This window comes from Pseudopipra pipra, chromosome 3, assembly GCF_036250125.1.
Source record: "Pseudopipra pipra isolate bDixPip1 chromosome 3, bDixPip1.hap1, whole genome shotgun sequence".
NCBI classification, from domain to species: Eukaryota; Metazoa; Chordata; class Aves; order Passeriformes; family Pipridae; genus Pseudopipra; species Pseudopipra pipra.
In genome coordinates this window covers 100368417-100512595 of record NC_087551.1, presented here as the reverse complement: position 1 = coordinate 100512595, position 144179 = coordinate 100368417, and the positions used below count along the sequence as shown (strand labels likewise).

The 144179-nt window shown below is 39.3% G+C and overlaps 1 long non-coding RNA gene across 2 annotated transcripts; it reads left to right on the top strand.

Moving 5' to 3' along the window:
• Positions 1 to 53944: 53944 nt before the first annotated feature.
• LOC135412083 (uncharacterized) lies at positions 53945 to 122366 on the top strand. 2 transcript variants are annotated; one of them, XR_010429495.1, is made up of 4 exons: positions 53945 to 54716; positions 76176 to 76278; positions 122068 to 122154; positions 122301 to 122366. It is a non-coding gene; the product is annotated as an uncharacterized LOC135412083 (long non-coding RNA). The 2 variants fall into 2 exon arrangements; XR_010429494.1 differs by lacking the exon at positions 53945 to 54716 and adding an exon at positions 55103 to 55301.
• Positions 122367 to 144179: the final 21813 nt, after the last annotated feature.

Here is a 144179-nt window from a genome sequence, read left to right as displayed (position 1 = left end):
TAATTGATTTTCTGCTCACATGTAGCTTGGACTCATCTGCACCAATGTCAGCAGTAAGCACTTAGAGCAGCATGGCTGCAGTTCCACTGAAAGCCTTCCTGGGGCTCTTTTCTGACATTGCTACAATGCAATGCACTGAGTCGGGAGCTGCTGGCATTTCAAAGGTGCTCAATTGCCTTAATTTTCATTGCCTGTGATCATTTGCTAAAAAAAAAAAAAGGAAAGAAAGAAAAAGATCCAAACCATTCTATTTTGCGGTAGGAAAATCTTGTCCAAGTCAAGTCATATGTTCCTCGGGTACTTGAATTAGTAGTTCTCCCTATCTTTGTTTATAGGCACATATACCGTTGGTATGAATCTCTTTCTATGTTTAACACTTTTGCTGCTTAAGTAGTGTTCCAAAGGGAGGCTTTGTAATCAGGCATCACAGTTTGCTTTGTGTTTAAGAATGGGCATGAGTACCTGCGCTCGACTGGAATATCTCCTAAATATTGTCAAAGGTAGTCTCTTTAGACATATCCTTATTGGATGAGGCAAAAATCAATCATCCAATTTTATAGTTAAAGACTTTTGAATTAGACTAGCATTAGTAGAATTATTATTATAATTAAAGAGAATCATTAAATATTAAATAGAATGATTCTTCTGTACACAACAGGCAGGTAGGGTGTGGAATGATTTGCTACAACATATTTTTCAGGTTGAGTTTGGTATGATTCAAAACTATAGTAGACCCACATTCTGAGAAATGCAAACTTTATATTTCTCATTTAGGAAGCTGTAGCTAGCTGATATGTTGTAAAATGGTACATTCTTTTTTCTGTCTTTAATACAACCACTGCATGACAAATGCTTGCACATCGCAGAAATGAGGACCATTTAAATATTTAGCTACCTTATATTTTCTTTGGTGTTTCTCTGCATGGGACTCCTATACCTGGAGGCATATGCTTCTAGAGACAGGTCTTTTTCACCACACAGTTTGTACTTTCCTGTGCACATAGTTACTGAGCTGGAGAAAAAACTAGTGGTACAGCTGCTTGACTTTAAGCTTTTGATACCTTCAACAGAAACTACAGGCACAGTGAAATCAAATGTGGGTCTTAGGGTCACTGAATGTTTGTTTATTTTCAGGTTTGTTTGGGCCAGATATGCACTGGAGAGCATAACCACAGGTGTAAAAGTCGGAAGAAGGTAAAGTTACCTTGCTCTCAGGCCATTCAGTTGTTTTGTGCAACTACTTCATTTGCGAACACATTGAGGCAAATGGTTTGTTATCTCTGGAGACCACTTGGATTATGTGCTTCCCACAGGGATCAGGAAGCAAAGGAGTACCTCTAGCATTCATGATGCTTAGAGATGGCCCAGGATCCCGGCCACATGGTGTGGCATAACAGGTATGTGTAGGACTTGTGAACCGACACATTCTCTGCCGTATCACCCCAAAGCTGTGGTTCTCTGCACTGGAAGCAGCCTTTTTAAAGCCTAGGACTTTTCATAGTTGTTTGGAAGGGATAAGGGAGAACTAATGATATGTGTTTAAAAAACAGTAAGATGTGCTGTGCAGCTATGCAAAAGTTTTAACCTGACATGCTTATTTCATGTAGAGGCACCATAGACTGAGCAAGAGGGTTAAAACATCAAAAACTGTAATTTCCCACTGGAAAAGAAAAAAATCAGTGAGTGAAACGTGAAACATACTTCTCAGTGTGAAGCTTTTCATTAAGAGATTGGTGTGGTGTGATATGAAAGAAGAAATCAAGGGTTACACTTTTCCTAACAAATGGGAAGATTTTTTAATGCTAAGGCACTTGCAACTCGATTTTCCACTGTAAAAGTCAAGGTTTGATTATAGCTCCTGAATTATTATTTATAGTTTAACAGTTATACATGCCACGTCCTTGGCTGTGGCATTGCAGTTTGCACCATCTATGTCTGCTTCCTAAATTTATTGATCTCATTAGAAGATAAAAATGACAAAGATAGCTCATAATACTTCTGAGAAATGTAAAACCATTAGCAGGTCATTGTCAAAGTTATAACATGTCCTTTTAAGCTGCTTAGCAAACTGGTGGCAGCCTATGATACAGGGATTAACCTGTGCCAGGAGTGACTGAGTGGATCGCAGTGGATGGTTAATATTCAGCCTGCCTGCAAAGCTTTGAAGCTGCCTCACAATATGATACAACAAAGCGATAAACAGAAATACATTAAAAACAAAGGGAACAGAAATTTTCTTTTCCTGTCCTTTATCTTTGTCTCTGACACATAAGAAGCAGAATGGGTGTTACAGCTTCAGTCTGAAATTAGAGTTCCTTTTTTTTAAAGTTGATTTGTGCTCCCCCAGCAAAAGGAGCCTCTTAGGCTTTGCTCTCTGAGTGCAGGCTGACCTTGTCCAAGACCCTAAGCCAGCTTTTCCTGAAGTGGGACCTTGAAGGTTCTTTCTGTCCTAGAGCCATGTGTAGGTGTGCAGTTTTAATAATGAGTATTTCAGACACACAGTGCACAGCTGTATTTTGAAATTAGCATTTGTTGCCCCAGGCAGAGCCCATTCCATACTGCCCAGTATGCCCACCAGTGCAATGGTCATAACAAGATTTGCAAATTTTTTTGCAGGAGACCTATATGCCTGCATTATTCTTATTGTTGTTTACATTTCTTCCCTTAGAGAAATGGCTGCAAGTACTGGCTGATTGCTCTATTGCTTACAGAACTGTTTGGATTTACAGAAAACTTTGTTAAATTGGCAGACCACATACTGCTGTGTAAGATTTGGGCTGGAGGGCCAGGTTTTCTGCATTGGTTCTCAGGGATGGGAGCAGGATAGGTTGTTAAGCCCAGGAAAATACAGAAAGACTGGTACCTAATGGCTCTTTTCAGCATCTCACCTGTCTCTTCACTCACTGTCTCTTCTTTCACCTGACTCTTCACTCAGAGCAGGGGGCATAGCATTAGTGTGATTCAGACACAATTACTACCAAATCTTTTTGAGGGTGGATTGGACATACACAGGTGAGCTCTGAAAAGAGGAATAGGAAGGAGAAGAGAGAAAGAATAGAAACCTAAGCCCCAGTTTGCTGTTGTTGAGCATCATGTGACCTGATTTATACCAATGCATTATTCTCTTCTAGGAGCAATTTATATGCATATTCCAGTAACAAGTAAACATGCATTAGGGAAATGATAAATTAGCCTAGACAACAGTTTACAGATTACACATGAGAGAATGAGGATAATAACATTATTAATAATGTCATTTATTCATTCCATTTTTAACCTATTAATGACTATTTGTGTATTTTATCTATCACGAAGGCAGAACTACCAGGAAGGGGGCCCTTGATCACTAGTACAAGGACTAGTACTGTCCCAACAAAACTTGCTTCTCTTTTTTTATGTCCATAGTAGTAATTTTAATTCAGTGCAACTGTACAATTTTGGCTAGGCCACACAACTATAAATCAGGTGTGATACCATTCTATTGTCAACATCACCAAAGTGTTTTTCCATTAACTGGTGTTTGATTCTAATTCAGATTGGAAAAAAACCCAAAAGTGCAAAAATATAAATTCTCCTGTTGATGGCTAAGTTCTGGTGGTGAAGGTCTTTGGTTTGTTCTCAGCCCCAGCCATTGGACAGAGAGAATTAATTCTAAGAGCATTCATTCCAAGAGCAGCCTCTGAGCTTGACTTAGCTGGGGTCATGTAAAAAACTGTTGGCCACTGATTTTAATACTATTCCCATTATTGGTGCTCCAGAGCTATGGGTGTTTCCCATGATTTTCTATCCCAGAATCCTGGAATCCTTTTACTGAATATCCTTACTTCTGAAGGATTAAGGCAAAGTCAAAAGGTTGCAGAAAAGAAGAGCTAGAACAATTGAAAGCCTGAAAATCCTGCCTGACATTGAGAGATTAAAGAAGATCAGTGTACTTAGATTATCTGAGAGATGTTTAAGAGGTGGCTTGATCATGGTCTCAAACTCCCAAGTTGAGAAAGAGTTTTCCAATGCATGGGGAATCTCTAATTTAGCAGACAAAAGCCATAGCAAGATCCTGTGATTGAATACTTAATCTGAACAAGTTCACACAAGGTGTAGCACATATAAGACTGTAGCAGCTAAGACTTTTTTTTTAAAGATACTACTGGAGTCTTAGTAATTTCAAGATTTTAAAACATATCTTTGCTAAAAGCTCTCCTACTTTGACTAGAATTATAGGGTTTATGCAGAAGTCATATATACTATGGGTAGATGTTGTGCCCAAGGGCAATCTACACAATTATAATTTCAGAGTTTATTAATTCTTTGGTAATGACTGTTCCCTTCTACTGCATAAAATAGACCCATATAACATACTATCATTTGCAGTTTTCTAGCCTTAATGTCATTATTCAGAAGCTCTCAAAACTGTTTTTGTGCCTCTATGTACTTAGCCCAAAGAAAGGGAAAGCTAGTAAATATAAAAAGGTATTTTTAGCCTTTTTGAAAGCTTCTTATGCCGATCCCTAAAAAGAAACAAGAATTTTCTCCAAAAATGCAAATGCTCTGTCTAGAAGAAAGAGTATCATTTTAACTGCTTCATCATTATGTGCCACTCTCTGTGTATAGTAAGTGCAGTGTGACAGTTTCTAAGAGACAATCGGGGACTTTTCCAATAACTACATAATTATATTTCATAATCTTATATTTGTGAGGTATAAGACTTCATGTGTTCAAAGCACTTAACACTCATTAACTAATGCTCACAGCACCTCTATGGAATAGGTAAGATAGTATTATAAAGGTAGAGGGTCCTCAAGACCACATAAAACATTGCTAACAGAGAAAGGAAGAGAGGTTGGTACCTTCCAATCTCCAAATCGTACATTCAAGTCTCCGTATCAAAACATTGTATTAGCCATATAAATATAGTAACACTGTTATTAGTATTATGTCCTAAAAGTCCATCTATTGCAGTAGTTTTATTTGCCTTCTAAACTAATACAAGGAGTAATGCTGTGACACTCTACCTAGTTTGTCAAGATCAGCAGTGTTATCCTCCATAGTTATTACAAGGGCTTGACCTTATGAGCTAGTCCTACTGAAATTAAACTGCTGTATGAAAAGTATGTTTCATTAAAAATAACTGTGAAGGGCAAGTGGTACTACTTATTTTCAAAGTTTGCCTTTATTTTACAGATCAATAGCATTATGATATGGCAGTAAAGTCCATAGAGCAGCAGGGGCTAAGTGCTTGTTCTGCTGACTACTGTCCTTGCTGTTAAAAGAATGTTTTATAAAAGGGACCACTTAAGAAACCAATAACAGGACAGCATAAATAAAATTTATGAAAGGCCCTCCAGACTATTTACAGTCCATTCTGTCCATTTTATGTGCAGAAGGAAGGAATATGTGTCTGCCACAGAGGAATAGCCTTTCACAAGGGATTCCTTTTGCTATGGGGCCCAACACCAACCCTTTTCTCCCCTCTCCTTGACTACACGTATGGCAAAAGCATCTTGAAGGCACATGTAGCTGCTGTGATAGCAATGCAAAGTCCAACCAATTAAACCTTATTCATGAATAAATCTCATGCATGACACACTTGAAGGATGAACTGATAGTCACCTATCTAATCCAGAAGCTTTCCAGTGATGTTATGCTTTTTTAATATGTTTTCCATTAATTTGTGAAAATGATTGGCAAGGAAAATATAAAAAAGATAGTTAAGATAGAAATGTGGTGGAAGGAAACCATATGTTCAAAACTTGACCTCCTGTCTGGATTAATTTTGCCCTGAGTTTTGGGCACCATCAGGCATAGCTTCTGGACCTCCTTGCTCCTAGGGATTGTCACTGTACCTTGATGATTAGTTGAAAACTGCTGAGCAATGGACATAGGGGGAAATGGGAGGATTGCTGGATTGTCACTTCACAGCCTATCACAAATATATACTAGTATATTTAAGAGATGGATGACGAGATGCATAACCTCATACCAGACCTTCTGAATTTTCATTTTGACAACTTCTGCTGGAGACTAATCAAAAAACCTAAGAAAATATAAATTCTACTGGGCTGCCAATATGTGTTTTGAGTTACAAAAGGAAAAACCTTACCCCCAAAAAGACCAAGTTTCCTTTCCTCTTTTGTTTTTTGTTTCTGGCACAAGACATGCAAATGTGGGAGGGAGAAAATATCCCGTTTAAAAGAAGAGAGTCTTGGGAAGTTAGCAATATGAGAAAGGAAAGTCTCTTGAAAAAAACCACCAACCCACCAACACAAACTCAGTGTTTCACTACAAAATTAAAAGAAAGGTACAGAGAAGGTAGCAATCACAGATCTGTTTCTTTCATGTTTTTAACTTTCAAAAGTTATTCCAGATAACTGTTGAACAGCTATTGCCGCCTAGGCTCATCTCAGAGACTTAAGACATGAGGAGAAGCACCACTAGCTCCGCAGAATATGATCCTGAACTTCTGGTTCTCTACTTCTCTGTAAGGACTAGTTAAATGCATAAGAATAAACAGTCAGCTTTTCCAGTAGAAATTAATCAGTGAAGTCCCTCTAAGATATAAGCAAGGGCTAGTTAACAGAAGTTCTGGCAAAAGAAATATTAAAATAACATAGTTTTCAAATAAAACAAAGCTATCACAAAAAAATATAGGCTGGGAAGAATTGAATAGGAATATGAGGATACTGACTGACTGTGTGACAAAATGCCAGATACAATTCAGTGATTAGAAGTGTAAAGTGGTGTTAACCTTAGATATACAGTAATGGCTTTTGGACTGGCTCTTAGCACTCAGAAGAAATATTTGAGTTCTCTGAAAACATCGATCAGAACTCAATAGAGATGAAGTAAGAAAGGTGGTCAAGTGTGTGGAACAGCTTCTGCAGACGGAGTGATAAAATAGGCTGTGGGTATTTGGTGTGAAAGGAGGAAGTGATGGGAATGACTGAGATCATGAGAGATGGGGAGGAGGCGAATACGGAATGATTGTTTAACACTTCTCATAACACTGGACTTAGTAAGCATCAAATATAAACAACTGGATGGCAGGTTTGAAACAAATACCAGGTGTGTAGTTGAACTGTGCAACTCATTTCTTCATGAGTGCAAAAAAAGTTTAGACATGCATAGAAAGCTATTAGACATATCTATGGAATAAAAGGCATTGAGAACTACTAAAATATCTTCTTATCAGGAAGTCCTTCACAACACATCATGAAGAGATGAGTGAGCCAACCAAGAAACTATGAGTATATATTTGTCCTGTTCTTTTGCTCTTCCTTGACTCCATTGCTGGAAATGAGACAAAAAGCTGTAAGGGCTCTTGGTCTCACACAGCAAAACTGTTCTCATGTTGAAGAGTACTTTCTGATATTCTGTTTTGTAATCTCTGTGATATGCAAAGCCCACATGTGAATGTGTGTGATAGCTGATGGCAGTTGCTCTGACCACAGTGGGGAGATACTCAGAGCAGGGCCCTGCGTCCCAGTCACAGCTTCCTCATTGTGCCTTTTGGTGCTATGAACCTGAGAAGAGAGAGGGGAATTCAGACTGTCTGTGTTTCTTACTCAATTCCAGTAAATTTGCACCAAGAAACGCTAAAACTTATTTCTATGAAATGATGAGGCCAAGATTTTGTGGTTCGGCTACAATTTTTTTTTCCCTGTCCTGATTTAATTTAACCAGGCGGTCAAATTTCAATAATCTACATCACTTCTTAGCACACTGTTTTATGTTGATGTTTATTCATGTTCTCCTGCTTGTGCAGTTCACCACTTCCCTCTCCTTCATGTGCTGATACCAGCATTTCAGGGATGATAAAAAAACTAGAGGGAAACACGGTCATTTACTCCTTCTTGTCTTGTTTGTTTGCTTCAGAAGTACTAGCACTGACACAAATAGACTTGCCTTGTGCATGGCAAGAGATAAGGTTGGGGTTTTCTGCTTTATTTGTTCTGTACCACACATATTTTCCCCACCCACTCCCTCACTTGCTTTTATACAAGCTCACACACAGATGTACTTGTATACTATCAGGTTTCAGAGAATTTCACTCAGCTTAGGAGAATGTGACCAATATATGGGATAAAATGTTTATATTTTCAGCAAGTAATTTCTACCAATCTTACCATCACAGGTGGGTGTTTCTGGGAAGGCTGCTAAAGCACCTATCACTCAGCATTTAGGACACTGAAATAGCGTTAGTGAAAGTAGTGCTGTGAAGAGTTGGGGTGTGCCATGTTGTCACAAACTATTTGCTGCCTGCTCAGTTTAGCTCCATTTTCAGGAGTGGAGAAGTGATTTAGCTAATAGGTGATGCAGTTGTCTGCATTTTTCTGCCTATTCCTTTCTTGAAAATGTCAGCATGGCTCATAGCTCTGCCTCATTGCTGTATCTTTGACTACTATTTCTCGTATGGGATGCTGCACACAGATAATTCAAGTGATTTTATGAATAGAGGGATTTTTCTGAACCTGCTGCATTTTGCTCAAGTGTTCTCCCAAAGCTATATGTCTCTGAAGATAGATGAGTGCATCTGCAAGTTTCAAGATGTGCGGTTTCTGTGGGTGGAGTGGGATGAGTGTGATGGGGTGAAAGAAGAGAAGAAGAAACGGTCTCTAGCATCACTAAAGTTTCTAGTGCTGCATCAATATCTGTTCTCTTACAGGTTCTGCTTTTTAAACACTCACCTCAGAAGAAGCTCTGCAGGATGAAAGGGTTGTTGTGCAACTGGACACCTTGAGCCACTTGGGGTAAATTACTACAGTCTCTTAGTTATCAGTTAAGTCCTTGTGTTCTGGTGAAATCAGTGGAGCTTTTTTTCACTGAGGTAGTATCAGAGCTATTAAGTTTAATGAATCATTGCAAATAGTTTAATCTGCACTTGCAGGTGCTATTAAAACTTTTTTTTTTAACCAGGAGAAATTTTTTACCTATGAAGAGAAATCTTTCTCAATCACAATGGTTTAAATATGGAGTAGCGGGATAGGCTTTGCTCAATAGAAAGCCTGATCCTGAATTCAATATTCCTTTCTGCTAAATTTACCTCCTCCAGGATTTAAGACTAAGTTGCAGGGGATAAAACATAAGGCCCTGGTTAATTGCAAACAAATAGTGCCAGAAATACATACAGATGGTACCTGAAGTTCACTTCTGAAGACTATCCAGTAAACTATACATAATTTACACAAGTATGTAGAGTAAGCAGAAGAACTTTTTTTTTGTGGTTTCTCACATTTGTAAAACAACAAACCAGCAAAAAAAGAAATAATAAATAAACACTCTCAGTCTGTGAAACTTCTTGTTTGGGAAAATAGCAACCTGTATTTCTATTTGTTTACCTTAATTAAATTAATTAATTTAACAAGTCTGAGGATTTCAGCATTTTACAGGATACAGGTATAAAATCTGGCAAGTAGAATGTGTATATTAAACTACATCTACTTAGCTAGTAAATATTTTGCTGCATTACTTTGCTCATTCCCAAGCAATCAGTTGTGAACTCCAGTGTTGTAATGGGTCCGCAGGGAACATTTGTGCTTTGGTTGGCACTTGGATTAAATTCGTCAAATTATTTTCTCCCCCTTCAAGGCTGACATTTCAGAATGTTTTTTTAAAAGGTTGTGTGCCAACTGCCAAAGTCAATTAATTAAATGGTAAATCTGAAATTTGTAGGAGAGGACTATCATTCCCTTTTGCTGTGTGACTTTGGAAATGTGAACATTTATTCCACAAAACACATGACTTACGAGAGGGTCCTGATCTACTTGCACTGAAAGTAAAAGCAAAACTCCCTGAGATATTCTGTGAGATTAGGGATTACCTCAAGGATAGATTTTTACCCTGCATTTTCCTTCTGCTTTTGATACTTGGTAGAAGTGAGAATATCCTTTGAAGTTCTGTTATGCCTGAGAAGTTAAAGGATTCAGCACTTATTAGGAGAAAGTAGGGCGAATTTGTGGCCTCGTTTTCCATATACTTGAGATACCCCAGATGAAGGCATTATGTGCAGTTCCAGAATTTCCTGGCCAAAGAACTACAACTCAGATCTGTAAAGGAAGTCATAGAGGCAAAATTCAATAGATATGAGCAGATGGTAATCACATTCCTACACAGCATAAGTAATACAAATCTGTCCCCAAAACACACACCTCCAAAGAAGTGTATATGCCCTCAATGGTAGCAAAGGCAGCCTGGTTTCAAAGATTAGACTGGCCCTTGCTCTTCTGCCTACTACTCCATATGTCTCTTTTTGTACATCTTAGTGAACTCTTGGTACTGTATTTGAAGCTTTATCATCATAAGGTGCTTGAAAATGAGTGCAGTGCACTGACTGTTCTTCAGCTGTGAGTTTTCTGTCATCATTTTTATATTTGTTTCATATTTATTTATGTTTTCCCTGCCTGGAAACTGTGGTGCAGATCAGATGCCTGTATTTTGGGCCCTATGACCATGGAATAGAAACACAGTCCAAGGACAGTGTAAAAGACAGTAGAAACAGTGAATAGGACAGATGGATTAAGGCAGACAAGACACATGACCTAGTACTCTTCTCCCTTTGCCATTTGAAAGTCTTTCATTCTGTATTTTGCTATAATTTGAAGTTCAGAACTTGTACTTAGTTTTTGGCCTTCCTGTTTCCTGTTTGTTTCATGAAAGTAGGGGCTTTTTCTTTAGGAAGATAAAAGCTGCCTAAAAGCTTCCTGCATATCCAGAAATTCATTACGACTTGGTCCCTAGTTTGACAACTCCATGTGAGGGGGGCTACAGTTCAAGAAGAGGCATTGATTAGCCCTCTGTAGTAGGAGAAATGGTGAAAACTTCTAGTGCCAAAGGTGTTCCTTAAATACCAGCCTTGTAGGAATGTGGATGCTATATATATTAAGATATATATGTATATATAGTGTATATATATATATATAAGCTAATACATATATCTCTCTTAATAAGTTAATTCTTCTCAGGATTCGTAGTTTTGTGCCTTCTCCTACGCCTTGGTAGTGAATATATATAGTGAATATATATATAGTGAATAGAGCACCAGTTCTTTCTTTCAGAGCCCTATAGTACATTTCTTGGAATTGTCCTGTCTGTTCAGATATAGGATATTTTGCAGTAAGGACATCTGATATTTTTCTGTTGAAATCATTCCTCCTTGTGAAAGAGACTTACAGATGTGATGGGCCAGATAGACCAAGTCACCTAGGTATGAATAGAAGTGAGAGATCTTCAGCTCTGCTTTTCTGAGATACTATATTAAATATTGGGGATATTTGATGTAAAACATTAGCAAGAATGCCTTCAGGAAGAAGATAAATTAAGGATGCCAAGCTGTTGATGATGCTTGGAGTCAAAGCTACTTTGGACCTCCAGGTTCTTCATACTGTAAAATTGAAATGGTTCTGTGTCTAGAAGGAGAAGCACTGAGGGGACTTGGGAAACTTTAGTCTAAACACTTAAAGGACATCAGATGGGGCAAAGGTTAAGCAATAGATGTGTGGAAGTTTAGAATATTGAATTAAATACTATCTGAAGCATCTAAAGTGTTGGGTGGGTCTAAAACTCAGCTGATATGTGTTTAAACTTCCTTCCTGTAGGATGAGTTTGTTGATATTTATTTGTCTCAGGGCAACATTGGGCAGTAAAATGTGTCAAGCGCTCACTTATTACAATAATAACTGTACTATATATGGACTTAAATGGATAGAAAAGGTGTTTTAGATGCCTTTTAAAATTTGGCAGGGAACAAATCTCATGAGTATTTCTAGGTGATCACTAGATTACCAGGTTACCCTTAACCAATATTGGGTAATTATTTATATTGTATCTGTGCAAAATGCCTGTATCTCCCTGTGATATGTGAATCCAGTTTTCCAAGAGGTAATTAAACATGAAAGAACTAAACATCCTATTTTTTTCCCCTAAAATTGTATCTCAGCATTGTCTCCATCAGTAGCCTTGTCCGCAGGAAGTGTAAAGTTTCCTGCTATGATCGTTTGACTGCTGCCAATTATCAGATCTGCTTTTGGCAGCTTTCCCCCCAACCTGCTGATTAGCTAATGTGTGGTTACTAATACAATATGGGAAACTGGTGTAAATGAGGAAGCGAAAGATTTATTAATTTCATGTGGTAATTGCTGTTCAAAATATAATTATCAATACTGCAAAAAGAAATCTTGGATTAAGAAATAGCCAGGTTTCTATGTCTTGTGAAATCAGGCACAAGAATTTTTTGCAGTAAACAGATATTGTTTCCCCTTGATACACACACTAAATTTTCATTATATTCATTAATTTCAAAGGCAGAAGAGAGATTATTAGCACATGTAGTCTAACTACCTGTAAAACACAGGTTACAGAATTTTATCCAGTTACCCTGTATCAGAGTTAACAGAAAACAGGAGCCAGATCCTGAGCTGAATGTACAGCAGTTTTAGTCCGCCTAGCTGGAATAATGGTGATTTATACCAGCTGAGAAATTGGCAGTAGACTTAAATGACAATGGATTCTTTTTGCATAAACCTAAATGAAAATGGTCACTTATATTTTAATAGCCATGTTGAAAGAGCCTTGCTGAGAGTGAGTTTTTGAAAAGTATTTTAAGCTTTAGAAGAAAATTAGTTTTTTTTCCAAACATTTATGCGATGATTATGTTCCCAGTTGTGATTTAAACTTGTCCTTTCACTGAAGAAAAGGCACAAATTTAGCAGAAAAAAATTTTTCTCTTTAAATTGAAACATGCCAAGATTCTTATTTGTAATTAATTCATGCCATAGGATTTTAGTGGGAGAAGGAAGAACAAAATAATATAATAAAAACCTGAAATAAAAACCTGAATATTCACAGAGCCAAGAGGAATTTGAACTCAAAGGTTCAAAGATATAAAAGTCTCAAGAGCTAAAAAGTAGAGTGAGTGATTTCTTTCATTAGGTTCTATATTTGGCAAAACAAAATGTCTCAACACTCTTTTGTAGCCATCTGTATGTGTGTGTGGATGATGTTATTATATTTATAGCAGATACAGTCTTATCATTTAGCTACAGACAGAATTCTACCTGCTCAGAGCTACAGGGTTTAAGAATGCACTCTGACAATATTGACGTAGCCAATGCCATAACATCCTGCAATCTACACAGAAACTGAGACTTTGTGCACACCAAAGCTGAACAAAAAAACTTCCTTCATGCTCCCCTAAACCAGGAGAGAGTGTTTAAAGAAAAATACTGGTATGGGAGAATATCCTTTAGATTCCAAATACATATCCGTCACTTCTATCTCAGGAGAAGATGGTGAATGCTTTTGTGTCTCGTGATACAGAAATCTGTGACTATCACATCAGCATGTAGAATATACAGAAAGGAAGACAACTTCTTATTAGAACAACTGCTTATGTAGGTAGTAAGCAGAGAGAATCTTGTCTCATATTATTCCCATTCTCAGTGATAATAAACTAACTGCTGGTTTGGCTGATGAACAGTTTAAGGTACTTCATATTTGCTGAAGAAAACCTAAACAGAATACACATTCTATTACGTTTCCTATCCTTTTTACCTTCGTGCTTTTCTCCTTCACAAATGGAAGTCTGTTTCCACATATCACAGCACATTTGATGGCACATGGAGAAAATAAAAAGACAATTTACTGCACAGGTAAACATCAGAATACATGGTCTGAAGCTCACAAACCAATTTCATCTCTCTCTCTTTACTTTAAGCAGGACTAGAAGAGCCAAGCCCTTCTTGAAAAGCAAGGCTTGTTTTTGTCCCTTATCCAGAAGGATTTAAGTGTTCCCCATCCTCATTTGATTCCATCATACCACCAAATATTCGATAACATCACACTTGCCTACATCACATGCTTCAACCTGTTGCAAACATCTGTCTCATGAGAAACATCCAGCTGCTGAACTGGTTCCCACAATGTCTAAAGCTAAAGTTCAGCACTCTGTAAGAAAATTGAGAAAAAAAATAACATCTGTTTTATGCAACCAGGCAAGACCAAACACCTATCAATGGTATCTTAAATACTCTCCCTTTATAAACTTCAGATTGTTAGGTTATGTTAGATACTACTGTATAATGGATCCTCAGATGATCCTAAGTGCAATCACACAACACCTACAGGATGGACAAGGGATCAAACCCAGCCAGCACAGGTTTAGGAAGGGCAGGTCCTGTCTGACCAACCTGATCTCCTTTTATGATCGGGTGACCTGCCTGATGGATGAGGGGACAGCTCTGCATGTGATCTATCCGGACTTCAGCAAAGCCTTTGACACCATGTCCCACAGCACACTCCTGAAAAAGCTGGCAGCCCATGGCTTGGACAGGGGCACTCTCTGCAGGGTTAGGAACTGGCTGGAGGGCCAAGCCCAGAGAGTGGTGGTGAACAGTGCTGCATCCAGTTGGGATCCGGTCACTAGTGGTGTCCCCCAGGGATCAGTGTTGGGCCCAGTTCTGTTGGTTGAGTGTACCATCAGTAAATTTGCAGATGACACTAAGATGAGGGGGAGTGTTGATCTAAGGCAGAAGGGCTCTGCAGAAGGACCTGGACAGACTGGAGAGTTGGGCTGATTCCAATGGGATGAGGTTCAACAAGGCCAAGTGCTGGGTCCTCTGCTTTGGCCACAACAACCCCCTGCAGCGCTACAGGCTGGGAACAAAGTGGTTGGAGAGCAGCCAGGCAGAAAGGGACCTGGGAGTTTGGATTGACAGGAAGCTGAACATGAGCCAGCAGTGTGCCCAGGTGGCCAAGAGGGCCAATGGCATCCTGGCCTGGATCAGGAACAGTGTGGCCAACAGGACCAGGGAAGTGTTTCTTCCCTTGTACTCAGCACTGGTGAGGCCACACCTGGAGTGCTGTGTCCAGTTCTGGGCCCCTCAGTTCAGGAAGGATATTGAGGTGCTGGAGCAGGTCCAGAGGAGGGCAACAAGGCTGGTGAAGGGACTGGAGCACAAGTCCTGTGAGGACAGGCTGAGGGAGCTGGGGTTGTTCAGCCTGGAGAAGAGTAGGCTCAGGGGAAACCTCATCACTCTCTACAACTCCCTGAAAGGAGGTTGTAGCCAGGTGGGGGTTGGTCTCTTCTTCCAGGCAACTATCAGTAAGACAAGAGGGTATGGTCTTAAGCTCTGCCAGGGGAGGTTTAGGTTGGATATTAGGAAGAAATTCTTTACAGAGAGGGTAATCAGGCATTGGAATGGGCTGCCCAGGGAGGTGGTGGATTCTCCGTCCCTGGTGGTTTTTAAGGTGAGGCTGGATGTGGCACTCAGTGCCATGGTCTAGTAACCACGGCGGTAGTGGATCAAGGGTTGGACTTGACGATCTCAGAGGTCCCTTCCAACCTAGTTGATTTTATGATTCTATGAAACACTGGGAACAGTGGCCTGTGAAGGAGAACAGCCCTTTACAGCACTGTACCAAGTTTGGTGATGTATTGCAGCATGTAGAGGCCACTGCTCCTTCTCACCCTGCCTCATTATGGCATCTTCTGCCCAAAGATGTGTGTGGTGTGTGCCAGCATATTTGCACTATGATAAAAGGAAAGTCAGGACAAAAAAATGAGTGCCCTGGAGAAGACAGATGAGAAGCTCTGACCGAGGTCTGAACTGTATATTGTCGGTAACTTGTTATGATCCTGTGTTTATTGCTTGCTTCAGCCCTACAGCTCTCAGGCCACTAGGCTGACCTCCATAACACTTTAAAAATACTGTTTTCCAAAGGCTGAATTTAGGTTATTGTCATAGAAAAAATGGCTGTGGTTTATGGTCTTGTCAAATTAATTTCAGGTTCACTAAACATGACATGAAATCTGTATAGTACAGCCTCAGCAGTGAATAAAAACGCTCATTCAGGCCAGTCATATATAAATATTGGTAATATAAAATTCTGGCAATCGTAAGAATATTGCATTCACAGAAGCTTTGCACTTTCTGTCTAGTGATAAAACATCAGTCTGTATATAGTTCCATTTTGTCATTTGCTTGTGGAGTACTTTCTTCCCACAATAAAATTAAAATTTAAAAGACTTTCACTTTTGGGGAAAAGAGCATCATTGAAGAGAAATTCTCCCTGGCAAATTAACAGATAAGGTCTGCCATGCTAACTCAAAAGCAAGCAAAAGGTAAAAATTGAATCTCTTTATCACAGTTGAGTCATTTTTCTAAACTGAGGAAGTAATATAGGATGGAATATATAGGACAGATTCTCTTACAGAAAGTGATTTTAAACTTTAAAAGATCCATAGCTAATATTGGGAATGGTTATAAATGACAGTCTTCTCTTTTAGATTATGTTGCATTTATTACATTCTACTGGGACTTTATGGAGACTCTCAAGGAATTAAAGTTATATTTATGATAAAAACATGGAGCTGCTTCTAAATAGCATTTTCATCATATTAACTGTTGCCTAGATAACAGGCGTATCTCCTCGAGCACCTCTATTCTGGTTTAGTACTACAGCTTGCAAATTAATACAGTCATTATAAGATGGCAAAGCTATATCACTTACCATTTCATTATTGTTCAAGTCAAAATCCATATTTTTTCAGTTTTCCCTAGGGTTAAAAACTGGATAGGGAAATGTTATCATCTTGCAGAATAATCTCTCAAGACTCACTCTCTCTGGTGTTAAGAGGAGCTGTTAATCATATTACAATAATTTTCATATTAATAGGTCCTGTGTAAAGACAGAGTTAATGCACTCCTTCTACATTCAATCCTCCAACAGTTTTTTATATATACATGTGTTTATATATATATATATGTATATATATATATTTAAATCTGCTCAGAACTAGATTAGCACAAAAGATATCACGTCCTACTCAGTATATGAATCAGGGTCAAATCAACAGCAAAGCCTTAAATTTTTAATCAAAATGGCAATCTGTCATCCCTAAGAGAGTTAGGTAATGTTTAAGTGAATAACATGAATACATACCATTTTTTAATGGAAAATAGATGGGAAAACTTACTGCAGCAGAGGAAAACACTCCATAGAATATCTAGCAGATACTTTAGTCCTTACATGAGAAGCTGTGATACTATAGCATGCGTATCACTCTAAACCAAAAATCATCTTTAGGCCTGAATTTTATTTTCTGAGGGATTAATACACCCTTTTTTTTTTTTTGTGATCTTCTCACATACTGTAATTTTCTGAAAGCTTCTCATATAACATTGTCCATTTAATAATGTAATGTTATTTAAACTCAGAACATTTTCTGATATTTTTCCTTTTTTTCCAATTTGCTCACCTGAGTAATGTGGTCTGTTCAGAAGAATTTGAACGTGAGTTTAAGGAGCTGGCCAAGGGGTGAGATGTTTGCCTAATTTTCAGCAGCCTGAATGTGAGAGAAAGGTGGATCAGGTCTGCAGAGACATGTAGGAGACCCGGCTCTGCTCTGCCCCTGGTCTGCCCCTGCCCTGCCGTGGCTCGGTGGGAAGCCGCTCCGCGTGGGAGCTCGAGCGCTGTGCTGGTGTCGCGGTTAATAAGCCCCATGGAGAACAGACTTGAGACCTGGAGCGCAATGCTGACTTAATGTGGCAGTTTGTCTCCTGGAGCTGGTCGGCTTAGCCTATGGAGGAGCCCCCTGCCACTTCTTCAGCAGTGTGGGAAGATGCTCCCTTGGTAAACCTTCACTTTCTGTCAGCATCCGCTCTCCTTTTGCTAAGCCCTGTTACCTTAATGATGCCATCTCTCTCAACATCCTTCATTATTCTCCCCTCTGTCATTCCCAGGGGGTCTGATTAAAATCAGTGGAAAGCTGTCTTGGATTTTACTGGCTTTAGTAGTCTGGCTCTGCTCCTTAATTTGCCTTTCTCGTCTGTTTTTAACTGCTTTCTGTTTAGACTCACTTCTGCTGTGTTCTAAACATCACTCCTCTTCTCCCACTTTTGTGTACTTTTATTCCTATTCCTGACCTGCTCGACAACTGTTAAATGACTTATGCAGTGAGTAAAATGCAGATTAAAGAAATACTTTCAGCTTTGAGCTAAAATGTGTTGACAGGACTCACAAGAGGCCTAGAGGAGACATGGGAGAGTGGCATCATTTTGGGAGAAGAAAGGCTGAAAAAAATGATTCTCATCAGATCTGAGGTCTCACTATGATTTTTTGGCAGTACTCCTGGCTGCCTTAATGAGGTCGTGAGTCCACTAGCAGTGTGTAGAAACAGTTTTAATTGGTGATAATTTTAACACTTGTTTAACAAAATGTAAGGCAGCTGGAATTGGGTTCCATCCGCACTATACTGGTGTAAATCAAAAGTAATGTTATTCAAACTTATGTTCTTGAATAGCAGCACTTTAACAGAAATCAGATAATAACATGCTCCTGAATTTCAGATGTTATACTGTATTTCCATTTATAACCTGACATAATTCCCACACAGCATATGGTATTAATCTGGTGTAAACACCATGTTATGATGATACTCAAACACATACAGCTGACATTAAAATGTCTTCAAGTACAATATTTCCAAAAGCAATTATGTCTATATGATTGGTAGTTAGCTTGTTGTGTGAATTTTTATTTCTTATTCATATGTACATGAAGGTACACAGGATGAAACTTTATGTATAAAAAAGGAGGTATTTTCACTGTTTGCAAAAAAGTAAGAAAAAAATCAAGATGTTCTACTTATTTTGGCCTGTCAGGCTTTCATAAGGAAGTCTCATCTTCATGTGAACACAGTATTTTTACAGTGTTGGAATTTCCTTTTTTTGCATTAGAGGGTGGATGTGTAGATTAATGCAAGGAATATAGTGACACAAATGTAACACTGATGACATTTTTGAAAGAGAAAATTAGCTCCAAAGTAAGTATTTAGGGAAATTTTGCAATTCTCAGTGAAGGTAATACCCTCTTGATGTGTGTATGCCCCAGACATCAATCTCTGCTGATAACCAAACATTTTTCAATGTTCTCTGATGAGAGGGGTGAGACACCAGCACCCCTTGTCCAGGTAGATGAATGTGTGAAATCCTTAAAAGAAATGCCTAACATTGGAGTTGAGCCAATCATTTTGTTAAAAGGAGATAAATAAAAGAATGTCTTTTGGAAAGTAAATGCTTATGGATAGTAATATTTTTGCTTGAACACTTGCCAGTAGGACCAGATTCACCACTAGCATCTTTTCTAGTACCATTGGGTTAACACCAGTTTGAGATAAATTCATTTATTAGGATGAAGTGTAGCTTTTTCACAGATTGCTTCTAGGTTCACCTGCTACCCACACTTTCAAAATTTTTAGCCTTTCCTAACCCCTTTTTTTCTTCCTGAGGATCCTTTCTTTAGACAAACAAAATAAGGCAAGCTCAGTATCACATTCTCATAACAGAAAGGAACTGCTTAACAACCAACTCTGCATTTGTTAGCTTCAGTATAAATGACTTTATTTTTATTACTTTATATTTGCACTACAGTGAATAACAGTAGGTTAGGCTTTTGATGGCATTGTAAAGTGAGCATTTGCAGCTCGTCCCTGTTATCTAATACAATATCTTAGTTTTAAAAAAAGAGACAAATAAAAACAATGCAATGGGGCAAGTGTAAATTCAGAATAACTCAGCTGAAAATTTACACCAATGTGACTAAGAATTGAATTTAGCCCAGTTGGTTGAATTCCTTTTAATGGTTTGCGCACGTTCAAGCATCCACCAGAGATTAGATGGAAACCAGCAGACTTGCCGTTATCTGCGATCCAAGCAGGATGCAAGGGGTGAAAGGGTAACGCATTATCACACTGTGCCACCTGGCCCATCCAACACAATTTGAGCAACCATAATTGTATTGATTACTTCTTGTGCTCATGACTAATGACCTCTAGCTGCAACCTTGCATTTTCTAAATCTTTTATAGTCTGATTTAATAATAAGATTTGATTAAAAATTGCCATTAGCCAATGCCAATGATTAGTCAGCAAGACTCAGTGCCGCCAAGTTTCCAATGAGTTTCATTATTCTGGAATTAAAAAGCACAGAGAACTTCTCTGGGTTAATAATACAATGATTCTGTCTCAATCAGGAATGAAAGAAAACAACTCTAATATACAAATGCAGCAAAATGTATGGCTATTACTAGTAGCCATATTTTACAGAGACGTGTTTGAAGAATTAAAGGGACTTTGTCACAGATGGTGGGGACAGTTTGCTTTTACTTTTTATATTTGATTGGGAAGCCAGTGTCAGATGGTGTGTGAGGGGGCATTTTCCTAAAGACAGCCATTTCCCTTCGTGCAACAAGAACATGGGGTTTATTCAGATTCTTCATGAGCATCCCTGCCACAACAAAACAATGCAAAGTGTATGTCAGCAAAAATAAATTGTGATGGCTTTAGGAAATGACAAGGATTTTGTCCAGGTTATTTACCTGCTGAAAATATATTAACCTATAGTTGTCGGTTTTTTTAATTAGGACTTAATATTTAAACAGAAGGACATATTGTCACATCTTCCAGAAAACAAAAAGGTATGCCAGCTTCTTTTAAGAAGGTAAAATATTTAAACATACTAATTTTTAGACATGTAGCTAAAGCCTGCTGAAAAGTGTTTGGCTAAGGATAGACTTAAGCACATATCTAAGAGTTCTGCTGAATCCGAATGGAGGGCTTGGTGTTTCTGAACTTGGGGTGCACTAGAGGAGATACTTTATGGGGTAAACATCTGCTGCAGGATGTGATGTTCCCTCAGATCCCATTGAAGCTGACTGAAGGACTGGGTGATATTGAAGTCAATGAGAGCTAAAAGCACTCAGCACCTTTCAGGTTCTGATCTCTAAATAATAAAAGACCCTTGAGACACAGTAAAAGCATTTCCTCCATGTCACGCAGAAGCAGGAAAGCTGTCCTGTCTCACTCCAGAAAACAAACTATGTCCCAAATGTGAGTCCTGTAAGATTTTTAGGGTATTTGAAGAAATGCCTCTTTTAAATACTGCGTACATAAAATCTTGTATTGGGTTTGCATGGCAAGGTTTTGGTAGTGTGGGATACTACTGGGGTGGCTTCTGTGAGAAGCTGCCGGAAGCTTCCCTCCTGTCGGACAGAGCCAGTGCCAGAGGGCTTCAAGACTGACCCACTGCTGGCCAAGTCTGAGCCCTTTCATGACAGTGGTGGAGCCTCAGGGATGACATAGTGAAGAAGTGGGAAAAAATCTCACCAAACTGGGATGCAGCAGCTGCTGGAGAGAGGAGTGAGAATCTGTGAGAGAAACAACCTAGCATATGCCAAGGTCAGTGCACAAGGAGGGGAAGGACGTGCTTCAGGTGCCAGAGCTGAGTGAGGCAGGCTGTGCCCCCGGAGCCTATGGAGGATTCATGGTGGAGTGGAGATCCATCTGCAGCCCAGAGAACAAAGGGGGTGTCCAAAGAAGGGTGTGACCCCATGGGAAGTCTGCGCTGGAGCAGACTCCTCTCAGGACCTGTGTCCCTATAAAGAGAGCAGCCCACACTGAAGCAGGTTTGTTGGCAACGCTTGTGACCCTGAGGGGGACCTACACTGGAGCAGCCTGTTCCTGAAGGACTGCACCCCATGGTAGGCACCCACACTAGAGCAATTCATAAAGAACTGTACCCCATGGGAAGGACTCATGTTGGAGGAGTTTGTGGGGGCTGACTCCTGTGGGAGCAGACCACATGCTGGAGCAGGTGAAGAGTATGAGGAGTCCTGACCCTGAGGAAGAAGGAGCGGCAGAGACAGCGTGTGATGAACTGACTGTAGCCCCCATTCCCTGTCCCCTTACACTGCTGGGACAGAGCAGGGAAAGAAATCAGGAGAGAAGCTGATCCTGGGAATGAGAGATGGTTGGGGGGAGGGGTTTTAAGATATGGCTTTATTTGTCCCTGGTTTGATTTGTAATAAATTAAATTAATTTCCCCAAGTGGAGTCTGTTTTGCCCATGATGGTAACTGGTGAGTGATCTTGCCATGCACTTATCTTGACCCATGAGCCATTCATATTCATTATACTTTCTCTCCCCTGCCCAGCTGAGGAGGGCAGTGATAAAGCATTTTTGGTGGGCACCTGGCATCAAGCCAGGGTCAACCCACCACAAATCCTTTGTCACCTTCAGGAATATAATTTTTAAATCTTCTTTGTTAATAAAGTTTGCTTTTGGCAAGTGTTGTTTTCCCGGCTTATTATAAGTGTCTTTAAAATGTTTCCATTAATTAAGGCTGCTTTTATGGGCTACATCCATTTAGTAAAATTACAGAAAGAAGTGCTGCCGACACATCTGCCATTGACTTCTGTTTGCCTGAACATTTTATATGCCTGAACATTTTATACCCCTGTGAATAGCACAGTGGGGAGAGAAAGCCTGCAAAAGAGAATGATAGAAAATAGTGAATTCTGTCCAGCAAAATATGGAGGTTAGGAGAGACTCAGGTGATTACGTACTCACGTTTTCCAGGATTTCACGAGGAGAGTGGAAAGTTGGTTAAACTCCAGTTACAATAGAATAGCTCTCTTAAAACATACTAATTGAAATACTCAGAAAATAAGAATGAATAAAATGTGAGTTTGAAGATACGAGGTTGTGTTTTGTTGGAGTCGGCACGGAGGTTGATCTGATCATCTCAGTATTAACTTACGGAGGTTTTTATACACCCTCAGCTGAAAGCATTACTAGCCAGATTATAATTATAATTACCTTGGCTTCATCTCAGTGTTTATCTGCCATGACACCCACCCAGCCACCTGCCTGCTATTAATTCATTCAACACTAACTTCATCTTTTTTCCTTTTATCTTGTTTTTTTCCTGTTATCCTTACTTTAAAAAATGTGTCTGTTATTAGAAACAAACTAACACAATATTTGTTTGCCCATGACATCATGTGTTCCTTTGTTTAAAAAAAAGAGAAAGGAATCAACCCAGAATTCTTCAGATTATAAAAATAACCTGTTTGTATTTTATAGTGAAAACTGGAAAGATCTGGCATTTGACTCAAAAACTCAGAACAGCTGATAATCTTCTTTAAATTCAATCTTTTTTATTTTTCATCCTTAATACTGCCAGATATTCAAATAAGAGGAAATTCATGACATGGGGCAATAAGCACGATACACAGCTGGCTTGGGGGATTCCACTGTGGGTGCAATTCTGTACAAGTCCTGGATATTTGTGCTGAAGTTTTTTATTTGCTCCGACAGAACATTGAACATTAAACTCTCCTGTAAAATGATGCTTTAAAAAATGGCAAAACAGGAAAAACTTGAAAGAACAGCCATTTCCAGAGGGCTTAAAGCCTTGGAAAGGCTCAACACTGCATTCTGATATGCTGTTTATGGGACAGAAAGCACTTCTTCCCAGTATGCCAGAGACTGTGAACTGGTGCTGTTAAGTGGATGTCCTTTTAGATGTCTAGCGCGTGGTAGATTGAAGAGCACACTGTAATGTGTCAGAGGAAGCTAATTATAATAATGGCTTGGGGTCAGGTAAATGCTTCACTATTTATCTGACCCAACCACTCTTATTATACTCCTTATGTCAACACATTTTTACAGAGTGAAAATTAGCAACTAATTAATTTAATTTCAGGAGTTAATGCCGTCATAAAGGAAAAAAAGCAAGGTTTATATTGAATAGTGATGTTTCTAGAAGAAAGCATTATAAACATGGAAGTGGAGAGTCTTTAAAAGCAGCTTTGAACTGAATGATGTAAAGGTCTGATTCTGCAATCATTCATCAAGCCTCGGTTTATCAAACTGTATTTAATTATCTGGTCAAGTCTTGTTCAAATTGAAAGCATGTGTTTAAATGCTTTCTGCACTGGGGTCTTAAACCCTTCTCAAGCAACATTTCTGACTTTGCTGAGCCTGCTTCCCTGGGGAAATGTGTCAGGGTGAAGGCCTAATTGCCTGTATTCGCCTCTCTTCTTATGATGTTGATGCTCCTTTTTCCAGTGGCTCTCTGTCAGTTAAAAGTTTGGAAATGTAAGAATGTAAGACATGTTACCCAGACCTCTGCAGAGGTTTTGGGTGCACAGTTCAAGCAAGCAAATGAATAAAGGGGAATTTCTGAGGTGTATGGTTGCTTGTTATATTTTTCAGCTCCCCAAAGTATGCAAGCTGCTGTGTAGCATTGGTTCTTGACCTGTTTCAGCCAATGGATTCGTCCTTTAGCATAATTCACAGATACAATAGCACCTTCTGTATACAGAGATGATAATTCTTTGCATTTGTACAGTCGTTTTAATGTGAACAGTTTAAGTACTTTAGGACTTACTGGGGCTGGAGAATTTCCCATCTTTTCTACGTTCTATCTTTTCTTTTTTTCTGCTATTGCCTTTCCCATCTTTCCTCCCCTCTGTCCTTTTATTCTTAAGGGAGGTCAGTACTGGAGAAGCTAAGGCAACTTTGCCCATGTTCTGGATGATTTCTTTGCATTCACGCCAAGCTCTGTGAGTGGATGAAACCTTCTCTTCCCCCGAAGGCCAGACGAGAGCCCCAGTGTGTCCCAGCTGGATCCCCAATCTGAGTGACTGAAGGTCCAGGGCTCCAAAGCATGCTGTAGGCTGCAGCTGCTGAACAGTTTTATACAGTTTAAGTAGCTAGCCCCAGGAGATGCAAAAAATCTGTGGCAGAGCTTAGAAAACAACCCAGATGTCTTAGCTGTTCTTCCTCAGAGTTAGACATTAAACAGCTTTCACTGTCAATGTACAATCAATGATTGCTGGGATTTTTATGTCACCTTTTAAAATTATGGACCACTGCATGCAGGAATCCTTATTTTTAGACTTATTTTTTCCAATGATAAATTCAGGAAATATTTTAATAGTGTGTAATTATCAGAACACAGCTATCAGTCTAAAACTTTTATCCAGCCCTGTACTGATTTGGCACCGTGTGGCTAGCCTGGCTCTGTCTTCAAAGTCATCTTTTGTGTCAGATAGATAACAACTGCTGCAAGGGAAGTGTGTACAGCTACAGCTTTCACCAAGACTTCGACAGCTCTGAGGCTGGGGACTGAGGGGGAAGCGCATAGGTCTTATGATCTTCCTCATCTTGTTGAAAAAGGTCAGAGAAGTCATCAAATTGACTGCAGAACATTCCCTAAGAGCAATGCACCTTTTGTACTGCGGAGCTGCTACTATTTTTGAAGTTCTGGTCCACGTGGAAGACAAATCTTTCTTTAGCATCAGAAATCAATGCATCAGAAATGCCCTCAGGGGACAGGAAGAGGCTTCCTCTTCAGTGCAGTATTTCAACAAAATATTCTAAATTAGAGTAATGTAAAACAGGCAAGAAAATCCATTGCTTGATTTTGTTTCTTCTTTCCAAAAGCAAGTCAAGGACAAACTAAGGCATGGAGATCCTTGATTGTAGTCAACAAATTTATTTTTTCTTATGAAGAGGTAATCATAAGAAAAAGATTGTTGTACTGGGTGCCTGTGGGTTCTTTCTACATTACAAAACTCATTAGGTTATAATGGGCTGGGAAAGATGGTGGTGTAGGGACAGGACAGAATACCATGGACCATGTGTTTTAGCAGAGAGTTTTGAATGTGCCCCATGTCCTCTGCTCCTACCCCATGAGCCTTGCACAAAATCTGTGCCTGTAAAATGATCAGCCTGTGCAAAGTATAAAGGATTTTATAGAGTATAAAATACCCTTGTTCAAGTAGTTAGTATCTGCAAAACAGTCACCTGCCTAACAGACAAATATCCCATTATGCACTTGATAGGGATAGAAAATGGCCCTTCATTTCACATACGGGAGTTACAAATGGAAAAGCTTCTAAAAAATGTACAGTCACATGTGTCCGCAGAGTATTTCTTCTGCACTCTCAGAAAATGTTTTTGAGTCACAAACATTTTCCTGTTCACTTGTGCCCTATCGAAACATCGGCCCTCATCTGCTATGGCTCCAAATGTTATTATGGGTAGGTCACCTTATCAGTCAACTGTTTTGTTAATAAAATAACTTTTATTTACCCTTTTTTTTGGTTTCTCATATTGTGAGCTTCTGGGAAGCATGGACTTTTTCTTGTCATGGTATTGGAAGACGTACCAGATGCACAGTCTAGTATGAACTTTCAGGCATGACTGGAATAGAAACAAATAATGGCGCATAATTGTTAGCCATTGTTTTAGCTGTGGGAAAATGTACAGGAAAAAATCATGCTAAACTGACATGTTAAAGCACTGGAAATTGACCCAGACTAAGTTCTCAAAATCAAGATAAGCCAAGGCTGTTGCTGGTTACTTCTTAATTAACTAAATGAAGCATATACAGCTGATAAAATCTAACTTTTTGCAAGGTAAATAAGCCCAGACTTTTATGGATGACATAAAGTGAATGTTGTCTGGAAGATATTAATTAACCAAGGGAAGCTGACTGTAGAGGCTATGGTCCAGAAAGTTGGTGGATTTAATGGCACAGGCACAGAGGATTGTGTAATAAAGTGAGTGGAGCTGGTAAAAGAAAAGTAACATTTCTTCAATGTTAATATGTTTTATCAAACCAGCAGCAAATTGTATGGACTTTTATTGTTTCTGGTCTACATTTGCCAAGGTCTGTCTAATGCTAGTAGGTTTACTGATTCATTTTCAGAACAGTAGGACTGGTTTACTGTTCCTCACAAGCTGAAGGATAGATAAGTAAAATGTAGTTGGATGCCTACTGTGCATGTGGGAAGGTGAAAAAAAGCATTTGTGGAACAGCAAAATCCCTGGCATGTCTAATACTCTTTTCTCCTATTTGTGATTAAATAGTTAAACAAGAAAAATGGAAACCCTTACCTTTGCAGCCGTGGTTCTTTCCCACCGACAGTTCTCCTTGCAGTTTTGAAACATCTTCCTACTGGGGCAGGTTGAGGAGAAGGGAGGGAGGAAGGGTGGAAGGAGGGAAGGAGGGATGGAGGGAAGGAAGGAAGGAAGGAGGGAAGGAAGGAGTTTTTGGAGATTGAAAAGGAGAAAACTGGTAATGTAGTCAAGAGCAAAGTTACATGCATACGCTCTGTTGTCACTTCAGAGCCATGTGTGCTCTATGGTCAGACTGTGAGGGGGTTGGTGGCTTCCCCTGTACTGGCTGTCTTTTAGAAACCCCCATGGTATCCAGGAGCAATGTCAGACTAAAGCTGTTTCTCCAGGGTATAGATGCTATAGTGATTATTTCTAGTTCTTTTTGCTTCCTTCATGGTCACAGAACTCCTGGTTCTGTGCAGAGGGTGCAACGTTTTAACTTCCTTTCTGGTTTTGTTGACTGTAAGGTAAGCCAGTAGGAGAGCCAGGACCAGAAACAATATCCCATGAATTTCATCACCACGACCTTCAGTGTCTCTAGTTCTTCCCAGGCTGAGGTGCTGGTCCATGCTTCCTCATATGGACCAGGTCATGTTTTAGATCAAGAAGGGTCTGGACCCTGGAGTCTTCAGTACTTCCAGTTATCTAGTGCCTCATGTCTCATGGAAAAAAAGATAGTTTGGCATATCGTCATGTAACAACCCATTTTGTCTCCAAATACAATGGAAAAGGACTGGAAAAAGCTCAAGAAGATCAAGCAAACTCAGAATATGGGCTAATGATCACCAATAGATGTGGTGTGCTTAGTGTTTGGGATACATCTTTGTATCTTTAGATACAAAGATTCCACAATAAATATGCCCTTAAACAGGCATATAGGTACTGAGATAGTAGAGAAATCAATGAAAATTAATTAATTAATTTTCTAATCAACTAATTTAATTAAAATTATCTTTTTTAAATCTCCCTCCCCTATTATACCTTCCCCTGTAAATGGACAGTACCTGACTGAATTTGAGGATTATGAAGAAGCTTAAAGCTACATTCTGCATTGAATGACAAAAGGTTTGTATGATTTTCTAGCTGAAATATGCAGAGCTGTGGAATGGTTAAGTGAATGTTAAAATATTTCCCCAGTTCTTACCTGGGAAGTTTTGTACCTAGGCTATCAAACAATCATTTAAAATCATATGTTATCCTTTTGGTGGCAAAGTGGGAGCTAATTCAGCTTAAGTTTTGCATCACACAAATAGGAGTGTTATGTGTTCAGAAAAATAAAAGGAGAAAATGGTAACACTTCAGTATTTGAAAACTGTGTATGGCTGTTTGTCTTTTGCAACTCCATAGCTGTTCTACTACCTGTAATTGGGGTGCTAAGATGAATACTTGTTTTAAACGGGGTGGATAAACATTGATGACAATTTTATAATATTTTGAAAAAGTAGAGAGAATGTTTTAGTCGCTATAGCAGGGCAGATTTAGGATTTGCTACTGAAGTTGTACCATGCACATGAATAACTGCTCTTTTGGTGTGATTTTGTAAGTGTTTGGTCTGATAACCCTAATATTTACAGTTTCAGAGCCTTTCTGGGATCCATTATTTTTATACTGGAACATACACAACTTCTTGAATAAATCTTGACCACAGGCATAAGAGGTGCTCTTCAGACTGTCAACAGCTAGTGTCCAGTTTAGCAGCTGTGGTTCCTGTTTCCCACTGAGTGAACATCCCAGGATGCCACAGCAGTAAGTAATGACGCCTCACCAAATCCTTTAAAGCTAGATGTTCTAGATACTGTGACATCTGAAGTTCTGCTACAGGCTACCTGAATATGGTCATATTTCCCTCCTCAATACAAATGGAAGTGAGCCTACATCAGAACTGTGGTATTGGAACTGTCATATTTAAAAGAATTTTTTGAAAAGACTCTACAAATATGACTAACTATATTTTGACATGAAGAACTAAAATTTCTCCAAACTACTGATTTAAGAAGAAAATGTTATCCTTCTTTGCTCTCCTTAGCCTCTGAGGAATTCATATTAAATTTTACTTAATAGCTGAAGCACCAGTGCAAATGTGAATTTTGTCCCTGCATCTATTAGGATATAAATACCTGTCCTTTCTTCCTCCTAGAGGTCACTCTATTTTAAAAGAGGCAATGGTAAATTTGACATCCAAGGTACCATGAGTGGAAGACTCAACATAAGTGTAGAAAAGTCTTATAGTCCTGCTTTCAATAAAGGATAATTAATTTTCTGATATTTTTGTAATGGAGCTGAAAATGAAAGAATTGTGCCTCTGCTGTTGGAACAGAAGCCACGCTCAGAGCAGAATACAGCTCACAGACAGGTACTGACTACACAAACAAGTCTATTTCTTCTTGCCTCAGCCTCTTCTTATTGTCTTAGCTGGAGGTAAAAAAGCAATGGTAAAATACTTGCAGAAAATTAGAAGAGCTTCCAAATTCATGTATCCCAAGGTATCTTGACCAGATAAATGGACTATCACTGTAGCCCAAATTTTGTTTGGGTGAAAGATCCCATTACAGGTCATAGGTGAGTTTTCCAGTGGGATTTCTTCGTGAGCCCACTTTACCTTCTTTGAAAGGTGAGATGTTTTGGGTGACGATGTTATTTCTCCTTTAAGCAAAATAATCCTATTCTGTACTTTTAAATCTTTGTTTCTTAGTGAAATTCTTGAATGCGTATTAATTCTCTTGCTTCTCTCAGAGATGAAGGTGATCTTGTTCCTTGAACCTGAAACAATACTTCTAGTAACTGTGATGGTCTGAGGAATATCAACTGAGATAGGTATATAAGGACAGGTATATATCTCTTATTAGGACAGCTGACTTAGCAAAAGATGGTTGGGCTTTTAGCAACAAATCAGATCATGGTGTCTTAGGCCATGACTGGGACTTCTGGCTGTAGTAACTCTGCATCCCAGTTCAGGATGCAATTGGATTATTTGGGTACTGCCGTGATTTCGTTGTGGTACAGAGAGGGCCTCCCCTTCAGAGATTGAAGAACTCTTGACATTAACCACTTTATTCTAAGGCCAAGGGCTCTGTAAGCTCCGTGGGGCTGAACTGGCTTTGCCTTTTTTTTCCCCCTAAGCACTTCTATAAAGCACAGATCATCTCCTCAGACTCCGGTGATGACACCGTTGACTTCTTGGTGGTGTTTGTAGACACTTTCTTATTCTTTATTACAAAGCACGTAACCATTATCTCTATTGTTTTCCAAACTGCTTTAAGAGTTATTATAAGCATTGTGTGAATTCAGCATTATTTTTTGATCCAGGACTGACTACATTTATGTCTACAATTTTATACAAGAAACTTAGGTCACTATTACATTTCACATTGACCTCCATGTTGCTTTCTGATGATCCACAATTAGTTTGACTAAGATACCTGCCCATAACTAATAAATATCATTAATCTGTCAGCCCTTAGGAGTTTTGTCTCCTTAACCGATCAATTATTTCCTTGTTAAGAAAATCTAAATGCTTTAAAGTTTTTTAAAAATGTAAATAAAATAAAAACTTTTTGTCTTTTCAGATGGTGTAGCCATCAACTATTAGCAAACACATTATCCCTCAAAACCACAAGAATTATGCTTTAATTATCAACACACATTTAAAAATAATTGGGACTGAAATGTCCTCCTTGGTTCATACCTTTAGGGATACAACTGCAGCTTGACCTCACCACGTCTTTTTCTATATTGAGATAGTTTTGATGTTTTAATAGGCACAATATTACAACTTCACACTGTGGCATAATATTTTGCCTTCAAACTCATACACATAGGCAACACAAGGTACTGTTTGTTATCTTCCACATGTAAGAACAAGTGCAATGTAAGATAAAACTGGAAGCAAAAGGCTTAGGTAGTAAAACATGTTTTCTTCCTTCTGTTTTTTTCTTGATGAAGTTACAGAAAAAATATACAAGTTGTTTGTTAGTTAGGTTTCCAAGCTTCCAATATGTACAGTAGAGAAAAAATAAATAAATCAAATTTCTGACAGGTGCAGAAAGAGAGAGCTCTGAGGCAAACTCTGGCTCCCCAGGGTATTTCAAGAATTTTCCTCTTTCCAGACCCAAAAGAAAGTTCAGTCTCTATGTCCAAGAAAATAAACAGTTCTGTTGACTTGCCAGATATCAGGGCTTATCTTAGAGATTTTATGTGATTCATGTAGCTGAAATTCTGATTTTTTTTTACCATAGATAATGGATTGAAAATAAGTGCCTGAAAAAATTCCAGTTCAGCCAAGCTGCTTAAATATGTGTGAGTCGTGTGAATGTATGTAGGATGTGATGCAGTAATGGAGACGAGGTGAATCTGATATTCACCTGCATGGGAAATAGTCACAGCAGTTCCATAATGTGTGGCTTGGCCATCTCTTACCCACCTGTACCCATACAAGAAATGCTAGGTTTGGTGATGGCAAGTTGTGTTAACATGTCCCTTGTTGGTAGTTTGTGCTGGGAAGGGCTGTGCTGTTGACTTGGAGTGGTAGTAGGATCTTCACTACAGTTTGATGGAGCCCACTCAACTCCAGTTGTCTGCCCCTGTACGTGCAGCATGATTCACGGACCTTCCAGGTGCCCATCCTAATCCCATTTGCCTCAACTAATATCCTAGTAAGGCCATAATTGTACTCACTGTGTTTTAAAACTCAGTTTTTAGGAGGCATTCCTGGTTCTATCACAAAGTCTTATAAATTAAATTGAAATCAGTCACATTTATGACTGGTTGTTAAAAAGCTGTAAGTGTTATGAATTTATGACACTGTGCTCATGTTCAGCTGTTCACTGCTTCTGCTTCTAGGTCTTTTTGTCCTATGTGGGATAAAATTTATATTTTTGGTGAGATCATTATAAATCTTTTATGTACCACAAGTGCAATTTTAAATGTTTGCGGGCATGGAGAAATGTGCCTGTGAGATATCAACTATATTTCATGGGTTATTGCTTCATAGAGTTGAAAAAAAAAGTGCTTTGCAACTAGTATACACTCACACACCTTCTTAAGTTTACATGTTTGACCTTTAAAAGCTGGTAGGCAGCATGAAATGTGCAACTTAGGAAATAAAATGCTACAATGCTACATATTGTACTTGGATGTCAGTTTGCCATGTTAATTTTCTTTCTTTAGCAAAAACCACATTCTCAGACTTGCCCTTGCCTAGTCCTTCAAGGCTTCTTTCTGATTCCAATGACAATTGGACAAGTTCCTCAGGAGTGGGTGTAGCTTATGTACACCTCTGCATAAATCAGTGATGAAACAGGGGCCAGCAACGATGAATGCGTGGCTCATGACTGATGCAAGTCTATTGCTGAGTTCTGTAGCCTTTCAACTGGGCTTCCCTATCAGAGTTGTTAGAGATTATGTATTCAAAGGCACAGAGGAATATAGTTTTTAAAAAAAGATTTTATTTTCCTGATGGAAAGGTGGATAGGATGGAAAGATACTACTATAACTGTGTGACCCTTTAATAGATGACAATAAGTTTTTGGTGTGGCATTAGCTTAAGAGAGCACTTGGAAAAAATATACTCTAATGGAAAGCACAGTAATTTGAGAGCTGTGAAGCCTGGAGTTTCCTGGCTTTGTAGTGGGACTACCAGGACAAAGAGCTTAGTTTCTCTGTGGCTTACCTAGGCATTGATTTACCATGGGAAGAGAGGCTGGAGAAGCTTTCTATCCCAGCTCTGTTTGCCCCTAATTGTCAATTACCCATGGCATACTATGCCAGGTGTGAGCGCTTTCCACTTCCTGGCCTGTGACCATTTACAACATCAAACAGAGCTGGGAAGAGTCATCCTCTAGAATACATCTCCACAGTCTTGGGGACATGCCTCTGAGACATGATTGATTGTGAGCATCTACTGAATGCATCTACATTGGCTCCATCCTGTTATTCACCTCACTTGCCCATTTTGGACCAAAAAATCTGCTTAAGACTGAGACTGACCCTCACTATATGTTACTGCTTTTGGTATCCATTGCAAACAGAAAGAGTGAAGATATATTTCCAAGGTCTTATGACCATGATGAACTGGGAATGCTAAAGTATCAACTAGCTCCAGGGAATATTTTTTCATATTTGACCAATGAATATTTGGTAATTCTCTTATTGCTTTCCTTTGTTTAACAATCTATGTAATATCTTTAGCTTTTGTGATCTTTTTACCTCAGGTTTTATGTTCTGTATTTGAGTGATTAAGAAGCACATATACCATTGTCTCTGTCCCCCGATTTGGGTAAATGAAATTTTGATGAAGAGATGTCAAGATGGCAGTGAGAATGTTACCTCCATCAACATTAGCACAAATGTGCTTCTAAATGTTTTAATGCACGTGTGTCCTTTGAACATTTTAACAAGCACAACATAACTACTGAATATTCACAAAGCACAAAGTAAATGCATTCATGATTTCTATTTTAACAAATAGGCACAACGTTTTTAGTGGAACATTCATCCAACTTCGAAGTATGCATCAAAACACATTTGGATTGTTTATGATTGATGTGGTCATCCTCTTATGGTTCCCGTGGGCTAGATAGAAATAGAAATGTAGGGCAGGAGTCTCCATTATTGTGCAGCTGCTTTTCTCTGCACTGTCAGCACAAACTCACATGAAAGCTGGAGGATCTGGCTCAGCATAAATGTAATTCTAAAATGATGAGCTGCTGTGAGGCACCTACATTCTTCTTCCTTGGTGTTGTTGAGATAACATCAAAGGGGTGCTTGTCCAAAGGGAGAAGGCAATAGGCAAGGCAATGTAGTGTCTCAGTCACTCATTCATGTTGACTGCTGGTTGTGATTTTGGTTCACAGTGTCTTACGGCCAAGCAGTAACTGGAGCAGCTTTTGAGCATTTCTGATAGAATGGAAAGCAAGTGGCTCTCTCACAAAGCAGCTCCAACTTAACTCAGATATAGCCTTCCAGTAGGTGAGATTTAAATACTTTGAGGCCATAGGTCTCTATTCTAAAAAGCATGAAGGTGTCTGAAGGCTCATAATAAGCACCCAGTATTACTTTCCAATAGGGTTTGTGACTGCAGGCACACATTTCTGAAAAATGACAAAGTTTAAGCAATTTCTGGAAGTGACATAGGAGCCTAATTCTCCCTTTTTGGTGAAGCTCAGATTCTTATTTGCTTGCTTTTCAAAGTGGAGCTTTTCTATAGGACTTAGACTGCTAATGAGCTTAGAAGGGTCTGAAACTGTTGACCTCTAGACTGAAGGCTGTTTATGTCTTTCTGTAGCTGTGATAGGTGCTGTCTGCAAATGTCTAGATCCCAGGATCTGTTCACTTTCTATTTTGTGAATAGTTATATGCAGATCAAAATTAAAAACTGGATCTATTTTTGAAGTTAAGGAAGAATGGAAGAAAGAAGCAGTTGCAATACTTGAGCAGAAGACATCTGTCTGATATTACTGGATGTACGTTTCACTAACTTAAATGTGTCTAAGGGAAATGGATATTGAAGAGGTTTTTGTGCTCCAGGACTCTGAATATCTTGCATTAATTAATTTTGTCTTTTCATAGTTCTCATTCTCAGTAGAATCTGAGTCCTTAACTAAAAAGTAATTAGGCTTTTAATGTGCCTCTGAAAATTTAAACAAACACACAGGCAACTGCTGCTTTCCTTAATCAGAGGAACTCCATTTATTTATTCTTTTTTTTTTGTTTTGTTTTTGATATAGTCTTTTAATCCTTCTGGCATTCTCCAAGACAAGCTAGCTACTGTCTGTGTACCTGAGGGATTGTGCAATGCAGACAGAGTTTGCTTCAGCTTTCTTTCACTTCTGAAAAAAATCACCATACACTTAATCTGACAAGTGAAACGTTTGATTACATGTTACCTACACAGTACTGTTTTTTTTCTTATTAAGGCTGAGAAGGAAATAAATGCAGAAATGTGTCTGCTAAATTTCCAAGTTAGCAATCTGTTGAAGGAAACTCTGATCCTGAGAGGTGCAAGTGCTGGACTCTTGGGCTTAGGGTCTCATGTGCCTTTCAAAGGTTTCTCAGCCTCACCTCACTGATCCAAAATATATTTCAGTACTTAGGAAAAATCAAAACAAGCAAAATGTTTTATGTTGCACAGTGTGATACAGAGCAAAGAGAAGAAAGAGAGAAAGAGAGAAAAACCCATGTTATTTTTGTACTTTGGTCGTTAATTGCAATTCTTCTGTGACTTGCCTTTTAGAGTTAACCTTTCCCTGGGTGTCTCCAGCACTTAATGTAGCAATAGAAATGTTACTGTTTAAATAATAGCCATGTAACTAGTAGTTAACACAGCAATTACCTCTCTAGACCATCGTTTAACAATCTGCACATTGATCTTCATGGACACTAAGTCCCTCACTGTTGTCTTACTTTACTTGAAGGACAATTGCAGGTTTTGTTTCTCAACTAGCTTGTGAGGATTGTGCCACTATACATCTCATATAGTTAAAAAAATGTTAGGAAAAAATATACTGCAAAATGGAGAGATTTATCGTGCATGCAGTTATATCAGCTGAGGTGCAGCCTCTTTACCTGGAAGACAAATCACTCTGTGCACTTCTCTTGTCTTCAGGCACTGCTGGAGAGCTTTTAGCTAACTGGACTAAAAAGGAAAGAAAAAGCCCAACTCAACCCTGTTTTGCTGTTTACCTTTAAACTACAAATCAGCATCTTTTGCCTAAAAAACAGTGCCAAAGTGCCTTCAGCACAATCCTCAGCCTAAACCATCAGGTTAAAGCCACAGTACCACAGAGTAGAAATAGACTGCTCCTCTGAAAGGGCTTCTGAGACATTAGTTCAGCCCTGAGCATATCTACAATTAATTGCGAGAGAGATATATAATTGTCTGTGCCACATGTATTTGTGTATACACATATACATGTAAAAATTGCTGTAGTTTATCTCATACACACACACACACAAATATATATATATATGTATGTATGTGACTTCATTTCAGGAATGAAAAGAACCAATGGTGCCAACATGCAAGACAGAAATAGACCATCTTCCTGTCTCAAGTAGAATAAATTAGTGCTGAATGCTGAGGTTAATGTTCACTCTGAATTGGGGCCTGCACAGCTGGGATTCTCAGTGCTGTTTGATCTGCCCTTTCAAGCTCTGATGATCCCACTAAATTGCATTTAATGGACACAGGGCTAAAGTACAAAAAAATGAGAGGGCTTGTTATAAAACAATAGAGACAACTTAGCTCACATGCACACCTGTTCTTTGTACTTCATGAAAGACTTTGTCCTGATGTGGAGGGAAAGATTTCATGAAGCACTCCTCTGGCATTGTTTGCTTGAATTTCAGAAGTGCAACTGCCATTTTTCTGTAATCAGATTTACAGTCACTACAGCCATGGATGAATTTCATGGCAAGTGTTTTACTCGGCTAGTCACATCAGAACAGGATGTGACACATCTGCACACTCCATTGGTAGAAAGAAAACTACTCTGAACAATTATTAGCAAGACATATTTGAGTTAAGGGAGCCAGCTTAGAAAGATGCCCTCCTTGATCTGCCGCTTGTCAACAGAGTGGATTTCACGAGTGAAGTGGAGATTGGTGCCTGTCTTGGCCACAGCAATCACGAAGTTTAAAATCTCTGTTGACAGGAGAAAAAGTGCCAGCAAAACCTCAGCTCTGGACATGAGGAAAGCAGACTTCAGGCTGCTCAGGGAGTTAATAAGTAAGGTCCCCTAGAAAAATGTTTTTGCAGGTGTTGAGGTCCATCAGTGCTGGTCACTTGTCAAATATCGCCTCCTAAGGGCACAGGAGCAGGCAATTCCCAAGTAATGGAAGTCAAGAAGGGGAGACAGAAGGCCAGTTTGGCTGAGCAGGGATCTTCTCCTGGATATAAGGAGAAAAAGGAAGGTGTATGCCCAGTGGAAGCAAGGTCAAGTGACGTGGGAAGAATACAGAGATTCTGCTTGCTGCTGGAGGAAGAAAATTCATGTGGCCAAAGCTCATTTGGAGTTGAAGATGGCCAGAGATGTGGGGGATAACAAAAAGAATTTCTTCAAATATATTAATGGCAATAGGTGGTATAGAAATACTATTGGCCTGTTACAGGATGAGATGGTCACTTCACAAACAGGGACAGAGACAAGGCAGAGGTGTTTAATGCTTTCTTTGCTTCTGTCTTCAACACACATGATGGACCAAGGAGATCTCAGTGCCCTGAGTTGGAGGACCATGACTGCAAGAATGATCAGCTCCCAGTCAACCCTGAAATCCAGCTCCAGCTGGATCCCTACAAATCTATTGAGTCTGATAGGATTCATCCCAGAATCTTCAAAGAGCTAACTGATGCCATCACACAACCCCTCGTGATGATTTTTGAGCGGTTCTTGGGAATCCAGAGAGGTCCCTGCTGACTGGAAGCTAGAGAATGTTGTCCCAATTTTCAAGAAGGGCAAGAAGAAGGACCCCAGAAACCGTAGACCTGCAAGTCTCACTTCAATGCCCGGTAAAGTTACGGAGATTATTCTGGGAGGTACTGGAAAACATCTGAACAACAACACAGTCATTGGTCACAGCCAAGGCGGCTTCATGAGAGGAAAGTTCTACTTTTCAAACCTGATTTTCTTTTATGACAAGGTAACCCACCTAGCTCATCAAGGGAAGCCAGTTGATGTCATCTTTTTTGATTTCAGTAAAGCTTTTGATACTGTCTCTCACAGGATCCTTCTGGACACATGAGGTGTGTGAACAACTGAGGGTAACAGTGAAGGGGGTGACATCAGACCGGAGACCTGTCACTAGTGGGGTTCCACAGGGCTCCATCTTAGGCCCTGTGCTCTTCAGCATCTCAATAAGTGAATGCAGGACTGGAAGGGATACTAAGCAAGTTTGCAGATGACCCAAAACTGGGAGGAGCTGTTGACTCCTTTGAAGGCAGGGAGGCCCTGCAGAGAGACCTCGACAAATTAGAGGACTGGACAATCACCAACCATAGGACATTCAACAAGAGAAAGTGCCAGATTCTGCACCTGGGATGGGGCAACTCTGGATGTATGTACAGACTAGGGAATGAGATGCTGGAAAGCAGTGCTGGGAAAAGGGACCTTGGGGTCCTGATCAATGACATGTTAAATATGAGTCAGCAGTGCCCCGGCAGCCAGGAGGGCCAACCATGTCCTGGGGGGCATCAGGTAAAGCATCACCAGCTGGTCGAGGGAGGGAGTTATCCCTCCCTGCTCTGCACTGGGGCAGCCTCACCTTGAATATTGTGTGCAGTTTTGGGCACTGCAATGTAAGAAAGATATCGAGCTATTAGAGAGCATTCTGTGGCAGTTTGAACCACATTAGAAATCTAAAATCCAATTTCCAGGCTTCCCCCACCCATTTCCACAATTTATCTCAACCCCGAAGAGAAAACTTTCAGGCCAGAGGCTTCTATAGGGGAAGGGGGAAGTATTTACATTTATTTACACAAATAAATATACTGTACAAACTAAAAGCAACTATATATATATATTACACTTCTATCAGTCCCTTCAAAGCTTCTCCTTTTAACTTTAGTCCAGGAAAAGCCTTTCAAGGCTGATAGGTAACCAGTCTCTCATGGGAGTGTTTGGGGACCCGAACGCTCCCCCCTCACCAAGCTCCAGCTGTTTGTGGAAGTCCTTCCTTCCTCACAAAGTCCAAGAAAGTAGCTCTGAGTCCTCTCTCCTTGGTCCTGTGTCATTTCTGCTTTGTGATCTCTCCCTCTTGGTCTCATACCTCGGTTCTGTAGGCTGCTGTAGTGTAGCTTATCAACGTATGTGTCCTCCAAGTCAGTTTTCGGCTGCCCCTGGTCAAACTTCAGCAGGGCAACTCCCGAGCCTCTCTCTCTCTGGCTCGTCTCCAATTTCACCTGGGATTCTTTTCCCTAGCACCGAGCTGCTTTGTTATCAGCCCGTCCACTTGGCTCTGCTTCAATGCTGAGCCTTGCACCACTCCCACTAAACAGTGAGAGGGAAAAACAGCCCCCTTCTGCAGCCTGGCTGCAAAGGATGGGGGAGAAGAAGAGGGCCTGGCCACAAGGCCTGCCTCTCTCTCTCTTTCCTGCTTACCAGTTGTTTGTGAGGCGCGTCCCTCACAAATACTCACTCCAATGCTGTCTCTAACTCTGGCCTAGGCAGAGTTGGGGGCCACAGGACTCCCCTCTCCCCCCGGAGGGAGGGGAAAGAAGGAGCCCAGCCACCCCCTGGCCTTCTACACCCACACGCAGCAGACACCAACAGAAACTGCCAACAGCTTCTGGTGGCTGTGTATATGTGATTTTTAGCATAAGTGAACAAGACGAGTGGTGATTGGCTCTCCAGGGAACACTGCCCTGGCACCAAATCACCTCTGAGCCCCCGACTTTCAGGGGAGGCCAGTCTTAACCCATGACACATCCAAAGGAGGGCAACAAAGATGGTGAAGAGCCTTGAGGGGAAGCTGTATGAGGAGCAGCTGAGGTCACTTGATCTGTTCAGCCTGGAAAAGAGGAGACCGAAGGGAAGCCTCATTACAGTCTACAGCTCCCTTGTGAGGGGAAGAGAAGAGACAGACACTGATCTCTTCTCTGTGGTGACCAGTGACAGGACCCGAGAGAATGGCCTGAAGTTGTGTCAAGGGAGGTTTCGGTTGGATATTATAGAGAGTGTTTGGGTTCTGGAAGAGGCTCCCCAGGGAAGAGGTCACAGCATCAAGCCTGGCAGAGTTCAAGAAGCATCTGAATGATACTCCTGGGCACATAGTGCAGCTCTTGGAGTTGGTCCTGTGCAGGGCCAGCAGTTAGACTTGACGATCCTTGTGAGTCCCTTTCAAGTTGGCATATTCTGTGATTATGTGATTCTGTGAATTAGATTGACCGATTTCACCCATGCAGGCTACTGAAGGCTTACACAACTGCTGTAACTCTGTGGAAACACTCTCCAAACATTTCTTGTCCTGCAGGATAGCACTCAAAATTTATCCCAGCTGAAAACCAGCAGTTTTTTATCGGTGCTCTTTTTGATGGGGATATTCATGATAGGGGGAGGTGCAAACTGAAAAATATATCCTTTAATTTCTTTGAAGAATCTAGTAGATTTTACCAGACGTTTGTTTCCAAATAAGCATGACAAATTTTTATTTTTTTTTTCTGAAATGATTGGATGAAATTTCCATCTTCTAAATCTTAGATTTATTATATGTATTAATCTATTCTTTGCTAAATTTTTCTGTGTGCCCAAGATTGCTCTTGAGAACCAGTTGCTGGGCCTGGTCTCTAAATTCTGATAACAGAAGTGGTCCTTGACAAATCACTATGATCCTAAAGTCAGTATGGTGCTATATAAATCTGGAAAGACAAAAGGAATTTAGTTACTAGAAAACAGTCATCATCTGACTCATCTATATTGAGTTAGAATATAGAAACAAAATGGATTGTCTCTTCCTTTTTGAACATAATCCAAACAACAACATTTAGTCAGAAAATAATAATCTGAAAACTTTAGACATAAACTAGATGTGTATTCTCTGTATATAAAAAGCCAGGAAAATGTGTGGTGGAAGTATAGATTAATTCATACTGATGTACTGATTGCTTTCAATCCTAGCCTCTAATGTGTACCTGAAAGGGGAATAGTAATGCTGGTTCTCTGTGAGGTCCACGTATATCCCTATGTCACATGTATTGAGTTCACTATAACTGTGTGTGGAATTGTAGAAAAAACTGATGAAGAATGTTTCCCATCCTTGTGTGCTTGATATTACAGGTAGAATCGTAGAATCATAGAATGGTTTGGGTTGGAAGGGACCTTAAAGATCATCTAGTCCAACCCCTCTGCCACAGGCAGGGAACCTTTCACTAGATTGGGTTAGTCAGAACCCCAGTCAGCCTGGTCCTGAACACTTCTGAGGATGGAGACTCCACAACCTCTCTGGGCAACCTGTTCCAGTGTCTCACCACCTTCACAGTAAATAATTTCTTCATAAAATCTAGTCTGAAACTACCCTCCTTCAGTTTAAGGGAATTCCCACTTAAGTTAGTGGAGGAAAATTTTGCAGATTGGTTAATAAAGAGGGCATTTTTTTTCCCTTCTCTGTATTATTTTCCATGTGGTAATAATAATTTTGGGGTACTTGAAAAATACTGATGGTCTCTGCGGCTAGATAGCGTGTGGCACTGTATAAAGACTACTGCAGGACACAGTCTACATTTACATATTTGAAGCCTACAATGGGCCATCATGATAATCCAATTTGACCTTTGGTATATTTCCCCTCTTTTCCTGACCTTGGTCCTGAATTTACCTGAATTAGTTCCTGCTTCAAATCTGTGACTTACCTGAGTTGGGATATTAGATAAATGCCTGTGTCCAAAAAAGCCCGAGAGGTGGCTGTAATGAGACGTCTCCCAGAGAGTCTGGAAGTGGAGTTTTCTAGCTATTTGTCATAATTATTCACCTGACTCCTGGAGGGGACAAGAATAGGATAGTTTCCTTTGAGAATAAGGAATAGTGCTATTGAATTTTGCATTTCTGATCCTTAAAACTCACTCTGGAGAAGTTCCAAGGTACTTTGCCTCTCCTTCAAGGAAAGAGTACATTACTCTAAGTGGCGGAGTGTTTCTTCAGGGAAACTGATAGGAAACGTGCTTAGAAGATAGTCTGCAAAAGTGAAATGACAATATGGAATTGTAGGGTAAGAGCAATTAGCTCAGCTACTGTAAGGAGGCAATTTAATTAGATGATTCAGGGAAAAGCAATTTAGCTTCCCCTTCCCCTTCCCCTTCCCCTTCTCCTTCTCTTTTTCCTTTCCATTTCCCTTCCCCTTCCTCTTCTCCTTTCACTTCCCCTTTCTGTGCTTCATAGCTGGCCTCAGGCCACTGCAAGCAATAGCATGTTTTCTATAGAAAATTTTCTCATGTGCAGAATGATGTGAGAGAAATGTTGCATTTTGTTAATGGGCCACTGAGCCAAAATCTTTGCAAAACATTGAAACTGATGGATTCTTTTTCCCTAGGAAATTTCTTTGATTCCACCTGCCATTTCTGTTTTGTTGGTCATGTTTAGTGGCATAATATGAAAACGGCTTTTGATGCTAAGAATGGTAAATGACTTAATGGAGCTCTATTTTTTGCCTTAAGTATCTTGTCTCCCTATTTACTATAATGAACACTCTGGGATGGAGTTTCCTCTAAATTAGAACAGCAAGTGTGTGTAGCGGCTGTTGTAGGGCTGGCTTGAGAACTTGCTTGGAGTGCCAATCAACAGGGCTTTGGGAGGGTGCCTTCATAGAAAACACTGGACATTACAGAGGGCTGGAAGTTGGAAATGAAGTGGTGCAGCTGCAGAGACGTGGGTCTTCTTTTGTGCTTGCAGAGGTTCCCTGAGAGCTACAGGTGGTGGTAGATTCCTGGTCTACTCTGCTCTTACACTGTAAATAACCACTTAATAATACAATAGTTTATCAGATACATATAAAAGAATAGCAACTGGATAACTTAATAAAGAACAGTGGTATAATAGTGTAATAATTGTATCATAACAGTACTTTTGCTATGAATACATATAACTCTATGTAAAAAAATCATGGTATTTATAGGAAGTTAATTTTTAGCATTATCTAATTATAAGAGATGTACAAGTACTAATCTGGGTAGGGACCAAAGTACTTTATGTTATTTTTAATAAAAGGGGAGGCATAGTCTCCTCATGGGGCATCATGATGATCTTGGTGTCATTCAGATCCCTGGACAGATTTATTTTTTGACCTTCCCTAGTCATTGAGGTGAAGGTTTTCAAATACAGATGAAGTGCTTGTGTCCATGTTTTACCATTTAATAAAAGTGGCTTGATTTTCAGAGTGTTTGCATCTCCCCATCTCCTAATTCCAGTGCAAATCATGATTACTTGCAACAGAGGTGAATTTGGCAGCTGGGACTGTAATTACCCTTCATCCTTCCCACTCAACTATGTTCAACTGATGTTAGCGGTGTTCTCTGGATTTACTGAGCAAAATTTTGCTCTTGGCTGAGCTCTTCAGGATAATATTTTCAAAGACATCTATAGGGAGTTAATGTCCAGAGCCTACTGAAAATCAGTAGGATATTGGTGGTTTATTCACATAGATTCCTTTGGAAAAGGAAGTCTTCATTTGCTGACTTTGGTCATTAAAATAGACAGTGAAATTTGTTTTCACCCTGCAAGAAATCTTTATCAGGTCTTACTCAGAACCCAGAGCTGAAATATTGAGAGAGTGATGCTGTATTAATGATGATACTATAACTATCATAGATTCATAGAATGGTTTGGGTTGGAAGATCATCTAGTTCCAACCTCCCTGCCTTAGTGGCCTGATGTGATTTACTTCTAATCAAGAAAAGAAACATAGTTTTTTAGCCTAACTACAGAATCCTGTATTATGCATCCATCGGTGGGAGAATATTTTTTCCATTGCTTCTTACATTTCTGTTCCAAAGGAATAAAATTTCATATTTCTCCAGTGCTGAATGAACCTCTATTTTCCAAAGTGCTCATTCGTATTTAGGACTGATTTAGGAAAAAAGGATTGGCAGGGGAAGAACTGCAAGCCCCATCTCTGTTTTCATTTGCACAGGACTAGTGTGGTGCATAATATGAGACATCTGATGATGACTCCAGTAAAGGTTGCTGCTGCTCAGTCAACTTCATGAGGAAGGATAACAACTCCTTGCTGTCTATGCGTAGTTTCCTTCTCAATCTTCACCTGAATAGAAGACAACTGTTTCCCCATCCCAGAGGGATCTCTAACTTGAGGGTTGAATTTGATGGCCAATAGGGATCAGCTAAATGAGACTGTCATGCATTTACAGCATGTGGAAGTGTACATTCAAGCTGTTATCACAGAGCAGTTCATGCTGGATATACCTTGCCACCCAACTCCCTGTTTGTGTGCTCGTGCACCATGGTAATGTGAGGTGATTCAAGTTAGCTGACTTTCAAGGAGACAAGACAATCCTTGTAAAAGATCTAAAAAGGAGAAAATATTTTTTTTGCATCGCTTCAAATATGACGTGGCTTTTACACTGTGAATAACATTGTTTAATATCTATAAATCTGGAACATAAGCCTAGAGAGGGTCTGTTTCTTTTTATTGGAAGCACTAACCATGATAGTTCTGTTTCTTTCATAGGATGTTTCTCAACTTTCTTTGCAAAACTTTTCATTGCCTATGAAGGGTTTTGTCTGTGTTTGCATCTATCACTGAAGCTTGTACAAACTTGGAAGTGCTTTCACAATATGCCAGCAGTCATTTTCCTTTCAGTCCTGTCCATTTCTAGAAGAAAGAAAGAAAGTTGGCATGCTGTGGAGCTTGAATACAGTGTGTTTCCTCTGTCATACTGTTCCAGCAGTCAGGCAAAGATGAGAGATTTTTTTTTCCCCTCAGATGGCCATAAACCATTTTACATTAAAAGTTTTCAGGTAACTATCTGTCACTAAAGCAACACACAAGCAGTATGATTTATCATAGTGAACAGAGCTGGCTCAAAAATATTCATGAGTCGGTGAACATTTAGAGCTTGATCTAAAAATGTTGAATGCAAGAAAAAAAGGAGAGCATTTAATAGAAGCTTCAGGCTTTAATCTCTCTCAGCTTTACAGACATGCTAGCATATGGATTCACATGTGTCTGCCATGTGGTAGAGTTTGTACTTCTCAGAATCCAAAGCAAATAACATTTTAAGCTTTCTTTCTTAGGGGAAGAAAGGAACAAAACATTCACATACTAATAGCTCGTATAGCTGAAGAGGAAAAAGCTCAGACTACTTAATCCATGTATATGGAGAGTAATATCAAAAGCTCCGACTGAGGGTGTTTAGATGGATTCCAATGTACCAATACTGAAGAAAGAGAGGTGAGACTAGCTAATAATGCTTGCCTGTGAAACCTCCGGAGCAGGAGATCCGTAAAGGGAAGGTGAGAGCTGAAAGTCAGAGGGCTGTTCCACCAAGGAGAAGACAAGTGCCTGAAAGGGCCCATTGTTCTGAAGGGGAGCTGGGCAAGGGAAGGCATGCTGCCTCAGCTGGAGAGGATGGCCACAGCTCCATGCGGAGTTATCCTAAGCATCCTCTCTGAGACCGTGCATGGCTGAGCTCTGTTCACTGGCAGAGAGTAACTGGCAAATCCCGGTCTGATGCATATATAAATATAGCAGGCAGCTCAGAGCAGGTGGACTCTTTGGCTTTCAGGCAGAATGGACCTGGTGGGTCTGATTGCGGGACTGGTTGTCCTTTATTAAGAATTTATTTAGATCTGTTTTTTGTAATGCTTTATTATTTAAGTGTTGCTTGTGTATATCTGAAGAAGAAAACAACCCCCGCCACATACTTTAGTAGGGTCTTACAAGACATCAGATAAACAAAATGCACCTCATTTGATTGCTGTTCACTATTCAAAAAATCCCAGACAGTATATTTGTTCTAAAACAAATTACCCTTAGGGTTTTTTTTAGATTATAATGTCCAGGGTGTTCCTATATATACAGCAGAAGTGTTATTAAAAATAAATCAAATTCTTAATAACAGAATCATTCCCTTGAGTACAAGAGCCAAATGGCATTTGCCAGTTGAAGGACAAAACTTTCTGTCAAAGTGGAGATTCATAAACTTCTAAACAAACCCAGTGAGACTCCTTCCTCCTCCTCTCTTGCTGCAGAGAAACGCCAGTTAGCTGCCAACAGGAGGCAGCTATTTAAACCCACAATAACAACATCGAGTGCAATGGTTTGATAGGTGGCAACCCCAGCAGACCACTCCGATTGCATGACAGCTGCCTGGGGTCAGCCCCATGCTCGTAGGTATAGATAGATGCATTCTCCCGGCGGGACCCTGCAGACAGCCACATTCTTCCAGTCTTGTGCTATAGTCAGCTCACTTTCAGTGGCTTATATTGTAATCAACTACATTCTTATTTTAATATGTTATAGCCCTTCCTCCTCAGGCCTGTATGCTGCCCTGCCAAAGTCACTTGCTGTAGTCAATCAGACAGGCACAGCCTGATAGGTGTGTGAAGGAGACAGAAGTTTTACTGGGAGAGAAGCTGTGGGCTGCTGTAGCATTATAACCTCATGCTGTTACCAGACCTCTGTCCTTTAAAATATAATAAGGAGTCAGATGGCATAACCATATGCTGGCATCCATACGTTTGCACTGAAATCACTTTACTATCAAGGACTATGCTGCCAGTTCCCAGGGGCCTCTTCTCCATCTGAGAGCTGGAGATTGTCACACTTTATTTGTTGTTTGTCCCTAAGATATAACTCCCTTATTCACCTGCATACTGGTGACTGTGTAGATGTTGCCTAATGAGCAGCTGAGGCATCTTAAAGTTTCTCAGGAGTTTTATATTAACATTCTTCCCCTCTATCCAGCACCGTGTTCCCCAGGTCTTATTTTAATTACAGCAACTGTCAATGAAAGAAAGAAGAAAATGGACAATTGCATTTTCTAGGTAAAACCAAGTGAAAGGCTGGAATGGAGAAGAGCTACAAACTTTTCTGGCCTCCAGATTTTAATGAGGCTATTAGTGTGAGGAAATGCATACCTCAGAGTGCAGAGTGCTGACAAGCAGGTATCTTTCATTAGGTTATCTTGCTTTATATAGCAAGACAGTGCCTACCAAAAGCTGAATTTTGGAATAAAGCAGTTTCTTTTTTTCCATTATGGGTTTATAAATTAGCTTTGCACAGACTCATGTCTTCCTGAATGATACTTCACACACTCTAGAAGAACCCCAAAAAGCCAATTAGGGGACAGCAATTGTAATCTCGAGAAACATCAGGTATTGCCAGCCCTTACAGTGGTCTAATATAGAGGCTGTAGGAATATGAGAGATTTTCTGAAAGTAATAGTTTCATTTGTCTGTTCCTAATTGACTGCCCAAAATACAGTCTTCTATTTTGTCCACTATCATTATTTTCATGTGTGTGTTGCATCACTTGCATCCTTTGAGATGTTGGTAGCAGTAAATTGTGTGACCTCGGCCATTCCCTTCAGTAGGCAGTGCTGTGTACCCCAATGAACTAATTGTATTTACCCTTTTTTTAAAGACAGGAACCTAGTCTATATTTTGTTATTGTTTTAGCAGCAGGTATATTTTTTATACCATAGAAATTCTAATATCTTGAAATTGCTATATGTAACATAATTCCCATACATAAGAATTACTGCAGCTAATGATAATTCTTTGAATCAGTAGTACACCTTTAGGACCATCATTTGGTCTTCTGAGTGACTGTCATTTTTGGGACATTATGCCAGAGAAGCTGTCTTGCCTATATGGTAACATAACAAGACCATTATTATCTATGATCACTAAGGGCTCCAAAGGCATTTCTTACAGTAGAGATGAAGTTTTTGCATACTGTCCAAATTCCTGATCTGCTTCCCCAAAATTTCTGTAGATTTAATAGCAAGTTTTATTGTTGTATGAGCTTTGTGGTTAAGAAATGTTAAACAGTAGATTTGTGTATATAAAGCAGAACTTTAGCACATCACTTTTAAGATAACCTAGAGATTCCATAGAGGTGTTATCTAATTGTAAGCTCACTGTCTATTGCACACCAAGACTCCCCTTATTTACACACACTGTAGCTTCCTTTTTTAAAACGTAGATGCAGGTTGTGCAAATCAGAGTAGAATCTGGTTCATTACTAATTCTGTTCTGGCTGGACAAACAGACAATGCACCCAGACAGAATTGTCATCGCATATAAAAGAAGTGCTTTACATATTTTCAAAGTATCATTAAGATGCTTATTTGGGCTGCAGTCTAGGAGCATCTCAGAACACAACCCCAATGACATTGCAGCTGTTGTGCTTGGGCATTAAAAAGGCAGTCTTTCCTTTCATTGTAATAATTTAAAAATTACCAGTCATGTGCAGACTCTTAGAGCCTGACCCTCAGCCCACGTGAGCCAAGATGGAAGTCAGGGCATGTCTTTCCATTTAAGTGTGAATGCTTTGAACCGTTCTGTGGATTTTGAGTCCCCGGCCATGCACACCAGGTAGTGGACTGCTAATTGAAATAATCCAAAATGGTTAATATCTGAGGGCTGTGTTCATGATAGCAAGAACAGCATGCATGGGAAAAGAGGTTTTTCAATTAATTCTGTTAGTGTAATGTTGGAATGCCTTCTCTCAAGTGAAATAAGGCAACTCTTTGGCACTGTTAGCAGTAGGACAACTACTCCCACAGCCTTCTACTCTACAACAGCCCTTTGAATCTGCTAGAATAAGGTAGCAGTTAATCTGTGATTCATTACAATGTGTGAGTGTGTCTGTGTTGGGGGGGAGGCAGGAATAACATCTTTCTTCCTGCAAACAGCAATGCTGTATGAGTGTTATGTTATGCTGCAAGCAGTATTCTCTTTTGCCATGTGCTGTTAAGTGTTGTCTCTTTCCACGACTTTATCAGCCCTATTTTTGTCATAAAGGGGGGTCCCATTCTGATATTGCTGCAAATCAGTGTTGCACTACTGTTGAACACAGCTGAGAACTGTGCTGTTTCTGGCAGTAAAATTTTTAGGTTGTCATATATATAAGGCTTATTTAGCATCAAAGAACAATGCTTTAAATCCACAGATATTTCATAAGTCACTATGAACACACTGCTGTGCTAACTGATTCCAAGAATTTCCATTCTTACCCATTACATGCACAGAATTTTTTTTTGTTTCTTCTTTTTCATCAGTTTTCAATTGAGGCATCCCCCTGTAGTATCTCTCTCAGATCACTCAAGAGCACTGGAAAATAGGTCAGTCATGGGTACAGAGGTCTACAACCAGACTGGTTGCTTTAATTTCCTGACAGCTGGTGAGCGAGACAGCTGGGGAAGGCACCTTGCTGGACCTGTTTTTTTGTGAACAGAGAAGGACTAAAAGGTGATATGATGGTTGGAGGCCATCTTGGGTACAGCGATCACAAAATGATAGGATTGTTAAAAAAGTAAGGAGAGTGGTTAGCAGAACTGCCACCTTGGACTTCTGTAGGGCAGACTCTGACCTGTTTAGGAGCCTGGTTGACAGAGTCAATTCAAAGGCAATCCTGAAGGGCAAAGGAGTCCGGGAAGGCTGGACATTCTTCAAGAAGAAAATCCTGCGGGTATAGGAGCAGGCCATCCCCATGTGCCAAAAGATAAGTCAGTGGAAGGAAGACTGACCTGACTGAACAGAGAGCTTTTACTGAAACTCAGGTAAAAGAGAGTTTATGACCATTGGAAGTAGGGGCATGCAACTCAGGATGACTACAAGGATGTAATGGGGTTATGCAGGGAGAAAATTAGAAGGGCCAAAGCCCAACCAGAACTTAATCTGGTTACTGACATAAAATATAATAAAAAATGTTTCTAGAAATACATGCAACAAACGTATGGCAAAGAACAATCTCCATCCTTTATTGGATGTAGGGGAAAACACAGTAACAAAGAATAAGGAAAAGGCTGAAGTAATAATGTCTTCTTTGCCTCAGTTTTTAACATAAAACCAATTGTTCTCAGGGTTACGCAGCCCTCTGAGCTGGAAAATAGGGGGACCAGAGTAAAGCCCCATAATCCAAGTGGAAATGGTCAGTGACCTGCTATATCACTTAGACACACATAAGTTTGGGGGGTCCTGTCACATGAAAATGGGAAGATTTCCTCGACCATAATGATTTATTTGTCTGTCAGTGCTACAGGAAAGCTGAAACCCTTGTGCCCAACAGTCTGTGAGTGTTTCCATTGTGGGGACCCTTCACTGAACAGTCCCACTGGATCGGAGGGAGATTTGACTGCCCTTTTCAGGAGGGCTAAGCCAACAATGTAAGGGAGACCTCCTCACTGGGTCTTCCTACTGTATTTGAATGTGTTATCCACTGCCAACAGCTGCTAACACCTGAAAAGGACTCACTGTAAGAGTTTACGGAATGATACTCCTTGTTGATACAAAATTGTGATAGGTTAGTAAGGTTCAAAGATTGCTGGTGATAGAATCTGACTGCAAAAATGTATTTAGAGCAATATACTATACCATAAAGCAAGCTAGAATCCTAATAGCAAAATTCAGCGCACATAGATGCGTCCCTATAGAGGGAGAAGACAGGTTCAACCTGTCAACTGATCCCAGCAGTTTTGATGGAGTCTTCCCTCATTTACTCCCCTTTCTCAACTTACTCTTAAACTATTTCTTTATGTTTAGGTGGAGCTTGAGTGACTTTACTCATAAATACCCTTGTTTCTGAGTGGTGTAAAATTCTCTCACTTCACTTTTAAAGATACAATCAAAAGAAATATAGAGCACATAACCAGTGGGGGGTGGTCACACTTTGGAGGCAGGAAACTTTGGGATGGAGGTGTGTGTTAATATTACTATTAGGCTTTAATGAACGAAGTTCATCCGAGGAGAGAGGTTTTGACATAGTTGTTGGCTCGGCAGCAGGACATCTTCACCTATCTCCCTTGGTTGACAGGTGCTATGTGGTTTTATGAATGACGAAGTATCTATAAAGAACAAAGTATCCCCTCCTTGCAAGGATTTCTATGAAGGGAGGCTGCAGTGTCTCCACTCTGCTCCACCCTCTGTTCCATCCCCCCTAACAAGTACTAATTGTTGTAAGGAGAGTCCTCATGGAACATGTCAACTGTGTTCCATCCAGGGAGTATCAGCTGCATTTTACCCTATAATTCTTAGTCTCCTCTAATTTTTACCCCCAGCCATCTTGCCACAGGCCCAATGGGATCTGCCCATGGGTACAATGGGAGCTGGTGGAAGTGGTCTCTGAGCCGCCTTCAATCATTTACCAGCAGTCCTGGTCAAACTGGGAGGTTAGCAAATGTGATGCCTATCTACAAGAAGTGACAGAAGGAGGATATGGAAAACTACAGACCTCTCAGCCTGACCTTGGAACTGAAGAATGTCTTGGAGCAGATCATCCTGGGTGCCATCATGTGACATGTGCAGGACAACCAGGGTATCAGGCCCAGCCAGCACTGGTTTAGGAAAGGCAGCTCCTGCTTGACTAACCTGATCTCTTTCTATGACAAAGTGACCAGCTTAGTCATGAGCTTAGGATGAGGAAGAGGCTGTGGATGTTGTTTACCTGGACTTTAGTCAAACCTTTGACACTGTTTCCCATAGCATTCTCCTGGAGAAATGGGCTGCTCAAGGCTCGGATGAGTGCACTGTTCACTGGGTAAAAAACTGGCTGGACAGCTGGATCTGGTGAGTGGTGGTGAATGGAATCAAACCCAGCTGGTGACCAGGCACAAGTGGTGATCCCCATGGCTCAGTATTGGGGCCAGCCCTGTTTAATATCTTCACTGATGACCTGAACAAGGTGATTGGGTGCACCCTCAGTCAGTTCGCAGACAACACCAAGTTGGGTGCATGTGTGGGTCTGCTGGAGGGTAGGAAGGCTCTGCAGAGGGATCTGGACAGGTTGGATTGATAGCCCAAGGCCAATTGTATGAGGTTCAACAAGGAGAAGTGCTGGGTCACAGCATTTCCTTTGGGTCACAACAACCCCATGTAGCACCACAGGCTGCAGGAAGAGTGGGTGGAAAGCTGCCTGGGGGAAAATGACCTGGCAATTCTGGTTGACAGCCAGCTGAGCATGAACCAGCGGTGTGCCCAGGTGGCCAAGAAGGCCATTGGCATCTTGGCTTGTATCAGCAATAGGCTTGTATCAGCAGGACCAGGGCAGTGATCATACCCCTGTAGTCAGCACTGCTGAGGCTGCACCTGTAATTCTGTTTTCAGTTTTGGGCCCCTCACCACAAGAAAGACACTGAGGTGCTGGAGCATGTCCATAGAAGGGCAATGGAGCTGGTGAAGGGTCTGGAGCACAAATCTGATGAGGAGTAGCTGAGATTGTTTAGGCTGGAGAAAAAGAGGCTCAGACGGGACCTTACTGTTCTCTAAAACTACCTGAGGGGAGGTTGTAGCCACATGGGGGGGGTGATCTATCTCTTCTCCCAAATAACAAGGAATAGGACAAAAGGAAATGGCCTGAAGTTCTGTCTTGTCCTATCATTGCATGCCCTTGTAAAATGCCTCTCTCCATCTTTCTTGTAGGTTCCCTTCAGATACTGGAAGGCCACTTATTATTAAATAGTAAGAAATACAAGTTTTTAATTATGATTCAAAGCACTTACAATTTAGTACGTTGGAATCTGGTAGTGTTCAGCTTCAATCAGTTCTTCGGTATTGAGGGCACATCACATAAGATTAAAAAAACTGCGAAAGAAGAATATCAGTTTCCCAGAGAATTACCGGCATGGGCAAACACAATGTATCTAGTGCTAACAGTTTCTCAGCTCTCTTATGCCTCACCTGTAATAGTAGTAATTTGTTCCAGACAGCCAACCACTTTTTCTCTTTTTGTTTTTCTTCCTACAGATAATAGTATCATGTTCTGCACACAGTTGGAATCTGAAGCATACTGAAAAGAGGAGAGTCATTATATTATAGCCACACTGTACTTGAAGGAATTGCCCTTTTTTCACTTTCAAGGATCCTACTGCTTTGTACAAATTTGATCTTCTCTTACCATATCATTGAAAGTGATCTTCATTACAGAAATATGAGCTTGAGGCAATAGTGTTTTATATCAAAGAAAAAATCCTGTAGCGGCCTGTTTATTAAATGAATAAGACTTTGGTGGTTTGTCCTTTTGGACTTTCATAATTGGAAAATGTTATCTGAAGCAAGCTGAAATGTACAGAATCATAGAAGCATAGAATATTTCAAATTGGAAGGGAGCCATAAGGATCATCGAGTCTAATCCCTGAAGCAGAGATCTGTATAATTAGTTACTGTGGCTGCATGCAGGTATGACGGTGTTGGTGCCACATGTCTATTGCTTCTTCCAGGGAGCAGTTTAGTGTTTGGCCACCTAGACATAGTATTGGTCTTTCTGGAGACAACCAAAGGTTTTCTTCTGTAACTAAAAATGATTTCCATGTGCAAGTAATATCTGATCAAGGACATGTGTCTGCAGAGGCCTGTTGTTTTTTGTCTGGTGTGCCTGCTTACTGATTTAAAGTCAAATTCTGCAACTTTATATCAACACAAGCCCATTGTCTCCGGAGATTGAGAACAGAGTTTGGCTCTGGCACCAGAGAGGTCTACCACAAACCATGTTATTCCAGTGTATGTATGATGTGTGACTTGTAACCTTGTTCTCTGCAGAGTAAGTGGTTTGTACATTTCTTATGGAGACACGGTAAAGAATTCCAACACTGCATCTGAAATTCATTCTGTTTTAACTTGCCCTCCTGCATTTGCAAACATCTGAGTTTCACTTGTCCGCTTCCGTATAAATAATGTTTGTGGTACAAATAACCTTGAATGCTTTGTAGACTGAATGTGGTGGTACAAGTGAAAGGTCAGAATGAGTCTGAGAGAAAACAGTAGCCAAATAGGATAAAGGTAAAATCCCATTCTGCATTGGAGTCAACTACTCTTCCTTAAAGAAGGGAATGACATGTGAATTCCAAACTTGGGCTGCAGATTTAGAGGCTTTCCAGTTAGGAACTATTTTTTGAAATGTCAGTCCATTATGCTTTTTTCAATCAAATTGGTTTCAAAGAGTGAAACTCCTAAATTCTAAGTAGTGTTTTCTCTGTATTTTAAACATCTGTGACGTTTATTAGAAATGGCATCAGATTTTGGCAATCCAATTTTTTTTGTGTGTGTGTAGAGCTTGAAAGTGTAGCACCACTTTTCCTTCAGTGCAGTTTTTGTGGTCTAGGGATTTCCTAAAATTGCTAGTAGAATATAATCCTAGAAGTAATTTATCTTTTTTTTTTTTTTTTAAAGAGGCAAGGGCACAAAAGAGAGGAAGAAGGCATAAGATATGTTCCTGACTTGTGCAACATCCACACACAGTGTTGAAATTGTTTGCCACTGCTTGTTCGACTGCCAATTTCCTATTTTCTTAGGGCAAAATTTTAATTATATTTGAAAAAATAGCTGATTTGTAATAACAATTACTGTAATACTACCAACTGTGCTTTTGAGTAGATTTTTTAGTTCTCTCTTAAGTCTTTTTTCTTCAGTTGAGGTAACAGTTAAGAGAGAGGGAGGATATTGTTTTTACATTACCGTTAATTTAAAGCTGGGAAGCCTCATTAGAAGTTTAGTTTAGTTCTGTCTGCAGTAGAAAGTGCTATACATGCTGTTCATGAAAGTGTGAGACATACAGCTTGTTATACAAAGGCAAGACTTAGAAGCAAATCAAAAATGGATATGAAAACTGGCTTTACTGTGTCCTTTGTAGTGCCTGCAGTTTAAGTACAGTCCTTTTCCTGAAAAATAGGACACAAACCAAATAGTATCTGTGGGACATGTCAACACTTCAGTGCAGTTTTTTTTGTTTTATGCATGCATTTTGCAGAAGCTAGAAGAATCCTGTACAGGATATTGAATCCCAGTATTTCCAGCTAATCAGACTAATACTTCCTCTGCTTAAAGTCTGGCTTATTGTACACTTTGAAACAGTTTTTATTTCTCCATGTAACTTTCCCATTCCTTACCCCCTTGCACTGTTAGGGTGCATTGTAGACTTGCCTTCATTTGAAAAAAAAGGAAGGTCTTTCGAGCTGAAGAAACATCAGCACTTCTCAGGTGCTGAGCTTCTCACATAATGAGCCTAGGGAAGCCTCCTGTGGTATGAGCAGCTCAGGAGTCAGGCCCTGGGAACAGCTGTCCCCTCATGCATCATTCATGGGGGAGCTGTGATGATGAATGATCAGCTGCAAACAATGCATAACATTTAGAGAAAATAAACGCATTTCACTCTAATTTCATTTTTCCCAGAGGTGGGGCAGAGCCCCAGGTGTTTCCATGGCAAGATAACTTCAGTGGTGGAGGAACCTTTAAGTCCTGGCAACTGTTTTCCAATGACCCCACAGATCTTCTCAAGACCCTTTCCTTACAGGAGGTGGAAAAACAGCAGTGATGATAAGGTAAGACATTGGGTGCAGATTATGAAACAGAAACATTTTTTTCCTGCTTTCAACTTTTGATGTGTTCCCAGATTTTGGAAAAATTCATGAAAAATTAAATGGGTGACTATTTTCTGGCTGACTGGGGAATGCCAAATCACATGTTGTTGCTCCTGCTCTTTGACTGGCTGCCTTCTATAGCTAATCAACACAGTGTCATTTTGAAATTCACATCTGGGAACTCTTTGAGCTAAATATGCACTCTTCATAAGCTCTGGCAACTGTAAAGCACCAAATGCTTGAATATTCAAGGAAAATAAACACACATGCTAAGAACGTGACAAAATGGAAATCTGTGTCAAGTTTGAAAGAACAATCTAGGATATCCTCTGCCCTCTGCTCCCTCCTCTCTGCTCAGCTGTGCTCAGTACCAGGAGTAGATGGCAGAAACATGTGTCCCTTATGTAAGATGTGCTCACAATGCCCCTGAACTTTTGGCATCAATTCAGAATATAGTTAACTGGTGCGTGCCAGTTTAAATATATCTGGTCATTTTCCAGTACACTGCTCAGCTGTCTACCTTTCAGAGCCCTTGCTGGCATCTCAGTAAGCTCAATCTGCATTTCTGTGTTTGTTAATGCTACTGGGTTCTCTAGTGGGAAATAGAATATTATTATGTTGAGAGCACGGGACTGGGAACTGCAAGATCTGGAGTAATTTTTGGTGGCTACTATGATTTCCTGCAAACTTCTGGAGACATTCTTCTGACTTTTAGTATTTAAAGAAGATACACAGACTGCAGTTTAACAAAACACACTTCTAGTTTTGAATATGCGAGTGGTCACATAGCAGTTAGAGGAATGAGACTTCGCCTCTTTAGAGTTCGGTTTACTGCATGTATTTTGCACTGTCTTAGGATACTGAAGCACAACAGTTTGGAGACTATTAGGACTTTGATATTGTTTGTTATTACTTGCACCAGAGACAAGAAGGTCCTTCTGAGTGAAAGAAATGTTCTCAGGACCTGTTGCTGACTACATCAGACTAATCCTTGTTCTGCCCAATGGACTCCATGAAAGACATGGCTCTTTCCTTATATCCATTTTTCCCCTTTTTAGTATATTCAAGTGTGATTATATGGAGATGTGCACAAAGAATGTGACAAGGATGGTCTTCAGTGATGCAATTGAGATGTAAAGGTCATTGCACTGTCCTGTGGAGAATAATTCAAATTCCAGCCTGCTTCGAGTATCTCCAGTCCAGCTCTTCTACTGTTCTTGAAAGGGTAATAAATAAGGTTCATTAATAATAATAATAATAATAATAATCATAAAGTACAAGACAAACATGGCACTGATAGAAATGGTTAAACCTGAATTCCTTGCTATGTCTGAATCAAAGTGCCTGTCATGCCTTGAATCTGTGGGCAGAACATATTCTGAAATTAAACTGAGTAACTTAATTTCTAGTTGTGGATTCTATGGATCCTCCTCGTATACTGAAAAATGCTAAATCAGAAGGAAGAGGGGAAAGATTACAAAAAGCAGTGCCAATTATTTGGGGAAGTCGTTGTTTGTTGGTATTTAGGAAGAAAGGGACACCATTTGGCAGCATGGGATACCACCACCTTGGTTCTAGCTAAGGATCACTATGTGAATTGAGCTGTAAGGAGAGCTGCCCACTGACCAGCATTGATTGCTGTTGTTGACAGGTGCTGATGTTCAGAGGGCAGATTACAGCTGCTTGCACAGGGTTCCCATTATCCTTTGCTGGGTATTGATTCTCCCCGTGGGAGTTTCCTTCCTAACTGTGTTAATTTTTCAGACCACATATTTGCATTGGTCCGTGCTGAGAGGGGCAGGCAGAGGTGCCTTGCCTTAATGACCTTTCCTGTCCCCCTGCAGCCCCTTCTCCCCTGAGTCTCTCAAGTCTTTAGAGATCATGTGTGTTGGGATCCAAGTTTCCTCTAATTATGGTGCACATTAAGGGACAGGCTCTATGAAGAATGTCATTACTACCTTGTAATTACTTCAGGTGCACTCAAAAATTAATCAGAAAGTACACAATGGGGTTTTTGTTTTGGTGTGTTTTATTTTGAATCCTTTCTAAGTCTGAAAACTTGTTGTCTATGTGTAGAGCTCACACAAGTGTAACAAGAAAAGGATGGGAAAGTAGTTCATGAGGCTGCCAGGGCAGGGACTGTTGTGTCACTTCAGCATTGTTTTGGTGCTGTACACAAATGATCAACTGATGGGCCTTGGGTACCATCAAGCCAGAGTGGTAGTATAATACATTAGTTTTGCATTGGTATAAATATCTTTCAGGGTTAAGTGGATACATGGATTTGTCTTTCCATAGGTGTCTGCATAGCACTTAGAGCTGTGTTGGGATCTTGCAGAATCTTGGTACTACATAAAGTTGCTTATAAGAATGGTGTCTTGGCTCTCTACTTCAATAAGTCAAAGAAGTCTAATCCAGAATTTTTGCAGAGAAGGGAGTAATAGCGTATGACAGAAAAAATATTCAGCAACTGAAGATTTTGCTAGTTTTGGCAAGTATAACCATATTAGTGCAAATGTTGCCTTCAGATATGAAGAATTGTTATTAATTCTGTCTCTGCAACATGCAAATGGATCAACTAATTTATGTTCTCTGAACAAAGGATATTTTTGCATTGATAAATGGACACCAGTTTCCAAGTCTTCCTGTCATTATTTGAAATTGCCCCCCCTTGAGAGTTTGAGGGGCTCAGAGGTGATTGGGTGCCAGGGCAGTGTTCCCTGGAGAGCCAATCACCACTCATGTTGTTCGCTTCTGCTCAAAATCATATATCACAGCACCGTAAGCTGTTGGCAGTGCAGTCTTGGTTGTTTTGCTGTTGGTGTCTGCTGCGTGTAGATGGACAAGGCCAGGGGGTGGCTGGGCTCCCTCTCTTCCCCTCCGGGGGGGAGAGGGAAGCCCTGAGACCCCCCAACTCAGCCTTTGGCTAGAATTAGAGTCAGCATTTGGAGTGTGTGCTGTGAAGGAAGAGATTCACAGCACCTGAGGTAAGAGGGAGGAGGCCAGGCCTTCTTTCCCCCACCCCGCAGCTGTGGGACGCTTGGGACAGTGCATAACTGAACCGAGCTGCCTGTGGCCAAGGCTAGGGGGCTTTTTCCCCCCACTGCATTTAGGCTGGTGGGGGGTGGATTTTGAGGCTCAGCACTTGAGCAGAGCCAAGTGGACGGGCTGATAAAATCAGCTCGGTGCTTGGGAGAAGAATCCCAGGCGAAATTGGAGACGGGCCAAGAGAGGCTCGGGAGTTGCCTGTCAAAGCTGACTGGAGGCAGCCAAAAACTGACTTAGAGGAATGAAGATTCCAGGATGTGTACGCTTGATAAGCTACACTGCAGCAGCCTACGAACCGAGGTGGGACACCAAGAGGGAGAGATCACCAGCAGCAGGAGAGCAAGGACTCAAAGCTATCTTCTCGGACTTCATGAGGAGGAGAGACTGCAACAAACAACTGCTGGACTTGGTGAGGAGGGAGTGTTCAGGAGCCCAGAACACTCCCACGGCAGACTGTGTTACATATCAGCCTTAAAGGCTGTTCCTGGACTAAAGTTAAAGGAGGGGCTTGAAAGGACTGACTGATAGTAATGTGTCAGAAGCCTCTACAGAAGCCTCGGGCCTGAAAGTTTCTCTCTGGTGTTAGGATAAATTGTAGAGAAGGGGTGGGGGAAGGCTGGAAATTGGATTTTAGATTTTTAATGTGGCTCAAACAGCCACACTTCCTTAAAGCATCGTTGTGAGGTCTGTGTAGAAAGGAGAGGGTACATCTGAACCTAGTTAGCCCTGAGGGTGAAATAGTTAGGCTGTGGTGTTTCTGTAATCAATAACAACCAAAAGATGTATGTAACTATCTTCAGCTCCCCAGTTTAAATGACCAGGCAGTCATTTATAGCTGAATATCCTTCAGTGTGGGACCAACACTTGAATTAAAATCTCTGGAACCATATCCCAGCACTTGTGATTTCCTTGTGTTGTCAGCATATGTAATATTACCGTAAAATGTAACATTACTATAAAAGTAACTCTTCTTCAAGCTTCGGGGTACCAGAGTTGCTTCCTCACCGTGGAAGTATGGAGTCCCAAAGATTGTATTCTAACATGAGGAATTTTTCTTTTTTCTAGAACATGTTTTCTCTATTTATGTACATGGCTTTGGAATGTGAAGTCTACTGACATGAATGCTGGAGTATCCTTTTTAACTCTGGCAGGTTTACAGTCTACCTTTCAAAAGTGAAGCATGGGTGTGTGGATTAAAAAGGATGTGAAAATACACAAAACAATGTACAATTGGAAAAAAAAAAACAGGTAGGGGATTTCAGCAGCATCTGAACAGCAGGGAGAGGATGTGCAGCTCTTTTCATTTTTTCTATTACGGAAGTTGCTTTACTTTTAATGCACAAGGATTTCTGCTCATCTTGGTTTCCCAGGACTGCAATCGTTTCTGTGGTTGGTGGAGTGAGTAGCTTGTGCTGCAGCAAATGCAGGATTGAAAGAGATGGTTTAATCCTCAGTTGCAGCACAACAGCTTGTTTAAGCAGCCGTAGTGATGCAAGTGTGGACAAGGGTACAAGTCATCTCATTAACTGATAACTGCTGTATGTTGGAGAGTGCAGACTTAAGCTACTCCTGAAATGAAAATAGCCAGCTGTTTAAGATCAACTGTAACATCAAATTTAAAAAGTAAAAATAAAAAAAGAAAGAGAAAATCCCAGGCCAATAGAGAGCCTGAGTCTGCTCTTGCTAAATCTTGCATAACTCAAGAGAAATGAACAAAAATTAACACAGCATAGCCAGTGTAAAAGCAGTAAAACCAAAATCAGAATCTCTGCCCATAAGAGACAGCATATGTGAACTTTGGAGGAAGAAGGTGAGTGGGAAGACAAATGTTAGTAGGGAATGGGTGAAGACCAGGAATATTTATTAACTGCTTATTGCAATGTTCTTCCCCCTTCCTGGGATCAGAAATATGAAAAATTTTCCTATTATTTGTCATACTTTGAACAGTTGTTTCCCAGCCTGTTCAAAAGGAAACATTTCAGTTTTCTTAACTGGATTTGCTTTGTGGGTCTGATTCTTCTCTGCACCAGAAGGATACAGGTTTGGTGCTGCTAATTTGGGACCTAAAACATTGCATTATTGTAAAGGAAGAAAAAGGGGAGAAACCTACACCCTGTGGCTGGAATGGAAATTCATGAGTTAAGAAAGAATTATTGGGGGGAGGGGGATTAGAAAAGCCAAAAAAGAAAAAATAAATTAGAGATTTGAGAATTCAAAGAGGCAGGTGAAGCTGAGAGACAGAACTTTATTGAAGGGGGTGGTGAGATAGTGTGCTGTGTAAGACAGGAGTTAGCTGAAAGAGAAGAAAATAATTAAATTCAAATAGAAAGCTAATTAAAAAATAAGAGGGAGAAAAGAATACATTAAAAATTGGAAAAAGGAAATAGAAGAAAGTATGAAATAAGAAAATGCAAGTACTGAGAGGTAAGAGATGAAGAAAAATATCTTTATCTAAAGCAATTGTACAAAATAAAAGCAGCAGCAATTTTATGTGAGTCTTTACCTTTGGATTGACAGCCACCCTAAAAGATCTCCAAGAAAAGCAATTCAATTCAAATTTGACTCTAGTTAATTAAGACACCAAAGTAGATTACTGAGTTGGGCAGCAATTCAATGCAGTTGTAGTAGAGTTGTCAATCAGTACAACTGCACTCCAAATTAGATACCAAAGAAAAAAAAAGAAAGAAAAAGAAAAATATAGAGCTTGATCTTATTTCTCATTGACTTCAATGGGACAGGAAGAAGCCATTCTAAAGAAAAGGCCCATTATCAGGAAAGAGAGCAAATGAGAGAGGTTAAATTCAAAGAGATGATTTGGGCTGCAAGCCATAATGTGAAGATGGAAAGTAAGAGCTTCCTTTTATACTAGGCCCTTTTGGTTCTTGGTCCATTCTGGAATGCTGCCTCTAGATCAAGTGGAAAGCTGAGGATGGGGCTGTATTTTCATGCATTTATAAAATATCCTGAGTTGGAAGGGACTCACAAGGATCATTGAGTCCAACTCATGATTCTATACAGGGAAACCTAAAAGTTGAATGGAGTATCCAAGCGCATTGTTCAAATGCTTCTTGAATATCTAATAGGCCTGGGGCCATGACCACTTCCCTGGGGAGTTTGTTCCAGTGCTTGATCACTCTCTCAGGGAAGAACTCTTTTCCTAATATCCAGTCTGAGCTTCCCCTACTGCAACTTCAAGCAGTTCCCTTGAGTCCTGTCACCAGACACCAGGCAAAAGAGATCATCATCTCCCCCTCTGCTTCGCTTCTGGAGAGGATTACAGATAGCAATGAGGCCACTGCTCAGTCTCCTCTTTTCTAAGCTGAACAAACATAGTATCCTCAGCCATTCCTAGTAAGTCATGCTCAACTGTCCTTTTTCCACCTTTGTTGTCCTCCTTTGGGCACTTTCTAAAATTTTTATATCCATCTGGTATTGTGAAGTGCAAAACCACACAGAGTACTCGAGGTGAAGACTCACCAATGTCGAGTATAGTGGGACAATCACTTTAGACTGGTTAGCTACACTGTGCTTAATGCACCACAGGAATATGGTTGGTCCTTTTGACTGCACATTGTTGACTCAGATCGAGTTTATCATCAGCCAAAAGCTCCAGATCCCCTCCTGCATGGCTGCAGACTCCAGCCTCTCCTTCTCCAATCTATCAGTATATCAATTTCTCTCTTTTCAAGGCAACCAGTATGGATAACGTAGTAAGGAAAACACGCCTTCTTCTCTCAGCTTGGCACACACAGGAAGGAGGCTTGACAATACTTCAGAGGAGCGATGCTGAGCACAATACTTCCTGGAGCTACTTCAAAGATGGTGCAACTTATTCACCTCCCTTTATTTCAAGCTTTTCCTGAAGATGCAATGTAATCCCTCAACAGTAAAGGGGCGAAGTCTTGCAAATTCTTGAGCATGCAAGTTATTATCCACCGACTAAAGTGGAAATAATCACGTCTAAAACATGTCACATACTGATGACATACTGCTACTGGTTGTAGCAGTAATGGGTCTGTAAAGCAGCCTCTAGACAAGATGCTGCTCAGAGCTCAGACTGCTGGAGGAATTTGCTGTGTGCAGATCATGTCTTCTGTGTGTGCATTAAATTGCTCTTTTTCTTCTTCACAAAGGTGTTGTGAGAATAAACCTGGGACATTTTAGGATAAAGAGATAAATGAAGCCATTCCAACTCATGGTACAGCCACACAGTAAAGGTCTATGTCTTTTGGACTAATCTTGCTCTTGTGCAGATGGATATAACATGGGCCATGTCTCAAAACTGCCTGTTAGTCATTAGCTGCAGCTGCAGAGATTTGGTCCTTGGCCCCTGCTAGCCAGGGGAAACAGGGGCATGCTGTATGGTACAGAGGTGTGGGAGAGGGCATGCTGATCAGGGGGAGCGGGGTGTCCAGGTGTAATTCAGGATGGTATATAGCCCAATGAGTTTAACAGCCCTGTTTAATGACATCGTTACCATACTACACAAACTCCCATTGAAATTAATGGTATTTCACATAATAAAGTACTGTGCAAATACTCAGTTATGTAGAACATTAATGTGCCTTTAAAAAGGTCATAAAACCAGAAAATCAATTTCGTCTCTGTAGTTATATTTGAAGTGGGGGCTCATAATAGAAACACCAGCACACCTAAGGATGGAAGTCCTCGGCTTCTGAGGTTTGTAGCAATTTGTTCCCTGTCACTTTAATCCTGTTAGAGATTTTGAAATAAGAATTCTTTCCTCTCTGTTTTTTTTGCCTGTCAAACAGAGTTTCCCCTTGGGTTTCTCCAGTGCAACAGACAACATAAATCTATGTTTTCTGTTTTCCTGTGTATATGCCTGACTCACAAGTGATGCTAGCAATGAAGTATATTTTGTTGTTGACTGAATTGGAAAACACAAAATGAAACATTTGTTTTCATCCAAAACAACATTTTTTTTTTCTCTCCACTAAATAAACCACCATTTCTTTAGACTTTCCAAATTTAGACATGTTTTCTTAGAAATCGCTATTGGCAAGTATGTGAGCACACTGTTTTACATTTTAAATATTCAGAAGGGCATGCATATGTTTACTGATACCATCTCAGAGGTCTCTCTTCAGGTTTTCTGAAGTCTTTTGCTCCTTACTTACTTGTACAAGATAAATGTGATAAATCCTATGTACATTTCTTTGCCTTTTCCTTATTCCCCTGGTACCTTATTTGCATTTGTTGAGGTATTTCTCTTACTGCTTCTTGAAAGAGGCAGAGTTTCCGCATCTTGAGCTGATCCATTAGCTAAGTCAGATCCTCCACATACCATGAATGTACATGTTTCTTTGTCCTATGAGTTTTTTGATCTTTCTCTGCTTACACTGCTTTTGTGTAACTGTAAAATTCTTCTGGGATTTTTTTTTATTCTTAATTCCTTTGGACAGTCAGTTAAAGCTGATTCATCAGTCAATCTCTTAAGCCAAAGCTGGTAAAATCATAATTGTTAATATTAGCAGTTCCTCAGAGTTCCTTGTCTTGTGAGAACTGAAGAGGTGAATTCATAGAAACGCTTCACAGCCCAACAATTTACCTTGTAACTTCATCAGTGAACAGAATTTGTCAGTTGTACTGGGGCAGATTCACCAACTCTTTGCAGGAGGCACAACCACAGCATCTTTAATCACCTCTCTATGGACTTTTTTTTTACAGAAAACTGAGAACTATAGTCTCTATAATGAGAGAAGCTAATGTCAAAAGAAGTGGGGACCTGCAGAAGTATCAAATGACATATACCACTAACTATATGCAGATACAACTATATGCAGATACAACAGATACAACTGTTGCATGAATCTGCCCTGTGGCCCTATGAGGCAATTCATTCCTGACACATGTATATGGAAGAGAAATAGTAAGATCTGAAGAATTGCATAAGGTGCAGCTAAGTGCCCAGAAATTCTCCTGTCAGAACAGGTAGTGATCCTCTGTGCTTTGAGTCTCAAGCTCTAGCACAGGACTAATATATTACTCTATTTTCAGTTCTAAAAGTATCACCCCAGATAACCCACATTTGCATAAAATAAGAGGCAGAGACAGAAAGGGTATTACAACAGAGAGAGAAAACAGACTGTGAGGAATTGAGGGGAAGGGGGTTAATGCAGGAATTGAAACCGTCAGTGGAACCTGAGAAACTGCTGAGGGAAGATGCATCTAGGTTAAACTTTCCCTCGCATTACTTACAAATATAGGTACATAATCTGCACTGGTCTTATGGCACAGGTTTGGGGCTTGTTTTTTGTTTATTTTATTTTTATTTTCTGAATAGTCTGAAGCATATATTTATGAAGATATATTTATTTTTTTCCCTGAGCACTGCTCAGGAAGTCACTACTCTGCAGCTGCTCCCCAAGTGAGCAGGCGACTGGTAAGGATTATTGGATATCCCCAAGGAATTTGGGAAATGCCATGCATCTAGGACCTCACTAATGGTTTGGGGAAACCTGCTTACATTCCAGTTGTGATAACAAGATTTTGTAGTCTCCTTCAAAGTATGTGCAGCAGTGTCTCCCAGGCCTGTGCCCAGAACTCCAGTCATAATTGTGCAACTAAAGAAACAAAATCTTATTTTCCAGGGAAAATGTTCTCTGGTAGGGGTGAGAACTGGACTATGGTTGGTTTTAAATGAAACTGAGTTCTGTCAAATAGGGACACTAAACCTCCCGTGTCTTCCATGAAGAACAAACTCTTTTGTTCTGCTGGAATATTTTGACCTTCATTTTTTTAGCATCTAGACATTAGAATCATAGAATCATAGAATCATAGAATCGATTGGGTTGGAAAAGACCTCTGAGATCATCGAGTCCAACCCTTGGTCCAAATCCAGTCCATTTACTAGATCATAGCACTCAGTGCCACGTCCAATCTGCGTTTAAAAATCTCCAGGGATGGTGAATCCACCACCTCTCTGGGCAGCCCATTCCAATGCCTGATCACTCTCTCTGTAAAGAATTTTCTCCTGATATCCAACTTAAATTTCCCCTGGCGGAGCTTAAGCCCGTGTCCCCTTGTCCTATTGCTGAGTGCCTGAGAGAAGAGACCAACCCCCACCTGGCTAGAACTTCCCTTCAGGTAGTTATAGACGGTGATGAGGTCACCTCTGAGCCTCCTCTTCTCCAGGCTAAACAACCCCAGCTCCCTCAGCCTCTCCCCATAGGACTTGTGCTCCAGTCCCTTCACCAGCCTTGTTGCTCTTCTCTGGACCCGCTCCAGCACCTCAATATCCTTCCTGAACTGAGGGGCCCAGAACTGAACACAATACTCAAGGTGTGGCCTCACCAACGCAGAGTACAGGGGAAGGATCACTTCCCTGCTCCTGCTGGCCACACTATTTTTGATACAGGACAAGATCCCATTGGCCTTCTTGGCCACCTGGGCACACTGTTGGCTCATGTTGAGCTTCCTGTCAATTAGTACCCCCAGGTCCCTTTCTGCCTGGCTGCTCTTCAGCCACTCTGTGCCCAGCCTGTAGTGCTGCATGGGGTTGTTGTGGCATTAGACATCAGAATCTGAGTTGAACCATGTAGTTCAATGGAATTTTTCACTTTTCCACGTTTTATTACTGAACTTCAAGACAAAGACCACTTTGATCAAGACTTTTGATTTTTTGATATTTTAATATTTTAATTATATTTTGCATTCTTCATTCATTTAATCTTTTCACATATACAGCTCACCATAGGTTAATTTTGGGGGTTTCAGTTTTGATTCTGTGTTTTTCTTCTGAGATTCCATCACAACCGCTGTTGGTAAGGTGCTGCTAATTCAGATACTCAGGCTTAGATCAATCACAAGATCTCCCACCGTTTTGCTTCTTTTTTTTTCCCCACTGTAGATCCCAAACAAGTTTTACATATTTTCTTCCACTGAGCATGCTACTTATCCTTCAGTAGGTTTCATTGTCTGTGCTTCTTGAATTCACTGAAAACTTTAAAAATTGTCAAGTTCTTCAGGGCTTGGACTTGATCAAGGTAGATAACCTCACTGGTTTTCTTCTCAATGGCCCCTGGTGCTTCCCGAAACCAAAAGAACTATTGTATAAAAGCCACTTGTTTTACTGTTTCTGAGTAAGTTTCAGCTCCATGGAAACTCTTAGCTTTGCTGTTCTTTCAGATTATTTTGATTCCTTATTACCCCTATTGCCTTGAAGTAGTCAATAAGAGCTTTGGACCTGCAGTGATTTAAACAACTCTTGTTCGGGCATGACAATAAGTCCTTCTGGTCAACAGAGGACAAACCCTAAAGATATCCTTTTGCCTGGGTTTTCCGGTGTCTGGAGTAAAAATACAAAGTTCCCAGCACATTTGATCTTGTAGGAATGAGAAAACTTTCCTGCCCATAAGGCTGGTAAAGGTTGGGAAGTCAAGCAAACTCTGCACTTAGTGAAGTAAAGGAAATTACAGTACTCTGCCTGAACTGTAGCCCTGTAGAGTTAGCTGGGAGTTCACGATCAGCATGCTCCCAGCTTCCAGCTAGCCCATGTATTTCATCTAGAACTATGAGGAATGGCAGCAGTACTGGCTTTTAATAGGAAAAAAGTGCTGGAAGAACTTACTCTCAAGGCTAAAAATGTTAAAGAAATTCTTAGAATCCTTTAAACCAAGTCATAATCATGATAACACCATTCATCATAGCAATTTCCCTCCCCTGTTTCCCCTCCCCCCCATCAAGCCAGCCTCTTTAAACACAACTCTTCCTGCTGTATAAAGTCATTCAATGAAAGATTTGATTACTGCTGTCTGTATTATTTTTTCAGGGTGCTACCATAATAGAAATCAACACAGAGAAATCGGTAATAATCACACATGTTTCATATTGGTTCCCATGTGGAAAACATTTCAAAGGTGTCAGTGCCTGGAAAAGCTGATGGTTTCATTGAATATCAGAATGAAACTCCAAGGCAAACCCTGAGGAGAGATTAACACTTGGAAGTATAAAATTCAGGTAGTAATGAGAAGCCAGGTGTTCACTGTCAAGGATTCCAAGTTTCCCTAATTATGGGCAAGTATCTAACTTTAACTGCTTTTCTCAGGTGAGCTAGTAATCCTTTGTTGACAAAGATTTATAAAGAGAAAAAAATAACAATAGGAAAAGAAAAAGAAATATGCCTCTGTTTGGTGCTATGGAGAAAATATTACACAAGCAGCCCTATTTCTAACTAAATTAAGATGAGAGAGGGAGTTGGAAGTCATGTTGCACCCACAGTGATCATTCTGCAAATTGCAATATGGATCTAGAATTTCATGTTAATTACATTTTATTTGAAAAGTGCTGCACTACACAGTATTTTCCACAGCAGTGGAGGCTTGATTCTGCTCTCAATTATGTAGGTGTAAAGTGAAGTATCTCCAGTGAAGCTAATGAAGTTAGAGCAGTTTAACACTGAAATGAGGAAGATTACAATAAGGCCCTAGAGCCTGCAATATAGCTACTGCAGTTAATGATCATTACTGCAGAATGCTGTAGTCTGGTAATTATTTCGTTCATGCAGGTAGAAAGATACACAAAATTGGCACTGATCATGTCTGTAAGAGAAATAGTCCAAAATTCTCCAGCTTAATATTATCTCTCCAAATTGCTTTGCATATTTCTTCTTCTGCGTATTGTGGTTCTGTGCAGACAGAAGCGTGTTCAGATTTTGAGGAGGCTGATTTAAAAGGCTGCATGGAAGCAGAGTATCAAAGTGTCAAAACTGTGCCTTCTGTTTCATTAATCCTTTAGGCTTCTCTAATGTCTATTGCCATTATGTGGAGAGCCCATTACTTTGGATTCTTTTGGAGTGTCTTGATGCAGACTTTAAAACAGAACAACTTAGTCTTAGTTCAAACCACTGTCCAAGTCTTCGTTTACCGGTCCCAGTGTTAAGGGCCAGCCAGGCTTTCCTGAGCACCATGTGGGGGTGTGTTTAGGGCCATAAAGTGGACCTGAGTTCTTACTCCTGGACTGGTGAATGCAGCAGGCCCCAGTAAGACTTTATGCTGGACAGGACAATAGTGGCAATAGCATCCAGCTGGCCCATTGTCTGAGTGTCTCTGAGCCACCAGCCCAAATGTCCTACCTAGAGAGGCCACAGGACCAGGGGAGCAAGGGTGCAAGGGAGCTGTAGGCAGCTAGAACATGGGCTGGCTTCTGCCCAGGAACAAGCTCAGTGTAGCCTTGGAGTGATATGCAGGAAAAAGGCATTAGGCATTAGGATTAAGGCACCTAGCATTTAAAATCATACTTCGACATAGTCTAAGTCTATATCCACTGCCAACCTCTTTGTTAGTATAGCTATCTAGTTTTTTAGTATATATATATATTCCCCATATATTAATATATTTATTTTAAAAAGGCCTATCTTTTTTTGTGACTGTATCTCTTAAAAACTCCCATGCTGTTTTCTCCATCCAGGTAACACAAGCTTAACACCAATGTTTATAATGAATTTTGAGCATATGACAACATATCAATGACAACAGGAGAACAGATAATTTGAAAAGATATAATTAAAAGATTACTACAGTCAGATAAACTGTTTTCAGCAATACTGCAGTCCAGGTGTAGGCAGATTTCACAATAATTGTAACATCCGCTACATTTGGAGAGGGAGTTTTCAAAGGCATAAGGAGTGAAAAGGTCACCAGCTCAATTCAGCTGGGAGAAGGGAGGTTGTCTTTATGTGTCTTTCAGGCTCCTGAAGATTGCCCACTGTTGTACTTAACACTGGGGATGGCAAGTCCAGAAATTTTTCTGTAGCTGTACTTTGACAGGCGCACTTCTGCCATTCTGTGTTTGGAGGTGTTGAAATGCTGCTGACTTGTTTGTCACAATATTACTCCTAATGCCTTTTAAAAATTACTGTGTGTTGTCTGTTCTTTCTTCTCTCTCAAGTGATGGCAAATTAGAGGGGAAGCATATAAGGAGATGGATTTGCCTTTGCAAACAACTTTGGTAGGAGGCAGGCAGGGACTGGGATAGTTTAATACCATAGGGCTTACTCCTTTTCCTTTGCCTTTCTCTGAGTGGAAGTGTACTACTTCACCTCTCCCCAAGTAGAAAGACAGCACAAAACCTCATCAGACAAATGGTTATAAATTTCTTCTCGTTAGTACTCATCAAGTACCCAAGCAACTGAATTCTGAGACACACCTCTTGAAAGGGAAGCCAGCTTTATCTGTGGGCTAAAATGCAGCTTTGTCCTCAGGAAGGACATCACAGCTCAGTTTAGAAGCACAAGCTGGAAAAGGCATACTGCACATGTTCGTCATATAATCTATCTCCTAGGATGCACGACTTGAAAAGAGTTTGTATGTCACTGCAATATGTCCCCTTGTTTATCTTCCAGACAGACTTCATGTATCATGTTGATAAATTGGGCAATGCACAGGGCCAGTTCCCTCCTACTGAGGTGAGTGGGAGCTGCATGGTGCCTGATACCAAAGCTAGGGAATTATTTAGATTGACTATCATAGCTGAGTGCATGCCAGGCTTGTTTTATTCTCCTTGACAGATCTCTTGGGGAGTTACAGAACTGAGGGGTGACTGAGTTTCCATAGCAGAAGAAAGTACCACTTGCTCAGCAGCACCCCATGTAGCACGCACACAGGGGTGGCATTGTGCAATTTGGGGAGCAGCCCAACTGCAGGTGCAAGAGGCTCTGGGTCCAGGGAAAACAAAATCCTCCTTATTCTGCTGGAGCTATTGCCCAGGGTTTATCCTTTTTAGCATTTGTCCTGGAGGGTTGCTTAAGGCATTACTGTCACATAAACAATTATTAATAATGATTCAGGAGCTATATTACTCTGTGTAAAAGTAAACAAAACCAAATAAGGCTGATCTCTTGCAATACTACTTGTCGTTTCCTATGGGGACTGGTATGTATCTTCCAGCCATAAAATAATTAAATCTCACTGCTTTCCAGTGGTGAAGGAACTGAACACTGAGGCTTTGATCTTCATATAGCTAGTATCTTTGGGGGTCTGTGTCCAAATATTAAGATAATATTTTACTAAAATGACTTTTATTTTTATTTTTGTTTGAATACTCAAACAAAAAATTTCAAAGCCTGTTCAATGTCAGTGCAGTGAACAACACTCATACACCTGAACTCTGCTTCACTTGTTCCTCACATCTGTGGAGTGAATAAAACAGTGACCATTTTCTTCCTCTGGAATCCAAAGCTTTACAGCGAGCAGTGTGTCCCAGCAGCTGCTGACCAGCGCGCATCTCTTTGTGTAGCCCATCTGCAGCACTATGCTGTATGTCTGTCATCTCTCAGGGGCTCACATGGAGAAGGCCTTATGTGCAGTCTCCTGCTGGGGTTTGTCCCCCAGCACTTGATATTTGCCCCAGGAACATTCCCTTGCTGTAGTGCAGGCACAGTATTGCCTCGTGTGATGTATGAATGATTTGCTTTGCTGATGGATATTGTACTGTAATGGATGGACCTGTTCAAATGTAACGAATGCTGCTGATCAATGGGTTCTACAAAATCGTACAGGATAGCATCCCACTTATGTGTTTGGGAATGCGAGGGAAAGTAAGTCTGAATAGGTATGGGTGGAAGGTTATAGAGGGTGTATGGTTGTGTGGCTGTGTGTCTTTTGTTGCTGACAGTATTCTGGTACAACAGACATAGCTCTAACTCCAAAAACCTTCCTAGCATCTGGCTAACAAACACATTAATTTTGCTTCAGTTCTGTCAGAAAACAAGGAGTTAGCCCAAATGCTATCATCATCATAAGTGCAGCTTGGAAAAGGAGGCAGAAAAGTCACTAATTCCTTCTGAATTCAGCCTGGTGATGTGGAGAGAAAAGAGTGTGTGGCCAAGAAGAAAAACATAGGAAAAATTTTAGCTTGAGAATTGGTGATACTGAACATAAAGAGAAAAACCACAAGAGAATAGAAGCAAAGATAATAAAAAATAAGGTGCCAGAGCCAGACTCAGATGCTCTCTCTCCCATTAGAGATGACCTAACCAACACGTGTGGCATCACTGGAGAGGTATGTAGGCAGGTGTGACTCAGAATCAGTTCAAATGCAACCTGTTGCTCTATCCAAGATGAAAATTAAAATATAGGAATGAATAAATATATGTTGTACCTGAATTAGTAATTACAAGGGACTGATTCCAACATGCCTTAGGGATTTAGCCGTGGAAATACCACTGACCTTCAGTAGTGCTTATGCACCTACATTCCTCAGGGGCTTTAGAAAATCTGTGTGTTTGTAGTGGGCTCAAGAGAAAAGCCCACTGCTATTATTATAATGTGAGTTAGATTTTGAGATCCTGTAATGTACTCCATTTTATACAAATTTGCACAGTAGTATTTGTCAGGTCAGGGTTGTTACCATCAAAGAGGAAAGTTCAAATTGGTGTAAATTACTGAGACTTAACATTGTACTTTGAATTATGACTTTTTTTATTTACATGAGAGTGTCCTTTCTGAGTCACATCTGGTTTTTGTGCTGTTTACAAACTGCTCTAAAAAGCTGAGCTGAGAATATTTGCAGTCAGTTCAGTATGTCAAACAGAGGAATAGAATTTAGCTCTATTTAGCTCTAACATGGTTATTTATGTAGCAGGCATGTTGGCCAACTAAAAGAATGAAAGCTGACTGGCATGAAAATAACCAGTCTGCTCATACATGAGTCTTGCAGTGGTCCCAGCAGGAGCTTGAAAAGGATTGTGTATATTGTAAGATGAAGGGTGCATAGTTAATGCACACCAGAGTTGACCATTTGTGGGGCTTCTTAATGCTACAAATCCCACATGATGGTGAGGCTGTGAAAGAAAGGGCAGAAATCTTAGAAATCACAGAATGGGTAAGGTGGAAGGGACCACAGTGATCCAAATTCCCTGCTAAAGCAGTGTCATCCTAGAACACATTGCACAGAATTGAGTCCAGACTGTTCTTGAGTATATCCAGTGAGGGAGACTCCACAATGTCTCTGGGCAATCTATTCCAGTGCAGTCACTTGCACACTAAAGAAGTTCTTCCTTATATTGAAGTGGAACTTCCTGTGCATCAGTTTCTGCTCTTTTGCTCTTGTCCCATTGCTGGGCACCACCGAGAACAGCCTGGTTCCATCCCATCTCAGTCATCGTTTCTCAAGTCTGAACAGACCCAACTCTCTCAGCGTTTCCTCGTAAGAGAGATGCTCCAGTCCTCTAATCATCTTCATAGCCCTCCACTGGACCTGATTCAGGAGCTCTGTGTCTCTCTTGTACTGAGGAGCCCAGAACTGGACACAGAACTCCCAATGTGGCCTCACTAGGGCCGAATAAAGGGGTAGGATCATGTCCCTCAACTTGCTGGAAGTGCTCTTCCTACTGCACCCCAGGAGAAAGAACGAACTCAGGAAGCTACAGGGGTGTGTCCACGCTCTGGGAGCACATGGCTGTTGGTACTGAGTATGGGCTGGTGAATCAAGTTTCCAGTTTAATCTTAAAATGCAGAATACATATAAGACGACGTATAGCTCTATGGACTGTGCACACCCAAAGATAAATTAAGGGAAGATTACATGTAGAACAAATTACAGTTGGGAAATAAGGTAATCAGATGTGTCAATACATCAGTATCGTGACAGCCACGTCTTAATCTGATGCCTGCAGGCATATCCATAGGCACATGTACTGTGAGAACTATTACTTGATCACATATAATGATTTTCCGTAAAGGTGCCTACATCATTTATGTAATAGCATGGACAGAGATTGCTGGATGAGACAGATGATCAATAATTAGTTTTAACCTTTTTTTCTTCAGAAATGAGTATTTGTTATTTTCTGCTGTCCAGTCCTTTCTCTAATGACTTTAAATCTATTGGACAATCCAATCTAACCTTGACATGGGGAAGGTGGGGATAGTGTGTGTCCTCAAAACCTTGCTAAGTTGGCTCAACCAGCATATTAGGCATCAGAGAATCACTCAGAGTGAAGCAGGTTCAGTTAATAGTGCATTTCACAGTCAATTTGGGTTTGTCACTCTTAGTGCTCCTCATAGAATCATAGAATCATAGAATAGATTGGGTTGGAAAAGACCTCCAAGATCATCAAGTCCAACCCCTGATCCAACTCCAATTACTATATCATGGCACTAAGGGTCACGTCCAATCTCTTTTTAAAAACCTCCAGGGATGGTGAACCCACCATCTCTCTGGGTAGGCCGTTCCAATGCCTGATAACCCTCTCTGTAAAGAATTTCTTCCTAACATCTAACCTAAACCTCCCCTGGCAGAGCTTGAGCCCATGTCCCCTTGTCCTATTGTTGGTTGCCTGGGAGAAGAGACCAACTCCCACCTGGCTATAACCTCCCTTCAGGTAGTTGAAGAGAGTGATGAGGTCGCCTCTAAGCCTTCTCTTCTCCAGACTAAACAACCCCAGCTCCCTCAGCCTCTCCTCATAGGAACTTGTGCTCCAGTCCCTTCACCAGCCTCGTTGCTCTTCTCTGGACCCGCTCCAGCACCTCAATATCCTTCCTGAACTGAGGGGCCCAGAGCTGAACACAATACTCAAGGTGTGGCCTCACCAATGCAGAGTACAGGGGAAGGATCACTTCCCTGGTCCTGCTGGCCACATTGTTCCTGATGCAGGCCAGGATGCCATTGGCCTTCTTGGCCACCTGGGCACACTGCTGGCTCATGTTCAGCCTCCTGTCGATCAGGACCCCCAAGTCCCTTTCCGCCTGGCTGCTCTCCAGCCACTCTGTGCCCAGCCTGTAGCGCTGCAGGGGGTTGTTGTGGCCAAATTGCAGGACCCGGCACTTGGCCTTGTTGAACTTCATTCCATTGGAGTCAGCCCATCTCTCCAGTCTATCCAGATCCCTCTGCAGAGCCCTCCTGCCTTCCGGCAGGTCGACACTCCCTCCCAACTTGGTGTCATCTGCAAATTTGCTGATGATGGACTCATATGCATTCCCAGCAGCAGGCATACACCAGATAAGGAATTTTCGCAGTGCCATGGCTTTTCTTTTGGCAACTGCTACTCTTATCAGCCAAGTCCCTTGCAATAACAAAGTAAGCTTTAAAATGATAAAGTAAAAGATAAGTGTTATTATTTATATGCAATGGAAGAGGACCTAAATATACAGTGCCAGCAATTCTGTGTGTTTCTATAATAATTTTTATAAAATGAGACACAATTAGATTTTTCTGATGGGACAAGCACTTGCCATTCTAAGAGAGAACTAAGTCAGAACCACTGACAGGACCATCCATCCTGTGACTGTGGGAATGCAAGTCTTGCAGTACTGCTCTTTTGCACTGTTGTGTTGTATGAGTGCGTCTCTGTTAGAACATGTGTTGTTTTGTGTGACTTGCCTCACTTGTTGTAAGCCTTTTTGTCTCTACATAATACAGTGGACTCAGATGAGGCTGGAAACTGAAGAAACTCGGAATATATTACTGCATTGTCAACACAGAATGTAAATTGTGCAAAGGTGAGAACCTTGGCATTGAGAGAATTGGAGAATATCTTACTCCACTTAATAGCGGGCTACAATAAGAAGTGGTCTGTCCCCTGTCAGTATCTGACGGTGTCTCTTGTACTCCCTTGCATCCACCTTTCTTAAACTTAATTCTTGAAGCCCTGCAAACTCCTCACCTTCCATGATCCATCTCACAATACCAAGGCAGGCTGATGGAGTAAAGCAAAGCTTTTTCCTTTAGCACCTAAGTCTCTCTTCATCTGTTTTTTTATATTTTTTTGCCCTTTTCTCCATGGGTAAGACTCTTTGTGGTGAATATTTCTCAGACTACTCTAATGGGCCTATCTAAGGGAGAAAGGAAAAAGGAATAAAACAGCCTAGGCATTAAAACTTTTGCAAAGATGAAACCAAGAGAGTATTTATCACAATAAAATACAGTAGGATGAACAAAAGAATCACTCTGAAACAACTTGTTGGTGTGGCTATCTCCTTGATGTCAGAAGTTATTAATTTGTGGAAGTTTTTATGAGATTAGAATACTATTTCTCGTATTTTGACTACTTCTATTAAACCTGTCAGCTCAAAATTGTCAAGATTTATGAAGTAATTTCTAATTGGTCTAATTTACTTATATATACCACACTGTCATCTATAAAATCTACTAAAAGATATAAAATACCTTGGTCTAAACTGGCAGTTGAAAGCTGCAGTACAAAGCTTATCTGTCCTTATACAGAAAGCCTTCAGGTACATGATTCTTTTCATTGCTTATATGGCATTCTGTCACATATATACTCAAATCTGCAACTTCATGTAAAGTATAACTATCGAAAGTGAGAGAAAAAGAGACAGAAGACTGCAAATGTTTTGCTAATATGGTGATGAAGCTGAAACTCTTCTTACAAAGCTAATACTGAGCTATTTCAGGTTTTAGATGCACGTAACATTATGCAGTCAAAATGAAGATGCCTTATCCCATATTGCACTGCTTTTGATATAAATAAAATTTATGTGCAATCTTTTATTTAATTTCATAAAATTAATCCAAGAGCAAAACTGCATGTTCTTGCGTGGCAACATAACTTTGTATTCATGGCTGATTTTTTTCCCCTTAACACAGAAAAAAAATGTGGGTTGATGTGGTGTCCTAACACAATAGGGGCTAATGAATAGAGCTTGCTGCACTCAAGAGACTGCAGTTCAATTACTAGTGGTGCCAATCAAGTCAGAAATATTAACCATAGTAACAGCAGTTTTGAGTTACATGGAATGAGGCAGTGGTTTCTTGGGGAAGATCGCCTCATGGGAGGGAAAAGGATGCTCACAGCAAGAGTGGCAGGTCAGAGATTGCTTCTTTGTGGCAAAGGAAAGACTCAACTCATGCTACAGAGAGCTTTCTGCTGCTTGTGTACCTTTTCATTGCAAGTGCACCTGGGAGCTCATAACCTCTAAGTGTGACTGACTACATGATCTGTACTATATGCAACCTATAGAACAGGATTTCCTATGTATAAGTGTACAACATATTAGTTAATTATGTGAAAGATAAATTTCAATGCAGATTAGGTCCTAAGCAGGAGTAAAATGTTGCTGAAATCAGTGTGACTGGGCTGAATTACACCAATTGATTCTGTAGCCTTTTATGAGGATTTACTTAATATAGTGCATTTGTTCTACTGGCTGATGATCAGAGTGAGGATCCCTTGATGTGATACAATGGCAGTGTTATGTATTAGTAGCATGAACAGGAAGCAGCTGGCGTCCTGTTCAGAAAACAATCTCAGTTTTTATTGCAGAGAACAATATTGGAAAACAGTGTGTGTGTATGATGGGTCTAATCCTTAAAAACACGTGAGTTTGGATACTGTCCCTTTTAATTGACTAGTCACTTCTGGACTAAATCTAGATTTGTCTCTTTTCACAGAAAACTGTTCTGCTGTTGGTCCTCCGGAATACAGAAAAAACTGGCTGGAGACCCAAAGTGGCTATTTTGCACCTGCCTGCTGCCTCTCCCTCTCTTCCAGCTGGTGAGTATGCTCAGTTGTGCAGTGCTTTTCCCCTTCTCTTATTCATGAAGAGATGGCACATCTTTTTGGTCAGCATCACTGAAACATTTCCTATTTTTTGTCTTGGATGCCATTAAAACAGCCAGCTGTTAGGGATGTTTACTGTGTTGTTGGAGCTTAGCTCCATTGTTAACTCAAACTTCTGTAAAATTTAGTATAGGTTTCTTAAGAACTGAATAGTAATAGCAGCCTATAAGTGAATTTGAATGTTTGCAAAGCTGGTGAAAATAAAATGTATTTAATACCTTTTCTGAAGATTTTGGAACATGCAGTAACTATCATGATGTCTCTCTGTAGGACAAATAGGTGTAGTACTTGGACAGGGCAGCTGTATCATAGAGATTCCTCTTGTGTAGTTCAGGCATTTGAAATGTAGTCATCTCAGTTCATTCTCACCACCATAGGCCCTTCTTGCAGACAAACACTATGTAGAAGGATGTTTCACCTCAACTGCCTTAAAACCTGTCCCAGGTTAAGAGGAGCAAATATCTCCAGAAATGGAGCTCAGGGACTCTTTGTCAACCCATGTTTGGGCCCTAAAGCGAGGTGACATGAAGTGGCTTTGTGAGTGTGTCCTGACAAGGCAGGAAAACTAGTAGCAAATTAAGTGAGGGCTGGCAAGGCTGTCAAGTAACTGAGTCTCTGTGTTCTGGCTGCCAGGAAGTTGAATCTTAATTCCTTTTCAAAATATTGTCTATTTGACCTGAGATAGGGTCACTTTCCATCATTATCTCCTTTTTACCCCTCTTCCTCCTTCCATGCTTTGTCTGTCTTGAGTATTGATCATTTATACAGCGTGGGAGACAGTCCCCCTGTTCTCCTGATAAAGACTGAATCCTGGTGTCTTGTAGTAGAAAATGTGAGCCCTCTGGTTAAGATATCCTGGCAAAAATGCTCCTAAGTCATTACTGTTTCAATTGCATAAATTAGTTTATCAGTGGAAGAGGATGAGAAGCCACTTTCACATTTCTTGAAGCAATGCCCCAACCACTGGGCTAAACTGATTTACTCACTGAATTGATGAATAACCAATTAATGTGAGACCCATCAGAAACAGATTGAGGAGGTTAGTGCTTAGGTTCACTGGCTGTTGTTAAGACATTTGCTGGAAAAGTGTGAGATTTTAACATAACATTCAGGTCATGTTATGACTGGTTCAGAGCAGTACCTGAGGCCAAGGTAGTCTACCGGCTCAGTAGCCATCAGACTGCTGGGCTATTTTCTTGTCAATTCAAGGAATATTAAAATAACAGTAGAGAGTGGCTGAATAGTCTTAATGCCTAGTTCAATGTCTAGGGCATTCTCTTTGGAGAAAAGTGGTTTGGGTTAAAATTGTGTTTAGTGAAGGACAGTATGGAACCAGTCTCATGTGTCTGGGCAGAGCTGTAATTACTGGAAGAGAATAAGTAATCAGAGTGATAGCAGCATTATTAGCATCTAGCTCTCAAACTCTTATTGGATTCGTTCAGTGCAAATCCAGAAATAATTTCAGTATTACCAAAAGTATACTTTTTGGTAAACATTATGTATTATTTCACCTGATCTTGATTTGTCATGTAATCAGCCCACAGCATCTATTGAGTTGCTAGTAATGGCTGCTTAATAGGCAATATATGAAAATATGGGAAACAAAAATTTGGAAACCATGCACCCTAAATTGCATCTCGATGATGAATTATCTAAGATCTTCATTCCTTTACTTTCTCTTTTTCTCCTTCTCTAATGAATCTTTATCAAATAATCTCAGCCATTTTGGCAGACCCATAATTGCAATATTCTCCATGGTAAAATTTGTTAATCTGTAAAGCAAAAGGCACTATCTCCATTTTTTTTCTTCTTTCCCTCTCCTCAGCTCCTGTCTGCCATATGAAGAAAAGTACTCTCTAACCAACAAAGTATTTCTGGTAGAATATGGATTTAATAACAGGGTAAATTTTATTTCTGATCTTACAGTTAAAGTTAGTTGAACGATATTCAGGCCAGATCTACTATCAACAGTATATCTTTTGTTATTAATAATATTGCACTCTCTGTAAGGAAAGAAAGTATCTCCATAACAACCAAAAAATCCCAACAGGCCAACCAACAAAATAAAAATTGAGGACCTTGAATCTAGTGTAAGCCTCAGAAATTGTTCTTCATGTTTGTTTTTTTTTCTTTTTTTCCCTCTTATTTAGAAAGGTTAGGACAATAGTTTTCCTTCAGAAAATGTTCCCTTCAAACAATATGAGCTACTCAATTATTTCCTTGTCTGAAACCACAGTTCATGATTCCCAACATGATTTCACTGGGCCTTTTAAACGATTGCAGGTTACAAGCTTTCAATAATGTACATCCTTGGAAAAGATACTTTAGCTTCAATATGAGGTTTATTACTGTCTTGTGTCTGAGTAGTCACTTACAATACTCATGCTAGAATGACAGCAATATAATGTGCTTTGTTGAAATATGCAGGATGTTCCCATGCATGGAGCTAAGTTATTCTTTTAACAGGTGAAAGTAAATTCTGTGGTATAAACAGGAAAGAATGTGAGCTTCACAGAGATGACACACCATGAGCTTAGAGGCTGGTGAGCCTGGCCCTCGGCTGGCATAAAAATGAAAGAATTACTGTCTTGAAATCAGCGTAAAGACGCAAAGTGAACATGAGGCAGAAGCAGATTAGAGGAGTGTGAAAATGGGAATTGCCTTATTGCTGTGACAGTAACTTACCTGCATTGCAGGTATTTTAGGAAAACAGGATGTCAGCACCCCATGTGAATGAAGCTGCACGTCTCTAGGAGGGCAAAGCAGTGTCTCCTTGAGGCAGGAGTGGGACAAACTATGGGCTGTCTTTATCTTACCACATGGCTTTCAGCTGAAATGCTTTCTGCTCCAGAAGCAGCTCCTTATTTTAGAAGATTCAGTGTTTTCTTGTGCCTCTATCTGACTAGTTGTGGAGATGACACAGACTTTTACATCCAGTCTACTGCAGAGGAGCTGGGAACAGAAGAGCTGATACTAGCTCAGAGGAGGAAAACAGTATAGCAGACAAAGAACAGCCAATACATATCAGGAATTTGAGGAGGATACCAAATGATTCCATTACCATAGTTATCATATACATTAAGTTTCAACACCATAGTCTTTCCTATTTAAGAGCTAAGAATGGAATATAAGATATAAAAGGTATTAAACTGGATAATGGAGAATAGATGTCAATGCAAAGAGTAAGTGTACTCACAGATCAATGTGCATGTAAATCTTCCTCGAACAGAATGTAGCTTTATTAGCAAGAAGAAGATTCCTCAGTGCTATTATTCTGCTGAACACAAGGTATTAGTCAGGCTGTTATTTTGTTATGTGTTTGACTAATTGTTGGTCTTTCCAAAGTGACAGAACCACAATCTAGGCCTTAGAACAACTTGAGAAGAGTGGTTTGAAGAGTTGCAGAGGTTTGTAAATATTAAACTGTTGTAAATGGCAGGGGAGTGATTCCATTTTTAGAAAATAAATGTGACTGCCATTATTATTAGTCATATGAAAGTCCTGGAGTTTCTTCAACAATTTGTACAGATGTATTCAATTTCAGTCAGTTTTTCTGATACATGGTGCATAATTTTCTTTAAGATACCTAAGTGGTGGTGATTAGTGGTGTGTGATGAATGGATAAGGAAACTTTACTTTAAAAGGAAGAATTCTACAGTGTTCTATATGTGAAAGTAAAACATAGAATCTCCATTGTAAATTATATGTTGCTATAGTTCCTGCTTTGTGTTATGTTGAAACACCACAGCCCAAACAACATTCAACATGTGCTATGGCTGTAAGATGTTAAAGTAGAAGCGGAGAGCCATCTGTCAGTGTCAACATCCTTAACATCCAGTCAGTTAATCTCTAGCAACCTCTGCTACAAGCTAGATTACCTTGGAAGTATGTGTGCAGTCTTTCTCTTTTAGCAGGAAGTCGATGTAAGTATGAACTTTCTTATGTAAAAACAGAAAACAGGGACTGTACTTTAAAAGCATTAGCACTGATGCTGGAATGCTTCAGCTTGTTTGGTTTACTGAGTTTTAAATGATGGCTGTTGAAATGTTTAACTCTGCCATCTTTTAGTGGCTCTGCAAAGGAAGAGCAAACCACAATATGGTTTTCATATCCTTCAAGTTGCAAGGACCTGGTTGTCATGGCTAGGCTTCGCGAATGAAGATTTAGGAAGGCTCTATCCATGTTTGTTACAGGCACACTGGTGGCTTATGAGGCCAATACGAGACAGACATATCTGATTGCAAAAGGCACAGCAGAAAGACTCCTTAGGTGGTGTATTCAGCAGGATACGATTCTTTCTGCGTTGTCTTTTCTCCTCGAGAGTGATCCTGCGTGCGTTCTCAAAGGAAACGGCAGCGTTGTAGATGGTGTGTCTCCAGGCCTCCCGATTTGAGGCCAGAGTAGACCAGTTAAGATGATCAATGTGGCCGAGGTTGAGATGTTGTTTCAGGGAGTCCTTGTATCTTTTCTTCATGGCTCCTCTCTTGCGGCAGCCGGAGGCAAGTTCACTGTATAGCAAGATCTTAGGGAGGCGGTGGTCCTTCATCCTTGAGACGTGCCCTGCCCAGCGCAACTATGTTCTCAACAACATGGCCTCAATGCTAGTGACTGCTGCTTGTTCTAAAACAGATGTATTGGTCATATAATCTGACCAGCGGATGTTTAGGATTGTACAGAGGCAGCGTTGATGGAAGCGTTCTAGGAGACGCAGGTGGTGGCGGTAGATGACCCATGATTCGGAACCGATAAGAGCAGCTAACCAGTGATCTGCTCAGACTGGAATATGAGAAGGTTAGAGCATTAGCTTCTCAGTCAGTTCAATAGAGCTGGTCTAGAGGTGTAAATGGCTGCTAGATACATGTGCTTAGCAATGCCTCATTTTCACTCTCCTATGTTAACCAGTACTGCGGGAACAACTATACCTTGTAGATGATTTTGGTGGTGATATAGGTTAACATTGATTTATTTCTATGTTATTCCTATGGAACTGCAGGACTGTCTCTTAATATGGATGAATGAAGACAGAAGTCAGACTTTGACAGACTATATCCAGTAATGAAAGGTGGATGAGTTCCATCAAAAATTCTGAAGATTCATACAGGACTTGTATTCCTTTCCTTGGCTTACTTCACCTTGCTTTGCTTTCCTTTCCACATAGAAATCAAGCAGAGGATGGAATCACAACATCTAGACTGGCATCACAAAATCAGAGCAAAAGATGTATCTGTATGCATAATGGCAGACTAAGATTTATCCAGTGAAACAATGCAAGCCTAGAAGGTGAGAGGAGGTGACAAGAGGCAACCTTCCATCTCTTATCTTTATCAGAATGTTTCAGTGTCTAGAAACAAATGTAGATGCATCCCAGGACATGTAAACAGCCAGCTTGGTGCTCCCTAAGCACAGAATAATCTAACATTGGTTGTCCTTAGATGAAGTTTGTAAGAAATTAAACAATATGAGCTACTATTATCTACGTGACAGCTTCCTCTGACATAGTCATTTCCAGGGTGTAGATGATGTGGAACAAATATCACCAGTTCTGTGTACAGTAGATCAGTAGATTTGTATTCACCAATGAGTTGTGGTCAGTCAATGAAGTCAAGGGAGGTGGTCTGCAGATGAAATCTGGAACTGTGTTAAGAATTATTCTTAGTATTCCCTTCAAGTAGAAGTTAGATTATAAAAGCGCAGAGTGATTTTGATTAATTTGAAGGACAGCAATGATCCACTGGCCCTAAATATTTGGGAATCAGCTGCTGAAAGGCAGTAGGTTCCAAAGAAATGCTGTTGGTCACATCTAGAAAATGGCTGAGATGACAAGAGTTTGTGTTTGTTAGGACTAAAAAGCTCATGAATGACCAAGAAGTTAAAAGAAGAGAAGACTATCAGGATTTCTGGCTGTTGAAGTAAAGAGAAAGAGAGTTAGAAATATGGACGATGAGGACGAAATCCACTGTTTGAGGGACTGGATACTACTAATAATACTATGACATCTTGGAAAAATAATGTCACTTTTGGAATTCAGACAATTAGTCAGCTTTTCTGGCACTGTGATATTATTTCAATCACATTATTTTTTGGGAACGAGCTAGATTTGTAGTGTCAGCATCTATTTTCTGGGACAACTAGCAGAATACTCATATGTCACTTCATTTTCTCCTTTTCTTTCTCAGAAATGTCAGCATTTCCCTAGATGAAGTGCTTTAGACAGAGGCCACTGTGAGGCTCCACTGCAATAGTAGACACAAGTAGATAGTACCAGAGAACACCCATAATTACAGCTACTTAGGCTTCACACTTGAGGAAAAAAAGTCCACTTGGAAAAAAGAGATGACTCTGGAACCCACTCTCAACTTTCTTGTCCTCTTTTTTAAAAAGATAGATGGTAGAAATCATGTTGGTAAGCAGTTCCTCCAATAACTTTATTAATATGTTTTTGTTCTTGTAACTATGAAGAAAGGGATTGTGTGCCCCTTTATTTCAGCCTTTTTAAACTGTTAACTCTTCTAATAGTAACAAAAAAAAATATGTACACCGTTTGTGATAAGCCTATTTTAGATTTAATATGAGTTACTTCTTGCAATCAGCGACAATAAAAAGGTATGTAGAATGATAAAATTACTACGCACAGCAGTTTAATCTGGCTTCATGAAAAACGTTTGCCTTGCTAAAAACTGAACTATATTGACAGTGGAGCTGAGATGCCTTGCAATCAGGCATTATTTGATCAGACAGTTCTTGTTGTACTGTACATAGATCGAGAGTTTCTTTAAATACAATAAATAAAAGTAAAATCCTACACAAGGCAGCCCAGCTTAGTAATTGCTGTTTTGGAGCTCACGTCGCTGCAGTTATTTAGCTCAGCATTTCATCTCCAGCTGCAGCACAATTTTTGCCAAATATAGATAAATGAAGTTAAAGTTATTGGCAACGACTAGTTCTGTATCCCTGTTTCGAGTTCATAGATTTCATAGGAAAGGGCTTCCTTTACTTTTGTAGCAAGCAATTGTTTTGAACTTCGAACTTCTTCACGTTCCAGTACAACACAGTGTTTTCAGTTCTACTTTATCAGGTAGATACTGATAAACAGAGAGAATGAGCAGGTTCCCTGTTTGAGAAATATACCACATAAAATGTGAGGGAGGAACAAGCTCAGAAACCGAACCTCACTCAGCATATTGTGGGAGTTTAATGTAATCTTGATATTGAATTTGCAGACAGGGCCTTTCAACATTGGATGTCTAATGCTACAGTGTGCTAATTTCATTACTTTCTGTGTTGCACGAGATGACCTGATAGCATGGTCTGCTGCAGACCCTCACTACAAAGTCACTACAAACTATGTACACATGACTTTCTGGTTTCTTTAGACTTTCCATAGAGAACAACTCCTTCCACTTGAATAAAGGAGACAATACAAAACCGCGTATATGATAGAGACATAATATTGATCATATTCGATACCACTATAGAAACTTTTATTATTAAATAAACTCAAAACTTGTAAAATTTAGAAATATACTTCTATTTCTTCTCATTTGTTCAATTCTATTTCTTTCTTACTCTTGTGAAAACATTAGATCGTCACTTTTACAGCTACCTTATCTTTATCTGTAAACAAGAAGGGGGTCAGGAAGAGTTGGTGTTTCCCTGTGAGTCACCTGACTGTTTTTCTTTTATCTCTTCTGTTAAAAGGCAACCAGAAATGTCCTACTATCCAGAAAGCAAATTCATGGAGCTTTTATTTTGAACAGATAAGCATGACAAAACACATCTCAAGTACTGCTGTGAAAAAGCACTTCCTTCTTTATGTCCAAACACTGGCCCAGAGTTTCTTTCCACGGAGTCCCCATATTAAGAGCATGTGCAATTCTTTTCTCATATGCTACTTTTGTCCTGATAGCTTCACTTGTGACCATAGCTTCAAAAGTAGTAAACTCTAAAATTACATTGAAAGATGCCTGAAATTTGTCAGTGAGATTTTAAAGAAAAAACATATTTTCAAAATTAAGAGAGGAAGCAATTTTTTTTGTCTGTGAAATTTGCCTGATTCATTCAGAGTCACTGGTTTCAGTAAAAGAATAGGCTTCTCCTTTTTCTGATTTCTCACCAGCTTTACTGAGACTGTGAGTTTCACTTCACAGATCCCACGTTACCCTATTTTCCAAATAAAACTTGAGAGGTTCAGTGAAGTTATAGGCTTTTTTGGTAGAAAAAGAAAACCCCAAACCCAAAAAAAACCCACAAAAACCTCCCAACTGTTTAGTAAAATAATTGCTGCTGATAATACAACAGCAAATGAAAACAGATATTGTATTTGTCTCCATACTATGGAAGAAAGCTAATACAGAATGATTTTCAATAGATGTTATGGAATGATCCACTTTTCAGATTGCATTGATTTTGATAGTACTTTAGAGAAGTTCAGCTAAGAACATCTCTTAGCTCTTTTGAAATTAATGGAGTCTCACAATGTAGGGTGTATAACTTCCTCCTATGCTATAAATATAGTGTTGTATAATGCATTTTTTAATTGAAACAGCCGAAGCATATTACAAGGAATGTCAATTAGGAATTATGGGATTTTTCATATAAGAAATGTTGGTGAAAACAATATTTTTCACTTTTGAAAATAATTTTATTATAGAAATAATACTTCTCATAAAGAAAAAAATTTTTTCCTTGAAGGCTCTCTTATTGAAAAAAACGGTACTGTTTCCCATGGAGAAAGAGAAAAATATTTCTTCCTTAAAGAACAGCTATAACATAGCAATAAATTTCCAATACAAAATTCAGGATTATCTTAATTAGGACCACTATTTAAGCCTCATGTTCTCCCTGTAAGGGGTGAATATCATGTATTTTCAAAGGAGTGGACAGAGATGGTACTAGTTCTTTAAATTTATAAAGTGAATTGGTGCAGTCACAACACAACTGTAGGTTTTACATCCCCATCTCCTGTTCATGGTACTAAAACAGCTGAAGATAGTACTTAGCAATATGGAGAGAAACTGGAGCTTTTTCCAGTATGATACTCCTTTCTCATGAGGGCAACAAGTTATAGCAAATAACAGTTTTGATGTTCCAGCCAGTTTCTGTAGGATTGCTATTCCTGTGATCAATATTGGTGAAACTTCTCACCAGTGGATTCAAAGAGTTTTTTTCCTGAACATTTTATACCATCGTAACTCCAACTAATGCAGCTGTCTCTAATTTATACCAATAAATGAGGTAGATAGGGATCTGGCTCTGTATAAAGAGGAGATATTTCTTGGGGCTGAATGAGTATCTCTGGTTCCTACTGTCTCTCATAGGTTGAACTTGACTGCCTCAGATAACTGTACTTTCTCATGACTACTCAAACGTGTCATTGTCCATGTGGTCCAGGACATATTTTGTAATATCTGAGTCTAGCTGGCTTTCCTGAGGAGTGCATCAGTCCATAATCTCTCTACGTCTCTGCGGAAACCCACGTATGGCGAGGCCCAGTTTGGTGACTTATGGTCAGAAGGCAAAGTTTCACAGTCAAATGTAACCCTTTGTCATCCTGGTTATTTTCCTCATAATTAATCAACATGACTAGAAGGCTAATCTGGTCTCACCAGCTATGTAGCTCTAAAGCAGAGAGGAAAAACAGAGCCTTTTTGATATGGAGGCTGCATTCCTCCAGCATGTCCCTCCTGGAGAGCAGTTTACCACAGGGTCTCATTTGTACATAGGGGGCTGCCTTCCCCCTTTGAGCAACATAACAACAGCATGATGTGAAAATAAAGTGAAAAACTCCCAGGAATGTTCCTCTCCAAAGCACACGTGCACATACAAATGCACACGAATGAGCTCGTTTGCACACTGAGGTAAATGCAGGCGTCTGCACACGCACAGACTCACGCCCTGTCACATTTGGCTCAATAGTCAGTGTGGTTAAATAATGTCAATAGCAGAAAGTCTTACAGTGCTGACACTTCCTCTGGCTGTAAAATATTTACTGTTCCTTTAAAACTGTGAATAAAAAAAAGGTCAGTCTGTATACTGAACAAGGAGTAAAAAAAAATGAAAAAACCAACCCTTTTTTTTATTAGAAAACACTTGAAACTTATCATGTGCAGCAGATGGGAGTAGAAAATGCAGCTTGAAGACAGTTATATAAATATATCCTTGATGTCTGTTTTGCTTTTCAATTTGCAGTGAAAAGTACAAAGGTAGAGTAGAGCGCCAGTCAGGGCTGCACTGTGTCTCTTGATATCCATTCCAGATGTTGGCTAGACTTTGTGGAGCCAGGCTTATGGCACTGAGGCTGGAGCTAGTTGTCTTTTCCTCCAGGTGTGATGCTTCATGCTGATCCCCCCACATGCTAGCCTGTCTTATCCAAACACACTAAGCTCTGTGACAGGCATCTACCACCTTTTTGACCAAAATTCACCTCCCTCCTCCCCCCACCTCCACGCTTGCCACCCACCCCAACTTCTTTCAGCTTGATGGGCTCTGCAGACAAGCCCACTTGTCCCTGCCTATCATTCTGTCACTTCAAAAGCAAGTCCCCCTAAAAAAATGAGCTCTGACGTGGTTCTCAAATAATGCTAGTCAGTTAGTAGCTGCTTTGAATATTCCTCTTTGTGTTTTGAGAGTGTCTGGAGGTACTATTTGACACCGAGTGTGTCTGCCAAGCCTCTAATGGTAGTTCTCTGTTTGTGCATGCTTGTAAAGGATTTTACACTGTAATATTTTAACTCCCTGATTAAACATTGCTAAGCACAGAAGTATATCATAAATCTCGCAGGCGCCAACTCCATTTATCTGGATGTTGGTTACTGTCTACGGTGGGTAAACAAATTACAGCACAGTTTATTACAATATATGGGGCCACGATGTAGCTCTATTAATATCTTGTACCCCCTGGAAATATATTGTTGGCTCACAGTCTGAATTTTTTCTCCTGAACAATTAAAAACAAATTCTGAATGGAGGGTGGGAGGGTGTGTGTGAGAGGGAGAAGGAAGCATCAGGCATTTTCAAAGGGAAACTTACTGGGAGTAACAATAATGAACTGCAATATCAAATTACTACTATCCTGGGTTTGAGGTCAGTACATATTGAATTAGTTGTAAGATATTGAAGTAGAAACTTTTCTAGTTTGGAATGCATTAATGCTGCTAAAGCTGCCAGAAAAACATCTAGAAAATGTTTGAGTTGGAGAGGGCAGAAACAAAGGAGAATGTTAACAAGCAAGAGCATCAGAATCTTTTCCTCTTCCAGCTACATGCAGCATGTTTGTAGAGATCATTCTCATTAACACTAGCAGGTATGAGGTGCACAGAATCTCCATTTGTAGATAGGAGGTGAGCACTACAGAGGTTAGAATATTTCCAAACCCATTTACAGAAATAGTCACTTCTAATTTTCTATCAGTTTTCTTAGCCCACACAAATATTCCTAGTTATGTCAATGTATTGCAGTCAATGGAAGCTCTGCCTTCTTAAAGTGCAGAATAAATGACTGATTAAAGTAGGAAATTAAAGCTTTAGCAATTCTATTGGGAGGCTTTTGGGAGAACTTGTTTATTGCCATTTAAGATGGTTTGTGATATGTTTCAACATAGAATTAGGAGAAAAGAAAAAAATGCTATAAGTTTTAATACAATTCATGGCAACTATTAACAGTAGTTTAACTACTAAAAAACGCAGGATCAAGATCAAAATAGCATGTGTAAATCCCTGTTTACTTTTGATGTTATAAAAGCATCTCTGCTACTTATTCTGGTGCATGGAGTTGTGGCTAACAGGCTGACTATTAGCGGAGCTATCAAGTTGGAGATTACTTGCAGTGGTGTAGTCATGATGGTAAAATAAAATAAAGTGAGCAATGGCTCCTCCTCAAATTCTACACTACTGCCTGCAGGGGGGCTGGCACTGCAATCTCTGATACAAGCTGACAACTCTGACATCATGTTCAGTGGGAGCAGGCACAGCTAGCTGCTATCTCCCTTTCAGGAAACCACAAAACACCAACATTTTACAGACTGGAAAAGACTTCATTACTTGCAGGGGCAGGGCAGGATAATGTTCCGATGTTCTTAGTTGGGCTTCAGTGGCCAATAACACAAACACCATCCTTAATAAAAGCAACTGAGGCTTGGTAAAAATAGAAATCAAAATATTTTTAAAGTTTTTGCATATTGTTGATACCGTAAATCATCACCTAAGATGGTATAGCAACTGATGAAAATATGTCTGTAACTATATAAAACTAGAACCACAGACTTTTACCTAAGCAGTTTGTCTTCCCATCAAAAAATAAGAATAAATTAGTTGCTAGCCTTTTCCTACTAAAGCAAATACATTTAGGCCAGGGCTGAATTCAAGTTATGAGATTCTTAAAGAAATGCAAGTGCTATGTTTACGTCGGTTTGTAAAGGTCTTGTTTATACACACACTCATTGCTTGATTCAACAATGTGTTCGGCATTCTGGCCTGATCCACCAGAGCATTTAATCACATGTGCAGGCATGTAGGCAATTTCTTTTACATCAGTTAAACTATTTATGTGCTTAACATTAAGGACATTGAAGGCCCAAGCCTGCAATGGAATTATGAAAAAAAAAAAAAGCCATGGAGGAAAAGCAGTGAAGTTTGCAAAGATACTGTCAGGGCCCATACCACCTCATCACTGCAAAGAGAGCCCAAAGGTGCTGAGCCCTACTTGCCCATGGTCTAATTAACTGTGCAAGCAAGGAGCTCCAAGTATCTCTCACAAGATGTTTAGGACACATCTCTTGATCAGTGGGGTGGAAGGTTGAAATAAAGTATGTCCTGACTTCTAAAAGAATAAGAACATTTTAAGAATAAAATTTGATTCTTCACCCTGAAATATTTTGGGTAATCAGACCAAGACTTTGTAAAGCATTCTGGTCCTGGAAGGACTCACCTTGTATTGTCCTGCGAAGTAGTGGAGTGTTTGTCAGAGGGATGCCAAATAAACCAAAGTGTAATTTCCTGTGGCTGAGCATTTGCACCTCAACTGGAACAGATTAGGAAAGTTGAATGTAATAACTGGAAAAAGAGGGGTAGAAAGGGTCACAGACTTGCAGAAGTTCTTTGGAAAAGTCAGTTAACTGGTGAGGGGACCCTATGGGGACATCAGAAGATATTTTGGCAAAATCTGAGGCCTGGGAGAATAGGATAGGAAAGAGGAAAGGAGGAATGAACCTTTTAAAGTTGAACAAGGGAGAACAATAGAACAGGACAGTTAAGTGCAGGAAAAGGGTTGGGACAGGAGAGTAGGAGGGGTGTGTATGCAGGTTTCTCCCTGAAAGAATGAATGGATAACCAGAAAGTAGAGTAGCTGGTGTGTTGGCCTCCTCAAGAAGCTCCCCATTACAGGCTATGAAGAGTCACTGAAGGGTTTCTTACCTGGTCCTGGAGAGAGGAAGGAAAATGTCATGGTAAAGACTGAGGTGAGCAGGGAAAGATAATCAAGGTCTGCAGTCCATCTTAAAATAAGAGCTTTCAGAACTATGGGAAACAAGCAGAAAGAGCTGGTACTTGGGATACTGTGTTGATGTACATGCCGGGACATATGAGTGCAAAGGATGTAGACAAAGAAAATGGCTTTGTGATGAGACTGCAATAGCTGTCTGGGAAAGACAATGAAAAGCTCCCAGTAAGGATGGCTTCATCCTATGCTATGTCATAATGAAATTTTGGAGGAAATGAAGAAATGGCAGTCCTGCCAGACTGATCAGTTGTGACATGGATCATTTCCACCCCATTTTCAAAGATGTGAAAGTGAGTCTTTTGAAACTCTAATCCATCTGGTGAATTTCAAGTTTGGGTGTCATTCATGGTATAGCTGATCTCTTGATTTTGTATTTACAGACTCAGTGGCAAGAGACAAGTTTATCAAACACCCAAAGATGTTTAAATGACTTCAAGGACCATCCATGGTTCTGCTACTCTTTACACAGTATTGAGTGGCATAGTCATGGACTGGTGAGAATGATGAAGGTTATCAAAAGAGATTGTAATGTTTATTGGTACTATAATATTAAACTCTGTTCTGGCTATATACTGGATTTTTGTGAATATTCACCAAGCATGTTAACTGGCAAAAATATTTTGATGCACATTGTGTAATTATAACTCCAAATGCCATTGTCAAATTAACAACTGTTTGTATTTTCAATGCAAACACTATTGCTTTTATTAAATCAGGGAACAAAACCCGGTAATATAGGATCTAATGTTCAAACCCAATTTATATGACTTCTGAGTTTTCAAGTGCCATGAGATTTTCTGGCATCTCTCACAACAAAATCACATTGGAGGTAGTGTGTATCTGACTCAAATCTATATTGTTTTTGCTTAGTCAGCAAGGGAATTTTGGATCAAGTTTTTGAACACATGCACAATTTGAAAGTTACATTCATTAATCTTTTCATTGTTACTTTCCCAGAGGTTTTCTGGAGCAATGCTGAGTTTTAAGATGGGGAGAATCAAATGAAGTAATAGGCAAAAGTTACTTCAAGTGTAGTGGCCTGCATGGTAGAAAGCATGGAAATGCTCATGAGAGACAGAAATGAAATGAGCCCATGGTCTGAGCCACAGGTGTAGTGACCAGTTTAAATCCTGAGCACAGAAAATCAGTCAAGCAGTGCTAACCACAAAGTTACAACATCTGGGTTATGAAGTCACTTATCTACACGGCACTAGAAGCTGGAATGATGTAATAGACAAAATATCATATAGTTTTCCTAGCACTTAGACTTTCTTTAACCATCTACTTTTTGCTGCTCTTTAAAGACACTGTGCTAGATGAACCTTCGTTTTGGTTTCTGCGCTGTTGTTCTCAAGGTCTGTCCCAGGAACTCCTTGTCACACGGATCTCTTCACAGCATTTGGTGACAAACATACTTATGGGCAATCCTCACAGCTCGTGGAACTCAACACCAGCTTAAAAGAAAAAATTAAAGATTAATTTACACAGATTAATTGATTGCTGAGAATACTTAGTTTATTTGAGAATTCATTTGGTGTCTTTGTGATGAATTTTCTACAGATGAATTTCTTTCGTGAGTTTTATTGATTAAGCTACACCTGTATTTTCCAGGAGCTGTGTTTGTATGTTTGTAGTCTTTCCTACTGGATATAATTAAATCAACTTTTTTTTTTTTTTTTAATCAGGATTTTAAATTCTATGTCACCTAAGTTCTGCTCATGCTGAATGCTGAAATATGGACATGTTGACTGCATTATGCAGATCTTCCATAGTTTCAGTAAGTCTCCAGAGGAGAACCATGGTCTTTCTCCATGCAGATACAGGGCACCCCGGGTATATTGAGGAAAAATACCTCAGCCAGCACTGGTGGAGAAAGGCATAAAATGCTGTTACACTGGTGCTATAGTAAGATGTGTCCCCAGTGCCTGCAGCCAGACCAAGGGAGGAAAACTGCCTGCATCTGTGATCCATCTGGTTATGTTTTCACATGGCCATGAAATGGGAAAAGTTGCATTAGATGGTTTTCCTGCTGCACTCAGGAAGTCCACAGACTGTTTGGGTCCCTGATGGATGTTTTAGAGAAGGTCAAAAAGGCCCCTGTTTCCATGTATTGCACTTTGGCATGATTCACAAGAGCAGTCAAAATTCAGGCCTGTGTGAAGACTGACTGTTGTGAAAGGGAGAGCGTATGACAGAAATACTCTTGTGACTTATAACAAGGGGAGCCAGTGTGCTAAGAAAGGAACACATAGCTGCAGGCTAGATGAATTAATTTTTCTAGGACTGCATGTGTCATAGCCTTGATAAAGCTCAGTTTTCTTTGTACATTCCAAGCTGCTGTGTTTGGGTAAAACTACAAGATATCTAAATATTTTAAGCTTTCTTATGACTTAACCTCAGTAAGATTTAGCCTCTCTTTCTGGAAGACTTCTTTGATAACTTTTTTTTATCTACTATTGTTTCAGAAAAGAAAGACTCCTACAGCTCATTGCCTCCTCCCCTACTTCTCCACGCATATCTTTTCCCAGAACTCCACATTATGGTCAGCATAAGCTTATAGTTTCTTTTCTCAAAGATACAGAATAGCTGAGATGAACAAATGTGTAACAAAAATTATCCCATCTTCCTTCAGCTAGCATTAGAAGCACACATCTGTGGACAAAACATTTTCACATTCAGCCTCCTGCATCAGTTTCCTTTTTATATGTGAGGGTTTCTGTCCTTGGGTCAGTTTCCTGGGTTGCCCATGGCATTTCTCCAGTTTCACATCTGAACCACTGAGTTTTTCTCAATCCTGTCTGCTCCTCTTTTTTTTCTTCTGATGTAATCTCAGAGGAAACAACTTTAACTCACCTTCTATACCTCCAGTGATCTTTAGATAGGGTGTATCTGATGATTTGTTTCTTGGTAACTAATCTGTAGTTCAATTACTATCTTTCCTGGGAATCAGACTTGAAATAACCATTTGCTCTGGATAGCTGCCATCTTTTATCCAAGTGTGCTCCATTTAAATGGAGGATCATCAAAGTTTAATGGCTTGGTATTTTTAGCCATGAGCCAGGTGCAAGCAACTTTTCTGTTACCTACTGTGGGTTTTATGTCAATATGGAAGCAAAGGATCAGAAGGAGCTGAGTGTGCCACATTCCTGATGGAACTTACATCTGACAGATGCCCATAAGATTCCAGTGTCAAGAAGAAATCATAGTAGAGAAATTCCCCAAACTGTCTCAATCTGAAATGCTGTTTCACCATATGTCTTGTTATAATTAGCACTGGTAGGATGCATATATTCCAGATCTGAGTTGATAAAATATATTCATTTTGATAGGATGATTTTATAGAAATCTAAAATATTTTCTGCTTGAGTGTGGAATGCAATGAATGTGGAATGCAAGCGATCTGAAGTCAGTCTCTTTGAGATGCAAGCACAGCCACAGAAAATGGTGCCTACCTTCACTAAACACAGTGGTTGTCCATGACTCCGCCATATCCCCATCCATGCCAGCGGTCTACAGGACTCTGTCTAGTTCAGTGTCCATCAGCCAAGAACTGGTCTGGTTTCCTTCTACTGTCAGTGTGAGAGATCCTGTCTGTTGCAGAACTGGTTATCACTCGTTTCACAGGCACATGCCTGTTCTTTATTTAATCAGTGATATGAACCCTATGTATCAAACTATAATTATTTTCGGGTGAGATAGAAACAGTTTCCAAATTAAATTGTGAATTACCTAATCATTATATATGCCTTGCACTTGAACGTGTGCAAAGCATAGATGCAAGCTGGATGGGCAGTCCATGGACTCTGAAGGATTGGAATTCACAGCTTTCTGACATACAAGGTTTGGAAAGAATGACCTTCAGAAATTCTAGTTTAGCAAGTCCAAATCCTAAAAAATATTTAGTCTAAGGTTGTAGTGGAAACATATTGAGTGAAGAGACTAGCTAATTGTTATCACTGTCATTCTTATGTAAGAAGTGCCTTTGGCTGCTATGTGAAAGGAATTAGAACATAAATTCTTGACAACTTTAACACATGGTACCTGAGTACCCATCTGCTTAGCTTAAGAAAAAAATAGGGGTTCATTAATGTAGTATTGAATAAATTAAACATGCTGCTATGTGTGTTGAAATGTGCTACAATATTTAGCACCGCTTCCTTTTTTTCTTCTTTTTAAACTGTATCTTAAAAAGCCTGCTGTATTTTTCATATGAAAACCAAACAGCAAATTGGATCTGCATCTAACAAAAGAAATTCATGTTTTGAAGTTACAGAGTGTGGCTGACCACTCATACACATGGGCTGACTAGAAATGTTGCTTAGAAACACCACATTATCAAAGAGAACCCAACATCAGGTTGGAGTGTTTCCCAGACAGCCGGTTCGTGGTGATAATTTGCAATGGAAAATTCTAATATCTGTTCCAACAATTCTTTATTTTCTAGATCTTCTTACTTTTCCCTCTTCAGATTATTTGTCATTAGACTTAATAATTTTCTTCCAAACTCTGATTTGGAATATAGCATAGAGGTATGTGAACTATGTTTATGGGTTGGTAAGTGCTTCAGCAAGTATTAAGAAAATGTTCAGCAAAGTAAAATGCATGGAAAATCCATACTGAAGGAACTCAGTGTAAATTAATGTTTTCACCTGAGGAGTGACTTAGCTAGATTTAAACATATTATTTCTTCTGTATACCTTAATAATAACCACCTATTGTGGACTTTTGGTTCTAAAGATCATAAAATAATTTAAAAATTCTGTACAACTACAGAAATTATTCAAACTTTGCAATCATCTCCTAGGTAGAAGAAGAAGGTGATTTTATATTTTCAAAAAGAGGTCATTCAAGTAGGGTAACTAAAGAGCTGCATTTGTCATGTCCTGTGCAAACAGGAAGATTGAACAGATTCCTCTCATGTTCAAAGGCAATTTCATATTGCAACAGCCTGCTGTCTGCTCCTCTGGTCCATTCCAGGCCCCACAGCATCTGTTACTCCAACCACCATTGCTGGAGTTAGAAGGAAATGGGTCACACTGAGAGACATATGGAGAAAAGTAGTCTCCAGGCAAGTTAGGTCCTAGAGTGTTTAAGTGTTATGCATATTTAAAATTTGAATATATTTGGGTTCGTGTATAGGTATATATGGAATCTGATATCTCATAGAAGACAATTTGACCCTTGGAAGAATGGCTTCTAATCCATAGCTGAGCCCCTTTGTTGACTTAGGGGGAGGAGTGCCATCTACTGAGCCTCCTTTGTGAGTTTTCACTGAATCTGCCAGGGTTTTTTTCAAGGTCCTCAGGGAAAGTGCCCAAACAGAGTACAGTAACTTCTTTTCTTAAGACGAAACCTTTTTATTGAGCATCACTGTAAGGTGTTAGATTGTTGGATCTCTCCAGAAGCCCTTCTTACTGCCAAACCTAAGTTTCTTTTTAGTCTTTACCTACTTGCTATTTTTTTTTTTAATTCAAAGGGAAACATACAAATTAGTTGTATTTAATATTAAATCTGGTCCCCTGATCAAAACAGACAGCAAGTCTAAGTGAATTTTTTGCTTCTGTCCTTAAAATGGGACAGTTCTCTTCCTTGAAGTCACCATTGAACACACGTGGACAGACTTCAGCTTTCTTCTAGCCCTTCATTTGCATTTCAAGTGTGTTCTGAGGAACAAAATAGAAGTTTAAGTTTTATAGGCAAACAGGAATATAGAGAATGGCAGGAGTGTGTACTCGGGAGTTTAACGGACTGTAGGTCCTGTGTACAGTACATTGTTTTTTCAAGGCCATAGAGGGCCACTTCTGCTAGTTTCAGCGTAGTAAGTGCAAATTCAAATGTTCAGGTTACTTGCAATATAAATGTACCCTGCCAGAGATATCGTTCATGTGGGAAGGTGAAAATGAGTTGTGAAAACAGAGCATAGAAAACGTAGATGACAAGAGAATGAGAGTAAGAGAGATACCAGAAAAATATAATGAAAAAATGCAGATCCACATTTAAGATTTCTGGATACTTTGGAATACTAAAATGAAGTTGGTACAGTCTATACCCTAGATTAAAGTATATTAATATTCCCAAATGTAATAAGGGGAGATGAGTTACTTGAAGGAGAACAATCAAAAAGCCATATGTCCACATAGGGCATATGTCCACACATCTTTCCATACTGCTCACACTTTGTCTCCAGTGTCCAAGTCCTGAGTCCCATGGCCACAGAGGAAAATTAATGTCTTGTAGATCTCTTATTATTCCTATTGCCCACATAGGTCTTATAGCACACTATGGGTACCACAGCATGAGCAGTCACTGCCCTGAGATCTCACCCTGTCCTTGTGGTGCTCAGCTGTAGGGCAAAGAGCAGCACTGGCATCATACAGGCACTACCGGCTGGCAGCCTGTAAATGTCACAAAAAGAGCTGGAAATTGTAATAGTAACGATACTTCTTTTCTCAAAGAAAAGAAAACAACTGGGTGATATCTGAATGGAGAAGATTTCATGGTGTGGTACTATAAATTCACTTTCCCAAGTGGACTCCAGTGCTGATTGGGTTGAAGTGGCAGTGTTCAGAATAGCTTCACAATTGCATGTACTGCAGCAAAGTCAGTGCTATGTGGGTCTGGAATTAGCAGGCTTGCCAATCAGTGTGCTGATTCTGTTTTGCTTCTCTCAGATGAAGCATGGATCCCTTCATAGTGCTGTGGTGCACTGAAGAAAATTTCGGCTTAGAGCAGTATTAGTTCAGGTCACTTTGTCCTGGCTGAGTGGCATGATGTAGCTATGTCTTAGGTGTTACTAAAGAGAGATTATTCAGTCAGGAAAGAAAACCTATCAAATGCACTTTAGATCACCATTTATCCCACTCAGGTTCTGGCTCTTACCACTTGCTTCCAGGCATTTCCAGTGAGTCTTTGGATTAAAAAATTTAAGTTGAAACAAACACCAAACATTTAAAATAATGCACAAATGCAGAGGGGATAATTGGGATCTATGTGCATGAAGATGCCAAACAGGATAAAGAGACAAAAAGTCAAACTGATGACAGCCTTCCTCACAAGAAATAGTGTGGGTAGCTCAGTCCTGAGCATGGAAATGCAGTGGTTGGGGTGCAACAGCCTGCACTTTCCATGGCTCTGGCCCCATCCGCTGGCCTTAAATAGCTGCCTGCTGCTGCTGCAGATTGATTTATCTTTGATGCGGGTTAGAACTGCTGTCAAGAAGAAGCAGGGTTTAGGCATTTCCATTTTTTAAAAGAGTAATCTTAATTATTTTTTATGCTTTTTAGCACATTGTAACATATACATAACTTTGGAGAAGCAAAGGAGCCCATTTTACAATCACCATCATCATAGTATTTTTAGAGACACCAATTTCCTCTAAGGCTACTATACAGTCATATATATGTACACATGGAAATAAATATATATATACATGTGTGGAGATGTGTAGACACACATACATGTACGTATTTTTTTACTTTAGTTTGGTTAGTAAAGATTTTCCATCAGTTTCAACAGGAGAGATTAAGGACTTAGAGCCTATATAATCTTTGTGCTCACTAACGCTAACCTTTCTTTTAAAACTTAAATTCGGTGCATTCTACACATGCTCAAGTTTTGGCACATCTAAAGTGTTTATGTCCATAAGGCCACATTCAAATTTAGACATGTATTGTGTAAAAAGCTCCTTGTACAGAAAAAAAAAAAAGTGCTCAAGGAATACCTAAGATATTTCAACACTTGAGGTGGGATATATTAAAAAAAAGTGTGTTTTTTGTTTGGGGGATAAGTTTATTCCTGGCAATATTTGCCAACCTGTGAACTTTGTGCTGTGTACAATCCTAACATTTTTTCCTATTCTAAGAATACATATAATTGCAAATACTTCTTTGCTTAGAAGCAGGCCAAATTTCCCCTAAACTATATATGTTTTCTTCCAAGGAAATCAGAATCCTTTTGCTGCAAGAGACTAATTTAAACAATAGGAGCACATTTTCAACTAAACGACTAAAAAATATCATCTTCCCTTTAAAAGGTTAGGCACTGGAGGATTTCTTAAACATGCAAAAACTTTATTTCTAGTATTTACAGTTCTGTTTCAAAAATTTCTGCTTCTCTTTTGAGCTTGTTCATGAATCATTGAAAGAACAAATTATTTCAAGAATAATTATTTGTGAGGAAAACTATTTAAAATGTACAATAGATTATATAGATTAGCATCACAGTTTAAGTATTTAAAATGGTTCTCACTTAATTTTGATTTTATAATACCAGTGCTGGAATAGAAGTGGTTCTTGTAGGAAATCACTAGGTGGTGCCATTATACATGGTCTGCTAAGTTATTTTTCTGGGTTTGAGCAAATGTTCAGTCTTGGGAAGAAATTCATAATGCACAATACTCCATTAGAAGGAATGTTTGGAGTGAAAGACCCATTTGATTTATGATGCTCTGCTATCCTAAAGTTTTCAGACAAAGTTGCTTGCATCCAACTAGGCTTTGGTGTTGTACAAAGGACTCTGAAAGTAGAGATGTACAGTGCTTGTGTTTAATTCTACTCTTTTGATGTTTGTGCATGTATGGAAGTCAATATGTAAACTATAATATTCCAAGACTGTCCCTGACTTATTAATTCACTAGGAAGCTGACCTAAAAAGCCCTAAGACACTAGTGCTTAGAAAAGGGAAACATCAGTATCTCAGTGAGACACTGATGGTCTTAAATTGAATGGTGTATTGTAAACATGCTCACTCCAATTGAACATGGTGATGAGGGACCTGGCGGAAGAGCTCGCCAAGCCACTCTCCATCATCTACCAACTGTCCTGGCTCACTGGGGAGGTCCCAGATGATTGGAAGTTGGCAAATGTCACACCAAGGAGGACACGGGAAACTATAGGCCTGTCAGCCTGACCTCAGTGCCTGGCAAGGTTATGGAGCAGATCATCCTAAGTGCAATCAGACAGCACCTACAGGATGGACAAGGGATCAGACCCAGCCAGCACAGGTTTAGGAAGGGCAGGTCCTGTCTGACCAACCTGATCTCCTTTTATGATCAGGTGACCCACCTGGTGGATGAGGGGAAGGCTGTGGATGTGTCTACCTGGGCATCAGCAAAGCCTTTGACACCATCTCCCACAGCATTCTCCTGGAAAAGCTGGCAGCCCACGGCTTGGACAGGGGCACCCTGTGCTGGGTTAGGAAATGGCTGGAGGGCCGGGCCCAGAGAGTGGTGGTGAACGGTGCTGCATCCACTTGGCTGCTGGTCACTAGTGGTGTCTCCCAGGGATCAGCACTGGGTCTAGTTCTATTTAATGTCTTTATTGACGATTTAGTTGAGGAGATTGAGTCCATCATCAGCAAATTTGCAGATGACACTAAGTTAGGGGGGAATGTTGATCTGCTGGAAGGCAGGAGGGCTCTGAAGAGGGACCTGGACAAGCTGGAGAGATGGTCTGATTCCAATGGGATGAGGTTCAACAAGGCCAAGTGCCAGGTCCTGCACTTTGGTCACAACAACTCCCTGCAGCGCTACAGGCTGGGCACAGAGTGGCTGGAGAGCAGCCAGGCAGAAAGGGACCTGGGAGTTTGGATTGACAGGAAGCTGAACATGAGTCAGCAGTGTGCCCAGGTGGCCAAGAAGGCCAGTGGCATCCTGGCCTGTATCAGGAACAGTGTGGCCAACAGGACCAGGGAAGTGATTCTGCCCCTGTACTGCTGGTGAGGCCAAACCTTGAGTACTGTGTCCAGTTCTGGGCCCCTAGGTTCAGGAAGGATATTGAGGTGCTGGAGCAGGTCCAGAGAAGAGCAACAAGGCTGGTGAAGGGACTTGAACACAAAGTCCTGTGAGGAGAGGCTGAGGGAAGTGGAGTTGTTCCACCTGGAGAAGAGTAGGCTCAGGGGAGACCTCATCACTCTCTACAACTCCCTGAAAGGAGGTTATAGCCAAGTGGGGATTGGTCTCTTCTTCCGGGCAACTATTAGTAAGACAAGAGGGCATAGTCTTAAGCTGTGCCAGGGGAGGTTTAGATTGGATATTAGGAAGAAATTCTTTACAGAAAGGGTAATCAGACATTGGAATGGGCTGCCCAAGGAAGTGGTGGATTCTCCGTCCCTGGAGGTTTTTAAGATGAGACTGGATGTGGCACTTAGTGCCATGGTCTAGTAACCACGGTGGTGTTGGATCAAGGGTTGGACTTGATGATCTCAGAGGTCCCTTCCAACCTAGTTGATTCTATGATTCTATGATTCTATGGACAATACACATTAACAAGGCATATATCTTTTCTCTGAATGGATATCAAATTCAGCACATGGTACATGGCAAGCCAGTCCAGATCCCTTACTTTTCCCCAGAAGAATAGCTGGGGAGAGAACTGGGGCTCTGATTCCAGTTCAGGTACTGGTTTGTGCAGTTGCAGGAAGCACAGGTTGAAGATTGCAAAAATGACCCACGGCTGAGTGGTTGGACAGCTCGAGAGTGGTGGTGTTTAGGGACAGATGGACTTGGTGAACTGAAAAAGTTTTTTCCAACTTAAATTATTCTATGATTCTATGAAAATTTGATCCTAGCCCAGTCTTTCTGAAATTTTCTCTTGTAAAAAGTATATAACATTTACATATAAATGAATTACTTACTGTAATGCTTGACTACCTGTTTGCCCCAAACGAATAAAGTTTGTATTGTGGATTTGCCCAAGACAATGTTGGTAACAGTTTAGTTCCATTTGATAGCATTATTGGTCGTAATCCTATCTGTGGGACGTGGGAAGATTGTAACTTTGTGAAAAAAAGGTCTGAAAAGCAAGAAAATACTCTTTTTAGTTATTTACATAACTTTAATTCAGTCATTTTCCATATGTTAATTAAGATAGCTGACTAGAAACCAATTGTCTATCTCTTGTAAGCATATACCTCTGTTGCATATTTTCAAATAGAAGTTTTGAAATGCTAAAAATTCAAAATATTATAGAAAATATGTTTACAATTGAAACATGCTTCTGTACTAGTAATTTTTTTTTTCCCAAATTGATATGGTATGATGGTATGATGGAAAAACTTAAGAAAGGGGCCCATGAGAATGTCATGAAGTTCAACAAGTCCATGTGCAAGGTGCTGCACTTGGTTCAGGGCAATCCTAGACATGGGTACACACTGGGAGAAGTCGCCCAGAGAGGTTGTGGATGCCTCATCCCTGGAATTGTTCGGGGTGAGGCTGAATGGTGCCCTGAACAAGCTGTTGCAGTGGAAGGTGTCCCTGCCCATGGCAGGGGGGGTTGGAATTAGAAAAGCACTTCCAAGCCAAGCCTTTCTATTGTTCTATGATTCTATGACCCTGCTTAATTACACTGTTTTCATCTTCTATTTTAAAAACATTGCTCTTAATTTAAACAAGTGTAGACATTTTTTAAATTTTATTTTGCTTCGGTATCATCATTTCATTTAGTGCATCAGATAGGTTATGCACTTGCTTAATGGTGTTTGTTAAAGAACATTCTCTGAAGAACCTTGTCTTGTAAGTGTGCATGGACAAAGAGCCAATGGGCTGCAGGAAAGATGAACAGCTTTCTGACTTAAGAGGGACAATGCCATACAATTTTACTCTGTGATTACAGTACTCCAGAGTGACTTTTGTGACTTAGCAAACATTGTTTAAACCTGAGGTTTTACTCTTGTCTACTAACTCTACCTTTCTTATATATAGGGAGCTTAACATAGGATACTGTTACAAGTTTACAGGAATGCTGATTAATAACAGACATAACTAATTGTTGCTGTGTTTGAATGTACAAAGATCTCTAAATCTTTGAATGTACAAAGATCTCGTTATTCTGAGACATCTGGTTCTATATGTCTCAAACTAGATTCTTCAGCTGACATTCTTCTAAATAGAAAATTTTAGCTTTAATATATGATTAATTCCTAAGTTGTATATTACTATTATTATTGTTGTTGTTGTTATTTATCCTAAAGGTGTCAGGCAGATATATTCACTCATGTTTGGGAATAATTCAGTTACTGTGGTGACAGGCTGGCCATAATGCTCGGAAGGAAATTAATAATTCTATACTCAGTACATGACTGCATGACATCACATATTGAGTGAAGAAGGCAAGGAGAATGAGAAGAATTAATCAAAGTACCATGCAGAAATAGAAGGTGGTGAAGTTATACAATCTGGTACTGCCTCATGGTGTATATTCTCAAAGGGTGGATGAATTAAGTTTTCATGGACAATGCTAATTCTGTCATTTCCTATTTTTTGAGTTGTAGGTTGTGTAATGCTGATGTCTTTTGTATATATTTGAATGTATTTATTAAGGAAATATAATTCTGAAACTACATTACAGTATACGTGTATGTTCAGCCAGATGTGTGTCTATCTATATTACACAATGCAATGTGAATTCAGAATTATATGGAAAATCTAAACATAAAACATCCCAAGAACAGTACTGGTTTAATGCTTTTATCTAAAATCTAATTTCATAACAAATATTTTCTGATCAAAGAATATTTCTAAGAGAAACAAGTGTCAGTCTCTATATAAAAGATGTAAAAACCATTGTGCTAATGAGTGAAAAGCCCATCCCCCTTTCTTTGGACTGAAGAGGAAAAAAAAACTCAGCTGTTAGATATCCTGAGATTTCCAACTTATTGAAGAAAGGGAAAAAGTTTCAGACATTACTCCCCCAACACACCTTATTCATTTTTTTTCCCAGATGCTTGTAATGGAGAGGAAAAATGAGGAGAGGAAAGATGTAGTTATCTAGCTCAGTGAAATGTGGCTAGCTGGTTCCAGATTTTCCTCATTTCTGCCTTTTCACTCTGATAACCCTTGCACATTCATTTGTATTTCACACAGATAATAACAATATGACTGTATATTGTGCAGTTGATGGAATTTTTTTTATGTGAAATGCCTTGTTTGCCCTGCACAAAGTGAACTCTTTAAATGAATGTGTGTCTTTAAGTTTTCAAGCCATACTATGAGTGGAAATGATTTGGAAAAAGGCCAGTAACTTGAATTAATGCTTAAATTTCTTGCCTGTTATTGCTATTGTTATTGGAGACCACATTTCCAGAGGTTGGCATTTATTAGTCAAAATATTAAGTACCACATTGTGTTATCAGGAGTAACTTTAATCTGTTATAGGGGTAGGCTTAGGGGGCACTACTATTTAGAGAGACAGTTGTGAGGTGTTATGTCTGTCTCCTGATTTGTACTAACTTCTAGTAGCAGTAGTTGATTGCTGGCCTTTATACACATGGGTAACTGTACACATATGGTTAGCTATTCTGGCATGTAAATGAAAAATGGATCCACTGCTTGTCTGTATGTTCCACAAAGGGAATATGGAGCGTAATCATGTTACAAAACACTCTGCATCTGGAGTTAAGGCAATAGTTGCTCACAAAGGGGTGCAAGTCACACAATAGGCTATTTTTCAGTAATTACTCTTGAGTTATTTAGGCCCCAAGTGCATATAAAATGAATTAAAAGAAATAAATTTGAGTTGAAGGTATTATATCCCTCTCCTCTTAATTTCTGTGGAAACCTTTAAAAAATCCCAGCACCCTGCTGTTTTGGAGAAACAAACCTAACAGCACTGAGCTAATATACATGAACCAGAAAGAGAGATTGGCTGGTTTCAGTTTGCTCACAGGCTGAAAGATCTGCAAAAAGGTGGATGAAAAAGAACATAATTGAGAAACATGGAAGATTACAGAATGCTTTCTTGTTGTGGCTTTAGTAGATAGGATTGTTCTTGATTTTTTTCAGGAAATCTTGATTTTTATTTTTCTCTAACAAGTACCAGACCTGAAGTGATATGTTCTAGATTTTTTTGCCTACTACCTTAATTCTTAAATCACATAATCTATCTTGAGCCTTTGCTTTTCATTTAGATTATGAACCTTTTTAAGCAAGGACTTTGATTTTTAGTCATTAGTAAAATATTCAGTGCCATGTAGATAATACACATTTAGAAAAAGATTTTGTAAACAGTATTTTCTTGCTGAAGTAAGTGTCACACTGACATAACAATCACTCTGGATGAGTGATTATAAAAATAGGTAGCAGCTAGTTTCATCCTATGGTTCACATTATGTCTGAAACACACCATTGCTGCAAAGGCAACTTATAAGTGCTGCCTGGAAGGTAAAAGTGAACAGACACAATGCCAGAAGTCTGCCTTTGCTGTGTGTTGCTCCTCAGTGTGCAAACCTGCTCCCCATGATACTCTGGACATCATACTTGAGACTCTTACTATGTCTCAGCAAGTCCAGATCAGATTCTTTAGGAACTGGAAATCAAGTTAGGATTTTTTTTCCTTCCCATAATTTACTGCCAGTGGTGAAGATGCAGAGGTACATAAGCCATCAGGTACAGCTCTTTTCTAGGATCCCCCCAAAATGGTCTCAGGGATGGTCCAAGAAAGGAGGCCTTCTCATTCTCCCTGGATCATGTCTGTACATGTTAAACAAACTTTGTCTTTTCCTATGTGTGTTTCTGGTTACATCTCTGTGCTTCTTTTGTGGAGCCCGTTCCAGCCAGAAAGCCATGTTTACTACTGAGATGTGTATTGTCATTTTATAAGCTATTTTTTTTCCACAAAGCTATATTAAGTGACCAGAAATGGATGAAACTTGTAATTTTTGATAAAGCCTGATCAACTTAATATCTCATGTTATCATTACCTCCTTTGCCCTTTGCATTTCTTCCCTCTTCTTTTATTCATATTTGTCCTGTCCTGTCAAACACAAGATTGTACAAATTTATTAGGGAGGAATTTTGGCTCTACTCAGCTGTGCAGCAAGCACTGTATTTTTATATATGCAATATCAAATTACATTACAATAAAATTCCATGGCATTTGTTCTCACTAGGGCCATAATTTGGTACAAATATGAACTTTTTACTTTAAATGCTGGTATATATGGAGAAGTGAGAACTGAGGATCTCTGTTGCATGCTGCCATTTGCTGTGGTCCTGATGTGGGAAATGACGTCTCGCTCTGCTGTCCAGCTGCAATGGGAGTGGAGGGCCCTTTTCTCTTGTGCTTTTCATTTCTCTTGCAGAGATTCTTACCTGAAGGAAAACTCTTTACTTAGGCTCCTATTGTGATTAGCCCATTTGGGAGATGAGCAAGAAAATTTCTTTTGTTTCCTCCAGGCCTGTTAAAGATTTTTTTGAGGAACAGTGAAAACAATTGTGTTATTTTGGAGTTTTGTAAGCACCACTTACAGAGTTTTGACAGTTTTGCTGTCTCTTCTCATTCTAGCTATAGGGTCTCTATAAAAAAATTGCTTGCACTAGAACTACCAATAAAAACTGGGTTCATCTCATCTCAGTTGGGATTACATTTCTAGCACAGAAGTCAGCTTGATTTTTGTAACTCAACTGTTCTGGCTGTGGGAAAACTGAGTTGTAAGGGCGAATGAGCAGATTCTGAATCAATCTGTGGAAACTACACTGAGTTTTATATTAGGATTTTGAATCAAGATAAAAAGATAGATATGGATAATTTCATGAATCAGACTGAAGTGAGTTACTTCACTTTTTTCCTCTTTCTATCTAAATGATATGTTATCGTATGCAAATAATTATATTTTTGGAAAGCAGTCAAGTGCCCACATTTTGTCCTCCAAAGAGGCCATCCAATAAAATTTTATTAAATTTATCACTATATTTTATCCTGTCAGGTGTACCTTACAAGGCAATCATTAGATATGCAGGCCATGTAAATCAGCTAATCTGCAGCCTGTGCTGGCTTTGGACAGGGTCAGCATGGGCTTTTCTGATCTGTATTCCCCTGGTGCCCTGGAGATCAGCATTCAGAGACACCTGTGTGGGTCTGCATGGAGCTGGATGAGGTCCAGGTCTGGAAAGACTTGCACGTTTAGATTTAATACCTTTTCCACAGCTGATAGCAGAAGTGATTTAGATAAATAGAAGACTGCGACACCCATGGAGCTGGGGAGCCCATGGGGCACTGAAATAGCAGATTTTCTAAGTGAAGCTCCAGTACCAAGAAGAGGGAAACACTGCTTTCCATGATGTAATGCATAACAACTGCTAGTCATTATCCATTTATTGTGTTCCTCTGTACAGTATTGTGATTTCACAGTATATGCTAGAAGGTTAAGGTTAAGAAAATAATAACATTTAAATAACTTTGATTTGATTAGGACAAATCTAAAGAAAAATCTTATGATTAAAAAATAAAGGAGTTTCAAAGCTTAGAGTTAACAATTTTATTTGAATTAGAATCCCCTAAGATTTTGTGCAGAGGTGTTTATATACATTAAATATGATTGATGGATGATGTTCAACAGATTATAAAAGGAGAGCGGACTAACTTCTGTGAGCTCTTTGGAATAGAAATATGAAGTTTAGCACTGGAGAATAGATGGATTTCCACAGTGCAGGTATTGTGCTTTTGATTCCTGCTTATCCAGGTGGAGCGCTTCGTGCTGTTTGTAAGACCCTTGCCTTAAAACTCCCATGGCAAGTCTCTCATTGTTTTTAGAAACAGAAAAATGGCAGATTCTAGGTCTGGTGTGTGACTAAGGATCTTTGTTTCCCAGAACAAAAACTCCTTATGAACTAGTATACATGAAGCCTCTTTGTCTCCCTTTCCTAGCAAATTAAACAGCTTCAAAGTACAAAACCAGTTACTAGAGCTCAGTTATCCATGCTGTCAAATTGTTAGGCTGGTCACAGGCATGGCATTTGCCTGAGCAAACTGGCATTTTCCCAGACAATTTCCTGACAGGAATGTCAACTCTAGGAGAGTTGACTTTACTGAGGGCATTTTAGGTGCAACTGCCTTGCTTTGGAGGATAAGAGAGCCAAGTATGAACACAGACCATTTTGAGTTTGTTGTCCTCAGTGCTAGACAAATGTCCTGGGCATTTTTTGATTTTGCAGAGATTGCAGTTGAGCTAATGAGAAGAACTCACCTCCTGTGTTGAAACTGCACTTGGATGTTTTGAGGCAGCTTGATATGCCTCAGAGATCACATCTGCTGATATGCAACCTGCACTACGGATTTAATTTTAAAGAAAAAGCATAACCAAGAGCTTTACTGCACATAGACTGGGAACTAGATGTGGCTGAAGTAACATCAACCCTAAATGATACATCTACCTTACTTGGTGTCCCAAATTGTGAGATTGTAGCAGTGTTTATACTGGATTGAACTCAAGTCCTTTTTTTGGTGGCACTTTCATTTTTTTTTCACCTGGTGTTGTCAGATATGTCTATATTCATACATATTCATATATTCCATATTCATTCTATATTGATGGTATATAGAGATGTCTATATTCATGGTTTAACCATTATTCATGTCTCTTGTTAAAAGACTGTTTTCTGCACTGTTTTGGTCAAGAACTTACCTAGCACACATTGATTCAACAGGAAGGCTTCACTGACTTTCTGGAGTGCAATTGCAAAAGACTTTATGCCTGTTACATGAAAGACACCATATACAAGAAGTCATGGTCGTATTCCTCCTGGTGTGATTTTTTTTTTTAATCAGCTTTAACTTATAACTGTTTACAGGTAAAAGCTTAATGAGTCTGGCATACTGACTCTGATCACTTTGAAGAACAATATTTCGTTCCCATTTGTGTGATATTGACAGGACATCCTCAAATAAACACCTGCCTACAGAAACATATGCACAGAGGGTGTTTGGGCAGAGGGTAAAAAAGGCAGTGGAGTTGGATTAAGATCTGAATGTTTTGCTTGTTCTACCCCACCACCAGTGTGCAAATTAACTTAAATTCCAAATGCCTCCATATATTGTCAGAGTATAAAGTGGGTCCTGAACTTTGCTGCTCAGACTCATCTCTAGTTAAGAACACAGTTTATTCAGGGAATGTTGTGTATGAAATCACTCTTGGAATATGAAACAAAATCAGAGGAAAATTACATTATTTGAAATACCAACTCAGCAAGAAATGAATTGTTCCTGACCTTTTTCTATTAAGGACCTCAAACTTGATTAATTCTTGGCCTGGATGTTCCCTTACCTCCAGCAATTACATGCCACTATTACAGTGATTATTTTATAAAAGCTAGTAAACACTATCTGGAGTTAATATTTGCTCCCGAGGAAAGTTTGCCAAGAGCTTAGAAGAAGTTTACAGAAGATTTTGCCCATTAGGTTTGTGTACAACATTTGAAATGCCAAAATCCTTTTAGCATCATTAATCACAAAAATGCAATGTAAAAACAGTTGTACCTAATAAAGCTGTAATCTGATACAAAAATAGGCAAACCCTCAGGAATTTAACACAATAGGCCAAACATTGTCCATTCCAAATGAGTTCCAGTAATGCCTATTACTATTGATTCGACTTTGAATAGCCTTCTGCTCTTTTAAAACAAATATATATAGATAAAATAGTATTTTATTTTCTACAGTACAGATGCATCTGTTATTAATCAGTTCTTTCACAAAGGATGTTGGCTGATGCAGTGCAGGAAAGCTATTTTGACCAGCTTGCCACAACTTCTTCCTCGTTCACTAAGCTTGCAGCTTGCTCTGTCCTGGTGTCATCGGGGTTCGGTCTCTGACTCATGAGTTGCTCCTGTAGAGGATTCACTAGGGGCTGAGCATGTTGGGCCATGGGGAAAAGGAACCGTCTCTCCCAATTTCTGACCATGGTATTGAGCAAGAGTCGTGGGGGACTGATGGTTGTTGTGCTTTGGCAGTGGAGCGAGGGAATAAGATTGCATAGGGAGCAGATGTGTTGCCTTCCTGCAGTTTGATCCCTGCATAGTCACTCCCAAAAACCTGAAGTTCCAAAGGTCAGAGGGAAAGTGATATTTTAGGCAACAAGGCATCATTCCCTTGCCTCCCACTCTACTCACCTATTCTACAGCCATCTCAGCTTAACTGAATATTGCATGCAGTGATCAGTTATTATTATATACACTATTTTTCAGTTTTATGTGGACTTGACTATTAGACCAAGCAAAATTTGCCTGGCAAAGAATTAAGCACTTCAGGAAAAAGTTGTAAAGACATTTACAAAAAGTAAGTAAAATATCAGTTCAATTGTAGAATACATGCATTAAGACCCATTTTTATTTGCTTAATCCCCCTTATCTTGTGTCGCAACAGACCACTTTCAGCTTGTGATCTGAATGCTGGGCTTTTTCAGGATCTGGATTTAAAGGTAGTACAGAAGCCTGATGGGCTTTCCTTTTGAGTTCATCTTCAGCCTTCCCTTTCAGGGAAGATGACAGTCTTTCTGCCTTTTTCTTCCTCCCTTTCTCTTACTCTTTAAATTGTTTCCTTAGATAGAGAGCAACATATTTTGATAACTGAGTTTTTTTTTTCCTTAGCCAGTGGCAACATAATTTTGACAGCTCATAAGCCAAATGTGATTTTAAGAGTTATTTTTATTTGGCTATCTTTCATTCTCAGATTCTGACTCTCCCTGCCTCTCACTTTCTACAAGTCTACTGCTGAAGCCTTAATTAGCTCATTTTTTTCTGGTGAGGATAGTTTAAAAACTGTCTTCACAACATTCCATTAATTAGATCTGATAAAAAATTATTATTTTTGCAATACTTCTGTTATTTCCACAGCTCACATAGTGGAGACCACACGCAGCACATTAATAATGTGGATGATGGACTCTGAACAACGTGCATTGTCCAAGCTAATTCCTTCCATGCCTTTTTTTTCTGTCATAAGGATTTTCCATAATTTCAAAAGGCATGGGAAGACTGGATCCCTTTCCTTCTGATGCTGAAAAGAAGAAATTGGGAGCAATGCTGCATTGCTGGGTTCTTGCATAAAGAACAAAGTTAAAACCTCATGTTTGGCTGAGGAGAAGACTGATAAAGGCAGATACAACTCTCATCTTTTTTCTTTTTTTGCAGTCACAGTTAAAGATACCCATTCTGGGGAGTTTTATGGCTCTCCTCTCCTGATAAACATGAGGAACTTGATGCATGGGAAAATGGGACTTGATGATAGCTTGACACTTTCACACCTTGAGAATCAAACTCAAATCTGTCAGAGGCGCATGCTATGAATATGCTGATGAAACATATCCCACACAGAACATATCACAACCCTAGTTAAGAAGCTTTATATTTGTCTACTACAAGTTATTCTTTCATCCAGCCTTCACTGACTTGCATCAAAGAGTTCTATAATAAGGTTCTGACCACATCATAAGGACAACATGGAATAGATGATTTGACACGTGAGAATATGACAACACCTAAAACCTCCTGCCGTGTTGCTGGCCTTGGGACAGCACTTACAGTATCGACTTTGCGTTTCCTACACACTCCACCAGCATTTCAGGCTTAATAGTGGCAAGTCTTCATTTGCAGCATTGTGGTTATTAAGAAATCTTTAGCCTACCTGATGTGCACACAGCTATCTGTATTACTTGTTCAGCTGGAAAGGCTATCCAGTAGTCACCAATTGATGCTCACCAGCAGTTATGTAAATTCAGCTGTCAGACACAATCAAAAAGAATTGATAGAAAGCTGCTTCATTATAATTCTCCCATTTCTAGCATTTAATATTCTTACGTGGAATTGGATTTTGGTCTGCAACAGTGCAGTAACATGAGTTGATAGCAAGCTGGGAGTGAGCCAGAAAGTGAGTGCTTAACCCAGAACCAGCAATTCTGGGAGCAAAGACTTCAAGAATCAGACGTTCTGCGTTTACATTGCTTCCAACTTCATCCTGGGGGAGGGAGAGAGATGATGGAAACCATCAATAAATTTTAATTTCTTCTTTAAAATTTGTTTTCCCACACTTTATCCAGTTGGATATTTCAAGCAAAACCTGGGACCATGTTGTTAGCCTCACAAGCTGCTGACTTAAAAGTTATGAAATGTAGCTCTAGTTTTAGAAACATCAGTTCATTTGGGGTCTGTCTGACAGGGACAATGGTGCTAGGAAGCTACAGCTGGAACAAACCTGGAACAGACAGTAATGATGCTTTCTGTTTTCTGTGTGTGAGATTTGAGATTTCAGGGCTGCCAAATTTCACGCATTCCCACATCTTAACAGTCACACGCTGAGCCAGGCTTCAGGGATTGATCATGTTGGTCATCAGGAAACTGCATGGTTCTTGCCCAGTCTTATCTGAGATATGGTCTCTATCATATTTTTAATAGCACCAATCCCTTAGGGCATCATTTCGTCTGAGATTTTACTGTCCACATTGTGGGCAACGAATATTTTGTATTCTCAGTGAGACACATTTCTTTTTGCCCTGTAATTTAAACCAGAAACCATTTGATCATGAAAAAACAGGCTTGCTTTTAGTGCATGAAAACATAATAGAGAAACAGTATTCTTGTTTTACATAATACATTTCTCTATTTGAGTCGTTTGCTCTGTGCAGTTCTGCAGATGAAGAAATACTGCCCTGTTAGTTATTTGTATTGTTGTGGCACCTAAGAGTGACAATTCTTGACTCCATTATGCTTCACTGCATGGAGAGAATAGGAAGATATCTTTCTCTAAGAGCTTGCAGTTGAAATACAAGACAAGAGGCAATGGGTGGATACAGACTGAGAAGCCTGAAGAAATAAGAATAACATGTTTATTGGTGAAATAAGGGAATGTCACAACTTACCCAGTGTTTAGCTGCCATTTTGACTTTGGTTTCAAGGAATTTAATGAAGTAGTTTTTGAATGTTTACCGTTAGACCCTTTCAAGTTAAACAGAAGTACAAATCAGGCTTCAGAACACTTTTGTAATCCCATCATTAAGACTCTTTGTCTAATATGCTTATAAGAACTACTTAATGCTTTCTGAAATCCATGGTGTAGTAGCAATGAGCTGGTGTAGTGGAGGTAGAGGTAGTAGAGGTGGTGCAGTTGAATGAAAGAGTGTATTTACATTGTCCACTTGTACCTCTGCCTCCAGAGGCAATCTGTATAGTCAATGGGCAAAGGAGAGGTCCCACAGGGAAGCAAAGCACCCATGTCGAATGTGTGAAACCAACCTGAAGTAGAAAGCATGAATGACCCTCATAAGAATTCATATTAAAGGGTATTGACAGATACTGAAATCTTCCACATGTTTCTATTTCAAATCCTTCTAGGAATATCTTGCCAGACTATTTATGATCTTTGCAAGGGTATAAAAATAAAGCCCCTTCTAAACCAAACTGGACTATTTAGTTTACCTGGAATATATTAAGGTGATTCCACATAATTTTAGCAAAGATTTTAGCAAAAATGTTATTCTACTCACATCATTTCTGTTTATAGATATTTTTTAGGTTATATCTTAGGGACTTGCTTTCTGCTGTCTTCTTTCAGACATCTATTTTGGCTGATTTAAATGTGAAGACAGAAAAAAACCCCCACCATAGAAATTCCTACAAACAAAACCTTTTTTTGAAAAATGAGGTGTCATGTATAGTTTAATTTAATCTTTGTGTGGTTTTCTTTGGCATGTTGCTCACACTTGGGTTTCATATGGTGTATCACAGCAGTTCAGTTTACAAACCCACTTGTTGCTCTACAAATGGTTATAAAAATTCTAAGAAAATGCTGCAAAAGAGCAAGTTTACAATCTTGAGAGAAGTGACAAATATGTTCTTCAGAAGAGATAAGTTGGATTTCTGGAGCACATACACTGTGAAAAGACCTTAGACAGTAATTTCGGTAAATAATAGGTTGTCTTTTTTTTTTCCTTCTGCCAATACTTGCTCATTTCACTTCTCTGTCTTTTGGTCCATCAGTGAAAATGTCAGGTCACAGTTCATGCATAAGGAAGATGTCACACATCTGAAATTCATATGTATGCTGTCAGCTCCTTTTTCCACCAAGAGCTTGGTAATCATGTTGCACAGAAGACATGAGGGCTTGTTTTCATGATGGCTTTCAAGCCATACCCCCTGAAATACACAGCCTTTTGTATATGAAGAAGGCAGTTTACACAGTTGTGCGGCAAAGACCATATTTTCTTACATTTAGGAACAAAGACATGTCAGGCTTTATTGAGCACATCACTAACTATATAACTAGCATTAAACACTCTATTTGCAACTGTTGCTGTGTATTTTGTGTGTGATTATCACCCCTAGATCTGCATCCTATAAAAAGATATTTCTGTTTGCTTAATTATAAAGCTCTTTATGAACAGGCTCATCTGTAAATAGCTTGGTGCAGCTGAAATAGAAATATAATTATAATGAAGGCAGATGTTTCTGAGATACTTCTCATGAAACTTGTTCTGAATATACAAAGCAGGAAGGCTTTTCTAACTGGTGGAGTGCAGGCCAAATGTGGCCTAATCATCCAAATGTACGGGGGGTCACTTTGAGGGAAAAATCTGAATAATAATAATAACAACAATAATAATAACAACAGCATCAGTAACAACAACAGAAACCATATGAATATTTCTAAATGAATATTCTCTTGGTAAACATTTTTTTTCCTGAACCCTGAAGGCACAAATAGATAGTAGTTTATCTCCATGGACTAGTTACCAAGAAATGCTTGACTTTTCTTCTGCAATACTTTGTTAAAGATCGATGAAACTCCCATGACACCACAAAGTTTAGGGTCATTTGTGTACAAATATAGTACTTTTGTCTTCCTCATTGTCTCTGCATGTGCTCTTAAATTATTTAAATCTTTTCAGTGAAATGATGAGACTTTTTTAAATTATTATTTTGATATCCAAGGACTTATAAAACCACTGAATCCTATTTCCAACGGAAATACTATTTCCAGATCTTTAGGAAATCTCACCTTTCAGTCAAACCACAGGATTCCTTCCCCCTCTCTGCCTTCCATCACTAACAGTAAATGCTTGTACTGTGGCAGCTGGCTGATAGCTGTTGATTCAAGCCTGCAGTCCTCACTTGAGTGGAGCTGCCATCCTGATCAGCTCTCATTTGTCCCATCTTTAGTGACTCACCAGCAGAGCCAGTCACTGTCCCAGTCATCTTATGATAAGGATGCCCAGACAGACACAGCCATCTGGCAGGCTTGTGAATTGGAAACAGCCAGTTTTGTCCAGGATGAACTGCTACAAACTAAGTTATGCTGTGTAATAGCACCCTCCAGCCCAGGACAATCTTGTTTCACTCACAGCATGTACCCCGGAGAATCAGTGCTCAGCACTGCTAGTCTGCCCATCTTCCTCTTCCTCATCTCAATCTGCATGACCAAATGATGAAGTATGGAACAGGGCTGCCTTAAAATAGCGAGAGGGAAGTGTGAAGCAGAACAAATGTTAAGGATGATTTGAACTGAGCCAGGAGCACTCCTGATATCTCTGTTGTGGTTATTTTTTGAACACAAACATAGGTCTCTTACTAAGTTTACAGAAATGGAATATCAGTATTTGTACCACAAAACAGCAGGGATTTGAGGTAAAAGGAACACAGTGATTGTGTATCAGGTTTTGAATGTGACTTTGGTAGCCTGCAGTAATTTGTTTTACTCCCCCGCTTTGGTGGCAAACTTAAGGTAGCCTCACCTGGATGTACAGAATTGGAGACTATGTCTCCTTTGCAGGCAATATGTCCTTGAGCGTAACAGACCTGAATCCAGTTCAGAGTGATTCCTCTTGAGATGTAAACAGCTGTACTTCCTGTGCAGTTTGTACTCTTACTTGTGCAGAAAAACTTCACTGTGTCAATGTCAACTATAGCTACCATGCCATGACATGGCTACTGTGGTTCTCTTTGAATAGTCCACTGTCACTGCTCAAGGCTTTGGAAGAAGCTTTCATTAATACTGTATATCAGGCATATTTCCATTTGAGAATACATCACAGTTCTAATTTCAAAGGTTGTATCCCAGGTCGCTTCTCTGCAAAACACGCACTGGGCAGAGATTTTCTTGTCTGGTTGGATAATTTTGCTCTGTATTTATGGTATTAGTGGAGAAACAACTAAATTCTTGGTCTTTCAGTGTAAGTGCATCACTTCCTTTAACAATAACAGGGGTTACGTATGTGCTGAGGATGAGAATGAAACTCTCAGACTGTACATACTTGTGCCTGAGGCCAAGCCTTGGGGCCTAACGAATCATCCTGGCTTTCTGGTCTCTTCTGACCCTAGGAGAATCCATGTAACTTGTCTACACATATGGGATGGAAAAAGACAGCAATGAAAGCTGTTGCACTTATCCAGAAAAGAAATATTCAGCAGTAACTTAAATGTAGGAACTGCAATTAAAATTGATGGAGTACTTGATGCCACAAAAACACATTCTATTAATGAAATCAACAATTGTTTTCAGTTTGTGCAGAACAAATCCACTAGAAAGGTGATGACAAATATTTGCCCATCAGGAATCATATATGCTATGATAGGAAGAAAATTACCTAATTGTTTCTCGTATGAATGGGAAACTGAGGCATGGAGATAGGATTAACTTGAGATCTCTCTTTTTGTCTCTTAATGCACACAAAGGAGAATGGATGATTTCTTAACTCTTGAATCCTGTGCAGATATTTCTCTACATGTGCTCTAAATTTTTGAACTGCACTTCTCAGATTCCTATGTGTAAAAATGCCATCCACAGGACTGCTGCTAATAGAATCTGTCAAATCTGTGGCAGATGTTTAACCTACCAGCTGTGAGGAGTACCTATAGCATCTCTTTGTCTCTCCACCCTCACCTTTTTGCTTGCTCTTCATTGTCCTTAGACTTTTTCTCCAGAGAAGAACTTCTGCTGGAAATTGTATCCTTACACAATGAAGATGTTAAGAGCTACCCTGCCTACTAACTAAAATAAACCATTTAATGACTAGCCTTTTTCAGGATAAAGGAATATGTTAAGATGCAGGAAAAGTATCTGAAAGTTTCTTTCCCCAAAAGAAAAATGATAGCTGTTTTTCACATTTCTCTATAGTTTCCCCTCTAAATCAACACTCAGGTATTCCTGCCTTTATTAGCTTGTTCACTCTATTATATCATTAATATAATTTTTTTAGACTTGCTTTTTCGTGAAAAAATGCAAATACAAAAAAACTTTAATCAAGCTATTTTGTACTTTACTGCAAATTCAAAAGTATAGGGCAACAATTTAATTTGTCAATTTTGAGGAAAACATAAGTGTCTGTCTTCTTAAAATGTTTTGCTGTAATTTTTGTTTTCCATTTTCCTGTTTTGCTTTCCTACCTTTATTGTACTAGTGACTGAATAGAAATGGAAGGATTTCAGAAATGTCTGTCATGAGACTAACAGCCCAGTTTTGCAAATATGTGAAATTAGGAGAGATTTTTTAAATAACAGGGTATCTTTCTGAGATAAGCTTATTTGTATTTGTTCCTAGGATGCACAGAACAGCATGAAGGCAGAAAGAACTACATGGTTTCTGGATTACATTGTCTTATTTAAAAGAAGACATAAATAGTCTCTTACCACTTATAGGGACTGCTGTGCAACATCATTAGTAAATCTGTGCTTTTAAAAACAAAACAAGCAAGAATCCCTTCAAATTATTGGAACATTAAGTTGCTGTATCTCCCCTGTATCATAGAAAGTCAGTTTTTCAGATCTATAAGTTCCTCATGGCTAGAACTATCTAAAATGATGATAATTTCAGGCATCAGTGTCTCCAGTTGACTCCACATAACCAAATCTATGATCTCTATAAAGTCTAGAGGATGGCACAGACATGCTTGTAAGACTGTGGACTGAATCATTATTCCTTTACCTAAACAGGTGTTCCTGATACCTGTGGCTGCTACTCTGGGTCGTACACTGCAGTGAATCATCACATACCCAGCTGGGGACTGGCCATATTAGTGTTTACTTGGTCAATGCATGTGGTTAAGGGTCATAAGATGGACGTGGAAAGAGAGGAAACATGGTAGGACAGCTAATAAAACTATCAAAGTGCCTTTTACAGTGCATGTGGGACAACAGGGAAATTGTAAGTAGAGGTGGAATAGTCCCAGTACTGAAAATCTGAAGACATTATCATGCTGACTGCTCATTTACCTTGGCTTTGGTGACTTACATTGATATCTAAGTACAGATACTTTCTCCATCTAAACACAGATGCTTTCTCCATGTACTCAATATTGATAACTTCAGTTAGAGGAGTGGTGATTTGAGTCATACATTTTCCCTTGTGTGAATATTCTGAGTTGGAAGGGACCCAAAAGGATCATCGAGTCCAAATCCTAAGGTTTGAGGCCTATGTTGAGGTCAGCTTTGAAGGAAAGTAAAAAGAGCTTCAGTTTTCTGTGCAGTTTCCTTCCACTTGCTATACAGAAAAGAAAATTCTGAAGATATTGATTGCATTATACTATGAACATTATTATTATTATATTTCATTGTTTATATATTTATTCTATAAGATCTAATAATAACATTTTGTATTGGTTATATAATATACAATCAACATAGTATTGATATTGTGTTATTCAATATCAATACTATGTTACTGATACTATGTATCAGTATTATATCATGTAATTGTACAATATTCCAGGTGCTGATAAATCTACATGTAGTCAGGTTTTTACCACTGTAAAGCTACTGCAGCAGGAAGGTTTTTCTCAAATCTGACTGAAAAGTTATATCTTGTAAAGAATCTCTGAGCTATAAAAGCAAATTTTTGCACTTGTAGGACACTTCAAGGAGATAGGATCTGGACCACAGCCTTCAGTGGTAATGGGCAGAGCAGCTGGGAAGGGGACAAATCAAAGAGGTTTTACAGTGTGGGATCAGGAGGATTGCAACAGCTGGGGAGGGTCAGGCAGGTTATGACATTTGGGGGAACTGTTGGGTACGGAGCTCTTCAGTGAGGAAGGATGAGAGTTATGGCAGCTGGAACTGAGTTGTTGTTGAGACTTATGATCAGGAGGAATTGGGAACAGTATAGCATCTGGAAGCTGATCAGGCAAGGGGCTCATATTATCCGGGGGATCAGGAAGTACACAACAGCTGGGAAGGGTCAAGCAAATACCCAACACAAATGGAATTGAACAGCAGGGCCTGGTGCCACATACGGCTTCTCACATTGCTTTTTTATGTATTGCCACTCTCTACCTTTCTGTAAATCTCCCTTAACTCATGTTCAAAATGTGTCTTTTTGCAAAAACACAGAGGCAGAAATAAATAATATGAATTTCTACTAAGGAAAAAATGTGAATAGCTCTTCTCAGCTACAAAGTGTCTTGCCAAAGCTCATGTAATTCTAATTACTGGCTAATAAAATATTTTCTTCTTCAACTCTATTGCACCCACTGCCCTACTGGGTGAAGATATTTATGAGGATTTTTCAAGGAGCTCAATTAGCCAGAGGAGTTTCGCTTCCTCCTCCAGTGGGACCTCAACATATGGAGGCTCGATTTTTGGTGATACTGCCCAGTGATACTGAGGGAACTTCACAATAGATACCCTTGATCCAGCAAGAACAAGATTCATGTGTCCTGCTTGGCATACACCAGCTCTGGCTGAACTGGTGTTTGGTCTGTTACTCAACAGTTGTTTGCTTAGTGCTTTTTCTGTCTCAGATATTGTGTTATTAGATACCACAGGTATAATTGTACATTTGACAATTTTCTCCTAGAGTTTCTACTTCCTATCCAAGGTTTATTGTTTCTTACATTCATGTCATTCATGTGTGCTGTGGCTGTCCTGTTTTTTGTCAATTAATTTTAAAAGTTCATTTTTAAGAACCCATACTGCCTTACTCTTCATAGGTTTACTTTCCTCTTTTTGTCATGTCTCTATGACCTTTGCTGACATTCCTGGAAGATTAGCCTCTTTCATTGTACCTGCTTTCATCTGCACCCAAGTGTTTTGTTTCATGCTAGGTTTTGGTTTTAAGCTCATTTTTTACTTAAGATTTAGGTGAATGCCTAGCATGATGCAGTCCTTCACAATAGGTCTCATATGTACTAAAAAGAATAATTAATGGTAGTAATGAGTTGTGTGAAAGTCCTGATTCTTTGCAAGTCTTGGACGAAGTGGGAAATGATGTCATATCCATCAGGCAGTTGTGACAAATATGCATAGGGTGAATGATGAATTGTTGTTTTACCTCTAGAAAGATCGGCAGTACTCTCTTGTGTTTTCTGTAGCTGCTCATATTATTTTTTTCTTCTATAGGCTCTTATTGCTTTCCAGACATGCTGTGCCTTGTCTTTGCCAATTGTTGCCATCTGTCCTGATGACATTGTGATGGAGGTTGAGTGTGTTGCTGAGCTTCTTAATAATGTCACAGTGTCATTTTGCGTTACTTCTGTCTCTCTGTTGCTTTTATGCTAACTTGTCTGCCTTCATCTTTTCTTTTACATAACTCTTATACTCAAGGCAGTCTAAAAACATGCCCTCTGGATTTAAGTTCTTCCCTTCTTTCCACCATTTTTAATATCTCATCTGTTTCTCTACAGCTGCTTTCTGTGTTCTGTATTTATTCCAATCTTATTCTATATGGTAGAAAGTGCTGCTTGTAGGACAGATTTTTTTAATTTCCTTTTGGCATTCAGTAACACCCTATTAAGTGGCTGTGTTTACACTGCAGTTGTCAATGATCTTTTCTGGGTCCTCTGCTCATTAAGCAATAAATTCAACTTTCCTGGCTAGCAGTGTTTTGAACATTTCATGTGGCAATATGGAGCCAGTCCCACAGGGAATGGTTTCCTCTTACCAGACTGCTCCCTCCACGTGCTATACTCCCTGTTGGGTTTATCTAACTATGTCATCTCTAGGAAGGATACTTGAAGCAAGCTGTTGCCTCTTTCTTAGTCACATGCAGGTTGCCAGGGAGCCTGGGGGACCCACCATCTGACATTCGTAGCACTCGGCTTCTAACTGAATATGTCTGAGAATCCCACTGAAGCGTGGGATGACAAGTTCCCTCTTTCTTTTTTACAGAATTACTTCTCATTCACAATTAAGGTAATAAAATATTTCTGCCAACCTGTTGTTGTGTTAGCATTCAGATTGTTATCTATCACTGCAGAATTATAAAAATGGTCTAGAAATAGCTTTTCAAGGGCATCTCGTAAGTGTCTTTGTTTTACATTTACCTCCGAGATAGTGAAATCTGAACAGCCCTGGTGGCCTGAGTCACAGAGATGGCACAGAAAAAGCAGCAATTACTCAGGCTTTCCTTCTCTGCCTCTATATTCTGCTTCAACTTTGACACAGGTAGATCACACCCAGGAGTGAGAAAATAATTCATTGCACAATCTGGTGCTTAACTTGCCTACTAAGATTGAGAACAAGGGTGCCAATTAGTGCCAGCTGTACCAGTGCTTGGGAGATGTGGACCATCCACCAGGAGTTGGACCAGGATCACAGTTCATTTCAAAAGGGGCACTGAGCAGCCATCAGAATGGTAATAATTTTCAGCCACTCTTGAATTAGGACAGATTCAGACTTAATTTGATACAATAGACCCTATTAAGGGTACTGAAGGTTAACACTGGGCAGAGAATTACATCAGAGAGGTAACATGGAAACAAATACAGGAAAAAAAAAACTTAATAAACCTATTATCCTTATTTAAAATTAAAAAAAAAAAGGAAATTAGATGCTTGATGCACAAAAAGACAACAAAAAAGAGGGAGTGAATTGGCAGTCATGCTGGTATATGGTGGAAGGTCAGAAAACAATAAACTGTGTTAATTCTTGATATCCTGGAGGGAGAACTGAGATCTTGCAAATAGCATAAATTGTCATCGTATGTACTATGATAGTACTGGTAGGACACAAACCCCAAACTTCAAACACAGTGCTGAAGGATGTGCATTATTAATGATTTATACCACCAAGTACACTCCCTTATACCCCTCCCTGTGTTTGACTCTAGTTTCCACTCCTGTAACATATTGAGCTTTTACTCTCTGCCTTGTTCTACCCATCTACATACCAGCTTGATTTTGACAGCTTTTTCTTCCTTCCTTCATAGTCTTCTACTCTGCACCATCGCTGACCTTAACTTTCATACTCATGGCCCACCTAATGCCTTAAATGTGTGTTGCTTCTTTCAGCTCTTCGTTCAACCCTCAGCTTTGTTACAACTCTCCAGCTTGACAAAGGACCATTCACTCCTCAGTCTTCAAGTGTTGTTTCCTTTTTGGCCTCTTATCATGTACAAGAGACTATTTCAGAATTCATCGGCTTTGACCCTCTCCTGGTCTTACCTTAGCATGACTCTGACACCTTTCCACTCACATAATACCTGTCATGGTTTCCAGTGCCATCAGTGCTGTTGTCCTCTCTTTTGCTCTCAACAAAATCTAAATTCAGATCTGTTATCATGCTATAGGTAAAGTAAGTTAGAAAGCATGAATTATGAACTGCTCAAGAAATAGCAGCTGTTGAGCTTGTGTGCACAGCGAGGTTTGTTTGCTGCTGATCAATAAAAATCAGAGTCAGTAGCTATGCTACCAGAGAGACCATCTGTGGCTAGAGAGCCAGAAGAGCTGACCGGGATAGACACTGCTGGCTCGAAGGGGACAGAGACAGGTTATATTCATATAACTCCCGAAAGAGGGACATATTTAACTACCAGTTAGTACTAGCTGTCAATCTGGGCAAAAGCATTCTACTGCCCTGCACTTCATCTGGGAGGAAGAGGCTGAAAATCTAACAGTGAAGTGCTGCGATGTTGTTAGTGTAATAAAGTAGCATGGCTAACAAAATGGAGATTATTGCTAAAGAAATTTTGTAGCATGTGACCAGAGGGGACTAGAGAGACAGAACTTTCTGTCTTCTCTTGAAGAAACAAAGGTAGTGATGGCTCCTCTCTTATTCTTCTTGTGAACCTTCCGCTAATATCTTCTAATGAAAACAATTCCCTCTTGTCCCCATTTCCTTTCCCAGTTACTGTGCTACTTTGTATTTCACTCCTGTGTATGCTGTGTCCTGTCACTCCATTTCTGTTCCTCAAGCCCAGCATGGACCAATTTCACTCAGCTGAAACTACTCTTGTAAAATTTCAAATTCCCTCTTCTTAGCCCAGTCTTGTACTCAGTACTCTGTGCTATCAATCTTGTCAGATATCACTGATATAATCAACTATACTCTTAAAATCCCATTGTCCACTGGCTTGTGAGATGTCAACATCTGTTGGTTTTTCCACTTCCATTTCTGATAATCCTTGAGTCTTTCTTTTTATAATTTCTTGTCATTGATTATCCCTTAATAAGACTCACTCTTTTTCTTTTTTCTCATTCTTCTTTCTTTCTGCATTGGATCTCTGAATAACACATGCAAAATCAACTATTGTTTCTTTGCAGATGACTCAGAGAGAGAGCTTTCCTTCAGATTTCTCTCCTGTTCTACCAACAGAAGATACTCAACTGTTACACTGCATCCTTTTATAGGTCAGTATAAGTAAAAAATGAGTTTAAAAATGAGTAAAAAATGAGTTTAAAAAACTCCTTAACTATCTACAATAATTTTTTTTTCTTCATCACTGTGACATCATCCTGATTTCCTCTGATATAATGCAGTGTTGTTTTCCACTTAGGCTTGTCTCCATGTTTTGTCATTCAGGCTATGGCTAGGTCTTGTGGATGCCTGGAACATCTGTAAGGTATGTAAGTTGTGTTCTCTCTCATTCTTCCTCACTGTGAAAACTTTTTACAGACACTTTTCATTACATCTTCATTCCTAAATAATTTCAACATCTTTAACCTCAATTCATATTATCTTTACTTCAGAGATACAGTTTTTCCTTTTGTTTCTGCACTCTCTCTTCCGTTGTAAAGGTACATAGGGTCTTAAATTTGACTGTGCCAATGAAATTATATAAATTCAGTGGTTTCCCATTTTCTTTTGAATCACTGTCTTGATCTTTAAAGCCTATTCCAGGTTCTCCCTACTCCATTCATATTTGCTGGAGAGATGTTGATTTCTGGTCTCAGCACTTGAGTCTTTATAATGTCCTTGTTTGAAATTTTATTTGGTGTTTTCTCCTAAGGACTTTGTATATGGAGGAAAAAACCATAATCGTCCACAGTACAATTTCCTTCTTCTCCTCCAAAACTTCTCTGTAAAAAGAAACCACCTTCCTCTGCTGAGAAACCTACAGAAAACAGGAATAGTTTGGCAGCTTGAGTGGGATACACCTGCTTAAATGTTAGTGTTTCTCATATAGAAACTACGTCTGATCTAGTAGTCAGTAGTCGAGTCAGACAGGAATCACAGATTTATCTCATCCTAAAGTTCACATGAATCTCTCTATATTGATGGTAAAGAGAAGTAAGCAGGTAGTTCCTGTGCAGACATCACAGATATATGAAAACCATTAAGTATACATAGGATTAGCTTCCCATGCTGATTCTTTTTATCCCACTATTTTCTGTTATTTCAATTCAGGTTAAGAACTTTATATTTTTCTGTCCTGGTTCAACCTATAAATATATCATGGCTTACTTTCGTAGCTTTTCACAGTGATAATGTATAAAGCAGCCAAAGAGCTCAAATAGGTGACTTGACATATTCATCCTTCTTATGAAGCACTTGCAGAACTACTCAGTACTTTCTGCTGTTCATAAATATGTCAGACAAATGTTTTCATGGGATAAATATTAATGAAAGAAATTATTGTTACTTCAGAGCATTTCTTTTGGCTTGACTAATGTGGTAGGAAAATGTATCTGCTGATTTAATTCTAACAAATAAGCAAGTTAAGTCAGAAACAAATTAGACGGGAAAGCTGCTGGATTACTCAAACCACAATGCAGTCAATTCCATCAGCCTAAGAAACCATCCAGTCAGAAATGAGCACTTTCCTCTATCTGAATGTGGCACAGAGTTCTCCTTTTTTTCACTAGAGTCACAGAAATCTTCCTTAAAATAAAGATGAGATAAGAGAGCAAATTAAAAAAAAAAGGACATGGTAAAAGAAAGGAAAATAACTAGTCTTAAGCACAGAATAGGCAGTAACTTGACAATTTGTTAGGTCTCATGCAGCAATTACTGTGCTAAATTAAATGCATTAACCAAATGCCCAAGTGGCTGATGCCATGTTGTAGTCAGTTCAACATATGTGAGGTCTTCTCAATTGCACCAACATGTTACATTTGCACAAGCCACATTTTGTGTCATGCTACATTGGAACCTGAGGGCTGTTTTTTCCCAACCATAAAGGAAGATATGAGCAAAATAATTTTACCTGCTAGCAGTGTATATGTTCCCAGAAACATAGCATCCATCTGTCTTTCTTGTACTCTCACTGTGTCTGTTATCAATTTGGGTAGATAAATAGTTATCTTGAAGTGTTTATCCATAGTCCCAGATGTGTGAATTTTTAATTAGTTCTAATAATTGCCTTTTCTATGTTGTATTTATGACCCATGATGTATGGCATCTAATCCTTATAAATCATATCTAAAGTGAAAATTTCAAAATCAATATATTGTAGTGGTTTATATTTACTGCAAGCTGAATTGCAGCTTTCTTGCTATAGACAGAAGTGCACCTGGGATAAAAAGCTAGTCATAGAGTGACTGTCACGGCTAATGTTAAAATATAAGATATGTTAGGGCTGGAGACCTTTCATAATGATTTGTCTTAGTAGTATCTACAGCATTGCAAATCATACTACTATGAAAATGATTTCCTCAAAGAAAAAAATGGGATGACCCCAAGAATAATACTTTTATCTTTCTGCTTGACCTTTACCCTTCTCTCTTTGAGTAGTGTTCAATCAAATACTGTCTCTCCCTCCTCTGCTCTAGGCACATTTGGAAGATGTAGACTGCTAAGAGACTGCTGAAGAATCTCATCTTCACTGCATGGAGAGGTCTAGAGATGCCTTGCAGGGACATCATCTATCCAGAAAATAATTTTTAAGATGTTCCCCACATGAAGATGCTGAAGAGGAAAAGGTTAGCAGAAATATGATTATCTTTGTTTTAAACAGTTCAAAAAGCTTCATGTCTTTCTTTGGAGTAGTGCATATTTAACAAATAGAATAAGAATATTTAGACCTATATTATATCCTGTAGACACTCATATAGTTGTACATAGAGAATTAAAAATTTGTCTGGATAAAAAAATTATTGCTTTTCTAATTCTTTCTCTATCATTCTGGGTTTTTTTTTCCATCAGTTTGTTAGGAGAGTGACTTACCTATTCCTCTTTTTAATTAATTTTAATTATTTCCTTTTCCTGCAATAATCTACCTTTATCCATCTATCTTCCATTTTGCATCTTTCCACTCCACCGAAACCATGCCTTAGAACAACAAGGAGACATCAGATCCTTTGAGGATGTGGTGGAATATTGTCTTTTGGTTTGCATTGTCATTACATCTTGATTCACTTTCTTTTCATATTATTGCAAGAATATTATTGCAGGAGTTTACAGTGAAAAGTTAGGGAAAATACATTAAGGCTCCTGTGAACTGTAATGAAACACCATTAAATGAATGCTGAAAATGCAAGGGTGAATGGAACAGCGACAAGGAGAAAAATAGCACCTAATAGGACCAATGCACCTAATGTGTACTTAAAACATTGACCATATCTCCCTAGTCATTGCCCAAGCAATCTCCTTAGTCAAAGAAGAAATAGATCTTAACCACCTACATGCTCATCACTTTGACAGCTCGTAAAAACTGATGTCTTACTCACTGACCTTTTTGGAGACAAGGCTAAAGACTATAATGCTAACTTTTTGTCTTTTAGATGCCTTTGATATTCTGCCTTTCTTTAATCCCTGTGACTTCAAAATTTATATATAATTCAATAAGTTGTAAATTTTTGTCATGGGAAAAGTGTGTGTCTGTGTTATACAGGTTCCCTGAGTGGTGCAACTCAAGGTTTTCTTGATGCCTCTGTAGAAATTTGAGTAAATGTGCTGTGACTACATGGCTACAAAAACTATACTTACAGGAGGAAAAAGTCATACACATGGATTTTACTCTCTACTAGTAGTCTACACAGAAAAATAAGAGGTCCTGCACAGGTTTACATGAATTAACTTGTTCTCCACTCCAAAGAAGTTCTGTTCCAGCCTCAGTTAAATAAAATAAAAGCAGGAAAGTATTATGAAAAGCCCTGAGACAGTCCTTAAGGATTTAGAGGTTCCTTATGTTTTTTGGGAGCTCAGATTTTTAGCAGATACTATTACATAGTGCTCAATTCTTCCATTCTCTACAACAAATTGGAAAAGGAAGGATTGCCAAAAGAAACCCCAAACCAAACCAACAACAACAATACCACCACAAACAAAAAAACCCCACTCAAAACAAACCCCAAAGCAACCAAACCAACAAAGAATAAAAACCACTGAATGTCAGTTTCTGAGCTTTTTTTTTTTTTTTTTTTTTTTGGTAAATATATCTATTAATAATAGACCCACTGGTTTCATTAGGTCTCAATGAATGATTTTGGTTTTATTGTTTATTTGATGGACATTAGACAATTATTTGAACAAAGTGTGCCTAATCCACACCCTGTTGGACTTAGTGTTTCTTAAATGTAACAGAAAATGTTCAGTCTGTAAAGCCATAGAGGAACAGAGTTTTTGGCTATGGACTTCTGGCAATGATAGTTTTTGCAATTGTAAGTTTCAAAGCATAAGCTCTTCTGGAGCATTTAACAGTACACAGATCAGGAAACCGATACTGTAGTTTTGCTAATGATACATATGCACACAACTGGACCAAAACGCAGGTTGCAAAATTCTGTTGGTGGATTGTATACAACAGCATACTGGGTGTGACATGGGTTTACACGTATTTTTAATAGATGAATCTGTATAAACCGATTCCAATGAATCCTGTGGAAGATAATGCTTTAATGCTTCAGCGTTATTTTCAGTAAAAGAGAATAAAGTGGTTCTCTCTATCAGACTACACTTTGTTTGTCTGATCTCTATTGCAGATGGCTTAATGGGAAAAAAATGACAGGGAAATTCTCCCTCTTATACAGAGAATTTTTTTGCAGATTCAATTTTATATTAGTCTGAAACAGAAGTTACTTTTATCACCAAAATTTGTGTGTGTCTGAAGAAACCCATCTTCATAAAATGGATGTACCGTTTTAGGGCTTTTAATCATACTTGACTGGAAATTAGTCCATTCTTTTTCAAACAGCCCTGAACACACAATGGATTTATTTTTTTTTTCCCAAATAGGAAGTTCCACTTCTTCAAACTGTGATTTTGAATGTTAAGTAATTCATATCAGTTATTCACTGCTGACTGTAACTTTGTGGGGCAGGAAATGATCTGTGTTTTTTACAGTGCCTATATATGTGAATGAATCCTCCACTTACTACTGCAATACCATACTATAATGAAGTGACAAAACAATGAACTAGAGTTATCTTCATGTCACTGAAATCTGTTTAAAGCATTTCCAAACTGAATACAGAAGACGGGCTCTATGCTGGATGTAGCACTGCTGTAGAAAAAGGCAAGCTGGAGACCACTCCTCAGCTCGACTAACTATCACACTTTGGAATATATACCTTTACAATGCATACTTGCACTAGTCTAATATTTTATTCTCTCTTCTGCATCTATTTAGCTCTTTAGGAGCCTGGATGTTTGCAAGTGGGCCTAGAACAATGGTGTACAGTTTTTGTCAAAGTTTCTTGATCACAATACAGAAATGGTTACCAAAGGCAAGAGAGAGCATTGTGCAAGATATAACATATTCACAGATTACAGCCAAATTGGGTGTCAAGCCTGTTCAGGCTGGTCAGTCGCTAAATGGCTGGACTTGCGATTTCCATGTCATGTTTTCTGCTAATCTTTAAGCAAAATTCCATGACATTCCTTGTGCAAATGAACTATGTTTTTTGTTTTACAAAGAGGGGGGCTAATATAGAGTTTCAACTGCTATGTAATGAAGTTGATCCCAAGGACAGATGGCATGAATACTTTTGAGTAAAACAAAAGAAAAAAGTTAATGGAGAAGTAAGAGAAAGAAAGATATTACCTGGAGGGACTTCACCTATTTTTAGAACAGTCCTGTGAAAAAATGCTCCCTAGAAATAAACAAATCTATCAGTATGACTTAAAACTGAACTACTAAAGACTATAGCTGTTATGTTCTGCAACATTTTAGAGGTGGAAACCATAAAGTGTTCTTATTTTACCCTAGGAGACATCAGTTAATCAAAAACTAATGCACAATAAAGCTTCATTTTTCAATCATAGAATGATCTGAGTTGGAAGGGACCTTAAAGGTCACCTAGTTCCAATCCCCCTGCTATGGGAAAGGACACCTTCCAGTAGACCAGGTCGCTCAATTTTTGTCTTAATTTACATGAGAAGTAGGGAGAGTTGCTTAGGAAAAATCAATAACAATAATCTACTGTGATGGCTTTAGTCACCCATATATCAGTTTGGCTTCCAGAATGGAAAAGACTTTAAAGTTGCAAACTCTTACAAGCATGGCATTCGGGGATAATCATCTTGCAGTTACCGTGTGCCAGGGGTAATATGTTAGTCTGATGTTATTAATGACATGTGCCAAATTAAAAGCTTAGAGGAAATGGATGTTGTCAGTGCACCAAATTCAGCCTTCTGATTATTTCTAAATGACTCTGAATATTGCTAGAGGCAATCTATGTACTAGCTTAAAAATACTTATACTTTAAAAACACTGAACATCCTGCTGTCTCTTTGTCAACAGTAACTGAAAAGATGAACCAAAAACATGCCTATATGCCACTTAATTAAATCTAAATCAAGTTTTAAATATGCAAGTCCTAATCAAGCTTAACATAGCTCAAGACAGTTACAGGCAGTGTAGTAGTAAATATTAATAATTTGTTTCCATGATTTGTATAAACTATTGTGACAGAAAAGTGGGAATGTGGTTTCAAGTTCCATGAGTTCTCCTTTGAGATTACCCTTGATCAGTTTCCATCCTTCTCTTTTATGAGCATAATTTTATCAATACTACAAATTTATTCCTTATTACTTACAATTTTATCACTATATATTCTTTTCTTATGATGAGAATGTTGTATATCTAATGAGGTGTCTCAGGTGCAAAACCAGAAAAATGCACACTTAACAAAAAAATCATGAGAGGCCATAAAGTTGATTTAGAAGCACATTGTTAACTGAGTTAATGTTTTTTTTTTTCCACTTTGATATCATTCTGTGGAAGGATCAAGAAATCAGTAGATAATTCTTCTGAAATATTCTTTTTTCCTCTTTTGATGTTTTGCCAGAAGGTTGAGAAAGGTGATCCTTCCCCTCTTCTCAGCCCTGGTGAGACACATCTGGAGTGCTGGGTCCACTTCTAGGCTCACCAGTAAAAAGAAGATGTGGACATACTGGAGTGAGTCCAGTATAGGGCATGGACAGGATGGAGTAGTTGGAGCATCTGATATATGAAGAGATGCTAAGAGAGCTGGAACCGATCAGCCTGGAGCCAGACACTTCTCAGTGGTATCCAGTTAAAGGATGAGAAGCAGTAGGCACAAACTGAAACAATGGAAATTCAACTTAAACATTAGAAAAACTCTTTTACTGTAATTTTTTAAAGCAGTGAAACAGGTGGCCCAACGAAGCTGCAGAGTCTCTATCCTTGGAGTTATTCAAAACTGACTGGACATGATCATGGACAGCCTGCTCTCCTTGATTCTGCTTTGAGCATGGGGGTTAGACTAGTCAATCTCCAAAGATGCCTTTTAACCTCATCTACTCCGTGATTCTGTAAAACTGATTTAAGTGAGAATTCCAACAGTCAAGGATCTCTTCCTTGTTGTGATACTGATGTTTTAGCCCTGAAACAAAATATTATACCTCTTGTAGTTCTCATATGGTTTTCATAACTCTATAAAATGGACTGATATTGCTGGTTTATAATTTATTTTTATAGGACTCCATGATAAACCCAGCACATGCATATACAGTCTATATCTAGAATAGCAAATTAATCATGTGATTCACTGAGGCAAACTGGAATGAACACATTCACAGTGTTCAACCTTCCTACCTTCTAAACAGGATGGCCCCATCCCAGCTGCCTACTGAAGTGCTCCTTGGCCCATACTTGCTCCTACATCATGCCCAGGAATACTCTGGGATGGGACTAGTAAAATCCTGGAATAATTTCAGCAATTTAATGGTGTAAGTTACTAGTTGCTAACCCCTGGGAAGCACTGCAGAATTTGTAAGTGTAGAGCTACTCACAAAGGCCTGTGTTCTGTTTTTTAACCGTTGTTGTATTTAATTGAAAAATAAAGGATAAAATTGTAATGCTTTGGTAAAAAAATCTTACAAAATTGAAGCAAAAAATGCAATCCTTATCCTCATTTCCCTGCTATAGGCCAACAGTTTCACAGTATGGGTCATTCTTCAGGTATTTGCACAAGTATTTTGGAGGCTTTTTATAGATCAGTATCCTTTCCCTATATGAGATTTCTCCAGAATCAAAGATATTTTTCTCTGAACCAGGACAACTTGTCTTCAACTTGGCTCATTCTTCAGTGAACTCAAACTCTCTCCTGACTCCCACTAGAAATGACTGAATTCCCATCTCTTCCTGTGTTCTGCGCAGAAACTTCCTGTGTGTGCCCATTTTAAATATTCCCGCTGGTGCCTTGGCTTCTTTGTTTTGCCTCTGGAAATTCTGCGTTCTCTGAGGTCTTTTTTTTTTTTTCTTGCAAATTTACTGGCTTCCTGATTTAGGCTTTCTCCTTTGCATACTAACTATCTAATGAATATAGCCATTAATTACCTTTTGTACCCACCCGTCGGGCGGGGATTTTCTGGAACAGTGGTTCTCGACCTTTTTCGGTCAATAGAAAATGCAACTGTTTTAAAAAGAACCAAGAGATATCTTAAACCATTCAAAAAATATACATGGATCTTCTTATGCAGTACCACCACAACAGCTCTTATCTGCAAATAAAAAACAATTAAGCTAAAATAAATGACCATTCGTTACTATTTTTTCGGATTTTCTTGTTTGCCTGGATGAAAACATATATGCATATATTTTCTCTCCCCCAAACTCACACGCACTATTACTTTGTGAATTACCTTCTAATGTTGTATGACAATCAGTCACCAAAGACTGGAAGAAAATTTTAGATAAAAATGAAAAAATGCACATGCTAATAGCATTGAGCTAAATGTTGTAGATGAGCACAAGACTGGATGTCTAAAGGTATTTTGAAGTCTAAAGGTATCTTGAAGTCCAAAAGTGCAAATAAAGTCCTATAAGACTGTTTAAAAATAAATAAAATAGATAAGGGAACGAGAAAGGGAGAGGGAGAGGGAAAGGGAAAGGGAAAAGATGGGACAGATCATAATAAGCAATAGTTCTTTTACACAATCTATATAGTATCTTTACTTAGTATGTGTTATTTCTATACAACTGCATTTGTATGGGCAAATCAATATTTATGTGCAGAACTGAAGAAATTGTTGAGTCTATTTCAGGCAGTTTCTCAAAATACTGTTTCATCATGATTATCAATAGTAGCTTGTAGCAAAATTAACTTCCTTCAGATATGAGGTTATAATTTTCTTGAAAATAATGTTGTTTGTGAATATCTGCTTGTGTTATAACCACTTTTTGATGTAATCTTATTTGTAGCCTTTGTGGCAATTTGGATAATTTAGCAAGGTATTACACCTGAAAATGTCAGTTGTTTCTCATTTGGTCCTCTCAACTTTATATTAGCTCTCAGGTCTCTATCTCTGTTTCTCTCATCCTTTAATTTTCAGGCTTTTTGTTCTAGAGAAAAAAGGTTGTCTATAACTTTGGGAAAACTAATGTGGAGGCTGAAAACATTTAGCATTTCCCTTAATAAAGAAAACATGGGATGTGGCATTCCATTCTTGAAGTTGGATCCTCTTGGTACATGAAGGTCCTCACCTACTCCCAATCAGCCAAAAAAATTTATTAATTCATGGGGAGGAAGTCAGCAGATTTTCTGAGGCACAGGTTGTGGGAGATGAAAGCTTATTATAGTTTAATATTCAGTAGGCAGTACTATGTGATATTGCTTAAATCATGTTCATTGACCTGGTCAGTGAGGTGGAGCTGCTGAATAACTGTGGTGTGAATAACTACAGGAAGCCAGCAGATCAAAGAGCTGTCCGCTTTTTAAAAAGCTCTTCTCAGGAGAGAAAGGAATGGAGAATGGGGTCAGTTCTTAGATGCCATTCCTGTTGAGAACAGACAGTGATGGAAGAGAAGGCATCCTCTGGTGAAGGAAACCAAAAGGTTGTGTTTTTTTTTTTTTTTTGTTTTTTTTTTTTTTTTTTTTTTCTCTTTTAGGGTCTGCTCAATGCTCTTCTTTATTCTCTGCCAAAACCCAAAACTTTGTGTTATGTCCTCTGTGTCCTCAGGCCTTATATGTCTAATTTATGTCAGTTTTAAATTGTTTTGGTACCATGAAGCTTGGTATTAATCCTTTAGGTGAATAAATGCTAAAACTGTGCTCCCTCTGAAAGGATGAAGCGCTGTGGTTTTGTACAAAGACAGAGCTTCAGTCTTTCACCTGTCTGGGTTCATATATTCTCATACTTGTACTTTCTTTTTCTCTGTATATAGGTGAAAAGGTATGAGAAAAGAAACTGTGTTAAGTGAGAGAATCTGTTAGAAAATCCCCAGTATAGCTGCACAAAATGATCAGCAGCTGTAACCCAATTAAATGCAGCAATTTCACAGTACACTACTGCTCACCAGAGAATATATACGGATATTCTCCAAGTATTCAGCCAAACCATTTTGTACCGGTGCTTGCTAACTTCTCCTCAGGAATATTTAACATTTGGCTAGAGCTCCTCAAACACAAAGGGAAGATGAGAGGGGAGAGAAAAAGCAAAGTAACATAGTGCAAGGAGAGCCAATTAGTAAGAAAATCCACTCTATCTCTTGAACACAAAGTAATTGCTTCACAGGTGCGCACAAAAAAAGGTGCAGTTATAACATAACTAGAAGGTTAACTATTTAAAAGGTCTTCTCAAAGAACTTTTAGATTAGGGTAGTCTTTCTTCTTCAGTTCAAAGCTCCTGCTGCTGGTTTATGAGTCCTAAGTGAGGAACCAAGCTATTCCTTGTTTAATGTGATAATTTTAATAGCTAAGTCATTTCTAACTTAGATTTTGGAGATCAGATGGCTTCAGTCTCTGCTGATCTGAATGCTTTTTGCATACCCATATGTGTGTGTCAAAAAGGTATTTGGCTACCATTTACTGGGGTGAGCAAAAACACTCCCAAAATACTCTGTTGCAAGGCTGAGCTTATACATTTCTTACGAACACCAGTATTAGACATGCTTGGAAACCTCTTTAGTCTAATAAATGATTTGCAAAACAATATAACAACATTCATAGAAACTTCTGATTATGTAAAAGAAAATTTGAAAAACACTTTGGTTTATTAATTTTCTTTTATATATGAAACTCCATATCTTAACTACATTGAGGTACTGTGATTTTTGTCCTACCCATGAGACAGACAAATTAGTCTCAGGAAGGCTCATTCGAACCACGGAAAGCAGGACTCCTACTTTTGTCAGTTAGTGAAAGAGGCTATTTAAAGCCATGTATCATCTTCTGTTCACATGTCTCCTGCTGGAATCACTTATTGGTAGTCATCTTGCAAACATGGGACTCAAACAGAGGATCTTATGGCAAATTGCAAATGTCTTCATAAAGGCTATACATAATATTCTCCTGTGCTTACAGTCTCTTAGCATACACTGTCTAAGACTGCAACTCTGCAAAGACAAATCTTTTGCCAGTGGTTATGTGGCACAATACCATATATGAAGAAAAAGACAGAAAATCCAGATCATTGTATAGCTCTGTTATGTCACTCTAGTTGTCTGAGGCAGATGCAAACCAGTAACATCTTAAAACTTGTCAGAGCCTTGATTTCATCAGTGGTACTTGGTTGTTTCTTAATTAATACACTTTATGACATTCTGAACACCACACAGACCAGGAGTCACAGTTTTACATATGGGGTGATGAAACACCAGCAGACAGGGGTTTCTGTCCTGAATTTTGATTCTGTACGGTGTCCTTGTTCTATAATCACCCATTTCTGTAAATAAATCACATAACACTCACTTCCCAATAAACTGGTATTTACCAGTCTGAGGTTATCAATACTATGGTTTTCCCTCATTTCTTTATGTCCATATGGTAAAGTCCTAGTATAAATTTTATTTTATCCTTTACAAACCTCTGTATCAGTTCATTTTAGAGTGACTAATTTGCCTAAATAGCCTTCAGTTTGCCTTGGAAATTTTTCAGCTGAGCATGGTAAGAACATAAAAGAATGTATATGATCTATTTAAATAATTGCCCCCTAACATCTCCAAAACTATGCAAAATATTTTTCTAAGCAGCAATAATGCCCAGTGCTCATTTTCTGCCTATTTTTGTCCTTTGTCCTCATTTCTGTAACTGAGCCCACTGTCATCTGGTAGAAATATTTACCAGTTGGATCTGAATTGGCCTGGTAACAGTGAGAACACATCTGGAGTCTAGACTCAGCGGCTCTATGGGCAGGGTCATATCTCTGTGCTACATCAGCCCCAGCGCCTATTTCTGTTTACATAGGTGGTGTGCGGCATCATCTGTTTCAGTTGTCAGACACTGCCAGCCCACCGCCCCCTGCTCCCCCCAGCTGACAAGGGTCCAGCCCCCTCCCCTTCTCTCTGACCCTCCACCATCCCGCTACTATCAGCTGGAGACAGGAAACAGGGGACCTCTGGCACACACAACAGGAGAGGAGGGGGAAGAAAATCCCTGGAACCTATAACATCCAGCATTATCAGTGTATCAGAGCTACACTTAAGCTCCATGGGATTCAGTTGAGAGCAGTACCTCTGTCTGATACAGCAGGAGGCTGCATCAAATATGCAAGGGACAGAATAATCTCTTGGTACATGAGGCAGTATGCTCTGAAGTCTTAAAAACTCTTTTGGTTTGATTTTTTTCTCCTTTTCTCCTAATTGAATGTGTGTGCTTGAATCCCTTGTACTTCAAAACTAGAAAATGTTCTAATGTTTTCTGAATGCTGCTGTTTACCTCAAAGAAAGGGACTAAAATAACCTTTGAAATTGTATCATGGCACAATACGTAGTTAAAAGAGGCTGCTATGGCAAGAATTTTGTCTCATAGTACTACTGAGTTACTTAAATTTCTGTAATGTGTGAGGAAGTTTTTGTGTATTTGGGGATAAGAAGAATTATGAAATACTTCATTAATGCTTATTTAAAACTCTTTGACGGGATTTTATCATTCACTGCAAAATGAACCAGTCCCAAAGAGTAGGAACTATCTCATCAAAATACTAGTATGTTGTGGTGAGTTGACCTTGGCTGGATGCCAGGTGTCTACCAAGCTGCTCTATTGCTTCCCTCCTCAGCAGGATGGGAGTGGAGGCAAGAAAATAAGACAAGCACAACTTGTGGGTCAAGACAAAGGCAGCTTAATAAACCAAAAGCAAAGGCCATGCATGGAAGCAAAGGAAAACAAAAGATTTATTCTCTACTTCCATGTCCAGCCACTTCCCAAGAAGTAGGGCTTCTTGCTCTTGAAGACAAATGTTGTAATAGTGTATAGTCCCCTTCCCTCCTTTCTTCCCGGGCTTAACTTCACTCACAATTTTCTGTACCTCCTCCATCTCAGAGGTGCAGAAGGATGGGGAATGGGTGCTGCAGTCACTTTTTCACACATTTTGTGTTGACTGCTCCTTCCTCCTCAGTGAGAGGACTCCTCACTCTTCTTCTGCTCCAGCGTGGTGTCCCTCCCATGGGAGACAGTCCTCCAGAAATTTCTCCAGTCTGAGTTCTTCCAACAGGCTACAGTTCTTCATGAACTGCTCCAGTGTGGGTCCCTTCCATGGGATGCAGTCCTTTGGGAACAGGCTACTCCATAGTGGATCCCCTGTGGGGTCACAACTCCTGCCAGCAAATCTACTCCAGCATAGCCTTCTCTGTCCAAGGGGACGCAGGTCCTGCCAGGACCAGACAGCTCCAGCGTGGGCTTCCCACAGGGTCACAGACTCCTTTGGGCATCCCCCTGCTCTGGCATGGGGTCCTCCATGGGCTGCAGGTGGATCTCTGCTCCCCTGTGGACCTTCATGGGCTGCAGAGGGACATCCAGCTCACCATGGTCTGCACCATGGACTGCAGAGGAATCTCTGCTTGGGTGCCTGCATCATCTTCTCTCCCCCTCCTTCTGCACGGACCTTGGAGTCTGCAGAGCTGTTTGTCTCACATATCCTTACTTCTCTCTCCAGCTGCTGTTAACTACATTATCCTTGAGGAGGTGCCACTACCGTTGTTGATGTGCTTGGCCTTGACCAATGGCAGGTCCATCTGGTAAGTGGCATTGGCTCTGTTCACAGAATCTTTAAAGTTGGAAAAGACACCTGAGATCATGGAGTCCAATGTTTGACCAACCATTGCCTTGTGAATTGGACCACAACACCAAGTGCCACATCCAGTTGTTTCTTGAACACCTCCAGGGACAATGACTCCACTACTCCCCTGGGCAGCCCATTCCAATGCTTAATCATCTTTTCCTTAAAGAAATTCTTCCTGAACTTCTTCCTTAAATTCCTGTGGGATATGGGGAAACCTTCTGTCACCTTGTCACAGAAGCCAGCCCTGTAGCCCTCCACTACCAAGACCTTGTCACAAAAACTCATACAAGGATGTTCACATATTAATGTGATGCCCAGCTTTAGAGTCTGGTAGAGAAATTGCACAACACACCTTCAGGGCCTTGCCACAGTAAGGTATGTACAGATTGAGCTAAACAGATTGGTGGTGAGAGGAAGGCAACACATTAAATCTTTTATGGATTGGCACAGTATGGCCATTATAATATACTCTTAATAGTGAGTTATAATATAGTACCATTGCTCTGAAAACCACAAGCAAATATTTATAAGTACAAGATGATGTGTGTCTCTGTTTCATTTAACGATGTCCAAGCAGGTCTTCCTAACGTTAAGAGGAATTCTACTCACAGATAGAAATAATAGACAAATTTCTACAATCACACTCTTATCAGTAAACATTATCTCTTCTGTGTATACTTGGAGCTAATCTGCTTGAATGGGAACAAACACAATTTTGTTAAAGGGGAGGGATGTACTAGATATTCTACTGTTTTTCACATCATCAACATAATGGGAAACTTCGCTTTAGTTGCTGGGCCAAATTCTGTCATCATCACTAAGAGTTGTACCATCTCCTTCAGTGTAATGGAGCTACATAAAGTTAATGAGCTGAAAAAGTGCTTGCAAAGTATTTTGATATTGGTGATGTGGCAAAAGTCAGAAATAATCCTATTTGACTTGGTCTGCAGAGAAGTTGACAGACCAGGCAATATTTGTTTTTGTTTTTGTTTTTTTTTTTTCTTCAAAGATACTTTTTAATCTTCTAAACTCTAAATAAAATTTTGAAAATTGAGGACATGTTGGAGGTGGTGTTAATACATATTTTGACTTTAATTGGAAGAGAGCTTATCTAATGCCAAGTATTTTTGAGATGCCTCAACATCACTTTAAAACTACCACTTTTGAAAACATGTTTTTTCCAATGAAAAAATGTTATTTTCAAAGCTGAGGGCCAAAAATTATATAGTCTACAAAAGACTGGTATATTAGGTTTGAATTTTCCTTTCAAACACATTGGTTTGGAGACACTGACAAAACAAAGCTAGTTGGATCCTCTATAAAAGAGAAAATTTAATTCAGATCTTGTATCACAGCCCTTGGATTTAATATTTTCCTGCATAAAAAGGGTGAAAATTACTCCCTTTATGATACAAGAGATTAGTTTGCAAAAATATAATACCCAGAAATTACTTGAGCATGTTTTTATCATACATCATATCATCACAATATTTCCATGAATTTCCATGATATTTCCACTTGGGTGTGTTAAGAAGGTACTCAAAAAATTACAGAAAGTAAAAGAAGAATAATTAAAAAGTATTTTTAAAAAATTGATACATATATTACTATAATTGACAGAATATCATGTAGAGCTAGCTGAAGGAATATGATTCAGTTCACAAAACTTAATTGTGATAAAGATCTCAAATTATTGTGAAATGCTGAGAAAAGCTCATTTCCTAAGATAGTTTTATTATTACCGAAAACACTGCCAGACTAGGGTAGAAAATAATTGGCTGCCAACCGAAAACAAAGAGGGATGTATTTGGAATTGATCTTTTAACTCAATCATCTGTATTCATCTGGTCACTGCAGATGGTGTTAACAGCATCACAGGTAACATGATTAACAGTGGTGTTTGGCTATGAGGGCTTTGTGGATGTAGAGCTATCAATCTACTCATTCCCATTGTCTTTTTCTGTCTATTGTTTTTGCTGGTGGCAATGAAGCTGGTGAAAGGACTAGGCCACAAGTCTTATGAGGAGCAGCTGGGGGGAGCTGGGGTTGTTTAGCCTGCAGAAAAGGAGGTTCAGGGGCACCTTACTGCCCTCTACAACTGCCTAAAAAGAGGTTATAGTGAGGTGGAGATCAGTCTCTTCTCTCAAGTAAAAAGTGACAGGATGAGAGGAAATGGCCTGGGGTTCCAGCAGAGGAGGTTTAGATTGCGTATTAGGAAAATTCTTTGCTGAAAAGGTGGTCAGCCATTGGAACAAGGTGCCTAGGGAACTGGTGGAATCACCATTCCTGGAAGTGTTTGAAAAACATGTGGATGTGGCTTTGGGTACATGGTTTGTGGTGAAAATGGCAGTGTTAGGTTAACGACTGGACTCAGTGATCTTAAGAGTCTTTTGTTTTATCATGGAATCATAGAATTAATTCCTCTTTAGCAAAGAAATTATGTTTCTATTATTCTAAGTATTAGAAGCTCTCAGGATCAAAACCAGCTTTTCTACTTTGGGGTGAATGCAGGAGAACTTCCTTTCTTAGTCTTACCACAATGTCACAAATAACATTGAATTTTCTTTTGGTTTTTTTTTTTGAAAGACCCATTTTTTGACTCTTTATTTTTCCTCCTCCTTGTCCTATGACAGAGAATCTCAGAAAAGTAAGAAACATACTGTATTTTTTGAACACACATTGAATGGAGGCGTTAGAAGATCATATATATATATATATGTATATGTATGCAGCATGTCTCAAAATCTTCAGAGGGAGGTGAAAATATACTTTGCAAAGTGTGAAGGTAAATTTTTCAAAAGATCCCATGGTCAGATTTTTTGTGCTTGATTCTGAAAAAGGGCCAAAATTTCTGAAGTACTAATGGAACTCTCATTCTGAAGTACTCATTGCAACATCTGTGGACAGGGTTTTTTTTAAAAAAGATTGGCACCTTTGGTGCAGTTAATGCCCCAAAGTCTGGCAACCTGTTTTGGCATTAAAAAGAAAACTGAGAAGTTTAGAAATCACTAAGGAACTAAACACTGAGGAACTGCTAGAAAGTATAGACTGTATATTTTTAGTAGCAATGAAAAGTTACATTGATTGCCTTGCTATTCCCCAGGAAAAGGCTGGCTATAAAAAAATGGAGCTAAAATTATCCTTCAAAAGTAGAGGTGGCATGAAGTTACTAAAATTAAAAGCCAAAACCAGAAAATAGTATGTAACATTTCATTAGGAATAACCCCTTGGTGGTGGAACTGCTCAGTTACAAGATTGGAACCTCTGTGATCTGTCTTTGAAGAGTGAGCTCAGTTAATATGTCTGCAGCTCTCAAATGCTTGGAGAGCATTCAGGAGGCATAAAGTCAGTGGACAGAAAATATACTCAGAGTCTCAGGTGTTCTGCTGATGCAGCTGACTGCCTTCAGTCAAGTTATTTCATCAAAGACTTTGTCTTGATGTCCTAACCTCAGCTTCAAACCTCTGCGTGTTTTTTCACACGAACATCGCGTATGATCTGTAGCGGGGTGAGGCACATGAGGGCAGAGGTTAGTGGGAGGGAGCTGCCATTGTTTAGCTTTCAAGAAAAGAGGATTAGAATAAAAATCTGACAAAACTGAAAGCTTTGAAAAGAATAACCATGAGCAGTCAGATTGCAAAACATTTAATGGTCTCATTTGATCAAAGTCAAAAGAATCCAAAATAATTATAATGAATGGTGAGAGAGGGAAACAGTGACTTTCTAACTTGATGGTCACAGCATAGTAGGCACGTTCATTTCCAGGCCACCATTGCAAATCTGGCTTAGTTATCAAGGGTGGAAAATCAGAGGCATGAAAGAATTGTTTATTCTCAGAAATTACATGAAATGAGTCAGAGATTTTAGTCACATTTCTGTGGGCAAATCCTTCTGTATTTAAACCTACCACCACAGTGGACAGCACATGGTACTTGGCACCCACCCCACACTCTAAGTGGGATACAGGGACAATATTAGTATGGTAATTCCTAGAGGTAATCATATATTCTGTGTTTTTCCTCAGTCTGCAAAAATGGAAAGAAGCTTGAAGTCAAAGCACCCAAAAGGAATGAACTTCCCCGAAGACTTCAAATTACACTGTTACTCTGGCAATTTTTACTGTGGATAAATTCATGAAATGGAGAAGAGGTCATGAAGATAGTGGATGTGGCCATAATTTTGGCTTGCTATAGAAAGTGTGGAACCAGATGTGGAAGTTAATGTAGAAAAGGAACACTGAAGGAGTATAAACAGATGGGAAATAAAATAAGACCTTTCTGTCTCATATTTATGAAGAAGTCACATGTAAGAAAATGAACTTCTAAGAACCCACTGTGAGCAATGAAATAGGAGAGTCTGGAAGAAAGAGTCTGGGACTGATCCTATTAAATAAACTCCAGTGTCAGAGAGCATCGTGAGATGTATTGCCCAAGAACAATAAATCCTATCACAAAGATTTCTGCCGCCAAGATTTAGTATCTACAGTATGATGCACATACTGCTGGATTAGCTCTAGCCTGCAAACCAGCTGATAGTTCTGTGAAAAACAGGATTTTTTTGGTCATCATATACACTGAAAAGTCTCACTTTCCAGCAAAAACATTTGAAATTCATTATTTTTCAACCAACCCAACATTTTACTATATACAGTTTTCCCTTAGGATTTCCTTTCCAATGGGAGCCTTGACACTGGTAAAGGGTACTGGTCCAGAGTCCTTGCTCTCTAATTAAATAATCCACCTATGGTAATTTAATTCAGCTGAGAAAAGTATGAGTTTATTATGAATTAAAAAGTGATATAGTGTTTCTACCACAACATTATTTAAAAAAATTATAAAAAATTCATTAAATTCAATGACAATTCAAATAACGATGGAGGCCTTCTTTTAACATTTACATGCATGTGGACACTGCTGTAGGGACTGAAAATGTGCTTTTGTAACTTGAAGGCTAAAATGAACCCAGAGCATTTTGAGTTTCTCTGATAACAGAAGAAAAACATTTATGTTGCATTTCTTTGCTCATATTGGACTCCTTTAACTGTATATATTCTAATGGAAGAAAAATATATGTGGTAGAAACTCTTTCTTGAAATAGTATGTCAATTATTACGAAGTTATATTTGTTTTAGAAATGAATAACTGTCTAACTTATATTCACTCAAGGCTCTGAGCTGAAAAAGGTAGTAAATATGCTGCATGAAGAATGATCATGAAAATAAAGAAAAAAAAGATCTGGACATAATTAACTAGTTCAATTTTGACTTTCCTCAGTAAGTAAATATAAAACATCCCAGTTCACATAATCCACAGATTTTGCTAGGTTTGTATAAAATTACAACAATTAAGAAAACCAAACCTAAATCATGCAATAGACGTAAAACACAAACCAGTAATATGGGACATATGTTACAGCAATGTTGACACTTGAACTCTTAATGGAATTTTACATTTGAAATTCTATCATATGTATTCATTTTTTACTGATCGAACACAATGTGCTCTTCATGGTTTCTAGACTTTGTCCAGAAATGCATTAGCTATTAACATCTCTTAGACTCTTACAGAAAAAGATAGCATTTGCACTTAAAACTTTCTGGAGCACTTTTAAGAAACAGCAGATGTGCAGGAAGGAGAGGAACTCAAAATGAGCAAGAGATGAAGTTTTTGTTTTATCTTTGAAAAGAGGGGGATGTAATACCTCACAGAAAGCCATTCAAATGCAGAAGAGAAAGAAGTGGACATTCTGAATACAGAGAAAATTTCCTGGTTTGGAAAGTATTCTTGCAACAGCAAGTGATAATCAATATTGTGTAGTTTCTCTCTTTTGTATATGCAAAAACTCTTTTAATGACAGAAATTTGGCCTGTTGGAGAGCAATGAAGTTGTTTCTTTCAAAACTGTTCTTATTTCTTTTAAGGTAAGAAGGATATGTCACATCTTAAGTGTGATGATCATTATGCTGAATGCATTATTAACTTCTAAGTGTAATCTAGGTTGAAGAATACCTTCTTAGTTTTTTGAGTCTCGTGATACCAAATATCCCCAAACCTAACCTTGCTTTAAAGAAGGTAGAGGGTAAAATCCTATTCAATAGAGTTTTGTTAGTGACAGAAATGGACTTCAGAGAAAAGACTTGGAGGATAATGGTCTGGGTGGAAATGACTTCACAGGACCTCCTAACTCTTGGGTCTGGTGTGTGTCAAGCATGCATTATGACTACGTGTTGGAAGAAGCCCCAGTGATGGATCATGTCATACACAGAATCATAGAATCATAGAATGGTTGAGGTTGGAAGAAACTTCTGGAGATTGTCTGGTCACTTGGTCCTCCAGCATGTTTCCAGGACGATGTTCATACAGCTTTTGAATATCTCTTGAATCTTTTATGGAGATTCCACATCATCTCTGGGCAGCCTGTTCCAGTGATCAATCACTTTCACAATAACCAGGTGTTTCTTTGTGTTCAGATGGCACTTCCTGTGTTTCAGTTTGTAACTGTTTCCTCTTGTCATCAGGGCTGCAGTGTGGCTGAAAAACAGGACAGGGGTTTCTGACCAGAGACCCCATGTGCAGAGCAGGTAGGTAGGGCTTCAAGTTAAGCCTTGGTGAGCATGGCCACAGAGCATGGGGAGCCATATCCGTGTTTGTGGTGGAACTCTTGCTGATCCTGGTCCATAGCAATGGAGCCTGAACTGCTGTTAATGCACAGATAGAGACTCTGTAAATGCACACAGGACAGCAGAGCCATCATGCTATCTATAGGACATCATTCCTTCCTCTGCTTCCAAAATTTACTTCTAAGATATTAAACTAAATCATTATTTTTCTTGATGTCTCCCCCCAGACAAGTTCTCCAGGGATTTTTAGCTCCTAATAAGCTTTCATAACACTAGGCCAGTTAGGGACAAGAGATGAGATTTGCTCAGAAGCAATGGATAGCAGTGGGCCTATGCTACCCCACATTACAGACAGCATAGGTAATGAACTGAGCATATTGATCACTGATTTGAAAGGTAAAATAATAAGTAAAATATTTTTAAAAACTCAGATAGTCTTTACAAGGACCTAAGTACTGAATTTACTAATAGCTGATAAACATTAGGCTTCTAAACATTTTTTTTATGTGAATTGAGAAGCTCTAGAAATTGATACTACTTGTCTTTTAATATTGGACTTTTACCCAGGGTCATTTGGCAATATAGGCATGAATGAGTTATAATTTCTAATAATTTCTTTCATTACAATATAGATATTATTAACATTTCCTTTAACTAACCCAGTAGTCTTAAAAGAAACTCTTTAATCTGTTAGTATGTCAAAATTCCTGTTTTCCCAATGATAAGGCATGGTAAATGACAACATGACTGTAGAGAAAGCAGTCTTAATCTTTACGAAACATCAGAGGACGCAAATACTGAGCTTGCTATATTGGCTAATATATATTTTAATTGCAGTTTATTTCTTGCTCCTTATATTCTTCAGTAAAAGCTCTTCATAAATATAACTTTTAATTTTAAAAAAATTAATCTGGGCTTTATTTTTTCCCTAATATTAGACATGTTAATATCTTAGGCATATATTTATATATCTGAGGGTATATGCTATTGGGAGACCAGGGAATTTTTTTGTCTAGAGACACAACCATTCTTCAATATGTGTGTTTCTGGGTAAACTACCTTCTAAACTCATTATTAACAAACAACAGTGCTTCAGTAAGTCTTACACTTGCTCTTTTTTTCAGCTATTTGATTAACACTTTCTTCACATCCATGACAAGTGATGCTTGGATAGTCTGGTAGAACTAGGCACTAGTTGTCCACTGAATACAGACAAGAAACAGACTTCAAAATCTGTAACAACTTGCCATTGTACAACAAGTTCAAATCTGGGCTGCTAGAAACCTTTCTAGAGATTATTCTCTCACCATGTTTCTTCTGTCTTTCTGCTTTCTAAGAGTAACAGGGAATGTTATCAGTGAACTAATCTTTTATTGACTCACATGATTTCATGGTTAAAAACATAATATAAAGG